The sequence below is a fragment of the Mustela nivalis genome (assembly GCF_964662115.1).
Source record: "Mustela nivalis genome assembly, chromosome: 11".
NCBI lineage: Eukaryota > Metazoa > Chordata > Mammalia > Carnivora > Mustelidae > Mustela > Mustela nivalis.
In genome coordinates, this window is record NC_139030.1 from 81,134,171 (window position 1) to 81,268,008 (window position 133,838).

Consider the following 133,838-nt stretch of genomic DNA (forward strand, 5'->3'; position numbering starts at 1 on the left):
GGTGTTAACTAATTACGAAGCAAATGAACAATTATTTTAAAGAGGTTTTTTTAAAAGCATGTTTGTTGATCCTCTGATGAGGCTATTTATAGTAACCTTTTCACACAGCTTCTGAGTCTCTGTAAAAGCAAACAGATAAAATTAATAGAGATGGGAGAGTGGGGAGCAGTGATGTTAGCTCTTTTGTAAGAACGTGGTGCTAATGAGGACATGATTTCCCTAACACCAGAAAAACAGTGCCATTGGTGCCAACAGAGAATTCTCACCTCCAGCTCTCTCAAACCTGGGTGATTTATCGTGAGAGGAAATGGGTCAGTGTGAGAAGATGGTTCAGTACAAACCTACCGCCAGCCACCGAGGTTCCCCTGCCAGGATGGCTTGTCATCGTTACCACCCTTGGCTACGATGACTTTCGTCTTAGTTCACAGAGAATTGAAAATATGCCTCAAGATTTATCTGGGTCTTTCCCTGGCAAATACCGGACATCAGCTGCCAAAGCTCATACTTCAGGGAGGTACAAAGAGGGCATTGCTTGTGCTCCCGGGAGGGAGGAAGTGCAAGGTGTCCTGAGGACCCACAGGAGGGCCTGGGCGCCAGCTTCAAACACACCTCCTGTCTGGAAGTCAGGGGCTGGCTCTGGGCATAGCTCTCACCACATCACAGGCACTCAGTTAATATTCATGGATGAAATCAAGAATGATGAAGGCTGGGGCGCCTGGGTGGCTCTGTCGGTTAGACGTCTGCCGTTGACTCAGGTCATGATCCCAGGGTCCTGGGGTCCAGCCCTGCCATGGGCTCCCTGCTCAGTGTGGAGCCTGCTTCTCCCTCTGCCCCTCCCCCTCCTTGTGCTTTCTCTCTTTCTCTCAAATAAATAAATAAGTCTTACATACACACACACACACACACACACAAGAATGATGAAGGCTGCACTTTCAAAACCACATCAGACCATCCCTTACCTTCTAGCCTCCCTCCCCTGCCAGTGTATGAGGCATAACTGGCCTAACATAGGAACGGAATAAGAGAGGCTAACAAAGGATTTTTCTGATCATTTCTTGAACACTTTAGAAGTATATTGCATAATTTATTGGAAGTTAACTGCTGCCGTGTTCCCCTACCCTTTTTTCTGCCGTGTGTATTATTACTGCTTGGAGCTCTATGATCTTGGACTATCCCACAGCTAGAGCCAAGTGCTGCTAAAGACATTTTTAAAATTTAAAATAATACATATATATGATAAAGATAGAAAGGTTATAAAATTTTATCTTTATAAAGTTAGTGATCTTCACTTTCAAAGGATCCTAATATCCAAATGTAAGGTGTTCCCTTTCTTTTAAGGAATGGAAAAGAAATACAGCTTCTGGGGTACTAGATAAAAATAGATGGACATGGCCAGGGAGGTCATAAATGATGGCTATTATTTCCCCTATGGGAATCTCAAGGTCTCTTAGCCGATTTATTTCTTCTATTACCTTTACTTAAATATTTAAAAATTTTTATAGTATCAAGCCATTTTTTTTTCCTGTAAATAAGAACTGGGGCTCTCTAAAAAGTAAGGACATCTTCCTAACTAACCCCAAAACCATTATCACACCTAATAAAATTATTATTAATTCGCTAATTATACTTAATACTCACTTTTTGCTCCCCAAGTTCCCCAGTTGTCCCTTAATTTCATTTACAGTTGGTTTACACATTGTCCTGGTTATTTTTCCTAAGTCTTCCTTAATCTAGAACAGTCCCTCCCGCTCCCTCTACCTCCTTGACTTGGTGAAGAAATAGCCTGCTATTTTGTAACAGTTGGTCTCATTTTATTAATTGCTAAACAAGAAGCCAACCACAACGGACAAAATAGTCTTGCCAACCTAATGAAACCAGGTGTCTTCATTCCATAACTGATATTTTTGATCTGGTGTTTACTGATGTTCAACCTCAAGAGCAAAGAAAACAAAATCAAGACCAAAACCAAATCCTGACTTGGACTTGAATGTGACTCAACATACCATAGTCCCGTGGCAGAATCTGTGTGATTGAGTTCCATGAGTCTGAGTCAGTGACTGCTTTTCACTGACTTGGTGCCTAGTTTCTGTGAACGCCTGCTGGGATATCTTTCTGCCTTGCCTGATTCTCAGGTCAGTTTTCAGACAGCCAATGATCTCTACAAGCAGGTCACCTTCCATACGGTACCCCATTCCCTGACAGCTCTATAAAGTATCTCTCTTTCCATTGTATGAAGTGGAAGATGTTGACTGGGTTTCCCTTTTTCACTTGGTTGGATCTGGCTTTCTTCCTGACCTTTCATTCATCTAGGAAAGAAAACCGTCATGACAGAAAGGTAAGTAATACTAGCAATCCCTCCAAGATCCAGGAACCCTAAACCTTACCATGCACATGTACTAGAGTTGTGGGGAAATCGTCCTTTATTCTCAATGAAAGGAAATTGCCATTTAAAAATTATGACTCCTCCGGAAGTATTTTAGAAATGGTACCCATTGGTTAACTAATATGGGTTAGAGGTTATCCTTTCTCACACTTGTGAACCTAAGTGCATCCATCACACTATATTCTTTTTTAAAAATAATTTTATTTATTTATTTATTTGCCAGAGAAAGAGAGAGAGAGAGAGCACAAACAGGGGGAGCAGGCAGAGGGAGAAGCAGGCTTCCCACTGAGCAGGGAGCCCGAAGCAAGACTCGATCTCAGGACCCTGAGGTCATGACCTGAGCTGAAGGCAGATGCTCACCCAGCTGAGGCACCAGACGTCCCTCAGACCATGTTCTAATTCCAGCTGAACTATATTAAACTGGATGACCTGAGGCAACCCAGCCATCTTCCTTAGCTGAATATTTTCAATCTAAACAGGTAAGAGGAGTGGATGAGACATCTAAGGTCCCATCCAGGAGCTGAGTTTGAAGACTTAATCATGTTAATAGCTACCTCAGTGTTCTCATTTCGTCTCTCTTCTCCTCCCATAAATAACCTCTCCCGGCAGGCTCTGAGCTTTGTGTGTGTTGGGAGCCTCTGTGATGGTTGGGCAACCATGAGTCAGGAAGTTCCTGTTTTTAATCTTTAAGTATGACTTTGTTAAGCAGGTAATTTTATGCGTTGTAGGTTTCCCTCATGTTGGATGGACTCACCTTTTAAATGAAGACTGGTGAATCCAAACACATTTATGTTAAAATGTGTGTCATCATAGGATTGCCTAGATCTGGTTGGATTAAAAAAATCATGGAGCAAGCAAATATGCTAATACTGAGTGGAATTGTTGAAAATGCACCACACTCAGTGCTGGTATTACAAAAAAAAAAGAATGTATTATTGGTATCAACCCTGCACCAGATATATGCAGGGCCCTTATCCCCATAATCCCCACAGGGACCAAGGACTAAGCCAGCCCATTTGGGGAGAGAGCAAAGAAACTGATCCTTGCCCATAACAGAGCGAGATTTCATCTCAAGTCTTCTCCTTCCTCAGACCAATTCTCTTCCTGATGTTGCAACTCGACTTTTCAAGTCTAGCATTTGAGCAATATTATTGTTTATACTTTGTGTGCAATTCAAGAGCTGCTCTTATTTTTGTCTCATGTCATGCCACAGAATAGATTCCACAGAAAGATTTGGAAACCTTTTCTGAAGGACTCATATAGGGGGGAGAAAACTCAGCCCCAAGACATTGGTACCAGGTAGCCCTAGAAACTGCAACCTCGCTTTGGGTCTTACCAAAGTTCTTTTATGAAGTTGAACAGACTGAAAATCCTGCTTTGTGGTTTCAAAACAGATTTGTTATTAACGTGTATGGTTATTTCCCCGTCTCTTCTATTTTTGCTGTCTGGTCGGGACAGCCGTGGGCCTTTGCAGCCGCTGGGGTATAAATATCAAGTGGGAACTGAGGCACATTAGAAACGAAGAACAGCTGATGAGCACAGTAAAGCCCCAAGCTCTGCAGGGCCACCGGGCCGGTCTAGGCATGTTGGTTTCGGTCTGATTGCCTGGCTGGCTTTCTGCTGAGCAAGCTTTAACGATTCCTACGTTGGCATGGGAAGCGGTGTTTCTTGTCATGAGAGAGAATATCCATTTCTATTTGTAACCTACATAGTAATTAAGGCTAGACTTTTTGATGGAACATCATTTCGGGGAGAATTTGAGGCGTGGGGTTACGTTATCTGCCCATTTCTAGGTTATTCTTAAAGGCATACATTATATGTTAGTTAGTAAAATGTTTAAAAATGATCGATGGCTCAAAGTGAGTTGTCATCCTTACCAATTTACAGACGTGTCACTCCATGAATGGGAGTCCTTCTGGAAAGAGACTTGTCTAAAACCGAGGTGAGAGTTTCTAACAACCGGCCTCACCGTCACCCCTTGTTTTCTTTCTTTCTATTTTTTTTTTTTTTTTTGTAAACGCTGGATGTTTTGTTTAGTTTGGGGTCATTCCTTTTTTTTTTTTTAAGATTTTAATTTTTTATTTGACAGACAGAGATCACAAGGAGGCGGAGATGCAAGCAGAGAGAGAGAGAGAGAGAGAGAGAGAGAGAGAGGAGGAAGCAGGCTCCCCGCTGAGCAGAGAGCCCGATGTGAGGCTTAATCCCAGGACCCTGGGATCATGACCTGAGCCGAAGGCAGAGGCTTCAACCCACTGAGCCATCCAGGTGCCCCTGGGGTCATTTCTTAAACGTCTAATGAGGAAAGACCACTTTGGCTTATCAATTACAGTTGGCCTGCCACCCAAACTGTTGACAAATAGCAAACATTTCTCTATCAGAGGAGTACAAATGGTGTGCGTGTATCACGTAGAAACTTCATATACCTTCAGCCAACAGCTGATGCCAGCAAACATTTGTGAAGTGCCCACTAGGTGTCAGGCCTTGCACTGGGCAAAGTGGGAGGTCACCCAGGTGTGATCTCAGCCTTTCAGGGGGCACAGAGCTCTTTTCCCTTGTTCTGTGAACCCCAAATTTTCTGTAAAAATTTTACATACATAAAAAATCTAGGTTTTTTTTTTTTTCTATCACTATTGTAGCAACAACAACAAACAATGTCAAATAATGAAAGGTTCTTTTGGTTCTACTTATCAAGATGTCATGTGATGAAAGTGCTCAATAAGTATCAGAAATTACTGTCATCAGTCCAGTGACTGCCTGGATCTGCTTCTTCTCTTGGTTGCTAGGAACATTCTGAATCATATGCCACTTTCCCAGAACTCCTATATCGATAACCTAGCCATATCCCAGTCAAACCTGCTCATCTTCCAGAATTTTCTATGTTAACACATGGTACCACCAGCCATATGAGACAGTCCTTCACTCTGCCATGCTTCTGTCTACGACAGGGCCTTTGCATGTGCTTGTTCTTGTCCTAGAACGTCCTTCCACTCCTCCTGTTCTAACACCAGAGCAACCTTCTGCTGAGGTGGCCAGTCTGACCTCCCTCAGCAGTTCTAATCCTGAGCACCACAAATGTCTGTAACATTTAACACAGGTACCACTTTATATTTCATTGGGTGATTATTTGATTAATATCAATCTCTCCCACCAGGATATAAGCTTCATGAGAACCAGAAAAGTATTAATTTTTGTTGGTCATAGATCCCCACCATCTAGCCCCATGCTTGAATTACATAATAGATGCTTAATAAACATCTGTTGAAAGAATGGATTACAAGGCTATAGTTCATGTGCTATTTGAATTGGTTCATGCATTTATTACTTATTTATTATAAAAGTGATACATGGTATTTGTAATAAATACAAATAATACAGAAATATATAAAGAAATGAAACTCTTTCCAAACCCTGTAATCCCATCTCCCAAAGGTGTCCACTATTGATACACTATTGCTGTAAGCTTGATTATATCCTTCTAGACTTTTTTCTGTTTATCATACACACAAACACATATGCACATACATTGTTCTTAAAGGAAAATAGAATCATGCTGCATATGTTTCTGTTTTGTTGAACACTAGAACTACCTTCTAGGTCAGTATATAATTGATCTCTCTCATTTAGATGATTATGAAATATTTCAGAAAGTACTAAAAATCATACAATGGGCACTCGGGCACCCACCACCAGGCTTATTATTAAACAGATTCTGAAGACACTGATCACATCCCCTACCTTCCTCACTACAAGATGAGGCAAACACCATCTTGAATTTTGTGTTTCTCATTCCCGTGCATTTCTCTGTTCTTTGACTGCCTGCATGCATAACCACTGGAGAGTGTTTGCGTATTTCCAGATCTTGTATAAAAGGTATAATTCTGTGTGCATTTTCTTGCAATTTTTTGTTTGTGAGATTCACTCAAACTGAAATGGTAGTTCAGTTTCATTCATTTCCCTCGATATAGTACATTCTACTGCAAGAATATAGTATAATTAATGATCCATTCTTTTACTGATGTGTGTTTAAGTGGCTCCCCACTTCTTTTTCTTTTTTTTCTTTTTCTTTTTTTTTTGCTATTTTAAGCAATGCAGCTATAAAACGTTCTTGAATTTGCCTTCTTTTGTGCATATGTGAGACAATTTTTCCAGAAATCATACCCAGAAGGGGACATGCTGAAGTGGAAACTATGTGTTTCTTCAGACTTCCTAGATGTGCTAATCTGTTTCTCTAAAGTCCTCTCATTGTTAATTACAACTTTATTACACACTATTTCGCTAAAATAATATATGCTAATTTATTGACCCCTTCCCTACTACATTTGCTGGATATTATTTGGGGAGGGGGTGGTTAAAACAATTGTTAAGACAATACCAAATATAAAATCTTTCATGTTGAGATGACTACTTTGATAGAGCACTTGAGATCTCTATGCCCTTATGTATTTTAGCTCATTTGATCTATGGAGAGAGTAAGGTCAGTTACTACCATTGCTACTTTTTATTTTCAGTGAAGATGATGGGACAAGAACTAAAGGGTTAGGAAACTCAGGTCCTGGCGGGGTGAGCAGCAGAGCCAGGAGTGGCCCAATCTCTGGTTCATGGCTGTTTCGTTCAACTTTTCCATCTCCTTAGCCAGTTACTGAGTTGGTTCAGCCGCGAACTAATACTGGTCAGAGCACAGGAAATGATGTCACAGCCACAGACTACAACAAAGAAAAAGGAGGAAACGCCTTTTTTACTGCACCTGTGAACATGCAGGGTATCCGTTCACAGGCTGCTGCTGCGCTGCATTGTCCGGGAAAGGAGGGAAACAGATGGCAATTAAATAGGAACCTGATAGCATTGTTTTGGGTTGGACTGGGGGTAGACTCTGGGGAACTAAGAGAGAGGCTTTCAGCTACAAGGCACAACAGCTTGGAGAAGGGGCTTGCCATGGCCTCTTCCTAGGGGGAAGCCCAGAGGGGGTGGGAGTGCCTAGGCCTTTACTGTTTGCCTGCCAGTGTGTGTGTGTGCATATGTTTGTGTGCATGTGTGTGCGTGCATGTTCATCTGCGTGTGCACATGCTTGTGAGTGTGCATATGTGAGTGCGCGTGTCAGTGCATTTGCGTATGCATACCCATCTTGTGTGTGCGCATGTGTGTGTGTGTGTGTGTGTGCAGGTGTGTGTGTTGTGTGTATGTTGGGAGAAGAGCCAGGACGGTGAAAGCCAAGTACAGGACTGGCACTGAGGCAGGAATGCCTATGATGGGGGAAACAGGTGATAACCAGTAATGCCTTCCTCCCATCTTCCTCTCCCTTTGTTTTGTGCCATGGTGTGTCCTGAACTTGAACGGCCCTTATCTGAAGAGACACAGGTAATGAATGCTGCTGTGCGTGGCTCATCTTAGGAGTGATGGGGAAGCATATCTCAAAAACTAGAAACCTGGGCTCCATCCCTAACCACCTGGAGAGTCACTTCTGCTCCCTGGGATTCTCACTCCTTCAGAGATGCCCAATTCCTTCTTCGCTCCAGATCTATTCAGTGCCTCCTCCTCTGCGGGAGCAGGGTTGTAGGCTGCCTCAGGGGTTAAAGGATGAGCAGAGCTTGGCCCTTGGCCCTTCACGAGCTGTGGTCTCCATTTACTGCCTCGGGCTCTGCAATGCTGGCTTCTGGTTAGCAGCTGAGTATCAGACAAGGAGTCGGGTTGTTTGCGGAATGAGAGAAACAGAGGTTTGAATGGCTCTGAAGCCTGCTTGGTGCTTCTTCAGAATTTGCTTAAGTCCAGGAGGGAGAGTGATTATGAAACTCGGAGTTACGGTGTCTGTCTAGCTGGTGCCACTTCCTGAAATCCTGTAACCTAAGACACCCACACAAGGTTAAGATAACACACTTGCTCTCCACTTCTCCCTGGATGCCATTGACATGCCACTCGTTCCTGACACTGGGCACCCCGGAGTCCCATCTTCTCACCTTTCCTCTCCTCGTCATATGTTTTCCACTGGGCCATCACCTGCCTTCCCATGTGACCCAAAGACCAATGGTCCCCAACCCATCTTCTCTGGTTTGCTGCCCTGCAGGCTGTCTGGCCACTCACATCGCCACTCCAACGCCCCGCAGTCATGGACACCCACCTTGTCCCATCTGCACTCCTCCTCCTCACCCCTGACTGCTCTCTTTCTGCAGGGTCCCTTATCTGGGGATGAGTAGCCTCACCTCGGTATCCTGGGAGGCCTCCTGGACCTGTCCCTGCAGCTTTCTGCCCATAGCCAACCAAGAAGGTGTTCGTTGACTTTGACTTTCCATCTATTGCTCATGTCTATGTTTTTGCTCAATCGAACCAACTTTTCCATGGGTTCTGTTCCCATCAGAAAAAAACCAAGGGGTGACCTGCGAGGTCTGGCTCTCTTTTAGCATCTCACCACCTTCCTCCTTCTCTGTCCCCATCCTCCAGCCATCTTGAACTGCTTGCTGTTTGGCCAGTGGGTCACGGTCCTACACTCTTCTCCGGGTATGGCCCGTCCCCATCAGCTCCTGGAACCCCTTGTCCTCCCCCTCCCCCAGCCGATTCTCCTCAGCTGCCTGGCTCCTTCCTTCCAGGAACATCTCTTCCTCTCCCTGGAGGCTCGTGACATTAGTTTAGGTGCTTCCTCCAAAGTGGAACCGAGTGATTCTTCTCTGCTCCTGGCACAGAAGGAGCAGAGAAGATAACAACATGTAAGATAAGAAAGCACATTTTCTAAGTTAAAGAGAGATGAAATTTTCTCATAGTTTTCTCGCAGTGGCAGTGGGGTGTCAGAGTTTTAACGTATCCCGATATATTTATGCGGCTTACAGCAAGTACTGATCCCAGTGGCTGAGCACAGGCTCCAACAAGTCCTCCGAACTTGCTGATTTCTTACTTTTGCTTCTACTACCTGTCTCCAGCTCCTCCACTCTGCCAGGTGAAGTGGACCATCTGGCTGCCATCCAGGGGATGGTGACTGACAGATACTCAGGCATCTTTGCCAAGTTTAAGAAAAGTAAAGTAGATGGCCGAGTGTCAGCTGTCCAGGTAGGGGAAGTCAAACCTGGTGACTTCCCCTCGTTTAATATTCATCTGTGCCTTCACCAGAACCAGTTTGCAAGAAGAGCACAGTGGAATCGAGCTGAGCTGAGAGTCTGGCCATTACGGTGGGTGGCAGGCAGTGAGAAGGAGGGAACAGCTACTCTGAGGGTCAGTATTTCAGGTTGTTCCCAGAAAAATAATTGCAAAGGCAGCCAGTCAGAAAGGAGACTCCTGGTACCCTCTCCCACCTCCAGCCCTGTGTTTCTTGGCACTTTGGCTGTCTTCAGATTAATGAAATCTTTCTAGTCTTGACAGAAATGACAACCTGAAGAGGAAAAAAGTATGTTTTTACACTGGATAAAAGATTAAAACAACACGAAGAAGCAAACCCGTTCCTATATATGGCCTTCAATACTTGCCTTGTGCAAAATGTTGTGAGTTAATATCTTTGTCTCAGGGGTATGTCTTTTTCTCCTTGAATCTTTAGAGTTATTTCCAGAATTGCAAAAGATATTTCAAAAACCATGTCTGAAGTCTAAAGTGCCCAAGTACAGTCAGCTCTGTGAGTGGAAGGACAGAGGAAAGGGGAGGGTGTCCTACTGAGAGGTGAGAAAGTTATTGCCTGCAAATGGCTGCTGTGTAACATGAATTAAGAGGCTTTTTGTTGTTGTTGTTTTGTTTTGTTTTGTTTTTTTTAAGGATTGAGAGCTATAATGCCTTTAAAAAAAAACTAATGATTTTTGGAAAGTGGAAGCTAAATGAATTTAATGACTGTGGAAATTAAAAAACAATTAATTTGTTATCAACTATTGAAAGGTCCCCCAATAAAGGGTCCGTGATTAAAGGAGCAAGACTGATACAAAACGAAGGTCAAGCAAAGTTTTATTTCACGCAAAGCATCCAGAATCAAACCTACTGGCCAGGGCCGCACCTCTTACAGAGAGCGCAACCCCCCTCTGCCCTACAGACTAGCTTTTAAGTGCAAAGGTCATGTGGTTGGGCCTGGCCATGCACAGGTGGTCAATGAAATTGTAATACACAGAGAAAGCTGCACAGTCATCCTAGGTCGCACACGGGTGGCCAATTGAATTACAGCTATCCAAATAGCAAATGATTTTCAAACAGATACTACTATTTTGATATTTTTGATATTTGAACCAGCCTAGCACCTTGGTCAGAATTGGCGCCCAAAGGGTGGGGCCTATAGTCCTTGGTAGCTAGGGAGTCAGTATGCGCCCCCACTGATTGGATACCTCCACCTGGCCTGACCCACCCGTGTATTTGGGCTTTGTTACCTGGGACTGGTTTCCCGGACTTGCTTTTAAGTAAATCCCTGAGGGGAAGCAGGGTCAGTTAAAGTTTTACTGCATAAACAACAAAATCACTGTTTAACCCAAGATGGAATCCCTCTGGCTAAAGAGGCCCTTACACTATGTTTATATATTTTTTCAGTGCAAAAACTATAGGACTTATGAACCTTGAATCATTGGAAGTGTAGGCTTGATTTAAAAAAGGAATCTGAATAGAAATGATTCCTTTTCATAGATAATAATATTTAACTTCAAATATGATTATTAAACTATTAAAGGAATCTGCCTGCATAAAGTGAAAGTCAAGGTAAGTGAGATTTAAAATCATGAAAGTGCTTTCTAAATTATAAAAGATTGTCACAACACGTTCCATTTATAAGCATTCATAAGTAACTTATTTTAAGAACTCTATTTAGGAAAATGTGCTTGACCACACCTTCTAGGGAGCACAGCTATCCAAATAGCAAATGATTTTCAAACAGATACTACACATTGTAAGGACCTATTTAGCCAGAGGCTTCCATCCAGGTTAAACAATAACCTTGTTGTTTAACCCTTAAACTGTCCCTGCTCCCCTTCCCCCAGGGGACTTACTTAAAAACAAGTCCCAGAAACCAGCCCCAGGTAACAAAGCCCAGATGCAAGGATGGGTCAGGTCAGGTGGAGACATCCGATCAGTGGGGGGCTGTATACTGTCTCCCTAGCTACCAAGGAGTATGGGCCCCGCCCTTTGGGAGCCTTTTGGGCGCCAATTCTAACCAAGGTGATAGGCTAGGTCAAATGTCTACTATAGGGTAAATTGTAATTCAATTGGTCACAGCATCACTGTGCAGCTTTCTCTGTGTGTTACCATTTCATTGGCCACCTGTGCATGGCCAGGCCCAGCCACATGGCCTTTGCCCTTAAAAACTAGTCTGTGAAACAGAGAAAGGTCGCCCTCTCTTGTAAGAGGTGCGACCCTGAACTCTCGGTCTGATTCTTGATGCTTGGCTCAGAATAAAGTTTTGCTTGACCTTTGCTTTACATCAGTCTCGCTCTTTTAATCACAGATCCATTATTGGGGGACATATCAACATTAGGGTGGGTGTTCTGTTTAGAGCTTGAGCATTTTAACCGAAGATAATTCATTTTAAGATTCATGACCTCAATAAGAATTTGCTTTGATGTCCTTTCCCCATCCTTAGGAAGAAAATCCAGGCCAGAACTTCCAGGTCCTTGAGAGGCACCTCATCTTTACTTCTCTGGGGCACCTCTCAGTTCCTGAGTGTAAATTTTCCCTCAGCCACTTTTTAGCTGTGAGACCAATTAGGCGCGTAACTTAGATTTTCTATTACTTAGCCCTGGGTCGTTGATCAGTCATCTGGGGGAAAAATAGTCTTTTCTTCATAGGTTTGCTGCAGGATTAAATCCATTTATGTAAAGTTTTAGAACCTTTTATGACTGGTGCCTAGTAGATCCTCAATAGACCTGAGCAATAATATCATCCATACTGGGAAGCTTGAGCTCTTCTTGAAGCATCAGCATGAATAACGGGAGTTTTGTTTTTTTTGTTCTGGTGTTTTGTTTTGTTTTGTTTTTGGCAACATCTCTTTTAATTTTTTGCAACATTTCAGTATATATACTCAGACTTTGCATCAGAGCAAATCATCTTCAGTGAACACTCAGTATTATTTAGATACAGTATCTTCTCTTCAAAGGTCTAGCATCAGTTGTCCCATAACAAAATAAAAAGACAAAGGACAGTGGAAATCCTGGCAAGGGGTCAAGTTTCGAGAATTGTTTGAAAGTAGTCATTGTATTCAGGTGGCCTGGCAGCCTGCTGTAAACATGGAGAGATGTAAGGAGGAAATCAGAACCCATTGTGGGTCCACAAAATGGATGTCTTTTCAACTAAACAGATTGCTATCAGCCTAACAGAGCCGACTCATATTCCTTTTTGCCTGGTATTTCCTTTACGGAGTGTCCGTAAGAACCACCCACTTGGGTGTTTCTCAGGATTACAGGTTTTTAGGTCAAACGGAAACCGGGGGAGTGCCTGGACAAGCCTAAAACACAGTTACATTATGCGTGAGCTGGATGGCATTGACCCCAAGGCTGTTGTGCCCCAGTTTGTGTGGATGGTCTGGCTGTGCGGCCACCGGCAACCAGGAGCCCAGGTTAGGAGCTTTGTTCTGAATTGGCTGCAGGTTTCCTGGGCGGCTGAAGGCTCCGCTGGAGAACTGCCCGCTTCTTCCTTCGCTGCAGAAGCTTGACGGGTGGGCCCTCCACGCCTGCTTCCTTTGTCCTCCCTGGGGCAGTCTGGAATGGACGGGACACCGGAGCCTTTGGCCATGACCGTCCACCTCCTCGCCGACTCTGGACATGGCTCGCTTCTGCAGCAAACTCTGGATCAGCTCCTGGACTGCATATGCCCAGACGTGCGTCCCTTTCTGGTGTCCGAGAGGGTCAGTCCAGTAAAATACTACGACAAGTGCCACTCCAAGCGCTCACGGTTCCCGGGGATGTCTGTGTTGCTCTTCCTGCCCGAGAGCGTGGGAGAGGAGCGGCTCTTCCGGGTTCTTGACTCCCTCCAGCACTGGCCGTGGCAGTGCTACTCTGCCCCGAATGCTCAGGGGAGGCCGTGTCCCTACCCTCTTTCCAACCAGGAGTTCTACAGTCTGGACAGCCAGATGCCGGTCTGGGGTGTGAGACAGGTGCACCACGGCGCCGAGATCCTGAGGGTGACGCTCTACTGCAGTTCTGATAACTATGACGATGCCATCAGACTTTATGAGCTGATCCTGCAGAAGGAAGCTACCGTGCAGAAGAGCGACTCCTGTGTCTTCGTGCTCTATGCCACCGAGAGCTTTGCTCTGCAGCTCTCCCTGATGCAGCTGCCCCTTGGAATGTCAGTGGACCCCAGAGAGTCCTCAGTGCTGCAGTTCAAGGTTCAAGAGATCGGCCAGTTAGTGCCTCTTCTCCCCCATCCGTGCGTCCCCATCAGCCGCACCAGGTGGCAGACACAGGACTATGACGGCAACAAGATCCTGCTTCAGGTATTCTGTTTTGCCTCTGATCTTGTTGGTACACATGGAACTGAGTGATTTTCCATCTGAGACAGGCCTTCGTGGTGATTTAAGGCCATGGTTCTTGACCTTGCTTGCACATCAGAATCCCTGGGGAGCTTGCAAAAATTCCCATGCCACACTTGCATCCCAGGCCAATTAGATCGGCATCTCTGGGGGCACCTTGGAAGGCTCAAATATGTAGTGTCGGGGTTGAGAGTCGCTGATCTAATAAAATCCCCTCATCTGACAGATAATGGAGTTTATGCTCCGGGAGCTTGTAGCTTAGTGACCCCCGTTTCTCAGATTGTCCTTTAAAACTGTATGCAAAGACTTCGCCCATGCCTTGGGTTTGGGGAGAGTGTAAGCTCTTCCCATCTGACCTAAAGAAGCTGAAGTTGTAATTATGGTTGACAGTATTACGTTTGCAGTCCTGCTGACTTAATTTTTTTTTTTTTCCTGTTGACTTAATATTTAAGCAGCTTGGATGACTGTCCGTTTTTCCCCAAATTAAGTTAGATGGTTAGAACTCCTTTAGAAAGAAAAGCTGGATATGAAAACCTTCTTCTGTAAGCACCCCATTTAAGCCAGGCACAATCATATGATCACTACTGTAATGTACCATTTCTTGTGAAGTGTTCCTCAGCCATTGAGCCTTGTACCCAGTAGCTGCCTGGCTTAACCTCGAGGTAATATTAACATCTTCCTAACGTGTGGGTTGTTTCCCACACAAAGTGATGTAATGCTTTAAGTGCTTAAGATAGTGCCCAGAATGCAATTTTAGCTATTATTATCTGTTATAACCTAAACTAAGTGTTATTACATTGATAACTTTAATTCTTATGACAACCTAGGAAGTCACCATTTTTCCCATTTTGCAGATGAGAAAACTGAGTTAATTGCCTAAGACACAAGACACAGGTAGGGAAGTGTCTACTCAGCTCCCAAATGCACGCAGTTACCCATTATTGTCCAGTCCTCGGTGGGTGTGCGTGGGTGTGTAAGTGAGTGCAGGCAGGGGGATGTGTGTAATACTCACAGCAAAATATTCTGTGGCTTCTGTCCTTGAGAAATGATCAAAAATGCCTTTAAGGCCTATTGGGTAAAGTAATAATATGAGGGAAGATGAATAGTCGTTCCTTTGATTAATCTTATTGTCATCTGCTTTGACTTATTAATAACATGAATCATATTGATTCTATATTAAAAGAAATATAAATTATTTACCTTCTTCTTCATGTAAGGGGGACCGGAACAGTTTCTGTGCCTTTTACTTAACTCAGCAATTTCTGAGGCATCTCAAGTTTCTCCTTCATCCTTCAACCTTGGTTAGTCTACAGCATTTAAAATCAACCTCACTGTCAAACCAACATTTCATATGTGTGTGCAGCAGGGGGCACATTTTTAACTGTTCTTGTTTTTAAGATCAACCCAACCAACTTGGATCAGATGCTCTTCTCTAAACCGATTACTGTATCCAAGGGAATGGGATCGTGTGGGTTGGTTAGTTCTGAGGCAGAGGCTAAGCCCTCCACACCTGGATTATCTGTGGAGTCAGACCCTCCTGGGACTCCCGGGGGAGGGGAAAGACCCCCCCAGTGAAGATAAGTAGGGGAACAAATGTGGGGTGGCCCAGAAGACCGATGTTGACCAAAAAAAAAAAAAAAAGAAAGAAAGAAAATTATACCTATATTCAAGGGAAAGCCATAACTACCAATTAACCTCTCCACAAATAACCTTCCCTCAGGGCTGGAATGGACACGCGTGTGGGCGTGCTAGACATGACGAGGGCCCACAATGGGCAACGATTCCTGAGGAGCGATACCTGGGCCTGCTGAGGCTGGACAGCCCAGAAGGAAGTAGCCAGATGGAGAAGGGAGAAAGGGAGAAAGGAGTTCTAAAGAGGAGAGAGAGTGGGTGACCACGTGTGGTGTGGCATTTCCTTAGCAGGGCATGTTCACATAGAACCTGCCTGAGGTTCTATGTGGCTGGGGCTGAGAAGGGGGGTGAGGGGAAGAAGGAGAGCAGGAGGGCGAAGACCACATCCTCAGGAATATGGTCAGCCACTGGAAAGTCAGCCCCCTGAGGGCAGGCAGCTCTTTGCCCACTTTCTTATTCCCCGGTACCTAGAATAGAGTCTGGCACACGGGAGGCAAATACACTCTCGTGTGAATGAGCCAGAGTCTTGCTAAGAGCTTTTCTTTTATCCTTACTGCAATCAGTACTCATGGATGGGGCCAGTGAGTGGTACTGACATGTATAATTTGTTATGAGGATGAAAAAAAAAGAATGTAAATGGAGGTGCTCTGTAAAGTAGAAGCTGCAGGAGATCGCGCAAAAGCAATGCGATTATTGCCTGTGTGTGTGAGAAACCACCAGCTGTCTCATCAGATGCCCACAGTGAACAATTCCTTTCCCACATGACCTCCTGTCAGCGCAGATGGTGTGATGCTTCTCAGAGTCTTGAATGTCTATTTGTGGTGAAAATGATAGTAGGGTACATAGTAGGTGCTCAGTAAATGAATGAGTGTATCAATAAATGATCAAATGTCCATGTTTCTTCATTTACCAAGTACTCTTCCTGAGTGTTCTCCATTTGTCTTAGTTCTTAATGGCTGCAAAAGCACGGTGGATCAATTCTTCCCTTCCCCTTTCTAGCAGTCCTACTTTGTCCCTGCATTTTTCCCATGGTTGCCCTGTGGGAGATGAGACGGCTATCCTTCTGTGACCCTTTTGTTAGGGTTTCAGTGTGATGTCAAGCTGCCTTCTGTGTTAGGTGTTCTGTGTGATGTTGGGCTGATGGGAGGCCCAACTCTCCCACAAGTGCCTGGAACACCAAGTGGCCGATGGTCAATGCCCTGTCCTCGCCCTGAGTGTAGGGACAGAAAGGGATAATTTGACCAAGTTTGGAAAAGTTGTGTGGAAGATGTATGACCTGGAGGGTGACTGAAGCAGTTGTAGAAGTAGTGTAGAGCTGGAGAGTTCATATGGACTTAGGAGAACGATTTTTGGCCCATTGAATATGGGTGCAGGAGGATCTACAACAGGCATTAAAGAGTCATTTATTAATGTTTTTAGAGAAAGGCAGACATGATAGTCTATAGTACACACTTCAGGATGCTAACCCTAGTACCATCATATAAGGTAGATTGGATGGGTATTAGACTGACCAATCCAGAGGTGACTTCAGTCATCCAGTCAGGGGCCAGCAAAGTTTTGAGTAAGGGGACCCACAATGGAAGTATGAGGTTAAATATGAACTGTAGTTCAGGAGTAGACTTAGCAGATTTGGAAATGAAATTAGATCTAGGGGTCAGAAAGAGGGATGCGATGACAAGTCTGGACCCATTGGGTTTGAGATGTTTGCAGATCATATGGATGACGAAATTCCCAAGTTAGGTGGCCTCTGAGAGCTGGAGCTTGGACTAGTGACATAGGTTGGGGATGATGGCTGAAGTCCTGGGAAGAAGTGCTGTTATCAAGGAAGAGAGCTTAGAATGAGAAGCAATGAAGATAGAGCCTATAAAATGTCCACACTCCAGGAGTGGGGAAAGAGAAGAAGAATGAGTGAAGGAATGTGAGAAGGAATATCCAGAAAGAAGGTGAAGGTCACAATGTCAAAGAAGCCAGTGTGTCACTTGGTAGCATGCCATAGTCCCTGAGATGGGATTTCTCAGGTGCACTAGGACACGACCCTAAGGCTCTTTCATCCTGCTCTCCTCACCAGGCCATTGGTCTCTGGTGGTGTTGCCAGTATCTCCTGGGAGATCTGCATGGGCTGTACGGCCAGCTCGCCTTCACTGGTAACTGTGGCCACCACCACCCTGCACTTAAGGGCATGTCCTTGTGGACATCTCCACAATGCTACTGAAACCAGGCTGTAGTTTTCAACAAGATCTTTCTGAAAATTTGAGCACAAAATGAGGAAAACAACAAAACATTCTGTACAAGGAAGGTAACTTATAGGATCTTGGGTGTCACCATTCAGAGGTCCTTGACCAGGATGTGACCTTGAGGTCCTTTCCCAGGTCTCTTCCTTGGGCTCTCCACATCCATCACTAGGAGGTGCTTCAGGCCAAGCACACAACAGAAGGGAGTTTCCCGCTTAGCCCCTTGAGGGCTTACCTTTCAGGTCTTTCTTGACAAGGGTTGACTACTTTCCAGGATAAATGAAATGGGAAAGTTCATACACATCTCTGCCTCCTGTCCCACTGTGGTGGTGTCTTGTTCATAGACCTGGACAAGGGGGCTCAGTTGCACCAGTACATGAACCCAACATCAGTACAACCTGGATACTGAGTCTCAACAACAGACACTGGTCATAAGCCATCCTTTCTGGCAGCTCTTCCCAGTTTATTCTGATGCATGAGCTGGAAGTCATGCCTGCAGATCCTTCCTCCAGCCCTTGGGCTAACCTCTTAATCCTCTAGAATTAGTACTTGAGTTAGAATCCACAGAGCTCGCCAAGAACTAGCTTTCGATTTCATTGATTTTATCTACTGATTTCCTGTTTTCAATTTTACTGATTTCTGCTCTAATTTTGATTATATTTTCTTCTGCTTACTTTGGATTTTTAAAAAGATTTTATTTATTTATTTATTTGAGAGAGGGGGGAAAGAGAGAGTGCAAGGGGGAGCAGGAGCAGAGAAAGAGGGACAAGTAGACCCTTAGCTGAGTGAGAAGCCTGACATGAGGCTCTATCCCACAACATTGAGATCATGACCAGAGCTGAAATCAAGTCAGACACTTAACCAAGGTGAGCCACTCAGGTGTCCCACTCTTGTCTTTTTTTTTCTGGTGTCTTTTAGGATTTTTTTAAAAATCTTTGACTTTTGTAATTTGGAAAATGATGTGTCTAGGTGTAGCTTTTGTGGAATTTTTGTGCTTGGTGTTCTCTGAGCTTCCTGGATTTGTGTTTGGTTTCCAACATTAAATTGGGGGAACATTTTCAGTTATTGTTATTTCAAATATTTCTTCTGTTCCTTTCTCTCTTTCTTGCCTTCTGGTCTGCCTACTATGTGTCTGCTATACTCTTGGAAGCTGTCTCACAGTCCTTGAATACTCTGTTCTGTTTTTTTTTTGTCTTTGCTTTCTTTGATTTTTAGTTTTGAAAGTTTTTTCTGAGGTACCTCAAGCTCAGGATTCTTTCCTCAGCCATGTCCAGTCTACTGATTAGTCCATCAAAGGCATTCCTGATTTCTAGTACAGTTTTTTTTTTTTAATTTCTAGTGTTTCTGTTCTTTCTTAGTGTTTTTTTTTTTAATTTTTTATTTTTTATAAACATATATTTTTATCCCCAGGGGTACAGGGCTGTGAATCACCAGGTTTACACACTTCACAGCACTCACCAAAGCACATACCCTCCCCAATGTCCATAATCCCACCCCCTTCTTCCAAATCCCCTCCCCCCAGCAACCCTCAGTTTGTTTTGTGGGATTAAGAGTCACTAATGGTTTGTCTCCCTCCCAATCCCATCTTGTTTCATTGATTCTTCTCCTACCCACTTAAGCCCCCATGTTGCATCACCACTTCCTCATATCAGGGAGATCATATGATAGTTGTCTTTCTCTGCTTGACTTATTTCGCTAAGCATGATACGCTCTAGTTCCATCCATGTTGTCGCAAATGGCAATGTTTATAGCAGCAATGTCCACAATAGCCAAACTATGGAAAGAACCTAGATGTCCATCAACAGATGAATGGATCAAGAAGATGTGGTATATATACACAATGGAATACTATGCAGCTTTCTTAGTGTTTTTATCTCTGTTAATATTGCCCATCTGTTCTTGCATGATGTTTACTTTATCCATTAGCGCTCTTAGTACATTAATCATAGTGTTTCAAATTCCTGGCATGATAATTCCAACAACTTTGCCATGTCTGGTTCTGATACTTACTCTGTCTCTTCAAATTGTGGGTTTTTTCTTTTCACCTTTTAGTATGCCTTGTGTTTTTTGTTTTGTTTTGTTTTTGTTTTTGTTTTTGTTTTTGCTAGCTAGACATGATGTAGCAGGTGAAAGGAAGTGCTGAAAATAGGCTTTTTGTAATGTGGTGGTGAGGAGTTGGGGGAGGGGGAGCATTCTATGATTAGATTGCACACAGTCTTTTAGTGAGTCTATGCCTTACACTGTAAATTCACAAGTATTTAAAATTTTTTTTCTCCCTCCTTTGGCAGGAGAGGGCTAGAATGGCTAGCTAGATTTGGCTAGAATGAGCTAGAATTGAGTACTTCCTTTCCCCCAGGTTAGTCAGGCTCAGGTTAGCTTCTGGTTAACTAGTTTTCTCTGAGAGCAGGCTTTTTGAGAACACAGTTTTCTGGCATGTTTTCAAGTGGTGCTTTTTCTCCTTGCCTTCTATTTTTCTCCAATATTTATCGTGAGCATCTGATCAAGCTCCTGGAGGGAAATCTCACAAGCTCGTGAGGCCCCTCCGTGACTGGGTCCCCCTGGAGTTTTTAACCTTCACAGTTGTCCAAACCAAGCCTTCCACAATTCCTCAGTCAGAGTTGAAGTTTTCCTCACCTGGCATTGGCTCCTGTTGTGGCTTCCACTTATGAGTCTCCACTCTGAGAAGCCGTGATTCCCTGTATTTGTCTGTCGTCTCTCTAGTCTTGGGGGCTGCTGTTGGCTCTGCGTCCTTCCCTCTCATACAGATGTTGGAACAGTTTTTGCTTTTCCAAAAAGAGCAATGCTTGCTCTCACCAGCAGCAGTAAATGTTGACTGCTCCTGCCTCAAAAGTCTCTCCTCTGTGGGCTTCCATAAACCAGCTCTTTAAGCAGTTTTCTTCTGTCTGGCTGTCCCTTCGTTGTTTCTTCCCAAGGACTCACCTCTTTCTTCCTGTCCCTGAATCAGGTTTGCTCACCCTTGGTGGTACTGACATCTTGGACTAGATGACTCTTTGTCCTGGAGAACTGTCCTGTGCATTGCTGATGTTAGCAGCCTCATTGGCTGTGCCACTAGATGCCAGTAGCAGTGACCCCTGAACTCCAGCTGTGACAACCAAAATGTCTCCAGACCTTGTCCAATGCCTCTAGGAGGTGGAGTTTCCCCCAGTTGAAAACTGTTTTCCTCCACTAAAAGTTTCCTTAAGATTAAGACATACAGACCATCCTGTGGATTTAGCATCAATTTTGTTCTCCTTACACCTGTGTTTGCATGTCTAGCTCTTGAGTTTAGCTTATTTATTTATTTACTTATTTAGCTTATTTCCACTTCCCTGTAAGACAATTTGAACATAATGTCTCATCCTCATCTTACATTCAGTCCAAGCAAAACCAAAGTCACCATCTCCCCCATCTTCTCCAGCTCTGGTAACTCTTTTCCCATTTGCTCTGGTTTTGAAACGCTGTCACTATTAAAGCCTCTGTCACTATTAAAGCACTTTCCAGAAGTGCCACATTCGGTCACACCCAACTGTTGTAGTTTTTCTCTGGAGTCATTCCTCTTCTCCCTTCCTTTTTTAAGCCCTCATAGCTGTAAATGTACATTATCACTGTGACATTCTAACTCTTCCTTCTAGTTCCAGGCATCCCATTTTATCCAGCACATCACAGATGAATATGTTTTCTAATTTTTATTTTTTTTAATAGATTTTATTTATTTATTTGACAGAGATCACAAGTAGGCAGAAAAGCAGGCAGAGACAGAGGGTTGGGGAGAAGAAAGCTCCCTGCTGAGCAGAGAGCCTGATGCGGGGCTCAATCCTAGGACCCTGAAATCCTGACCTGAGCCGAAGGCAGAGGCTTTAACTCACTGAGCCACCCAGGTGCTCCACATGAATATATTTTTAAAGGACTGCTACATTTATAGCTATCCCAACTTTCTTTCCAGAACTCTAGGCTCACTCCTATACCCAGAACCTACACCCAGGTATTTTCTTTATGGTAATAAAATACACATAATATAAAATCTGTCAATTGAACCATTTTTAAGTGTTGGGTTCAGTGCCATCGAGTACATTTACAGTGTTGTGCAACCATCACCATATTCTGTTTCCAGAACTTCTTCATCACTCCACCTAGAAACTCTGTACCTATGACACCATAACCCACTATTATCTCCTCCCCTCAGTACCTAGTAACATATGTTCTTCCTTCTGTTCCCATAAATTTGCTTACCCTGGGTACCTTCCATATGTGGAATCATATAATATTTGCCCTTTCGTCTGGCTTAATTCACTCAGTTTAATGTTTTCAAGGTTCATCCATGCAGCATATATCAGAATTTCATTCCTGTTTAGGTTGAGAATGGTACGTTTTATGGCTATCTGCATCTATGTAATGCCCAGGCTGTTCCTTGTCCAGAGATGTCTTTCTTTTCCTCTTTACTTATCCCTCCTTCAAGGCTCTGCTCAAATGGCAATTTCTCTCTGAAATCTGCCATGAGGCTTAAGTACGCAATTCACTTCCATTTGGTGTATATTTTCCATGGAAATTTTTGTGACACACAACTGATTACATATTTTCTTATTCTTGCACCATGTAATTTTGGAGTTTATGACTCCCTACCTCTTTTCAGTATTTTGTAATAAATGTCTATTTCCAGTAGACGAGGAGGTAGACAGCTGTTTCTGAAGCATGGGTTGATTGACTGCTTGTTTTCAGGAAATAAGTCTTGTCTCTTCAGAAAAGGTGTATATTCCAGAAGCTAGTTTGGTGTAAGCAAGCATGTGGTTCTTTTCATTTTATCAAGAGACATTTAGCTAAGTTTGTCCTTATGTTCTTCATTAGCTATTGAAAAATGAAAGAACATAGCTTCTCATGAAGAAAGTGATTCATTTTCTTCTGTAGCTTTTCTTGAGGGTCCTTTCTCATTTCTCAGTCTCTCAGCTGGATGCACTTGGAATCTATTCCACCCTTCCTGTTCCTTTCTTTGTTTCTTTTCCGTTCTCCATCCCCACCCTTACTGACACTGACACAGACAGACAGACACACACACACACACACACACACACACACTCCCATCCCTGCTCTTCTTTTCACTCAATATTTGGGTTTATGCTGCCCTGAAAGAACACTTGGACTTGGAAGGTTTTCACTCTTACAGAAAGAGGTTAACATCAGTGGCTTTGGTTAATCAGTTAAAGTAAGTACCTTTAATTTAAAGATCAGTTAATTGGAAGAAACTGGCTCCAACTTTTAGGGAAGCAAGTTTGGCATTGTTTTGGGGTTTCTTATTATCTGTATACTTTGGTTCCATTTAATTTTTTTTTTCTCAGTGTAGAAAAAATTCTGTTTATCTATTTCTTGCAATCACTTCTAGTAAGAGACAATATTATTTTCCCTTCATGATGTGAATCTGTTCTTAAACAGCTTCATCATTTTTCAATGATGTATGTTCTCTTGTTTCTCAAGTGTTTGGAGTCAAATGAGTGACAAATGATCTTTCTATTCATCAAGATAACTGCTAGCGTTCCCTGAAACTTGGAAAAAGCTAACTCTCAATTTGTAACATTTTACAAATATTTCTTGGAAAGATGAGCTCTAAAAGATCAGAATACCTACAAATTTGTTTCACTTTATTTTTTGGCAAGAGGAGCTTTCTTCTCTCTCAAGGGATTTCTCTCAATCACTCAACATTATGTTTCTCCTAGAAATTCTTCACTCTAATTGCAGATATTTGCATTTCTACATTAATAATGTTGCACTCACTTTCGTTATGTGATCTAAGGATCTTAGACCTCTCTTGAAGAAAGAAAAGTTGACATTGCCTTTCCTTAAAATGTTTGCAGAAATTGCCAATCACATGATGAAAGCCTTTTTGAATTTTCTTGATAAGGCTTTATAACTACTTAATGCCAAATAATTAGGGGTCCAATACATTGATTCTACATTTCCATACATTTCTACGTGTAAAAATTTATATTTTTTTAGGTGCTAAACTTATATATCCAAAAGACATCTAGTGGTTACTTACCACATGCTAAGCACCATGCTAGGTTCGTAGATACACAATAAAGAAGGTGAATACAAACCTTCTTCCAGATGGCAAGTTTAGAGGAAGACACAGATAAGTAAGTGTGCAGGTGCATAAGTGTTGTATCTACTATGGTATGGTAATACAGGCTGCTAGAAGAGCTAGTTACAATAGTAATTACTATGATAATTACCAACTCATATTTAGCACTACTATGTCCCAGGCACTGTCATCATTTAATCATTGCACAATTCTATGATGCTGGTACTTATGATTATCTCTTTTTATAGATAAAGAACTGAGACATAAGAGTGGGAAACTTGTCTAAAGTGCAACAACTAGTAAGTGGCAGAACCAATATTTAGGGGACTTACCCCATATTCAGTGCTATCAAGAATGCTTCCAAGAGTAAATGATTTAGAAGCTGGAGTTGGTCATGGGTTTTTAGGAAAAAGAGTTAGAGAAGACATATCCTAGACAAAGCAAATAGTATACACAAACACTGGCACTGGAAAAGCGCAAACAATATCCAAGAAGTTCAATTTTGGCAAGTAGAGGCTGAAAGGGAGGAAATGGTAAATGACCAGGCTGGAGGAAGAAGGGGCAAACTGTGAGAGCTGCGATAAGGCATAGTAGAGGACTTTGAGTTTTATCTCAAGAAGAGTAGAGAGCCACTGGAAGCAGGAGGGTGGCATGATGAAAACTGTTTTTGAAGCCCCCCTTGTAGTGGAGTGGAGAAGGATTAGACAGAGGTAAGAGTATCCATGGAGGCCGTATCATCATATGACCATTGCGATAATTCAGACAAGAGATGGTGAGAGCCTGACCTAGGGTTAATGGCATTGTACATGGAGAGACAGGAAAATCTGAAAGATCTCTGGGAGGCAGGGTCCATGGGAATGGATAACATGGGGATGAAGAAGGGAAAATGATGCTCTTGCTTGACTAACATGAGCCTAAATTGTTCAAAGAAAAGGAAAAGACTAAACAGAACAGAATTAGCATGAATAGGAAAATGGGTTCAATTTTGGACATGTTGAGTTTGAGTAGCTGGTTCCTGGAAGATCAGTGGATAGGGAAGTATGAGGCTTAAAACAGAGATCTGAACTGTAGTTATACTTTTGGAACACTTCATCATTTTGATAGTAACTGAAGGCATAGATGTCCCTGAGATTGCCCTAGAAGGGTATATAAAGGAAGAAGAGAACCCACATCAGCACTGAAGAAACACAACGTATAATGAACTGACAAGACAAGAGGCCCCTGCAATGGAAACTGAGAAGTGGTGGATGGAAAGGAAGGAGAAAATACAGAAGAGTGTGTTGACATAGAAGCTTAAGAAGACTTCAAATGTAAAGGAGAAAGATCAACCTTGAAATTTCAACCAGAGCCAGGGTAACAATGAGTGACAAGGAAGCTGATGGCAGATGATCTTGGCAAGAGCAATTTCAGTGGCTTTGTAGGAGGGAAAGTCTGTGCTGTGGGTAGGGGAACTAAGGGAGAGTGGTGTTTAGGATAAATGAGTGTGGACAAATTTTATAGTGAGGCTTGGCTGTGAAGGAGAGTAGAAAGAGAGCTGGAGGGGAGAGAAGGGAAGGAATGCATTATTCAAGATAGACTTGAGCAGGCTTAATTGCTGTTGCAAAGGAGTAGGCAGAGTACCAGGAAGAGAGAAAGACTGGAGAAACAAGATAACAACATAGGAAAAAATGAATCATTGATAAGTTGGGGTAGCCAGGAAGGCAGGAGGTGATGGAATTCACAGTGCAGACAGACTGGTCCCTTTCTTTGTGGAGAGGATGGTGACGTGGTAGGTGTGTTGGGTGGCAGGCAACTGAGAGTTGCTAGCTGGTGATGGCTTTTGTTTTCTCTGTAATCTAGATGGTGAGACCTTCAGCTGGGGGGCTGGGCAGAGGTTGTGTCACTGAAGGTTTGAGGACAGTTCAGAATGTTTGAAATAGCTGCCTGTGGCAAAAAGACAGGTGGCTAAGGCAACAGGACTGGGGAGAGACTGGGCAAAGTTGGAAACCACACCATTATGGTGATGTCACTCTGAGCAGTAATGTGCATTTCTTTGACAGCTTGAAGTTCAAGGTACAAGTTCAGGGAATGTGGGCATGCAGATGGACATGGAGCTGGGAGGTCTTGATAGAGGCTTTGACAGAAAAGGAGTGGTAGAGGGGAGTTGGATGTATTGGTGAGGAAACCGTTGAAGTGATGGTCTTTGGACTCCAGCTGACGTGGAAGGAGGTATTGATGCTGAAGAGCTGATGTAACAGGAGAACTGAATGTTGGAGCAGGAACATTTATTTAACTTGGGTCTTTTATAGGTGGAAGGCACCTGGGAGCTCAGAATAGTTTTCCATTTTTAAATGGTCATGGGAACAATGTCATGACGCATGAAATTTGCACAAGATTGGCTGCCTTGGTGGCTCATTCAGTCAAGTGTCTACCTTTGGCTCAGGTCATGATCCTGGGGCTCTGGGATCGAACCCCACATCGGGCCCCATGCTCAGCGGGGAGCCTGCTTCTCCCTCTCTGCTGCTCCCCCTGCTTGTGTTTTCTCTCCCCCTCTGTCATATAAATAAATAAAAATCTTTTAAAAAAATTGCACAAGATTGAAACTCAGCCACACCCACTTACTGCATTGTCTTTGACTGCTCTGTGGCAGAGCCTGATCATGAAAGGAAAGACCATAGGTCCATGGGGTCTCAGATACTGATTGTATGGTCCTTTACAGAAAATATTTGCCAACTTCGATGCCAAAGGAATTGATGGAAGCAGCTTTCTTGCTTTTTGAGTTTGGTGACAGTCACTCCACCATTTCTATCAGAGATAAAATTGAGGGGAGGCCATGTGCATGGATCACGTATATAAACACATCCCATAATATACTCCTTTCTAGACTGGCTTTCTTATTGTTCTGATTTTTTCCTTCTTGCCTGGTGAGGTAAATATATGCCATTCTTTTAATCTTCTTTTAATTAATTAAAAAAATTTTAGAGCGGTGTTATGTTCACAGCAAAATGGAGCAGAAAGTAGAAAGAGTCCCATGTGCTCCCCTCCCCCTCACAGGCACACCCTCCCCCACTGTCCATATCCCACCAGAGCACTGCCTTTGCTACAACTGATGAAAGTGCATAGATACATCATTTTCACCATAGTTAGGTTCACTCTTGGTGTTGTACATTTTAATGGTTTTGACAAGTGTGTAATGACATGTATCCCCCATTGTAGTATCATACAGAGTAGCTTCACTGCCCTAAAAATCCTCTGTGCTCTGCCTGTTCATCTCTCGAACCCCTGGTAACCACTAACATCTTTATGGTCTCCGTAGTTTTGCCTTTTCCAGATGTCATATAGTTGGATCCTACTGTAGGTAGACTTTTCAAATGGGCTTCTTTCACTTAGTAAATGCATTGAAGGTTCTTTTGTACATTCTTTTTGATATTTGGGCCAGGAGGGATGGACCCTGGATACCAATTTCTAAGGGCTACCGACAAGATAGAGAAAATAGAAATATTCTTGGTGAGAAATATTCTTGGTGAGAGTGTTGTGTAAGGAGTAGGGTATGAGGCTCCCAGGAGTCCAAGGATGGAAGGCAGGCCAGTGAACTCTACTGTGCAGAGGTAGAGAGCAGTTAACTTGAGGGTGGCAGTTCTGCTGAGTAGGGTCTATAAGTGTGAAACCAGTGTAGAACTGCTAGGGACGAAGACACCGCAGGTCCCATAAAGGCAGTCCCCTTCCTTTCTTGAATGTTTTTCCACATGCTACTACATATAGCCTGTACCATAAATAAATGGTGCTCCTAGATTTAAAGAATATTGACTTCAAAAGTGTCTAATTATTAGATTGCCTGGAATGCCCACATGTCTTGTAATAGCTCAATATGTATCATCAACATGATATGAAAGGACTTCGGAAGATTGAATTCTTATTCCACTATTTATCTTTTGGTGGCTCTGGATTTGTGTTCTTATTTTTCCATAGTTGGTAATACATCATTTGCAACCCAGGTGAGACCACCAAATAACATCAGTGAACATCTTGGCATCATTTGAACAACATGATCTATAAGAACTGTGCTGCTGCATTTGATTCTCAGCATCTTCACCTTATTGGATGTTCACTTAGGGAGTCTGAGAGAGAGAGAAGTTTGGAGCTTGTGCTGATATAGCTCGTGATTCGGTTGTACTTACTACTTCACTTCAACTGGCTTTATTGAAAGTCTGCTGTGGGCACCGGATGGCAGAGGATGAACGGGACATGGTCTGTTCTCGGCACTTAGTTAATGGAAAACATCTGCTGAATTTGTTTTCCCCTGTCCCTTAGGTCCAGTTGAATCCCGGACTTGCTGTGAGGAGTGGCGAACTTTCCTTTCTGAATAGCACCTCCGGAGCTGACACACTTCTCCAGGGCTCCCGGCTGATCCCTGTCTCCACAAGGAGGACCCTGGAGCCAAGAAGCCGAAGGAGCCGGGCCAGGAGGCTCAAGGTGGCTTCCCCGGAGTGCCCGGAGTCTGCTGAGAGCCCCGTGTCAGACAGTGTGAGTGGCACCTTGTGGAAAAGCCCTGGCTGCTCGTCTCAGGACAGGAGCTCCGCCATGGGCGTCCAGATGCGTCTGCCTTCTCCTCACCTCCAACCTGGGGCCAGAGAAAAAGTCCTCAGCCTGCAAAACAGCTTTGGGAAGCTGGAGGCAGAAACGAATGTTGACACGGGTTGCACCGTGGTCAATTCTGATCCCCGACAATCTTTTCGGAGCGGATTTTCAAGGGATCTGCAGACCAGCCAGGCACCATTGTGCTTGCCAGACTCCTCCTTAGGGATGACTGCCTCCAAGAACAATAGAAACTTTAAGGCAAGGACCCTTTCTTTGTCAGTTGCTGGCCGAATGGATCTTGGTGCAAGGAAAATAATCTCAAAATGTCCCCTTCACCTGCCAGTCCAGGGTGAAGAAAAAGAAGAAGAATTCTTTATATAGCCTGAAACAAATGTGGTTTTCTAAAACACAAGATCAGATACAGTGTTCTAGAAATGGAGCACTGACCTAGAATCAAACAGTTTCTTGGTCACGTGAGGGGGCCTGAATGCTAGCCACGCTCAGATCTGTATTGCTTTTATTTCAAACGCGCATATTCTAATGGTGCTGTGAAGCATTGTTTATTTGCCTTCATGGTTATGAAGGAACACAGCCAACGCATAGGGAGGAAACCAAAGCCCTTGTCCCTGGAGACACACTAACCCAGCTGGCTGTGTTGAGTGCAGCACCTACCAGGAATAACTGCATCATATGCAAATGAGTTGGGCATGTTATACAATGCTGATGAGTGGATGTAATTTGGTTTTAATTTTACCTGGGTTGCATAGTTCATCCCCTTGGACAACATGGACTACTTATTCTTAAGTGTTTTTTAATTTTTATGTGACCTCCTTTGGAAACAAGACCCTGCACACCACATAGCCTCTGGTGATTTTGCCTTTCAAGTTGTTTGCATCTAGAATGAGTTCACATGCAAGTGTTTTGAAAATTACAAACAATTAATTTTTTTTTCCTGTTTAATGAGCAGAAATACTAGAAGTCAAAAGATCAGGTAAAAAATGAAAAGGAGGCTCTAGGATTTTTCTGCTGCTCCATTTCTCATTTGTTTCTGCACTACTTCAAAGGGCCCGTCGTTCCTGTTTCCAGCCAGAGAGGAACATGGCTTGATTGGGTGACTCCAGATCTCTACTCGACTTGACAGGACGATTGGACTGGACGGGTTGTTGGAGCAGGACTTGTGTTCTTCTGGCCATGTTCAAATTCCTAAATGTCTTTGCAACATGCATTCATCCATTTACACGTTCATTCATTCAGCAAATACTTATTGAGCACCTACCTTTGAATGAAGACATTGATGTATGGTCCACATACCATCTGTGGCCATCAAACCAAAAAGGTATTTATGGTCTTACCAGCAATTCCATTCTTTCAACACTTGAGACTATGTTGAAGTTTTACCTTGATTCCTCTGGGACCGTTTTCCACAAGTGATTTTCACACTTGCTGCTCAAGGTTGTAGTAAACAGGTAGAGACTGGGCATATTATGAATTGTAATTATAACCATGATGGACAAGTTTTCATTGCTCATGTGTGTATTTTGCTTTTGGGTCTATACATACATTTAAAAAATATCTGAGGTCTCTGTGTTGTGGTTAATTTATAAGGCCTTTTGACCCCTTGAACTTTATTCTCTAGGACAGATGTTACATAAGATTATAAATGCTGATTTAGCTGGATCTCCTGGTGACCCTGACACATAGTATACCCACTTGGGGTTCAAGGGTGAGTCTTAGGTCAGGGACACCTTCCGAGTTTGAGTGCCCTGCTGAGCTTGAAGAGCTGAAAAGAAGGAGACTTGCAAATTGACAAGGATGAGACTTCTATGTTGATTTTATTTTTCTGGGGTCACGACATCAGTATATTCCCATTCTCATTTTCTTTCTTCCTGCCCCCCAGACTAGAGTTAGATTTTAGGAGGTTGAATGAAGTCCTTAATTTTGGTCTGATTTTCTAGAATAAGAGTTAAAAAAAATTGGAAGTCTTATTTAAATGGAACTATTGAGTTGCCTTGAAAAGCACAGCAGGGGGCAGTTCTGAAATTTCTTTACCACTTTTTTTGAGGTAACCTGAATTCTTTAACATAATACATGGGTGAGACTATAAGTACATGGAAATTATGAAGGATGCTGGGAAATGTGAAGGGGTGCCTTACAAAATTGACTTGTAAAATAATACACTCTTGAAATGGCACCAACTCTACTCCTCAACCCAGGAATCCAATTTAAAACATGGTGGGATGGACATTCTAGTGTGTCAGGGTGCCAGAGGCTTCGCTTTGGGCCTCAACTTTTAAATTTGCTACTTATGGAATCATGAGTTGTCAGTGTTCTTGACCGTCTGTTGCTTCTCCTGTTGTAACAAAAGGTTGTTAAGAGAATCAAGATGGCGCCCGTGAAAGCATTTGGATATTGTTAAGCCCTATAAATAGGTAAGATAGTATTATTATTAAAAATAGTCCTTCAGGCCAACAGGAGGTTTTTTTTGTTGTTGTTTATTTTTTGGAAACAACTTTTAGTAAAATCAATGATTCAATTAAAAACAAATAAAAAGCTCAGCTCTGTAAGCATTTTTATATGTGTGCCACTTACTTATGTTCACATATCTAGAAGGGAAAATATGGATGGAAAGAATCAAATACATCCTAGAGTTCAAAAGAGATTGTATATAACAGGAATAAGCTATGAACAGTTTAATCTGATTTATCAAATTAGCCAGACTCTATAATTACTTATGCTGTATGTTTTAAAATATAAAACGGATCACTTTTTAAATCAGAGGGACTTTCAATATTCATATTACTTTATATTTCTCTATAGGTACACTAAAAATCAGTTGCATTGCAGTTGTTTGGCTATTTTAAACTTTATTAATAAGGTTAAATTAATAATATCATACTTCTTTGCAAGTGATATTTGGACATTGCTGAACATTAACAGAAATGATAGTGTTTGGAAACTTTTGAATGTGTCCATTAGGAAAAGTAGAGCAGGGGACTTGGGGATCGGGAGGCGGGGACAGGCCAGTGGGGAAGGGGGAGGGGGAAGGCCTTGATTTACAAAGGGAGGTTGGGCAGGAGCCTCAGCTGCTCCCCCAACCCACCCTCTGCTCTGATGGAGATTTGTAGAGGCGATCTGGTCCTTCCATGGCCCCAACACTCACCCCTTTTTACCATGGTTCACCCCTTTTTTTTCCTTCCAGAGAGAGTCGGGGAAAGGGAAAAGGAAGCCAAAGAGAAAAGAATGAAGCTCATTTTCTGTTCATTAGAAACTCCTCAATGTCATTTCCATGTTATAAAACCTATTCAGAAATTCCCGAGATAACTTAACACTGTCTGCCATTCTTGAATCTTCTCTAAGCCCTCATGTTTGGGCTTTCTCTCCCTTTTCCTTCCTTCTTTCCTTCCCTCCCTTTTCCCTACCCCTTCTGTTCCTTTCCTTTCTTTTCTTCTCTCTTCCCTCCTTCATTCCTCCCTTCCCAAACCTGCCCTGTGCCCTGTACATGGATTTGATACTTTCTTCATTCTCGGCTCAGTTTTGAAATACTCTGTCTTGGAGTCATCTCTCAGGATTCCTGAAGAGACTATAAGCAGACCTGTTGGCTCAGCTCTGGGAGAATGGGAAAGAAGAGGCCACGTCTGCTCTGAGGAAGCGCTCCCCACTTTCCAACTCACGCTCAGGACCCTGCTCTGGGACTAAGAGACCCACATCACTTAGAAAAATGTTGGTCTCTCCACCCAAGGCTCTCTCCTTTGAGGCCTACTGGACTTTTCTCTGAGGTCGGAGATGTTTCCAGTGCATTTCTCACAATTAGCAACTGAAAAACATTGGCTGTAGCCTGTGATAGGAAAACAACAGGGCCTGATGGCTCCAGAGAGCACAGAACTAGAATTTATGTGGTCAAGAACTCAGTCCTTGCAAACTTCATTTTCAAATACATCATTTAAAAGTCAAATTATTCTGGAGACTCTATCCGGGTTACTGAAGACACACCAAGGTCTCTGGCTTAGCGTGAGAGGAAATGGATTGTTTTTACAAGTCCCCTATCTGCCAGAGATGTTTCTGAGTTGTTTAAAGACAATAAATACTTCTAAAGAGGGTCGATGACATTAAATGTGCAGCAGATGCTGGATGACCTGTGCAGCCCTTCCTACGTGAGAGGTGCTCTCCTAAATTTTTCAATCTTTATGCCAATCCTTTGAGATAGGTGTTATAATTATCCCCTATTTTACGAGTGAGTAAACTGAGGCACAGAGAGGTCAAAAACCTAATCCAGAATTGCACAATGAGTCAGTGGCATGGCTGGATTTGAACACTGGCTGTCTGGCGGGAGTCTGTGTCCATAACCACTCCAGCCTTCTGCCCCTCGAAGTGGGGCGCAAGACAGGGGGAACTCAGCTTCTGCCTAAGACCCACACTGCCTCAACACCATCCGTCTGGACAATGGCATATTGTGTCAGTTTCCTTTCTGCTCCATCTGCCCAGACCCGCCTGTAGTGGTTCCTTCTTATCATTTAGGGTTCAGATTAAAATCCCCACTGCAGGACACCTGACCAGATAGCTCCCCCATTGAAGCAGTTCTGGAGCCCAGCCCCTAGCCCAGTGCCAGGACCAGAGCAAGTGCTTTTACAAATATTTTGCTCAGTGAATGCACAGCAAGGGGAAGGAACACCGACAAGGCCTCCACTCTCTCGATGCCGGGGGTGAGAGGTTGTCCTAGGCAGCTAGGGCTGCTATGAAGAAATATCACACACCAGGGGGCTTCAACAACAAAAATGTGTATCTCACAGCTCTGGAGGTAGGAAGTCCAAGACCAACATGCTAACAGGGTTGCGTTCAGGTGAGAGGTGTCCTCCCATCTTGTAGGAACCTACCTTCTTCCTGTGTGCACACAAGGTGTGGGATGGGGGAGGTCTCTTGTGCCTCTTAGAAGGAAGGGCACGATACCTACTCCTGAGGCCTCCGCCCTTATAACCTCATTCTCAAAGTCACCAACTACCATCACAATGGGGATGAGGGGTTCAACGTATGAATTTTGGGGGACACAAACCTTCAGTCCATAACAGAGAGGAAACATTTCTCCCCTTCTGTGTCCTAGGTACCGGGTCTCCTCTGGAGAGCCCCCCCCTTTTTTTTAGATTTTTATGTATTTATTTATTTGACAGAGATCACAAGTAGGCAGAGAGGCAGGCGGAGAGAGGGGGAAGCAGGCTCCCCACTGAGCAAAGAGTCCAATGAGGGGCTCAATCCTAGGACCCTGAGATCATGACCTGAGCCGACGGCAGAGGCTTAACCCACTGAGCCACCCAGGTGCCCCAAGCAGGTTTTGTCTTTAAGAGATGTAGCCACACTGGACCGTTGGAGCAAAAACTGGACGCTGTTGCTCTCATCACAAGGGCTGTTTGACCTCCCGCAGGGGCAGACTATGGTTGATTCAAGCTAACCTCTTTTTTTTTTTTTTTTTTTAAAGTTGTGGTCCTTTTAAGTCTACTCACAGGATAGGATTTGCATCTCTGAATTTTCTCTTGCTTTGCACAAGGGGCTGAGTCACAGAACTAAAGTGTGACAATTTCAGCAGGACTTTTTAACAAGGTGTGCAAATATTTACCTTGTTTCCCTATCATGAGTCTGTCATTAGTGGCCACTATTGTGACGAGCTAATTGCTGTGGGGTCGGCTCCAACTTCTTTTTTCCCCTCTACTTCACCCCAAAAGAGGACAAAGGTATAATTTTTAAATTAACTTATGTTCAGGAAATTTCCCCCAAAGGTGTCTTGGTAGGAGGCAAACCCTCCAAAACACAACCCACGTTGTGTAGGGGTTTTATTTGTTTGTTTTTGTTGTTCATTTTTCATCTCCTTTTCCTGAAGGAAATAAAACTTGTACCTCAGAGTGGTACCTCAAAGCATAACAAGGTAACCAATGGATTTGACATGACAGGTCACATGCTGGCCAGGGGTCCTATCACAGCAGGAGGACCAATACCACAAACAGGAGGTAGCAAAGGTCCCTAACATCCAGTTCTAGCTCTTCCATATGCAGAGAGTTTGGCCATGCATTGTGAAAATAGGGTCCTTTTACACCTGGCAGATGAGGGGACATGCAACATAGACCTGACAAATCATGTGCTCTCCTCTGGAATTCTGAAGCTCCTAGCAGGGTTGGGAAATCTCCTTTAGCTGGGTCATGGGGATGAAGGGAGGGCAAACAGCAGAGTTCTGGTCCTGGGGAGAAGTGATGTACGGTCTTCCCCTGAGCCCTTATCCCAGATTGATTCTGGGGCCTGATTTTGGTTGTGATTCTTCCTGTTCACCTTCTATTGTTCTTGTGCATTTTCTGAGTCCCGTTCCCCAGCCTTCTGATAAATGAATTCTCAGCTTAAATCAGCCAGCATCAGTGCTGTTTATGCACCAAATAATTGAGATCAATACAGAGTGAAGCGCTAACAAGGGGTTAAGGCCAAGTACAAAACTAGGGCACCATATTAGGAAATCGAATTTTCGAAGGGGTAAACAAAAAAATGTTAAAAACTATACATTTGGGGGTTCGGTGTCTCTTTGAAGTTTTCTTAGCTTTGATTCATTTGACTCTTTTCCTTTTGGATTGCTTCTTTCCTCTCCCTTATGGCTGTGGCAGTATGACCTGCCCCGTCCCCTTTCCCACGCTAAGAAGGAAGCAGGATGGGAGCCACAGAAGTGGGGGGCGGGGTCCCTTCTGAGAAGTGCTCTGCCTCTAGACTTTTGTTTAGGCTAGACAAAAAGAATCCAGCATGTAGTCTGGCTAGGTCACCAGAACAGGGCCTTGAATTAGAACACTTCCATTCACAGGAAAGAGAGACTGAGAACTCATTTAAACAAAAAGGGGGAAAAAGGAAAGCTATCAGGTCACATGACTAAAAGACTGTCAGGAAACCACAGCAACAAGGACACACCCCACCACCTAGCTCCCTAGCGAAGAAAGGGTCTTTTTCCTGCGCTTCCAAAGAAAATTCCTGGAGAGGCCTCTGATTGGCCTGTCCTGAGTCACATGCTCACCCCTGAACCAATCAGTGCACCCAGGTGGTGGAGTTCTCTGATTGGTGAGACGGAGGTTCTGTCTACTTGTTGGACCGAGATTTTGAGCAGACAGAAAGAAGAGAGGCAGTCCCACCTGAACACCACGGAAAGGGACCCCACCTGGGACGCCTGGGTGGCTCAGTGGCTCAGTGGCTCAGTCAGTTAGGCGTCTGCTTTTGGCTCAGGTCATGATCCCAGGATCCTGGGATGGAGCCCTGCATCAGGCTCCCTGCTTTTACTTGCTTCTCCCACCCTCCACGCACCCCTCCCCCATGCTTGTGCCTGCACCTGCGGCCTCTCTCTAGCTCAAATAAATGAATAAATAAATAATCTTAAGAAAAGAGAGAAAGGATCCCCAACAGGAAAGGTTCCTATTAATCGGAGGGAGTGAGAAGAGATGCCAGCAGGCAACAAAAGCCGGTGTCCTGTCCTGGCCCAAACTTAGCTGCTAAGGAGGAGCCTCCCCGCATGGTCCCTGGGAGGAGGACCCGGGCAGCGGCTTTTGGTCACCTCTTTCTTACAAAGAACGTGCGTTTTGACAACCCCTCAGTCTACTTTGTTTGTTCTAGAGCCTGTATTAGTTTCCCAGCACCGTTGTATGCAGGACCACAAGCGTCATGGCTTAGAGCAACAGGAAGTTAACCTATCACAGCTCTGGAAGCCACAGTCTGAAGTCAAGGTGTTGGCGGGGCCTCACCACCTCTGGGGCCCAAGTGGAGAACCCTTTATTGACTCCTACAGCTTCTCTCAGTGTTCGTTGGCTTGTGGCTGCGAAAGGCCAATCTCTGCCTCCACCGTCAGTCACCTTCTCCTCCTCCTTATGTCTCTGGCTGTTTCTCATAATAACACCCGACATTGGATTTAGGGCTCGCTAGAATAATCCAGAATGGTCTCAAAATCCTTACCTTAACTACATTTGTAGGACCCTTTTTCCAAATTAGGTCACATTTGTTATTTGCATCGTCGGTCACCCTTCCTTAGCCCATCCTACTTCTCTCTCTCTCTCTCACACAAACACACACCCCAAAACCTCCATTGAGTTAGGACCTGCCTGTCATGTCATATTTGTCTTCATAAGGCCGAAAACAGTACTTAAACCAGAGTAGACGCTCTGTGAATGTTAGCTGATTGAATAAAAGTACGAAAGACTCGATCCCCTTGGATTCGGTCCCTCCGCGCTTCTTCCATACATCTAGTCCGGCTCCAAACCCATTCTGTCCCTGTCGCGTATGCATGTCTCTCTGTCCCTCATTAAAATACACACTCCCTGAAGCCTCTTTTTTCTGATTGGGGGTTATAATTTTTGCCCTTTAATTCAGAGCAAGGAAATTTAAGTGCTAAATATTGTGTTCGATGTGCACCAAGGAATTAATAGAAGATGAAGACAAATGTAAATGCCTGTGGCGTGGTCTTGGTTTTACTTTCTTTGTCTGTCCAGCTGTAAAGAATTCTGGCTTCGCCTCCTCCTCCTCCTAATACGTTTTTCATCTCAAATTACAGGTGAAGTGAACAGTCACTGTGTCCAGAACTTTGACTATTTTTTTAAAAAAGATTTTATTTATTCATTTGACAGAGATCACAAGTAGGCAGAGAGGAAGGCAGAGAGAGAGGAAGGGAAGCAGGCTCCCCACTGAGCAGAGAGCCCGATGTGGGGCTTGATCCCAGGACCCTGGGATCACAACCTGAGCCAAAAGCAGAGGCTTTAACCCACTGAGCCACCCAGGCGCCCCTGTTTTTTTTTTTTTTTTTTTTTTTTTTTTTTAATCTACGTCTCCTTTCTCAACTCAGTAACCTCCCTCAATTCTTATTTCCTTAACTTGGCCCTGAACAACTGATGCATAGAAAGGAAGCTTCAGATGGGCACTAAACAGATTTTAGTAGGTTGAAAAGCAGGAGGCTAACCCTTGTTGTTGACTGCGTTAAATCTAATTTAAAAAAAAAAGTAATAATTAACATGCTCTGCTACCCAAGCCTTGTCAGTCTGAAACACCTGCTGGGAAAGGACTAGTAATGGAGTAATTTCTACTGAGACACTTCACAGCCACAAAGATAATTAAATGACAGCAGTGATGCCCCACAGCTTTGAGCCTGGCGTGTGACTACCCATGTGTTCATGGAAGCTTCCCGATGGCTCTTGACAAGACGTTCTTGAGCCCGCACCATCCAGCAGCACAGGGCTAGACGCTCAGGAGACATGTGCCTGGTGAGGGGCCAGAGAGGTTTAGCTTGACTCCGTCAGTCTTCTCAGGAGAGCCCAGTTTTCACATTTCCGCAGCAAGGAATCCGTGTACACCAGAGAACCAGGTTTCAATTACTTTGCACATTGCTGTGCTAAATGAGCGAGCTTTCCAGGGGCCCTGCAGACACCACAAAAATGTTCCCCCAGGGAAGAAGCATAAAAACATAATGATCTTGCTGTAGATGTTGCCCCACAAACCCCCACACAGGGCTCCTCAGGAATGGAAACCAGACTGGGAGCCGAGCCACGAGACCCACCATCGCGGAGATGCTGGGCTCCTCACAGCTTTTCACCACCCCAGTGTGGGCCGGGGTTTGCGTTCAGCCACATTCATGAGAGTTGGGGGGGGGGGTGGAGTCATTTGACACCTAATTTGACTTGGGGAATACTTGCTCTTTGCGTAGAAACAGGAGATATGCCAACGGGGTGATAGGAGTTGACTTCACGAGAGAATATTTTTTTTTCCCTTTTGTTGTGAGCATAATTTAGGAAGGAGACAAATGCATGACTGTGTCCCCGGCAGTCTGTATGCAGTCCGCAATGTGTCCCTGTAAATTCAGTAGGTTAAATTTAATATGTTGGGCACCACGAAGTTATACTCCAGGCATATTTCTGTCTCCTGTCGTGCTAAAATTAAGATGGTATTTTCTGTGCCTGCTTTAGGTTTTGTAAGGTGACTTCTGCAGAAAGCCTACAGAACTGATTGAAAATAGCAAGGTGCATAGTGAAATAAATGACTATTCTCTCCACTGTCACATGAGGCTGTGACCCTGGCTCCCAGTGGAGTGAAGGGGAGGGGTCCAGGAATAGGTAGTCGTGAGAGAGATTTTTAAATTCATTAAGAAAGAGGAGCCAAAGCTCAGTTTTTACACAAAGGTGAAGGCTCTGGCTCTCTGAGTGGATGGCCCTGTCGTTTCTGCTTCAATATCCCCGGGTCACAAACATACAAAGATCCAGTGGAGTCTGCTGCCCCAGGATGAGGGAGCACCTCTGGGAGCCGGGAGTGACTGTGGGGACAGTTCAACCATCCCAGGAGAACACAGAAGGGAAGAAAGAAGTGTGTGTCTCTGGTCAGTGACAGGGGACAGTGGGGGGAAAAGAAAGGGGCGAGGCCTCTAGGACAGAAGTCAGCCACAGGAACACGAGTAAGGGCAGAAACCAGCTCAGGATCTTGCTCTCTGTGACCAGTGGCCATGGCAACAGGACCGGACCTTTTATTTAGTGTGACAAGAACTGAACCAAATTCCTAGGTGTCCTGTGGATGAGTTGCCATGAAGAGAAGCATAGGACCCTGAGTATCTTAGGTATGATGCCTTAGCCAACATGGGATCAGTGCCAGAGCCCTCTGGCTTTGGACGTGGAACTCAGGTAAAGCCCTTGAAGAAGAAGCAGTGAGATCAGTGTGTGTGTGTGTGTGTGTGTGCGCGCGCCCATGGGACGCCCAGATCTTTAGAAGGATTAATAATAATCACCATGAGTGTGCACTATCTGAGACACTATTCTAAGATTTTCTTATGAAGTGTACAATCCACATTGAAGATTTTTACATATAGTAACTCACTGACTTCTACAAGGGAGGTACTATTATTATCTGCATTTAATAAATCAGGAAACGAAAGCCAATGGAGTATGAGTAACTGGGGCAACGGGGAGGTAGAGCCCAGGCCAGCTGACTCGAAGTCCTGGCCCCGTGTTACCACCCTGTGTGTGGTCTGCCCCAGCCATGTTCACTCCCCAGTCCCTGGCATCAGAGAGCGTCAGCTGGATGTGGTGAAAGGGACCATGCAGCTGTGAGAAAGGTGGAATCCTGAGATGGAGAGATGGCTTTGGATTGTCTCTGTGGGCTCTAAATGTAATCACAAGCGTCCTTACAAGGAAGAGGAAGAGGGATCCTTGGCCACATGGAGGCAGAGGATGACATGACAGGGGAGGCCAGGGGATGTGAAGCGAGGAAGGAGTCAGGAGCCAAGGAGCACAGACACCTTCCAGAAGGTGCAACGGCAAAGAAATGGGGTCTTCCTAGTGCCCCCAGGAGGGGCCAGCCTGGCCAGTGCCTTGCTTTGAGCCCTGTCATACCCATTTCAGACTCTGGCCGCTGGAATTGGAAGATAAGATATTTGTGTTTGTTTTCAGTTACCAAGTGTGTGAAAATTTGTTATAGCAGCCATAGGAAATTAATACACCATGGTTCTCAATGCTTTTCATAGAAACACATAGAGATGAGTCCTTGCTGGGGGGGGGGGGCTTATGTCCCCAGTCATGGTCACATTTCAATACCATCAGTTCCCACCAAATTAAGTAGTGTGTGTGTGTGTGTGTGTGTGTGTGTGTGTGTGTGTGTGTGATTGGTGAAGATAAGTTATAATAAACATGTTATAATTACATGATTCAGAGAACTAAAAAGATCTCAAAATTCGTTGTTAAAAGGTTAGTATTATAAATCTAATACATGGTTTTAAATCTTTTTACTTTGACTCCACAAAGAATATGAACAAGTAGGTAACGCTGAAGAATAAACCTATGTGAACCTTATTTGATGGGTGCCTGGGTGGCTCAGTCTGGTAAGCATCCGCATTCGACTCAGGTCATGATCTCAGGGTCCTAGAATTGAGCCCCACATTGGGCTCTCTGCTCAGTGGGGGAGTCTGCTTCTCCCTCTGCCCCTTCCCTCTGCTTGTGCTTTCTCCTCAAATAAATAAAATAAAATAAAATAAGATAAAAACCTTATTTGACATAATATTATTATTTGCCTCTGCAATTGTTAACTGACACCCCCAGGAATGTTCATAGCATTATTCTGCATTCAGAAATGTAGATGCAAGTGCCCCTACTCATGCCTTTTCATCTTCCCTTGTCCCTTTCTTAATAAAAGTATATCCACAGTTAGAAGGACAAGAAAAGGGATGTAAAAGACAAAATGAGCCCCTAGCACACAAATCGCAGCTGGCTGTTAGGGGCTGGGGACTGGGGATGTTTCCATTCTGCTAGCGGTAGGGTCCTCCTTTCTGCTCTTGTTCAGGGAGTTGGTCCGGATGTAAGTGATAGCAAGTGAGGTTGTGATTGGAATCACTGGGAATCTTATTTAATTAAAAAAAAAGCTAATCAGTCACAAACTTTGGTCCGACATTACTAACTGTGGAACAGTCCTGGATATGGGCACCCAGTGTTCCTTGGGAGAGGAAAGGAAAAGTACATCTCTCTTTTACAGGCACGAGCAGGGTCTCATGGTGTGTATGGGATACAGGTGTTGTATGTTTGTTAGGACAAATACACAGGCAGCCTTGAGAGTTGAGAGCATAGGTGAAACTCTTCTCATTCACGTAAGGTGTCAGCTCATAACCCGAGGTTACAGCTCATAACCTGAGGTTATCTCAGGAGCATTTACCTGGGCGCAGAAGGAAGGGGTTAGTAGATGCAAACTGTGTCTTATCAGGTTATTTTGACCTCAAAGAAGTGGAAGAGACAGCAAACAGGGACAAGGCAGGAAGGACACTTGCCATTGGGAGTGAGTCTCCAGGAGAAGTCTTCACGGGCCACCTAGAAACTCTACACTGGAAATCTTTGCAGTCATCTTACCTAAGATGTAAGACCACTCCCAACATAGGGACATGCAGATGCTTCATTAACGTTAATGCTAAGTGAATCCTCACCACTGTGTAAAACTCTATTCATCATAAAAATCACCCTTAAGTGAGAAAAGAGATAATCCAACAGAGGCAGACAAATGTTAGAATGGAAGGATTTTAAAAGATCTCTAAGTACTTCTCATGTTCATTGCCAGGTAAACTTTATGCTAAATAGGCAGTCTACTAAACTGTCACTAGTCCAGGTGAGTTGGCAACCACGTACACATTGCTCACATCTGTAATGGAGTGTTCCACGTATAAACAAGTTCTGACACTTCATTTCTGTCTTAGGAGGAATTGTGTGCTGTAAAGATTCATAATCTGCTTCAAAACAGCATCAAAGTCTTGTCAGGTGGGCCTGGTTTCCTTGAATTAATTGAGAAAGTGCCGGTCTTTTTTGAAGAATGATTTTTGAGTCTATCCATCTTCACATTAACGCTGGGAAGGCTTAGTTCTATAGAATAAAGAAAGGCAAGATACACAAGAGAAGATAAAAATGGAGTCCATCAGCAGTGGCAATCTCGTCCTCAAATAAATCTTCACTTTTACTTCCATGATTTCTTTGTCCCTCTGTAACTGCCATGATCATGGTCTGCCCTGTGATTTCTGTTTTTTATGCCACACCTGTATCACATTCCTCTAAGAGGTGGTGAAATCGGGAAAGGGAAAGATTGTCTTAAGTTATTGTATTCCCCAAATCGCACAATAGGGTGTTTGTTTCACAACAGACATTAAATAACAATTCTACGCCTTATATTGGCCATCGTGTTAGATTTTATTCTAACAATGTGAAAAAGATCAATAGTTCAAGACTGCCTTGAACCTTGTTAAAATATGTTTAAGGTAGGTTTTATTACTGTTCAGGAGTGGTGAGGTCAACAGACCAGAAGACGACCACCACTGAACAGAGAGTGTCCCCAAGAGGAGGGGACATGCCATGTGCTGCAGGGCCATGTGGGGAAGCCAGAGCTGGGCCGGGGGCAGAAAGAGGAAGGGTGGGGGGACGTGTGGGCAAGAACCTTTATTGTGGTTTCTGTGGGAAGGGAACAGGCAAGGGAGGGTGTGCAAATTTAGGATAGCTACTTCGAAGGATTCCAGCAAGGTCTGAGTGTAAGGGCTGTATCTAGCTGTCTAGTCCCTGTCTCCAGTGTAATTAGGATGGGGTAATAGTGGCTCCCTGAGAGATCCTTATGTGAGCTGGGAAAGGAGGTAGTGGCGATGTGGTGTCTGGATTGACTGGTTTATATGTGAAAGGCATACTTTCAGGTGAGTTTTGAACTCTCTCTAAGAATTGGCCAGCTCTGAGAGGGGCGGAGTCTCTCCAGGGCCAGCAAGTCCCCAGATGTCAAGGCATCAGAATCAAAAGACATGCTTAATACATGTGGAGAAACTACTACCAGACATACAGAACAGTAAGAACGTGAATGGTGAACACCTGTGCTGAGCTTGGCCTCTGCCACATGTATGAGCTCACAAGATTTTGAGCTGTTGCTGTTTTAGCTAGGCTAGATCACTTGCCTGAGAACATTCTGCTGCTAAATTTCTAAATTAGGATTACCAAGTGGCATGGGTCCAGCGAACCATAAAGGCCTGGTAGTGTTTAAGGGAGGTGGCATGGAGCAGTTAAAAGAACATAGCAGTGCTAGAGAGAGTAAGCTTGGTGAGAAGGAAGGTGGGGGCATGATGGTCTATATTCTCTTCTCATGCAAGAGATAAATGAGAGATTATATTCTGAATGAATAAAAAATACTATAGAGTTGAGGGTCCATATCTGGACTCTTTATTCTGTTCCACTGGTCTATGTTCTGTGTTTGTGCCAGTAAAATGCTGTCTTGGTGATCACAGATTTGTAGTAAAGCTTGAAATCAGGCAACATGATGCCACCAGCTTTGTTTTTCCTTTCCAATGTTTCTTTGGGGATTTGGGGGTATTTTCTGGTTCCAAATGCATTTTAGGACTGTTTGTTCTAGCACTTTGAAAAACGCTGGTGGAATTTTGATCGGGAAGGCATTGAAAGTATAGATTGCTCTGGGCAGTATAGACATTTTAACAATGTTTATTTTTCTGATCCATAAGATAATGACCCTTAACTCTATGGTCAAGTAATCTTCAACAAACAGGAAAAAAATATTCAATGGAAAAAAGACAGTCTCTTCAATAAATGGTGCTGGGAAAATTGGACAGCTGTGTATAGCAGAATGAAACTCAACCTTTCTCTTACACCATATACAAAGATAAACTCAAAACGGATGAAAGATCTCAACATGAGGCAGGAATCTATCAAAATCCTACAGGAGAACATAGGCAGTAACTTCTTTGACATCAACCATAGCAATTTCTTTTAAGAAATGTCTCCAAAGGCAAAGGAAAAAAAAGTGAAAATGAACTTTTGGGACTTCATCGAGATAAAAAGCTTCTGCACAGCAAAGGAAGCAGTCAAGAAAACAAAGAGGCAACCCGTGGAATGGGAGAAGATATTTGCAAATGACACTATAGACAAAGGGCTGATATCTAAGATCTATAAAGAACTCCTCAAACTCAACACCCAAAAACCAGATAATCATGTCAAAAGATGTGCAAAATAGATGAACAGACACTTCTCCAAAGAAGACATACAAATGGCTAGCAGACACATGAAAAAATGTTCATCATTGTTAGCCATCAGGGAAATTCAAATCAAAACCACATTGAGATACCACCTTACACCAGTTAGAATGGCCCAAATCAATAAGACAGGAAACAAGAAGTGTTGGAGAGGATGTGGAGAAAGTGGAACATTCTTACACTGTTGGTGGAAATGCAAGCTGGTGCAGCCACTTGGAAAACAGTGTGAGATTCTTCAGAAAATTAAAAATAAAGCTACCCTTTGACCCAGAAATTGCACTACTGGGTATTTATTCCAAAGATACAGATATAGTAAAAAGAATGTACACCAGTATTCATAACATCAATGGCCACAATTGCCAAACTGTGGAAAGATCCAAGATGCCCTTCAACAGACAAATGGATAAGGAAGATATGGTTCGTATATACAATGGAATATTACACCTCCATCAGGAAAGATGAATACCCAACTTTTGTATCAACATGGACAGGACTGGAAGAGATTATGCTGAATGATATAGGTCAAGCAGAGAAAGTCAGTATCCTATGGTTTCACTTACTTGTGGAGCATAAGGAATAACATGGAGGACATTAAGGAAGGAAAGGAAAAGTGAATTGGGATAAATCGGAGGGGGAGATGAATTATGAGTGGACTCTGAGAAACAAACTGAGGGTTTTGGAGGGGGTGGGGCGTTGGGTGAACCTGGTGGTGGGTGTTAAGGAAGGCATGTACTGCCTGGAGCACTGGGTGTGGTGCATAAACAATGAATCTTGGAACACTGAGAAATATAAAATTAAGATGTAAAAGAAAAAACAAAAAGAAAAATACCTACTCACAAAATTTAATTGAGCTAAACAGACATACTATCTAATAGGTTATCAATAGGCCAGGTGAGTCGAAGAAATATATTTCTTGGGATGCCTCGGTGGCTCCATTGGTTAAGGGAGTCTTTGGCTCAGGTCATAATCCCAGGGTTCTGGGATCAAGTCTAGCATCAGTCTCCTTGCTCAGTGAGGAGTTTGTTTCTCCCACTGCCTGCCTCTGCCCCTGCTTGTGCGCGCGCTCTCTCTCTCTCTGACTAATAAATAAATGAAATCCTTTTTTTAGAAAAAGAAGAAATATTATGTTCTTAATGATTCTCTATTCTGGTAGTTGTTGAAAGGAACTCTAGTTAATTTTCTTACATTGAAATGCACTTAAAAAATGTAAAAATTAAGGTTTGACTTTAGCAAGTGGGTGGCCTTCCAGTGGGTGGGCTATGCCAGTGTTCCCATCTAACAAACAGGCCAGGAGCATAAAGACACAGCCCAAGGAGAAAGCATGCATGACATTAAGGGAAGTGGGTAAGGAGATACCACCCAGAGGGAATGGGGCTGAAAGTCCCCGAAACATTTCTCAAAGTATCACAGCCACAAGTCAGGGAGGATACAGAGTCCAAGGGGTCAGAGTAAGGGCCGCACGGAAGCAGTGTGATTGGGCTCAAGCTGGACCAGCTGGGGTTCTGTTATTGTCTGTGAGAACCAGAGAGAATGAGGCTGGCTTGAAGGAGCATCTGATATTGCGGTAATTCGTCACAAAGAGCCCATTTCATACTATTCTTACCTGGGGAGCTTCCAAAACCATGTCTCATTGGAGCTCTCCAAGCCAATACAACCCCAGATGGTGCTGGGGCCCCACTCAAGATTCCATCTTTTTCTGGAAGCCTAACTGTGTGTTGAAGTAATGCCAGAAGCCCAGACAGAACCCTTGGGCTTCCTTGAGAGTAACATGCAGTGAATATTCATCCGGTTAATTCGATCTCATTGAAAAAATCTTGTCCTGAACAGGGAAAAGGTGTCATGCACCTGCAATATACGCTCTCACCTTTTTAATGAGTGTTTGCAAATGTCCAGCGCTTTGGCGGCATCTACATTAAATGAGTAGGGTGCTATTGCCACCTTGTGATCAGAGATAGAAGTGTTTTTATTCTGGGGTAATGCCTCATTTAAATAAGGATTAGCGTCTCTCATCTCCTTTTGATCAACTCTTTCTTCTTTTGTTGCTTTACATGTATTTATAAAAATGTGTGCTTAAATTTTTAAAAAATCTGCATTTAGCCTAAAGTGGGCAAGAAAACCCACCCCAAACCATCAGAAGCCAAGGAAGGGGCCAGTGTTTCTAGAGTTTCTAGCCGCACCTGTTCTCAGAAAAACAATCTGGCAGCTTTGGGGCCAGATACTGAAAACATCTGGCCACCTGCTAGATTAAACTGTAGGAACTCCAAATTGTCCTAGACATCCCTTCAAGGGAAACACTAAAAATCGCTCTGAGTTTCATTGTCAGAGATGATTGGAGCTGCCTTCTGCTTTAATACTTTTTTTTTTTGGATGAGAGGATTATTATAAAATCAAGCTAAATATTTTGTAAATGTTATCCAGAGAGAACATTCCCAACCACTAGAAATTAAAATAAGCACAATATTACTAGCAGGAAAAACTTCACATTGACTCCAAATGAATATGGACCTTTTTTTTTTTTTTTTTTTTTATGCTTCAGAAACTAGCTCCCACCACCCCCCAATAGGAAGATCATGGATTGAAATGCCATCCACCTCCGGTGCAATTTTCACTCATTTCTTTCACATCAGTTGTTTCTGTAATTTGTGTGCACCTTGAAAACGGTCTGTGGGTGGCCGTGACACTATTTTCTTGAGAGGCCGTTGGCCTTACAATAGTTCTTCTGGCCTTTCATGAGCCCTGATTTAAGCCCTGTCCTCACCCTCTGTCCTTCATCTCCAGCCCCCATAACTTCTCATCCTGTTAACTAACATTGACCAGAAACGTTCTTTGCCAAGCATGGAAGAGGGGTGTGTTTGTAAGGGGCAAATTCAGGTCTTTTTGTTTTTATTGGTTAGAAAGATGAATCTAGGCCTTAGATATTCTCAGCAATAACTTAGATAAGGAAAGAATAAGCCAGGATCGTAAAAACATATAAGCTACCTGGCATTTAAAGGAAGATCCAAATCACACAGGGCGTCTGAACTGTTAGTTCGAATAGCACTTTAAGCAGCTGTGGTCTAGCCCTCCTCTTCAGGGGGGGAAGCATTAGGGTCTCATCTCAGAAATTACATCCTGAGGCTAATGTTGAAATGACTACTTCCTGTTTTAACATGGCTCATCGGAAGCTGTGTGGGAACAGCACTGGGAAGATGGGAACCCTTTAGTTTAGTTGCTCTGTAATGATATTTGGGCAACAGCCTCGTTAGGGCTTCCAGAAGACAGGGCCTCCATGTTCCTGTTCATCCAGCATATTCCCCTGTCAGAGCAAGTTTGATTTCTTGGTTATGGTTACTTATTTCTGGGTTAGTGCTGAGAGAGTATGTTGGAGCCCTCTCTGAAATCATACCCTCTTATTCCCTATAATCACAGCATTCCTCCTAGCTTCTAACTCTGGAAAAAATGTTAGTAATTGAGTGGTCAAAAGGGAAGAAATTCTTGTGCCATTAAAAACTTCCATGACCACCTTGACCATTGAGTCTTCCCAATGACTTTCAACTTTCCTGAAGCCCTGGAGTGAATTCCTACCTTCTCAGGAGATGGACAAATCTCTCCATCACCGTCCAAGGAGGCTCTAAATGCCCTAAGACTTGGGTACCACTCAGGGTTTGTATGGCACTTTCCTCTGATACTCTGCACAGGTGCATGGCATCTCATGGGATTCTATTCTCCCAACTAAACTAGAAGCTCTTTCAGAAGCAGGGAACCTGTCAACTGTCTCATCGTTCTGGGAAGCCTTGGAAATGCCTGTGAACTTAGCATTTGTGCGTGGTCGATAATCAGATAATGAAGAATGAGAGAAGGAAGAAGAGGCGGAAGAAAAGGAGGTGGAGAAGTCAAAGAGAGATGGATAGCAAAAGAACCCAAAGAATCTCAAGAATGACACAAAGACCTAAGGTTCAAGCAGGATTCAAGCAGGGCACGGCACTATTGTAATCCTGGGCTAGTGACGCCTTCATTTGTATCTTGTTATTTTGTGTTTGGAGTCTTGGGGTATCTACTGGAAGGCAACAAGAAGTGAGGCTAGATTGTTCATAGCCTGGGGAAAAAGTCAAGGAGACGGTTCAGTAGAGGGCGGTAAAAGAGCCTCTCTTCAGCTTCCTTTCTCACGGGGGCTCCTCATCCTCTTCCTTATACAACTGTCTCTGTTTCCTTGTGCTCTCATGCATTCCTCTCCTTTTTATGTGGTTGCAATTCAAGTTTATACATAATTCCAAGTTCCATTTCCTCTCTGTCATGGCCACAAAATATTATTTCATAAACTTCCATTTTACTCCACGGTTAGCATCCACGGTAAATTGTGGTGCTCGCCGGTCATTCCTTTGAGCTTATATGCCCACGTTTCCTTTGGGGGAAATATTACAGGCTTTCAGTTTGTTCCTCTTTCAATTTCAAATTATGATCATGAAGATCTATTAGGTGCATAGAATTGAGCCGATCATGCTTCTAATTTCACGGCATATCATCACCATCATTCTCTCTTGCAGTTCCTCTTATATTATTCTAGTTTATTTTATTTTCCTCTCTTTTCCCTCCTGGTCCCCAGTCTCATTCCCTTCCTTGGGTCTGGTGTATTTACTATATACTTTCCCCAAATGACTTTAAATAAATTTCTTTATATGTCTGTCCACGATAAACATATAGTATTGCTTTCTGTTTTAGAAAATGTACTTAAAAGGCATTGTGCCTCAAATCAATTCTGTTTCATACTTTGTTTTTTCAGCCACCTATGGTCTTGAGATCGGTCCATGTTGCCATACGTGCAGCCAATTTCTTCCTTTCCCTTTCCTTTCTTCTGCACAGTGATCTGGTGCACGGATGGTGCACATTTTTTACTTATCTTTACTTTCACATTTTTTGATGGACATCTTCGTGGTTTCATTTTTTTTTTTAAGATTTTTTGTTTATTTTTTTGACAGAGAGAGGCAGGGAGAGAGAGAGAGCCCACAAGCAGGGGGAACTGCAGGCAGAGGGCGAGGAAGAAGCAGGCTCCCCACAAAACAGAGAGCCTGACGTGGTGCTGGATCTCAGGACCCTGGGAACATAACCTGAGCCAAAGGCAGATGCTGAACCAACTGAGCCACCCAGGTGCCCCTGATATCTTTGTGACTTCTAACTCCTGGAACCCCCAACACTGTTGTCAGCCCCCTGGTACATGGTCTCTTGGGCATCAGAAAGAGAATTTGGGGGGCTATATATATGAGAGTAGAAAAACTGTGTCTGAAAGTTATGGTGTGCCCAATTTCACAAAATCCTGCCAGATTGCTCTCCAAATGAACACTCAAGCTGTGGGTCCACTAGCAGTGCATAGGGCTTTTGTTTTCCTACATCTCCACCAACAAATGGTTTTATCCAAGTTGCATTTTTGACCATCTGATGGCTTAAAATAGTATCTCAGGGTGGTTTACATTTGTCTTTCTCTGATACTAGTGTGGGGTCATTTTTCTTTTGTGAATTGTATAGAATTCGTGGACATTTTCCAATTGTCAATTGTTCACTTGTCCACGTGCCCATTTCCTTCTTGTCCATTTTTCTATCAGGGGTCCCGTCTTTTTTGTACTCTAAGCTGGCAGTTCCATTGACATGCGAAAAGCGCTTAACTTGCCTGACTCTTCTAGTCTCATGAAAAATCAACTATGAACAATCTACCTTTGTCTGGATAAACGGACCCATAAGTTCAAAGACTTGTTGCCCTAACATCACCTGCCAATTTCAAAGCTGAGAGAGAAGAGAAGGTCACAAGAGGGGGAGATGCTCTGAGCTGCCAACATTTGAGCTTTTATTTGCCAATGAGAAAAACTGTGCTTGGGATTTACAGACCTGTACCCTTGGGGATAAAAATACATTATATGTTTATAAAAAACATTTTAATTTAAGCATAAAGGAGGACAGTACTGACTTACAAAAATTCAGCGCAGTAAGACTTCAGGCATGGTGGGATACAAAGGTTTAAGGAGATCATTGTTCCACCTCTTGGTGACTTTTGCAGTGATTGGTCTTGTTCCTGGGCAGACTTCCTGTCCAGTAGCAAATGGTCCCTGGGATCTCCAGGCTGGTGGATCTTTGGTGCTTCTGATCTCCACGGGCAGAGTGTTTTGATGCCCTTAAGGGGGTAGTTTGTACTTAAACAAAATTACTCAGAGACTAATCGACATATACAAAATTTAAATGTGACATTAGTAAAATTTGTAACTTTAATAAGTTATAAATTCCATTCTAGTCACATTAGTGATGGTAATAAGTTATAAATGTAGAAGCCTAATTCTTCCTTATGCTGTACAAATTAAATTACAAATCTTATCATCTATTTATAAAGCTAGCAAATTTCAACAGTCACTTTTAAGAGTGCTTGAATAATCTAATAAAATTCCCTTAGACATTTAAACTACATTTATAAATTAAATATATTCAATTTTCTTTGAAGCCCTTCAAATGTCTGATTAACAAACAAAGCTTTCCAAGTTCTTAGATACCACTCTGATAAATCAAGTACATTAAAACTGTACATATGGGGAAAGTCATAAATTCTCCTAAATGGTCTTACACTGTTTTACATTAGTCAACTTTTCTTGTTGCTTTCATCCTAAAAATACAAGTCTAAATCAATTATCCAAATGCCTTTTTACTTTGGAGTAGCTGTTAATCTGTTAAGTACTCAGATTCTCTTAAGCATTACCAATGCTTAAAGTATCCAATATGTACAGATTTTTTTTTTCCATACTTAATGGTTGCATACAACCTGAAGCTTTAGTTAGGATATAAGATCTGGAATAGCATGCTGGAAGAGTATGTTTTTCCCTATCCAGATGGGACAGGCAGAGTCCTTTTTAATGGCTGCTAAACCAAAAGAGACCACAAGTCCATGTGTGTCAAAAGAGAGGCCTTTTGGCCCTCTTCAAATTAAAGGTTTTTTAATTCTGAAATCAGATTAGAGCTATAAGCTCCTATCCAGATGCTTTCAACATTTGATTGGATTCACTTTAATTCCGAGTCTTTCTCCTCTTCTTCCTCCTCCTCCTCCTCTTCTTCTTCTTTAAAGGAAGTGAGGAAAGGATTGGCGGGGAGAGTGAGAGAATCTTAAGGAGGCTCCACACCAAGTGTGGGGCTCCGTCTAACAACCCTGAGATCATGATCTGAGCTGAAATCAAGAGTTGAATGCTTAACTGACTGACGCACCCAGGGCCCCCTATAATATCCTTCTTATTTTGCAGGATCAAAACCCTAATAATTTTGTGTGTACACCCCATTGGGTTCCTCACACCTCTAAAGGTTTGTCAGGCTCTGAGGTCACAAACTTAGTCATACTAATGACAGAAAAAGCTGCTTTGCAAGTATAACCTACAATTCTAGGTGAGAGAATTTACTTGGTTCTGTTTGAGTTGTGTGCGCACTTCTGAAGTAATGTCTGTATCCTGGGCTATGAGATATTTGGAATAACCTATCTTGGGAAAGAGGCTTTCTTTTCCCTATGTTCACCTTAGGAAAAACATATTTAATACACGTATTTATAGTTAAGTAAACATAACTATGTATACAAATATGTATGTGTATCTTATAGAAAGTGTATGGCATATAAAATCGTGATATGAAATATTTATATGTTCTTTTATTTAAAGGACAGAGATGGAAGTTTTTCAGATGTTGAATTTTAACAGTTGCCTTTCAGAAATCATGAAGTTAATCATGTTGTTTTTCTGTGATTTATTAAAGTGGTAAGTTTGTGGTAAGATTTATTAAAATGGTAAATTACATTGGATTATTCCCTAATATTGAAACTTTCATCAATATGAATCCAAGCTGGAATCATGTGTTATTGCTTTAAAGTACTGATACAATGTTCTGGTTAATATTTCCTTTTAATACCTTGATAACTATAATTGAGATTCTCCTATAATTTTCTTTTCCATGGGTTTTTTTTTTTTTTTTTTTTGGTCAGGTTTTGGTATTAACTTGTTAACTCTGATTTAAAAAAAAAAAAAGGATAATTTCTTTTTCCTTACTATATGCTCTGGAACAATTCAAATTACACTGCAACAATCTGTTCCTTAAAATGTTGATGGACTTGTCTCTCATTCTCTCACTGTTTTGTCCTTTCTTGCAACTTTATTTCTTCCATGATAATTTGGTTAGAAACTCTACATTTTCTACAGTTTTTTTTTTTTGGTAACTCAAATTTTCTGGGAAAATCATTAATTACATACAGATTCTCAAAGTGATTGGCTCAGATTTGAGTAAAGTGTTCTATAATTTTTCAAATGCCTTTGAGTTGAATTACTTCTCCATCCTCATTCTTATTTATCTGTAATTCCCATACATTTTCATGATCAGATCAGACCAGTGTTTATCAGCCTGGGCATTACTGATGTTTTGGGTCAAACAGTTCTTGGTCATGGGACCTGACATGGCATGTCTGGGAGCATCCCTCCCGCTACCTACCAAATGCTAGTAACGTCCATTGTTACCCAACTGTAACAACCAAAAATATCTCCAGACATTGCCAAATGTCCCCTGGGTGAAGGGGTGGGCAAAATCACCCATGTTGAGAACTACCAGACTAGATGATGGTTTTTCTAGATTTTTAAAATTTCATTTTGTATTTAAAGAAACAACCATTGGATGCCTTAAACTTATGAATAAGGAAGGAAAACAAGGGTTCAGGGTGATGCCCGAATCCTTACTGCTAATGTGAGATGAATTTTTAAGTGGGTAAAGTTGCCTCTGAGAAGAGCTGCCTACTTTGCGCGACGCCTGGGAGTCGTGATCTGCCCCTTCTGCTTTGACACTGGAGGAGTAGACTGGTATAAGGCAGTAAATGAGGATGAGAAGGAAAGGAAGGAAGGAAGAGAGAGAGAAAGGGAAAGAGAAAAAGAAAGGAGGAAAGAACTATTAGATTCATTCTTCTAGTTCTAGCGCTTTTTAGTCTTTCTTTTCTTTTTTTTTTTTAAGATTTTATTTATTTATTTATTTGACAGAGAGAGAGAGAGAGAGAGATCACAAGTAGGCAGAGAGTCAGGCAGAGAGAGGAGGAAGCAGGCTCCCTGCTGAGCAGAGAGCCAGATGCGGGACTCGATCCCAGGACCCTGAGATCATGACCTGAGCTGAAGGCAGCGGCTTAACCCACTGAGCCACCCAGGCACCCTAGTCTTTATTTTCTTGCGTGTGGTTTCTTTGGATCCATTTTGTTTGTCTAAACACCTGGGTTGGCTGCTTCATTGATTTCTGACTGTTCTTACTGTGGCCTGTCACTCCATGGAGTCGAGTGGGATTCAAGGGGTCTTCTGTAACCCCAGCCCAGCCCATGCACATGAATCTTTTTGTTCCACATAAGAGGTCTTTGGCTTGTCCCATGCATGTTTCATCATTTTGCAGAAGTCGGTGCTTTAACAGCTCTTCTCAAAGTTCCCAGTTCTCTCCATGATTTTGATGTTTAGTGTTTTCTGTTTTCCTGGAAGACCGAGTTGCCATTATTGTTTAGTGGCCTTCATGTTTTGGTTCATTTCAGAGTGGAAAAAAGGTAGAGATGCCTTTGATCTACCATCTAAAATCCAAAATCCAATGTACTAATTATGTAGGGTTTGATTTGGGCAAACTATATTGTTGGCTGCTAATTTTCAACAAGTTTGTGCAAGTTGTAGGAATAGCCGCTTGCCTTGTCACTTGTTTATAACAGTCCTCAGAACTGTCCTTTTCATCTTCATTTTTGACAAGTTAACTGTACTATCACTCTACTATTAGAAATAGCAATCAGGGGCGCCTGGGTGGCTCAGTCAATTAAGGGTCTGCCTTTGGCTTGGGTCATAATGCCAGGGTCCTGGAATGGCCCCCTGCATCGGGCTCCCTGTGCAGTGGGGAGTCTGCTTCTCCCTCTGCCTGCCACTCTCCTTGCTTGTGTTCTCTCTCTCTCTCTCTGACAAATAAATAAATAAAATCTTAAAGAAAGAGAGAGAGAGAAGAAAGCAAGAAAGAGAGAGAGAGGAAGGAAGGAAGGGAAATAGCAAACAGACAATTCCAGTCCGATGCATTAGCGATTTAAAATAACACTTTTCTTTCCACAGATGCATTTCATGAATAATGAGTTCTATACACGCAATGGCTCAGTGTTGCTGATGACTAGAGATGAAAGCGCCACCAGCAAAACACGGATGTCAAGGAGCGCTTACCTGGAAAACAGTGAGAAATGAAAGCCCACTGTCTGCTTCCCTGTGGAACGCAGGTTTTATGGACAAAGCCATCCAAACTCACACATTTATGAGTTGTTCGTACACTTTTCTAAATAAAACATACTCTTCATGCCCTTAAACTACAGTATCATGTTCAGAATTTAAACTTAAAACGATATATACCGTGTCAGTCTCAAAATTTTCTCCTTTTAGACCGATAGGACTTGAGATTAATGAAATTTAAACTCTGAAAATGACCTACCACTCGGAGGCAGTAGCAACCATTTTATTAAAAACAGTTTGTCATTGTTAAGTGAAATGTCAAATTTCAGCTTGCAGTGGAACCCCAGGGGCAGGAGAAGGAGACCTAGCTGTTCTTCAAGATCTTATTCTTAGCACTTAGTATTGTGTTTTGTGTGGTGGAAAAGTGTGATTTTCCCCCCTCTATTTATAATTATATATATATATACACACACACAATCAGACAAAATGAACTATAAGGTGCTTCTAAACGTTTTAAGAAGATCAAAAATAGGTGCAAAGAGTTTTACTCTCATTTTAAAAGGAACATGCAATGCTTTCTACAACCCTGAGAATGCCATTAATGTCACTGAAATGATATCTTTATTATATGAGTCATAATTCTTGGTACTGTTGAAGAGCGGAAAACTATTAATAACGTTAGGTTAATAGCATAGGTCTCTTCTTAGCTGAAAAAAAAGTGATTTTGGAATTCTAAGTCACTGACTATTTTATGATGTAGTGACAGTCCAGTAATTTCCTTAGCTCTACCTTTCTTCATTAGAAAATGTGATTTGTGTGTGGGTGTTGTCAGAATTTTGTTATTACATAAAAAGTTTCAAGACTACGTTTCCTATATTGCCTCGAGACATTTTTCCAAAATGGAAGGACTTGTATTGATCAAATTCACAGTTTGTGTTGATGAAGTCAGAAACAGTGATTAACTAATACTCTCCATATAATTAATCTGTAACACATCAAAGGGATCCAATCACTTGTTTTGGGGTTCAATTGCTCATTACTTGCTGAGACAAAGCTCATTAGCCCTCAGTGTTTATAATTTTCCTCCCTTTCCCCTTTGCTAGAGAAAATCCTTTATCAGCCAAGTCCTTTTCTTCCCATTGTCTACTCTACCTTCTAATCATGAAGAGGGAGAAGGCCATGTTGGCTAGGAAGGAGATTAAAAAACATAAAAAAAAATTCTGGTGAGTGGGGGAAAAATGGTGCTTGAGTTGGTGCTAAGAGGAGAGTAAGGGTTTTGTTCATGAGAGTTTCCTCAATAGAATTAGAAAGGAGAAGAAGGGGCACTCCTGAGACCTTTAACCCTTTTGATGTGCTTTGAGGGGCTACAAAGAACAGACTTCTCTTTTCATTGCTGTTGGTGGTTGGAGTGTGCTTCTTTTAAATTTTTTTGTTTTTATTTTTAAAGATTTTATTTATTTGAGAGAGTGAGAGCTCCTGAGCCAGGCTGGGGGAGCAGGCAGAGGGAGAGGGAGAAGCAGACTCCCCACTGGATGTGGAGCCTGATGCAGGACTCAATCCCAGGACCTTGAGATCATGCCATGAGCTGAAGGCAGATGCTTAACTGACTGAGCCACCTGGGTGCCCCCTTGCTTCTTTAAACATGACCTCCCAGAGTGGACCCTAAGCAATGTGAGCCAGCCTTCCCCACCCATCATTTATTCAGGGTCCCTCTCTAGAATGGAAATTTTAAGCTGATAGTGATTAAGAAATCACTATTTATTTTTGAAACAGTGATTTTTAAATAAATGTTTAAAGAACAAAATGTTCAGCATGCATTACTTTGTCCTAGACTACTATTTGTCATGCTTTTAGAATCTATGATTATCATGTAATGTGGTAGGGATTCTTACTGTTTTAACACTTGCATAATATTTGTGAACTATATAAACCTCTACTTTTTTTGGATAATTTTTTTCAGTTTTAAAATTGATATTTTGAGGAAAAATATAGAAGGTTATAAAGAAAGAAAGAAATGTCACTCATAATCCTCATAATCTGACCTTAAATTAGAGATATTTGTTGCTAAACTCTTGGCTTACATTTGTTTACAATTCTCATTTGGCTAAATATATAGAATTTTTTTTCAAAACAAACTGTATTTAAGCTTTTATTTTTCTAATAACATTGTTGTGGCTGGGAAATGTAATTTTAATTCAATGAACCTAGGTGAATTTTTTTTTTTCTAAGAGATAAAAGGGAGAATAGATATTTGGGGCCAGCTAACTCTCTGTCAAAGGCTCCTAGCAGTGAAATACTGGATCAAAACTCCTTTGCCTTCTAGAAGGCCCTGTGTGCCAGTGTGCCCCTCAGAAATGTTCTCCTACTCTTTTCTCTCCAGTAGTTCACAAGATTGTCGGCCTCATCTAGCTTTTGCCAACGTTTAGTACTATCATTGAAACAAATTGTTCAAAAATTTGATGGAAGAAAAAACCAAATCATCACTATATTTGCATTTTTATGATTATTAGTAGTACTCAATTTCTTTCATGTGTTCATTGGCCATGTGTATTTCTTCTTTGTGAAATGCCTTTTTTTGTGCATTTAGCCTATTTCTGATGTCTGCATTCAGCCATTTGGGGCATTATGTTGCTTGAAATTAATATCTCCAGCAAGGAGAGAGGATATTTTTGTGCGTGGTGTTAAGGATTAAAAATAACACGAACAACAGACTTCTTCAAGTTTGTAGAAAACCTCACTGAAAAGCAACAAAATGGTCAATGTTTTTTAGCCAAATGTTTTTATAAATAAACACCATAAAAATTTTATAAACAAATTTAAATTTATATTTTTATAAATTTATACTTATACATATTCATAAATTTATATTTATATTTATAAAAATTTTTATAAATAAACATTAAAATGTTTTAACCAAATGTTATTTGGTTCCCTTATAATGTCCTTTGGCGCATTTTCATTCAAATGTTCCAAGTGTAAAGGGGGTAGAATTCTCAGTGTGCTTTCAACCTTTGCTCTTTGGCTTCAAAGTCAAGCTTGTATCAAGTGGTCGTCATAAGAAAATGTGATTGGGTTTTAATTGCAGAGACCTAAGTACCTGCAGCCCCCACTACCTCCTTGCCAACTTCTCAGCCATTATGGTGTGAAAAGGAGGCTTGCCAACAATACGTGAGTCTCGTTTGGTGGTTCTTAGGCAGGATCCCTCATTGTGTGGTTGAGAATAAAATACACCCATCTGTCTGCTGCAGCTGTGGGCAACAGTGCATCAATCCAAGCAAAAGTTGACTTTTCTGGTGTGTGTACGTTTAATGTAGAAAAATATTTCTATAAGTGGGTGACTCACTTGGAAAGTTGGTTGATCACTCACAGGGTCATCCAGCTTAAGCTGTGTCTACCCCAAACCCACTGTGTGATACAACTTCATGAGAGATATTAACTACACGCAGTTAATAGTTGTTTATCCGTGTCTAAAGGCAACTGACTGGGTTGGCTTTAAAATGGATGATCTCAACTCTGACTTGAACAGTGAAGTAAATCGTCATCTAGAATTTCCAAAGAAGTGAAAGAAAAGCTCTTATTTTTGATGGGTATAACTTTCTAATTTCAGAGTTACCTTTTGATTTTTCTGTCTTCCATAACTTAGGAGAATTAACTATTTGATGATAAATTACATAGAATTACTGTCTTGGGGATTTGGGGTTCTGTGTGACCAAACACCCATCATTCACATTTAAACTGGGAAAGGCATGACACTCCTTCTAATCAGATAAATATTTCCGAAGCAAATATCTCAGGTTGTACTTCAGGTGGGATTTGCTATAATTTTGAAATGTTTCACTGGTGAACAAGTATTGAATAGCTGGGGAATTTAAGTTTCTGTAGTTTTATTACATGCTTATTCTCTTCTAAGGCTATAATATCCCCAAACTGAATTTTTATTCTCCTGCCTCTTTTAGACAGCAGAGCTGTGTCCAGTTGATTAATAGATCAAGACTTGCAGAATATGGCTGTACTTCCCTGCTTTATTATTGACTTTTTGTTCCATCCTGACAAAAGTCACTTAATTTTTCTAGATCTCTATATAAAAAGGAGGTCACAGAGCACTTAGAAATATTGCATTGTTCTGGTGTTCTGGTGCTTGAATTATCAAAATGAAATCATATTAAATGACTTTGTGTAACTTTTTTTTCTACATCCTGGAATACCTTTCAACCATTAAAAATTCTCCACCTGCCCATAATAGGGAGCACCAAGAAATGGTGAGACAGGTTTCAAGGTCATGGTGGAGATGCTGAAAAGCCCAGAATCTGATTAAACTGATTAAAGTTTAATCAAGTTAAAATTTTCAAGTAAGCCAAGGTTTGCACGTGTGAATATAGAGTCTCAGTCCTGAGAACTTGAAATGAGCTTGAATTTTTCACCATTATTAATATTTCCCTTAGCTAAGACTTCTTGCTTTGAGGCAACTTACCTAGGTATAGTGGTACCAAATAATTTTGATAATTTATCACCGTCATGTAAGGTCCCAGCCTTAATAGATACTTTTGAGCTGGAAGGGGGGGTAGTGAAGATCAGAGAAAGAGATGTTAGATTCCAAAGCAGACAGCTCAAGGAGGGCAGGTGAGAGTAGATACAGAGGGGTACTTGAAAGTCTCCTAGAAAAGGAGCAGCCACCAAGAGGGAAGGGGACAACCCCAGCCACTGGCCCACACAGTATTTCGCTTATATTAACCATGAGGACTTTGGGCTGTGGAAACCATGGTGTGGTTCTAGGAGTCTCTCAGGGGCTGAACACAAGGATCTTTTCCACTGGAGATGGTTTTTCCTCTTGCCCATGAACGTCTTGTGCATGGTGGAAGGCTTTTGAGTGTGGCTTTAAATGAGAGTAAAAAAGGTTTTCCTCAGAAAATAAGAGAATTCTATTGAAGAAGAGACTGTAGAAGGAAAAAGTAAGATATAATCACAGGATAGAATGTGATGAATATCAATGTGTCTTCGAAGAGTGATCATATGTCTGCCTTGTGAAGGAGCTCCTCCAAGCCTACATGTCATTGTTTGCTTTAATGGGTTGTGGGGTTAAGAAAAAAGAGGGGGGTGCCTAAGAAGCAATTTGTTATTTCAAGCTCTAAAGAAAAGTCAGGAGGCACGTCCAAAACTGTCTGAGGATCTACTTTGGAAAATGAAGATTTTGCTAGTGAGGGAGGTCCCTGAGACATAGAAACCTTGTGTGCAGACTTTGTCAACTGTTACTTACAGTTTTGTCTCTCCCTCGGTTTCCCAAGGATTAATTTTCATAATCAAATTCACTGGTGTGGAGGGGAAGGAAGTCGAGTCAGGGGAGGTCATTTCCTTAGATACTGCTTTCTAGGTGGCAAAGGTCACCTGACAGTTAACCAAGGGTTAAATGGAAGGTTCTAGATCTTGGCAAAAAAAGTGGGAAGTGGGGACACCTGGGTGGGTCAGTTGGTTGAGCCTTTGGCTCAGGTCATCATTCCAGGATCCTGGGATTGAGCCTCCCTGCAGCTCATGCTCTCTCTCAAGTGATAAATAAAATCTTAAAAAAAAAAAAAAAAAAGTGGGAAGTGGATTGCTATATTTTTTTGAGGCTTGTGAAATAATCTGGCTGCTGTGGTCAGCTATATTGCATAAGCTAGGGTTAACTTAAAATCTCACAAAGTTTAAGTAAGAAAGTCTACAGTGCGGGGGTGGGGAGGAGAAACTGGGGAAACTGCAGCTTAGAAGGTCATTCTCAGGCACCTCACAGTTGTTCTAAAAACCAATCACTCTGACACCTAACATGGCCGAATCATGATGGGCAGCTTTTCTTGTAATCAGATGAAGTTCCTTGTTATTTTGTTTCAAAACTTTTATAAACTTTAACACAATATCATGAACAATTAAAACTCCCTAGGTGAAAGCGATTTTTAACTTAAGCTGGTATTTAAACTATAGATCCTAGTTACTTTTTTTGGAATTCCATAACACTTGACTTGATGTATTAGAAACTAGGGTCCTGTGGAGCCTGTTAGAGGCTCATTCTAATGAGATTCAGAGCATGAGAGATGCTCTGTTTTGTGCCACAAAGAACGTCTAGCACCATCAACTGTAAATGCAATGATATTAATCTAGCACTTCTAATGAGAAGTTCGCTTAAAGTACCCAGTCTGTCAATGGTGAGTCAGCAGCCTCGGAGAAACATACCGGCAGGACATGCTGCTGAGGGATGCAGGCTTTTGGTAGAAGCTACAAGACTTTCAGGTGCCGGGGAACCATCCTGAGTCCTGAAGGTTGCTCCCTGAAAGTCATAACCACCCCTCAGCCTACTGCTCTCTATTGTCCTACCCCACTGCTAATGACCCATGGAATCTTAGAAGTCACACCTGGCCAGGATCTGAATGGTGGAGTTCGGAACTAAGGAAACTGAGGGCCAGAGATGTTTGACTGTAAGATGTCAATATGGCCAATGGGAGGTAAGAATGTAATCAGAGGCCAACGGACACTTTGTTCCACTGTGCAAAAGACAGGACATCAAGACCATAACTAGGTCATATTCACCACAACCAAACCTGTACTTAGCATGGCCAATCCACAATAAGTAATGACAACCATAACACTAAACACAGCTTCTAAAGGTACTTCATCTGCTTTCTAGGCATGAATTATATTCTGGGGAAAGCTGGCATGTCCTCGGGGGAAGCGTATATGGACGTTGGATCAGATTCCAGTTCAGGTGGTGGAATGGTCACGTGGTTCAAACTTTGAAGCTCCGTCCTTGGAAGCCCAGACTGTTCTGGTCCATCCCACTGTTCTGCTCCTGGAGCTGGGGTCACAGCCTGACCACGTGGGTCGGGAGGATCTGGGAGCCAGCAGGGTTCTGAGGCAGCGCCTGGGAAGGGAAGCAAACGGGGCCATGGCAGCTGTGTCTCCAGTGTGAGCAGCCGCATGGGGTAAGTAAGGCTCAAGACCACAGCAGGCGGGGCCTGCCCTGTAGGTCTCCGCTCACACACGGTGCCGCTGCCTGGACTCGACTGGAGCAACCCCGCCGGGTCTCCCAGGGATCCCTACTGTGGCTGGCGGCGCTGGAGGAACATAAGCAGGAATGGGAGGCAGATGGAAGCCAGCTTTGTGAGGAGTAACTATTCATATGGGAACGTCAGGATTTCCAATACTTGATATGCCGTGAATTAATTTCCTTGATGGAGAGTATGTCATAATAAATCAGAGTCTCGGTTTTCTGCCTCCTAGAGCCAATGTTTCGCTTCCTTTGGGGTAAACGGAATGGCCAGCCACACAGGAGGAAGAGGACTCTCTGGATGCATTTGTGAAGAACGCCGATTTGGAAAAGAAATCCCAAACGTTACGGTTGTTGTAAGCGTAACACCACCTGAGGAAAACTGCTTCTGGGAAACAGGCCTCGGGGAGCATAGCTGCTCAAGAGAAACGTCTTAGATTTGAGGAGAAGGTTTGTCTTAAAGACCCTTGGTCCTCCTTCATTCTGACTCTTTTCATTTGTTGGTTTCATTTTGATAAAAACTGTTTTTCCACAGCATTCACGGGTTTGCTAAAATTTGTTTGTCATTTCATTTTTCATTCAAAGGGTTAGGCCTCTCAAGCTCTCTAATGTCTGGTATCCACAGCTTGAAGGTATCCTGACACAGAATGCTTTAGTTTTATCTTCCAAAGAGACATTTAGAAACGATCCTAGGCCTCCCCAGGAGCTGAAGCCATGTTCTCTTATTAAAAAATATATTTTTCTACCACACTGTTGTAGAAAGAAATTGTAAGTACAGTGATGATCTGGTTATCAGACCCCCAGTTTCAGACAAAAGACTTTGGCACTTTGGAAAATGTTTTATATCCCCAAAGCGCCTACAATATTAATCAGAATGTTTGCATTTGGGACAGAAGTGTGCTTCTTTTCTCCTACAAAAATTTACTGGACAAAACGAAGGTATTAACAGAGAGTTAATCCTTGAAATTAGAAACAAAATCTGAAAAAAAAAAATTAGAGTTTTGTCTTTGGCTTCACATCTTTGTATTACTCCTGATACCATTACCACTGGGCATTTATCTCATACTCTTGACATGTCTGACCTTGCTTAATCTCCTGCTTTACTTTGTGCATTGGGTATTGTATTAGTTTCCTGAGGCTGCCATAATGAAATAGCATAGAATGGGTGCCTTAAGCAACAGAAATAGATTTTTTCGAGGTTATGGAAGCTGGAAGTCCTAGATCAAAGTGCAGGCGGGGTTGGGTCCCGCTGAGGGCCTCTCTCCTTGGCTTGCCAAAGGCCGCACTCTTGTTGCTTTTGTCACTGGTCCTTCTTGCAGAAGCACTTGGTGTCTCTTCTTATAAGGGCTCCAGTCAGAGTGAATTGGGGTCCCATCCTAACAGCCTCATTTTAACTTAACCACATCTTTAGCTGTCCTCTCTAAATACAGTAACATGTGGAGGTCCTGGGAATTAAGATTTCAACACCTGAGTTTGGGGGACGTGGACAATTCAGCCCATGACAGCTGTCATCTCCATTTTACAGTTGAGGAAACTGAGGCCCATGGAAACAAGTCACCAGATTCTTACTACACTGATTCTACTTAAATATCTAAGAAAAATAAAGTTAGTTTCAGTCTCCTATTTTAAATCACATAGAATATGTATATATATGTGTGTGTGTGTGTATTTCAAAGATTTTATTTATTTATTTGACAGATCACAGGTAGGCAGAGAGGCAGGCAGAGAGAGAGGAAGGGAAGCAGGCTCCCTGCTGAGCAGAGAGCCCGATGCGGGGCTCGATCCCAGGACCCTGAGATCATGACCTGAGCAGAGGCTTTAACCCACTGAGCCACCCAGGCGCCCCAGAATGTATTTTAAACCAATCCTGGAACCTAGCTACCCTTTACCTTTACCCTCACCTTACCCTTTACCTTCCCTATTTACTGAGTTTATAGTTGTTTTTTTTTTTTAATTATTTAGGGTAAAAGAATCTGAGACTTGAACTCACCAAAGTTAACTTCCCTTCAAACTGTAGAATTCATTGGAAACATAAAATAAAACATATAAGGTACCAGAATTTCTAATATTAAACATTCTAAAATTCTAAGATTCAGTTTGCTTTTTAATAGATACATATTTTTTTTTCTTGTTTCTTTTTTCTATGCTTATGAAGCCGTAATGATTCTTGCTCTGTGACTTACTAGCCATGTGACCTGGGGCAAGTTATTTAATAGTGTGGTGTGTTAGCTTCTTCATTCACAGAATAGTGATATTAATAATTTCTGCCATTGAGGATTGTTATAAAAAGCAAATGAGTTAATATATGTAAAATACTTAGAGTTGCTCCTGGCATCCAGAGTAGATACGTATCAACTGTGAACAAATATTATTATAATATCTATGTGTATATATCATATATACCATTTTGTTTACAAAAGCAGGATCGTACACTCTACCAGTAACAATCAATGCATTGTTTTCCATTCTTCTTTGTCCTGCTTAGAGATACTGTAGCTCCCTTATGACAATATCTCCTTTGCCAGGTGGCGAAATTTTAGGTTTTGCTAATAGAGGGCACGGGAGAGACAGCACAGGCTTGATAAGTGAAGGGGTTTCTCTTTCATGGAAAAGCACAGCAAAACCAAAATAATCCAGTTTAAAAAATGGACGTAAGACATGAATACACATTTTTCCAAAGAAGACATACAAATAGCCAGCAGACACATGAAAAGATGCTCAACCTCACTCATCATCAAAAAAATACAAATCAAAACTGAAATGAGATTACACCTCACACCTGTCAGAATGGCTGAATTAAAAACACAGTAAACAAGAGGTGTTGGCCAAGATGCAGAGAAAGGGAAACCTTCTCGCTCTCTTGGTGGGAATGCAAACCGGTGCAGCCACTCTGGAGAACAGTATGGAGGTTCCTCAAAAAGTTAAAAATAGAACTTCTCTGTGATTAAGCAATTACACTTCTAGGTATTTACACAAACCATACTAATATATGGTTTGGTATGTATATATACCAAATATACTAATCTGAAGGCACACATGCACCCCGATATTTACAGCACCACTATCAACAATCGCCAAATTATAGAATGAGCCCAAATATCCATGAACAGATGAATGAATAAAGCAGAGATGGTGTATCTATATATAATGGAATACCACTCAGAGACAAAGGGAATGAAATCTTGCCATTTGCAATGACGTGGATGGAACTAGACGGTATCAGGCTAAGTGAAATAAGTCAGTTAGAGAAAGACAATTATATGATCTCACTCATATGTAGAATTTAAGAAACAAAACAAATGAACATGGTGGGAGTGGGGAAGGAGAGGCAAACTAAGGAACAGACTCTTAACTGTAGAGAACAACATGGTGGATCCTGAAGGGGAGGTGGACGGGGGTGGGTTGAATAGGTGATGGGGATTAAGAAGGACACTTGTAATGAACACTGAGTGTTGTATGTAAATGATAAATCACTAAATTCTCTATCTGAAATTGATATTACACCGTTTATTAACTAACTGGAATTTAAATAAAAACTTAGAAAAAAAAAAAGAGAGAGAAGCACAGCTGCAGGGGCTTGCAGAAGACTCACTGGTACTTCCTCTCTAGGAAATTTTGTGGGCACCCTCGTGGACAGCTTTCTGCTCAGCAGCCCCCACTTGCTGATTGCAGACGAGCTCTGGCCTCTGACACCCCCAGAGAACTTCTCTACCATCAGTGGGAAGAACCACACCTTCTTCAGCTCATTCTGATTCCCCACTGTGCTGTGGTGGTGAGGAGAGGAGTCTCGCATTTGTTCCTTGGGAACTAATAAATATGTTTTTTATGAACTTATAATCGTTTCTGAGTGCTGCTGTAACAAATGAGCACAGACTTAGTGACTGAATACAACACCTGTTTATTATCTTACAGTTCTGGCGGTGAGCTGACCAAAATTAACATCCGTGGGCTGAAACCACGATGTGGGTGGGGCTGCCTTCCTTGGCGGAGGCTCTAGGGAGAGGCTGCTTGCTTGCATTCTCCAGCCTCCTCAGGCTGTCCCATTCCTGGTGGCACCCCTCCTCTTCCAATCCAGCAATGCCAGGCAGCCTTCCTCTCATGCTGTCATCTCTCCGGTTCTGCATGCCGGCCTCTTTGTCTCACTTAGAAGGACTGTGGTGATTACCTTGGACCCACCTCGATGATCCAGGCTCCTCTCCCCATGTCAGTGTCAAGGGAGGAGCAACCTCATTCCACGGCCACTTTGCTTCTCCTTTGCCAGCTACCCTAACGTACTGTGTTTTCTGGGGTTGGTTAGGACACGGGCGTCCTTGGGAGCCCATTGCTCTGCTTTCCAGCTTACTTCATCTGTCCTGTTCCCTTTGTTTGTGTCTGTCATTTCCCTTCTATGGTCTCCTTGGAGCTGTCGTCTTCAGCTAGCTTCTAATCCTGGCTATGTCTACGTCTATAGGAACACGGCTTTTGTGGAGGTTGATACTTCATTAAATATTTAAGTGGACCATGCTGTCATTTTTCTAGAAATTAAGCATATATTAGACATAAATGCCAACTAAAGACTCTTTTTCTGACACAAGAAGAGCCCATGGTATATTTTTAAGTGGGAAACACCTTTTGCAGAACAGCTAAAATATAACTGAGAAAAGAAATTATTTTTTACTTTAAGCTTAGAAACAGGGACCTTGCCTCCTCATCTCTATACTATTTGTTAAATGTCAACCTCCAGCTGAACCGTCAACCTATTGACATTTTTTACTGTTGTAAAACAAATATTATTCCCCTGTAGTTATACAGGAAAAGCTGCCTGAGCAAGCTGAAATAGCTCAGTTGGGAGAGCGTTAGACTGAAGATCTAAAGGTCCCTGGTTCAATCCCGGGTTTCAGCAGTGTTTTTGATGTTTATGCTAAATGTACTTTCTGGCAGTATTGAACAAAATGTAAGCTGTAAGGGGAAAATTAGGCTCTCATGCAGATTTCTGGGGCGGATCATTGGCTTTTTAGGGAGGGGGTGGTGTCCAGTGTCTTGGGGGGCCTTTTTGAATAAACCCACTAGCACTGTTGAACTTCCTGAGTATGATAGTAATAGCTGACTTGTCTAAATACTTGCCAAGTGTCAAGATTTCTTCTAAGCTCTATGTAGCTTAATTATTTAAAATGACCACTTAGGGGCACCTGGGTGGCTCAGTCAGTTAAGCCTCAGACCCTTGGTTTGGCTCAGATCATGATCTCTGAGTTCGAGCCCTATGTCAGGCTCCATGCTGAGGTGAGGAACCTGCTCAAGATTCTCTCTCTCCCTCTGTCCCTGCCCCCCCCACCTCTTAGAAAAATAGCCCTTAAAATTCTCAATAACTACTTGTTAACTAAACAAAGTGTGTGTCTGAGACCTGATATATATGGTAGGTATAGAGTTAATGATTTTTACTTTGAGCATCATTATTATTTCTATTGGCTAGGAACTTCAAAAGCTAGAACTATGAGACGTGAGTTATTTCTTCTTTTTTGGGGGGTGGGGTGGCTCACACATCACTTCCAATTGATGTGAGTTATTTCTAATGACCTTCACCCTGCCATCTGATAAGGTGGTATTAAAGATCATCATTTCCCTCCTGATTATTTTTAAAATCTGTATTAACAATTCCTTGCTTTTATATGGTCAATGCAAAAGCATATTTTCCTACTGGGCTTTAGTTTTGCAGAATGGGATTTAGTTTCTATTCCAAAGGTCTTCCCTGAGTTTATAAGCAGCAGAAGGTGGAGAGGGGTCTTTGAAGTCTCTGAAATGGAGTGCAAACTTGCGTGTTACACGTTTCCCTGGGAATACTGTCCACAGGTATCAGATTCTAGGTTTGTGATCTAGAAAAGGTTTAGAAAAGTGATGCAGAAGATTTCCTCATCACAACAACTTGCTGATAATTTGTGACCCCACCTTTGAATTTTGCTAAGGTGTCGAGTGATAGAACTTTTCTTGATTATTGTGCTTGCCCCTTGCTCAATACTATCTACTGAGAGGTGGATTTCAGGAGGGAGCCCAGACTGTCAACAAACTTTCCTTCTGTCTGGGTGGTGGTCTTGGGGGCAAATTTCCCATAGTGAAGCCGATTTTGGGAGGCCTCCTGCTACTTTGGGGTACCCCTCATGACCCACCCCCATCACTGGGTTTAATCTGTTGAGGTGGCTCTCATGCTCCTAATTGTTTCTTTTCTGGGGGAGATTAAGGATGAAATCCCCATGTTTCCTTTATTATTTAACTTTTTAAAAATCTGTCGTTCTTGCTGATGGCATTTGTAGACAATCTGGATGTCCAAAAGCAACACCAGGCAATGACTGCCTGTTCTTCTGTCTTCATATTATTGAATGTCTATCACCTATATGACATCACCATGAATTGGCCATGCTTTGGTCAAGAGGTAGTGTTTTCAGTGAAGGCCAGGCATTCTCTACGCTTTGAGGATTTACATAAAGTACAAGTGTTGCAGGTTTTTCCGTTTCAATTCCTCTTTTCCCCCAAGAATTTAGCCCACTTCCAGAAAATATGCCTCCTGAAGAACGAATTGGCTCAGGAACTGAGCTCTCATGATGAGACTGGAGCAAGAGATAGGGTTCTCATGGACGTCTGACGGCTGAAGGACTGAGTCAAGTGCATGGAGAAACATCTAGGGTCCCAAAACAGCGTCCACTTCCAAATGCGAAGTCCACTGAGGTAGAGGCAGGATCTGGGCCAAAGGGATGAGACCAAGCATTCTAGGCTAGGCCAGGCAGTCTCTGAAAAGTGGGTGAGGAGCAAGCTTTCATGGACAACAGGGTTAGGGTAGTATTAAGGGCTGTGAACAAGATGGAAAATACTTTTCATTCTTCTCAGTAATCGCTACACTTTTATTACATGGGATTCGGGTTCTGTACTATTTGTATGTGTATACACAAACACACACACATACACATACAGAAGTGTTGGTATCTAAAGGGAATGTGGATTGTATTGAACAATATAACTGGAAAGAGAATCAAGTATTTAAAAAAAATTTTATATTGTTTTTATGATTATAAAAAAAGTATAAACTACTGAAACATTAAGATTTTTTACTTTTTTATTAAAAAGTAAAGATAGGTCTACTCTAATCCCAAATCTAGTATCTATTCCTTTTCCAGACTCTTACTATGCAGTGCATGTAAAATGAATGTATATAAACATAAATGCACTTATATTTTATATAGAATTAGGCCATTAGGTCATAATATTTTTCCATAATTTCCAAACAGCAAGACTGAATACCTAAAATAATAGTGAAACATTATTTTCTTTGGTATATTTCCTTTTCGAGTTTATTTTAATAGAAATAAAATAAAATATTAAAGGCAAAGACATGAAAACTCAAGCCCTAACTATAGCATAATCCAAAATTCTAAAAAAAAAAAAAATCATACTTTACAAAATCTTAAGTGAGGGGGGCAAATGGGTCTCATTAGTAACAGAAATATTTATTGAATATCTGTTCTGTGTCAAACCCCATTTTGAGCAATTTCCAGGACTTAGTTCTTTTATTTTTTTTTTAATATTGTATTTATTTGACAGAAACAGACATCACAAGTAGGCAGAGAGGCAGGCAGAGAGAGAGAAGGAAGCAGGCTCCCTGCCGAGCAGAGAGCCCGATGTGGGGCTCGATCCCAGAACCCTGAGATCATGACCTGAGCCAAAGGCAGAGGCTTTAACCCACTGAGCCACCTAGGCACCCCAGGACTTAGTTCACTTAATCAGTGATGAAAAATGCAAAAAAGCAAGCAGCAAATAAGCATTTATAGCAATTTTAGAGTATTATAGAGGGACCGGTCTAAGTTCTATGACGTTCTATGGAGGAGTTAGAAGTTAACAATGTCACAAAGTCTAAGCAAGAACTCGTGGGGACTGGCAGTGCGCAGAGCATTTAGAGAAAATGCATGCTGCCATTATCTTTTTAAGGTCAGAGACCATAAATCGTCTACATGAGTACAATCTGTTCATTAATATGTATATGTATATTTAGGTAAGTGGTGATGGTTTATATATCTGTCATTTAACTCATATTGATCATAAAAATACCAAACTTGTTCTTTTAATTTCTCATTCTTAGTGTGGTGTTTAATTCACAATGATACAAATCACTTTTATAATCTTTATTATTATTAATTATAGTTTTCATGAAATCACTTTAAAAACTCCAAAGGTACTTAGAGTCAGTCGGAATTACCTTTATAAATCATTCTCTTTGAACATGTGTAATGTTGGCTAGAACTGATAACTTGGCTGGTCTAAACTCTCTCCTGCTGGAAAGAGTATAACTGTTTAAAGCCTAGTATTTCTTCCAGGACGAATTCATTTTGTTTCTACATTTGGGATCTGTAATCAGCAGAGTGGGAATTAAAATTGTGTTCATGTTTTTCTTTCCCTCAGAGTCTGTGAAACTCTCCAAATTAACTCCAGAATGGATTCAACCTAATTCCTGAGAAGTCTGGTGAGTAATTTTATGGAGGTTGTTCAGTGTCCTAGAGACAACAGAGATCTTCAGGTAAGTTAATGGAGGAAGAAAAGGACTGTGAAGTAAAGAAAGAATAGGAAAGAAAAAGTGGGTAATCACTTTTTTCTTTTAAGATTTATTTATTTATCCCAGAGAGAGAGAGAGAAAGAAAGAGAGAAAGAGAGAGAGAGAGCATGTGCATAGGAGCGGGTGTGAGGGGCAGAGGGAAAGAATCTTTTAGCAGACTCTGTGCTGAGCAGGGAGCCTGATGCAGGGCTCAATCTGAGATCAGGGGCTGAGCCAAAACCAAAAGTCAGATGCTTAACCGAGTGAGCCACCCAGGTGCTGCATGAGAAAGTGAGTATCCTCTTAGGAAAGGGCTCAGAAATCAGGAATAGATTAGAAAAATTAGGCTGGAGAGTCTATATTCCCAGGTACACAGGGTGTAGGCATCTCCTAAGGAAGGAAACTAAGGAACACGGATCTTCAGTTTTGAGAACCTCTCATGGTTTAACTGAATTGGCATAAGTTCAAGGACAAGTACATCTTCTACTATGTTATTCTAAAATTGTACATTTCCATGTTTTGCATTAAAATCTGGAAAAGCTAGGGGCGCCTGGCTGGCTCAGTTGGTAGAGCATGCTCTTGATCTCAAAGCTGTGAGTTTGAGCCCCATGTTGGATGTAGAGATTACTTAAAAAACAAAATCTTTTTTAAAAAGTTTAAAAACTGTAGAAGTTATTTCAAAACCTACAACAGTGATTACTGTGTTCCAAAACAGAACCACTTCTTGGTTTAAAAAAGTTGAGAAAGTGGTGATGACTAAACCACAAACTTACTCTATTTTTTTTTTTCCCTTCCAAGGTTGTCTCTTATTCTGCCTTTTAAATAATTTCCAAAAAAATAAAACAAGGTGGAATCAGAGAGGGAGACAAACTTTAAGAGACTCTTAATCACAGGAAACAAACTGAAAGTTGCTGGAGGGGAGAGGGTGGGGGCGATGGGGTTACTGGGTGAGGAATATTAAGGAGGGCTCATGATACAATGAGCACTGGGGGTTATACAAGATGGATAAATCACTGACCTCTACCTCTGAAATCAGTAATATATTACATGCTAATTAATTGAATTTAAATTAAAAATAAATTAAAAAAATACATTTTCCATGTTTAGGTTCTTCTCAAAAGAAAGCTCATAAGAATGATTAAATACAGCCAATGGAAAAGAATGGTGCCATGTACCCAACCCTCTCAAGAACGTCACTCCAAAAATATAATTTCAAAAACTCTGAAATGTGTGAAACCATCTATGTCTACTTCCTTCCAAATGAAACATACCTGGATAATTTTGTTTTACTGATGAAGACCACAATTATTCTCCTTTTTCTTTTAGAAGTAGATGTGATGTTTTTCTCTTAGGATCATTAAGGGTAGATCTGACAAATGCTATATAATTTACACATTCTTCACTCAGTCCGCATGCTGGGCCTGAGTTTTCCTATCAGTTTAGAGAACTGAGTTGAACTAATGTGCCTTTTTTGGCTCTATGGATATGTAAGATCCGTATCTACCATCAGAGCCTTTCCCTGTCAGTTACACTGGGGAGGATTCTTAGCTTCCTTGATCCACATGTCACTAATTTTATGCCCATCAATCTTGCCTTCTGATGAAAAGGAAAGGGGGTTCACTTACTTTATTTCTGGGACATTACATCTCCCTAACATCTGGCAGTAACTCTCTGCAAAGATGACAATCAATCCAGGACACACTGGCTAGCCTACAGTGATCTGGAAAGCCTTTCAGAGGTTATTTTGCAAAGCTGATAAAATTGTTCTACCAGGAGACCAAGAATACACACCTTGTTCTTTCACCAATTTATTGGGACTTGTGATAAAGTAAATTTGCCCAGAAGTGAACATTTATGCTCCCTGACTAGTTCCATACAGTTAATGAATAACGTCTTCTGTAAACCAGGGCTTAGTTGGCTTCAGCCCTGTCCTCAGTAGTTTCTGTTCTTCCTTCTCTGTAATCCTCCCAACATCCCCATGTCAGCCCCATTTTACAGAGGAGGAACCCAGATGTAAGGAGTTTCAGTGGCTTGCCTCATGGCTCACGGGCGATGGATCAGGTTAGCTTTTAAACTTGTTTGACCTCCAAACCCTGGCTTACTTGCTCTGCCATGTCCCTTCCTGGATGACTGGTCTGTTCATCAATTCTACATGTCATCGGATTAGATTAAAGGTTCTGTATTAATTGCATAATTTCATCCTTACCTTCTTTTCCTAAATTAAATGTTGGCACTGTCATGGAGACAGCACTGATTTACTGGTACTGATTATGTGCTAGGCACTCAGCTGGACAGCTCCACATACTTCCATTTCCTTTTAATGACAGCTCTGGAGGCAAGCATTATTATCTTCAGCTCTAGGGTAAGGACATTGATGTACAGAGAGGTAATCCATCCGTGGTCACACAGTGAACTAGGGACAGGGCCGGGATTCAGCCCATCCATGCTGATGCCACAATAAAGTCTTCCTGGAGCTGGTAGTGTCATTTGATGAACCAATGTTCTAATTCACATCTATGCTTTGCCCTTCACCAACCAAGCAGCACATGTTAGCTTGCCTTTTTGTTTTTTTGTTTGTTTGTTTGTTTTTAACAAACCCACACTCCATGATTCTGGGTGGAATCTTACAGAAAATAACTGAAAGTGACATTTTGAAGGATTGGAATTTTCTCTTTGATCCTTAATTTTTTTTCTCATTTGCCAAGTCTCCTCCCCCTCCCTCCTCCTCCTATTCCCCTCCCCCTCCTCCTCCCCCTCCCCCTCGCCATCCTCCTCCCCACCCTCCTCTTCTCTCTCTTCTTCCTCCTCTTCCTCCTCCTCCTTCTTCTTCAAGGAAATATATCTTTTGCTTTAGGACATAGAACTCAGAACAGTCTTGAACACGAGGGGGTCAGTAACTGCAAATTTCAAACTTCCATGAAAAAAAAATCTTTCTTCTGAGAACACACTCAAGTTACATATGAAAGTTCCTCCTGCACTAGAGGATAGAAAGTAGTTTGAACATCTTATGGTTTCCTTTATCTTGACCCAAACATGTATTTCTACTCTGAAAATTGCCCTTTGTTTTTGGAGAGCCCCCAGAGCACTGAGGAAATGCCACTTATTCCAGAATACCTCATCCAGCGCCATTTACACATTACGCACTCAGCAAATATGTTGAGACTTCTTCCCCCTGTTCAACCAAAAACATCTTATCCTGTGCCTAGTAAATACGGGTGTCAGTCACACCTTGTCAACCAACTCTGTGGAGAACCCCGGATATGTAACTTCTGTGCTGGGTGTGAACTTAGCTAGAGTTATGTTTGGCAGCTGAACCCTCTTGAATGGAAGGAAGGAAGCCAAGCTTAGGTTTCAGAGTGTGCCAGACTCATTCAAAACCAGATTTACCCCGTAGCTGAAAAGACACCACCCTGCTTCTGAGAGGAAAGGCAATTTTGGTGCCAGGTCATTTCCTCCCTTCCTTCCTTCTGACTGTCTTTAGATCACTGGTCATTCCTGCTGCCAGAAATGTACTCTTTTATGGTCTCTGCACAAACCTCCAGATTTGGCTCAGTTCCTGGTTCCTCCCAAAGCCTCCAATAATTATTCAACCTCATATTCAAGCCTTAAGTGATTATTCCACCTCGTGGAGCTCCTGTCTCCAAAGTCCCATCAGCTGCTGATGTTCATGTATTATTTGTTATGTGATATCTCATCATTCCATCTAGATGGGCTTTCCCTGAGACAGGCATCCTGCCTTACGCTTCTATTATGTGCCACTGTCTTGAAGATATCACAGGTGACGGTCCCAAGTCTTATGAATTTAGAATCTCTTGCAGATACATTATGTACTCACAGACCAAAGAGCCCTGGGATCCTGTGCCATTGCCAAAACAAGTTAGCAGTTGTACGAAAATTACACAAGGTGATTTTCAATTTGCTTTTTAATACCACTGGCAACCTACTTAGATGAGTTGGGACGTTTAGGAGACATCGTTGACAAGCGAAAAACCAAATAAGTGATAGTTTTGAAGAGTCATCTTCCAGACCAGTAACCTGGTCATCCTCCAGTGACTTGAAATCCCATCTGATAGACTTTGTATTTTGTATTTTTAAAAAGATTTTACTTACTTGAGAGAGTGAAGAGAAAGAGAACACGAGCACCGGGGGGGGGGGGGGTGCAGGGATGGGGTGGGCAGAGGGAGACGCAGACAACTTGCTGAGCAGGGACCCTGATGTGGGGCTCAATTCCAGGACCCTGGAGTCATGACATGAGCTGAAAGCAGACTGACTGAGCCACCCAGGAGTCCCTAGACAAATAAAAAATACAATTTTAAAAAACTTATATCTTCCTTGAACAACAGAAATCACTTTAGACATTTACCAGTAAGTTTCAAATTTAAATTTGGCTTAGATATGAGACTAGTCCCATGCATATTATTTTTTAAAAATGTTGTAAAGTTGAGGTAGAATTTACACACAGTAAACTCAATCTTTTTAGTGTATAGTTTTGAGTTTGACAAACAGAAAGTCATGGAACCACCAACACAACTAGGATACTGAAATCTTCCATCACCATCCCACCAAATTCTCCCAGGCCTTTAGAGTTAACCCCTTCTCCCATGTCCAGGAAACCACTAATCAGTTTTCTGTCCCTAGTGTTACCTTTTCCAGAATGTTCTAAATGGAATTAGGCAGTGTGTGGACCTTTAAATTGGCTTTCTTTCACTTAGCGTAACGCATTTGAGATTCACCCATGCCGTTGTGTGTGTGGATTGTTTACTCCTTTCCGTTGCCAAGCATGCATATTCAATTATGGATTTTGGGTATCTTGGTTTTATAGCGAGTGTGGGGATCTGAGATCACTACTGATGATGTACGCACAACCATGGGCAATGCCTCCCTTTGTTCAACCTCTGTATGATAGATCGGCAATGGCTGCCTCTCTAATGTTTAACAAGGACAGCTATCCATGCCAGGACCCAGGTTACAAGAAATACACCAGCAGACCCTTCTTGGGAAGGCTGGGGTGCAGGAGGAGAGGTTCAAGGGTGGTACAGCTGTCCATAGTAGAGCTATCCATGCCAGAACCCAAGTTACAAGAAATACACCAGTAGACCCTTCTTGGGAAGGCTGGGGTGCAGGAGGAGAAGTTCAAGGGTGGTACAGCTGTCCATAGTAGAGCTATCCATGCCAGGACCCAAGTTACAAGAAATACACCAGCTGACCCTTCTTGGGAAGCTTGGGATGCAGGAGGAGAGGTAAAGTGCTGCCTGGGACATTAGGATTTTACATTTGGGAGTTGAGAAACGTGAACGTAGATCACCATACTGTGCAATAATCAATCCCCTTCTGCCTGTGGGGGTGGAAATAGTATTTTTAAATAAAAAACAAACAACAAAACAAAAACCTCTGCATTCCTGTAGTTTGATTGCATATCCCTGTCAAATTGTACAAATGTAAATATAAAAAGATAATTATGAAGAAGAACGTTGACAGGAAAACAAGAGATGTTTTAGTGTTCTTAATATACTCGCCACACATCAGTTTCCAAATGTCTTGTCTAAGTTAGAGCTAGCAACATTCTCAAGACTATGTTCCAAGGCCGTACGTGCCTGGAAAATCCCAAATCTCTTTCCAAGACTGTTTTTCATCTTTTGGGGCCATGATTTCCCAGACTCCAGCTCTTCCCTGCTCAGCCTCTGTGGCTGCACCAGCTCTCAGGTGGGTCATTAAAGCAGCCTCCTACCCTATCTCCCAGCCTCTGCTCTGACCCCTACATTCTAACCCAGCCGCTGCAGTGATCCCTAAGCAGCAAAGCAGATCTCTCATTCCCCTGCTCGAAACCACACAGTCATTGCCACTTCCCATAAAGGAAAGCCAGTGTCCTTACAATGGCATGCACTGCCCATTCCCTCACCCCAGTCTGATACCACTCACACTATCCACCCCACTCGCTCTGGGGCAGGCACACTGGCACTGTGCTAGTCCACAACATGCTCTTCCTTCCTACTTCATCTCCTTCAGATCTCTGCTCATGGGACCTTCTGAGTGATGCCCATTCCATCCTCCCCATAAAAAAATGTAATCTGTCCTTCACCCCATTCCAGCCCTCTAGCTCACTTTTATTTATTTATTTTTATTTTTATTTATTTTTCTAAAGATTTTGTTTATTTATTTGACAGACAGAGATCACAAGTAGGCAGAGAAACAGGCAGAGAGAGAGGAGGAAGCAGGCTCCCTGCTGAGCAGACAGCCCGATGTGGGCTCGATCCCAGGACTCTGGGATCATGACCTGAGCCGAAGGCAGAGGCTTTAACCCACTGAGCCACCCAGGCGCCCCTCTAGCTCACTTTTAAACTGTATTTTTTTTTCTCTACCTCCCAAGAGCTATAACCTCTTATAATGTCTAGCTTCCTGGTACTAGACTTCAGGTGAGTCACATTTCTAAACTGTTACTTATAATTCCGATTATTTGGTATAGTTTCCAGCCAGGCACTGTTGTGGAGGCTGGGGATGAGTGCTTTAAGACGAACATGTGCAAGAATGTAAGGGAATGTCTGAAAATGAAGCAGGAAGACAATAGGGAAAAGATAAGGAAAAATTCAGAAGAAGCAATCTTTGAGTTCAGGCAGAAAGATGAGCAGAGGTTTGCAGATTAGATGAGGAGAGGCATGCTGTTCTGTGTAGCCGAGGACAGAAATGGAAAGGCACAGAGCTGTGGAGCCGTCCTGGGGCTAGATTTGAGAAGTGAGCCGAGTGTGGGTGGTATCACAGGGTAGGAGAGAAGGTTGGACCTGTGGGTGGGGCCAGACAATTAAAGGCCTTTATACTCTACCAAGGAGTCTGAACTTGATCATTGAGTGTCACTAATGAGACTTAATTTAGAAAGTCGAGCATTTCCCAAATGCTGACTTGTTCAATATTAGGAATCTCTCTCAGCTTGACTGTGACTTCCTGGGTTAAGAAATGTTTAATTTTCTCTGCTTATTCTGAATCCAACATCTGATGTGTCCACAAGGAAGTTGAAGGTCCAGAGAACAGGGTCTCTCAAGTGCATGCTTTTAGCAGATGAAGAAAGAACATTATGTATATAAACATTCTCATGTAAATATACCCACTGGTCAAGTGAAAAGCTATTTTAATGTATCATACTGTCTTTAGGTGTGTGGCAAAGAAATAATAATTTAGCATATTGAAGAGATTTCTCCATGAGAAATAACAATAACTGAGGTCTTTGAGTTTTCTTTTCTTTTTTTTAAGATTTATTTATTTATGAGATAGAGGGAGGGCGAGCTAGCGTGCTCACTCATGAACCTGTGGGGGGAGGGGCAAAGGGAAGTGGAGAGAGAGTCTTTGTGCCAAGCTGGATACAGGGTTGGATCTCAAAACCCTGAGATCATGACCTGAGCCAAATCCAACGGTCAGTCACTTAACTGACTGCGCCACCCTGGCGCCTAGAGGTTATTGGATTTTCAGTAATTCCTTTCTTAAATCGCGGAGGTTCCTTTAGTCATGTCAATAAATCAAGATTTGCAGAAGACCAAGAAAAAAAATCAATCCCGGCAATCTTTCTCTTCATACTTCCTCATTTCTGCTCCCTGGGATCTAAAATTCAATCTCTCTCCAGCCCCCATACTTTAATTTTTTTTCTTGCAGTTTTTAAATTCAGCAATGTTCAGGTATCTTTGACCCTGAGTTTTAATAGCTCAGATTGTTCTGGACACAAATGAGTTCCGTGGTGCCCTAAATGCAACAGGAAGCAAGACTGTCCTTCCCATGATTCCACCGATCCCTGGAATCATAAAAGATGTCAGTGAAGATTTGCCCGGCTCTTTACATTGAAGGTGAGACAGTCATGAATATCCAAAGAGATTCAAAATGAACCATCTGGTTAAGTATTGGGTTTAAAAGATTTCTTACAAGTGCTTTTCCTAATCAAGTGACATGAAGTTACTTCCTTTCAGGAAATCTTATAACTTATTCAAATGAGCTGTTTTGTTTAAATAAGTTTGGATGCTAGGCAAAAGGCATCCAATCCATTGAGCATCCGTCCAATGCTCGACGGCCAATGGTGTGTCCGCTTAGTTCTTAGGGCAATAAGCTCTTGGGGGGATGCAAGGATCCATCGACCAAAATCAACTTTCGCTTGTTGGAAATTACTGGTGAGCTTTGTAATAATATAAACAATCCACTTATAGTACTGGATGAGGTGTTCGAGTTTTACCCTCTTGCAAAATCAAAATTTGCTGCTTGTTAAGTGAATGTGGTATTTGCAAAGCTGTTATGCTGATTTCCAGCTCAAAGGAGGATGATTTCCCTCCTCACCCTGCAACATTTGCAGATCAATCAAAGAACAGTCAGACATCAATATTTGTGGGGGAGGGGCCCCATATCTCTAGATCACTGTCAAGTCAAGCAGATGAGATGGTGGGGTCTGATGAACAGGGCTCTAGTTCAGGCTTCGTCAACAACTGCACTTACAAGTCACAGAAACTACCTGAGTCTCCTTTTTTCCTTTTTACATCTGTAAAATAAAGGAACCAAATATACCTTACTTAATTAAAATTAAATATCTTAAAATTCTACAAAACTATAAATCATTCATTTTTTTAAAAAAAGATTTTATTTATTTATTTGACAGACAGAGATCACAAGTAGGCAGAGAGGCAGGCAGAGAGAGAGGAGGAAACAGGCTCCCCACTGAGCAGAGAGCCCAATGCGGGGCTCCATCCCCAGGTCCTGGGATCATGACCTGAGCCGAAGGCAGAGGCTTTAATCCACTGAGCCACCCAGGTGCTCCTATAAATCATTCTTTTGTTCTTATTCCTCATAGTTGATAATTTTTTGCCAATAACTTCCAGAGAATCAACTCATAACCAGGGGTCTTAAATCATATTAGACTCTGGAGTTAAAGAATGAGATTAATTAAAAACATTAATCTCTAAATTGGCAGGCCTAGGTATTTTTCTATAGGTTTCATTTATTTGTACCACTTAATAATTAATTAAAAAAAATAAGTATTTTTAGGGGCACCTGACTGGCTCAGTTTGTTAAAGCCTCTGCTTTAGCTCAGGTCATGATCCCAGGGTCCTGGGATCGAGCCCTGCTTCAGGCTCTCTGCTCAGTGGGGAATTTGTGTCTCCTTCTGCTTCTCTCCCTGCTTGTGTTCTCTCTCTCTGCAGGAAATAAAAATCTTTTAAAAAGAAAGAATAAGTATTTTTAATAAACACCAGACAATTAAACGAGATTCCTAGGAATTGGCATAGGCGTAATAATTTTGAAATACGTTAATATGCAGCCAGGGTTAGGAAGACTTACTGTATAGGTATCCTGATTTTCCTTTTCGCATTTTAGGTGAAGCCCACTGTGCAAAAATATGTCTAGACCAAAATAATGATTTAGCTGAACTAACTCATGCACAAGAAAAAATCCTTGTGAGTTTCTGCAAAAGTAGCTAATGAACATAAGAGAGCTTTGAGAAGGAAAAGCTCCACTACCTGTGCAGTCTGCCTTCCCATTTTCTGCTAAAACACACAACTGCAAGGATGAAGGAGAACAAGTGGAAGAACAATCAGATTTAGGAAGAGTATGTGAAGTGTTTTATATAAATATTCCCAGTTTGTGTTTTATATTTTAAAGACATTTTATCAGGTTCTTTGGGATGCTTAGAAACATTGAATCATCCCAACACATAAGAAATTTGTTATACTGGAGAATCAGGGCCATGGCCTGTTTGCTGGTTGCCATAGAAACAGACTGTATGTACACTGGATTTCCTAGGATGCTGTCAATTTCATGTAATTTCATTGTCTTTAATAAAGTCTATTCATGAAATGTACATGTGTACTTCGATTGACTCATTTTGCTAGCTGTCTGCCACGTGTGTATGTGTGTGTGAGTGTGTGTGTGCGTGTGTGTGTGTGTGTTTAGGTCGGAAAACACTTTGGGCCCAGGTGCTCCTTTCTATAGTCTTTATACCCAGGGTTCTTGCCATAAATGCTCTGTGACTACATTGGCTCTTCAGCAAATAGTGCATAAAGGGCCTCTGAGAATCTCCAGGAAACACTGGATCCCAGTCTTCTCAGAGCTTACTGAATGAATGGCACACATGTCTGTCACACACTCTCAATGATCTCTGTGGGGACATTTCATCAACATTCTGTCCAGACTAGCTTATTTTCAGTTCTTCTGAAAATGTATCAGTTAATCAAAATGCTATGAATTTTTAAATTTGTTTAAAAAAGTTGAATTTTTTATAACACATAAGTCTTCCATAAAGAGTAATACTTACTGTTAAGTTACATTTATTCAAAATTCAAGATTTGAGAGCAACTCTTCCAAAACAACATGTTTGAACATGTTATTAGATTATCCTTGTGTCTTTCCTTGAAGATGCATTTTATCCAAGGTAATTTGTATCCTGAAAATAAATGGTCTCTAACCTCCCTTTGCGCTGAGGCCCTCATTCCATGGCTTGCCACTGTTTCCAGGATGAGGGTGGATTTTGTTCATTTTACATGATTCTGAACACTCAACTCTCTACCAGCTTCTCTACCCTCTCCGTACACCAGATTCCCTTTTTTTTCTCCTTCCAGTCACACTGTGGGTCTGTCTCTCCTACCATCCAAGCTACATGGGCTGCAGGAATTCTGTCTACACTATTATTCCACCTGGATAGTTTCTCCTGGCTTTTGTGGCCTCATTAATTCCAATTTACCTTGAGATCTCAGCCAACCACATCTTGCTCAGGGAATTCTTACCTGACCAACCTCACTAGATGCAATCCCTACTCAGATACTCCAGGATCCTTGATTCTACCAACAACCTTAATTCCCCTTTGCAAGTAACTTAATATAGTCACAGTTTCTGGGAATTAGGTTGTGGACGTCTATGGGGTTCATAATTTTGCTTGTCTATCACAGTTTCCTAGTGTAAGTGGGGCCCTGCTCACAGAGGCTGTCCTGTAGAAGTGCTGTTTTCATGTCTATTTCTGTATCTTTCACTTTATTTCGAGGTTGGATAACAGGACTAGTTAGAAACCAACTGATGTATTGTATGCCAACATGTATTCTGAGAAGAAAATCTTGGCTGGACAATGGAAAAGAAAAGTGTAGATTTACCTAAGCCCGTTGACTCTTGGGACCTCGATTTTAAGATTTTTGAGAGTAAGGATGGAATAAGGTATTTATAAAATATGCGGAGGACTAAATCCTAGGAATCTTCAAATATAGTGTAAGAACAAGATTTATAAGGATTGTGAGTTAGTCACCTTGAGAATTTTAAAATTGCATTATTCTTGAGAACTGGAAACTTAAAAAATGATAAATGTCTATCTGGCTTCTGTTTTTGTCTTACCCATTTTACAATCTGATTCACGGAGAAACTTGGTAAAATAAATGAGCATACTTGGAATCTAATTTTTAAAGATTTATTTATTTATTTTAGAGAGAGTACGAGAGAGCATGTGGGCAAGCAAGGGGAGGGGCAGAGGGAGCAGGAGAGAATTTCAAGCTGACTCTGAGGAGCATGGAGCTTGTTGCTGGGCTGGATCCTGAGCTCATGACAAAATCAAGGCAAAATCAAGAGTCTGATGCTTGACCGACTGAGCCACTCAGGACCCCCTGGAATCTAACCTTCAAAACATGCTTAAATAAGCTTCTAAACTAAGGACGAATTTGGAAAGCTTATGATACACAAGATACTGAGTTTTCTACTGAGATTTTTTTAGCCTGATATTAACTGGTTCTTTGATCCTTGATCAGATCACAGACTCTCCTACCACTAAACCTTCCATAAAAGGGATTCTGCCCCACCTAGACTTGCAAGGCTAGATTTTCTATCTCTTGTAGCATTCATCAGATTCTCAAGGTTAAATACTTTTTGCCCACTGTTAGATTTCAAAGAACCTAGAGGTTTTATTCCTCGATGCTTCTTCTGTAGACTTTAAACATAAGAGGTGCTTAAGCAAGATTTGTTGAATGAACACATTTATTCTAAATGGTATTTTAGGGAAAGCTGGAGGTAACAAAGAGGCACTTGATTTCAACTCATGGTAGTTAATAGAGGTCACAGCTAGTATCCAACAGCCCATCAGTGCTCTCCAGTGGACAAAGTAAATGAAAATACCCATCGGGGGTTGATCAAGCCTGTAACTTAGTAGATAAAATAGTTCCTACTTTAAGGTCAAAGAGAGGAAGCCTTTCTTCAGTTGAATATCATGAGTCATGGTCATTACTTGGTGAAACTATTCCTGTGCACATGTCACTGTTAGTTAAGCTTTTTCTTTTCTGCAAGCTTTGTTCCTTCTGTCTGCAGTAAATACCCAACCCACTTTCCCTGCCCCCAGGTCTTCCAGGCTGGCCTCAGATCACATGCTACTTTGTGTTCAGATCAAAAATCACTTTTTAAGGGACACTGACCCTCCCCGTGTAAAGTAGCTCACATCCCCAACCCCGTATGTGGCACACTGTAATTGCTTTTTGATGTTTTGTTTAATTAATGCAGAGCCCAGGGTGGGGAAAGGAAAAGGCTTCCATACCGTGAACGTCAAAGGCAAGCTGTGAACCATTTCACAACTGTCTCTGGGTGCTGGAGCTCTCTGCCCTGCCTGCCAGCTCTCTCCTGCTGCTGCTTCTCCATTTACCCGGCCAGCCTGTCCCTTGCTTTCCTATCAGCTCTAAATGAAGCTAGACACATAGCTTGCCTGGCCCCGTGCAATGTGCAAAGATGGTAGTCTGGCTTCAAAAGTCAGGAAAGGAGCTTTTTTCCTTTCTCCTGTGGTCCTTCTCCACTAGTCATGGTGGTTTTTATTTGCTAGTTACAGTCGTGATCTCTCAGTACCAGGGTACTTGAGGGGTGAGTGTGGACCTCCCAGGATCCCAGGGTGCCTGCTCAACCCTGAGCTTGTGGTGCCTGGTGTCAGCCTGAGCTCAGGTCCCCAAAGGGGAAGGGCAGCAGAGAGATGGCCCCAACACCTGTTCTTGGGAGATGGGATGCACCTAAAGGAAGGCCCTGGCCCTTGTGCCTATGTCTGTCGGATTTCACATGTTCGCAAAGATAAGGTTATTTCAGCGTTTCAAGGCAGTGACTGCAGAACATCACACCCCAGGCACAGAGCCCCGAGTCTACCAAGTTGGCCCAGACTCTATACTTAACCCAGCTCTAGAAGTCTCCCTCTTTGTTGTCTTTTTTGATTCCCCCCTTTCCCCTTTTTGAGCTTAACAGTACATTGCATTCAAGGCTGACAGAGGTCGAATATTTGAAAATCACTTTCATGGCTTGCATTTCTCATTCCTCCACGTCACACCTCCTGACTCTTAAGAAGCTTGCAGTCTGGCAGATCTGTGATCCTCACTCTGATGCTCACAGAGAAGGACTGCCTGGCCCAGGGGGCTGCAAGGGGCCAGGCTTTCCTTGGCCGGGAGATGCAGCCATTCCCTGTCATGTCAATGAGAAAGAGGCTGTTTGAGCTCTCGGGAATGCTCACCATAGCTGATTCAAGTTTGCAGACCCAATGGAGACTAAAGTCCATTTTATATTCCTATCTGAGAGTTTGCGTTTTATTTTCTCTTGCTTCCTGCACTGGTCTATGAAGGTCTGTCTTGTTTTGCCCGCCACGGCTGGTGGCGCTTTGGTAGGTAAATTCTAGATGACTTCGTTCCCCTGGCCCTCCACTGGAGATGGGAATTGGGGGTTATTTATTCTTGTTCCTGGACCTCCTTTTCTCTCCTCTCTCATGCACAAGGAAGGACTCCAAAAGAGCAGGAGTGAAGGGAAGGCGGAGCTTAGTTCTTGCTGCAAAAGCTGAAAATTTGAGATGCTTGTTTTTTTCCCTTCCCTGGCATGGTGGACTGGGGACACATCCGAAACTTGGTGGAGCAGACCTACCCATGAAAGAGTGAATCTGGAGCTGAAATGGAAGACTGTGAATCAGAGCAGAGATCTCCTCGAAGCTCGTCATAGAGGTGTGGGTGGCCCTGTCCGGAGTGCAGGGCAGGGAGGAAAGGGGACCCGGTCAAGACCTGTGTGCAGCCAGGATGGGGGTCTCTCCAGCCTGACTTTGTCTGCGGTTTTTGCTGTTTATCCTGGCATGTTTCTCTGCCTTTTCAAAGGCTTGTTTCCTGCCTTCTGTTCTGTGAACTCCTTAACATCTTTTTCAAAAAATTATTTTCAGCTTCTGCCCACACTGGACCTCTTACCATTCCTTCATCAGGCGAGGCACACCCGCTTCTTAGGACCTTAACCCTGCTCTTTTCTCTGCCTGGAAGGTTCTCTCTCCCCATCCCGCACAGAGCCACATGGCCCACTCCCTCACTCCTTTTGAATTTGCTTCACGTCACTGTCTCAAAGAAATCTATGCTGTCCACACTACACCCTCTTCACAATTTGCAAACTGCCTCTGCCTGGAAATTCTGATGGTTTCACCCCGTTTTTCTTATCATTTCCCCATAGCCCTTACCAGTTTCTACTGTGGCAGTGACACATATTAGGTCTCGTCCCATGAAATGGACGATATCTTTTGTTTTTTGCCTACAGAGCAAAACCTATGGTTCAACTTAATAAAATATCTTTTATTGTACCCCTTTGCAAGTAAGCTACAGAAAAGCAGAGAGCTCTGCCTATTTTAACAAACTTATTGAGGTATAATTGGGTCCATAAAGTACATCTAATTAAAAGGTATAATTGGACGAGCTTTGACATGTGAAACGATTGTCATCATCAAGATAATGAGCACGCTATTACCCGTGAACGGTTTCCTGTGCTCTACTATTATTCCCCCTTCCTGCATTTCCCCAAACCACGACCCTCTCCTGGCCCCAACACAGTCACTGAGGTGCTTTCTGTCACTACAGAGGCTTGCATTTCCTAGAATTTTATATAAATGGACTTGTTTAGTATGCACACTTTTGCCTGTCTTTTTTCACTCAGCAGAATTATTATTATTTTTTGTATTTATTTATTTTTTACTCAGCAGAATTATTTTGAGAATAGTTCATGTTGTTTTCTGTACCAGCAGCTCACTGATTTTCACTGTTGACCAGTGGGTCATTGTACGAATGTACCAGTTTGTCTACTCACCCCTTTGTTGATGGGGATTTGCCTTGCTTCTAGTTTTTGCCTATTGCAGATAAAGCTGCGAGGAACATTCATGGAAAATCTTCGTATAGATATATGCTTTCATTTGTCTTAGGGAAAATACCTAGAAGTTGGGTAGCTGGAGCATATGGTAGGCAGATGTTACCTTTTTAAGCAATTGCCAAACTGATGTTCCCTCATGGTTGAGCCATTTTTCATTCTCACCAGCAGTGAGTGTGTGTGTCAGTCTCTCTACGTCTTTGCCAACACTTGATCGGGCCAGTCTATTTCGTAAGTAGTGTTGAAGCAGGAGACGAGATTCCTGTCTCACCGAGAGGAAGAATGAACCTCGAGGACAAAGGGGCGTGAGTAAAGTGAGAGAGTTTTATGAACCAAGGATACAGGATATACAACCGCCTGGGGCTTTTGGCCTAGAGGTCACTGGAAGCACTCGCCCTGAAGAGAGAGTGTCACCCACCCTGCCAAAGGTGTCTGCCTTTTAAAAAAATTTTTTTTTCTGCCTGTGTGCTCACAGGCTTTTTCTTTATCTGAGAGGAAGGAGGAGAGAGGATGAAGAGAAAAACTGACGCCCCAGGTGGTGGAGCTGAGGGGAGAAATGACCAGAAAGGTTCCTCCTCTTTCTCTTGCCAGGGACCCCAGGGAACTCCAGCTTCAGAAGAGGCCTCTGAGGGAGGCTTAGGGGCCTCTAGGAGGCCTGGCAGTTGTTGTCTGGGGTCAGGATCCCCACAGGGGCACGTCCCAGGCTCGGAATGGCTTTTGTGTACACAGAATATCTCTCTGCAAAAGGCACTGGTGGGGGAATGATGGGGCAGCTGGGAGGTTACCCCATCACAGGCAGGAGCCACTGTGTCCTGAGTCTGGGTCCCAGTCCCAAGACCATCCCAGACTCCCTTAGAGGCTGGGACTCCAATCTCTTATTCCTTTCCAATCCCTTCCCTCAGCCCAGTGGTGAGCAGGCAGTCAGCGGAGGGCCGGGTCAGGCCAGGTGGCAGACACCCTCTCTTCAGGGCGAGTGCTTCCAGTGACCTCTAGGCCAAAAGCCCCAGGCGGGTGTGTATCCTTGTGTATCCTCTCAGGAGCGAGAGGGATCCCGAACGGGTTGCCAACATGGGCCTGCACGGACCATCTTTTATTTAGAACTGACCACAGAGGGGCACCTGGGTGGCTCAGCCAGTTAAGCGTCTGCCTTCGGCTCAGGTCAAGATCTCAAGGTCTTGGAACTGAGCCCAGCATCAGGTTCCCTCCTTGGCGGGGAGGCTGCCTCTCCCTCATTCTCTCTCTTGAATACATAAATAAAGTCTTTAATTAAAAAAAAAAAGAACTGACTGGGAGCTTGCGACCTTACCATTCTTATGATGTCTTGGTTTGAAGAAGGACTGGTGATAACATCTTTAATGCCTTACTACTTCTTTGGGGTCTGGTTATTCTTTGGTGATCTCAATGTGACTGCCATTAACAGACCTTATTTCTGACCCCCAGGGCAGGGTGGTCTGTTTCATTGCACCTCAGCATTTCTGGGATTTCTGTGAGCATGATCAGGTAGCCTCCTACCTATGTCTCCCTACCTAGCCCTGCCTGTCCCTTACTCAACGAGGCCCTTCAGGTGTAGATCCATGAGTCATACACTCGGAGGCAAGATACATGATTGCCAACATGTATCTTGGGAGGGCGTCGTGATAAAAGAAGTTTCTAAGGAATTTTTATATGTAAAATTAGATTTACAGGATCCTGGGGGTCAGACTAAGATTGCCTTTTGCCTTTGACAGTGTCCGCAGCCGGGCAATTGAGTTCCTCCGGGAATGCCACTCTGCCTCTTTCAAGGACTTGTCAACGGACTGTAAGTTGTAAAGAAATTTAATAATTTTTCTTCTGTCTTTGCTTCCCACATCAGTGACATTTCCCGTGTGTTTGTAGCAGTATCTCATTGTGGTTTTAATTTGTATTTCCCTAATGACTAGCGATGCTAAGCCTTTGTTAATGTACTCATTGTTAATGAACTCCTTTGCCAACCATGTATCTTCTTTAGTAAGTATCTATTCAAATCTTATCCCCATTTGGTTTATTAGACTTGTTTTCATATTAAAGTTATTACAGTTTTTATATGTTCTACATTCAAATGTTGTGTCTGTTTATTTTTATTGTATTTATACATTTTATATATAATTTTTATATTGATATTTATATATTTTACATATAATTTCTATTTATAATATATTTATGTGTGTTAAATATTTACAATTATAATTATAGACCTAATTTTTAGTTATAACATGTATGTTAACTATTTATAATACATATATAATTATAAATATAATTTATATTATATTTTTATATATTATATTCTATATTATATGTTCCATGTTCAGGTAGGAGATTTGCAAATACTTTCTCCTGGACTGTGGCTTGTTTTTTCATTTTATTAATAGTGTCTTCCAGAGTAGAAAGAATAGAAGTTCTTCATTTTGATGAAGTTCAATTTTTTCTTTCATGGCTCATGGCTTTGGTCATCTCTGAGAAATCTTTCCCTAACCAAGTTCATAAAGATTTTCTTTCTTTTTTTTCAAGATTTTTTTTTTTTTTTTTTTTTTTTTTTTTTTTGACAGAGAGAGACACAGTGAGAGAGGGAACACAATAGGGAGAGAGGGAGAGGGAGAAGCAGGCTTCCTGCCCATCAGGGAGCCTGATGCGGGACTCGATCCCAGGATCCTGGGATCATGACCTTAGCCGAAGGCAGATGCTTCAATGACTGAGCCATCCAGGAACCATAAAGATTTTCACTTAATGTTTCTTCTAGAAGTTTTACAGAGTTGGATTCTGCATTTAGGTCTGCAATTCATTTTGGATTTAGTTATGTGTGTATCATATGGCTTGAAGTTCTACACCGGAAACAAGAGCCCTGGGTATGGTAACTATGTGCATAAAAATACTTTTTTTATGATCTTAATTTCTTGTTGAAAGCAAAAATACTAACAATGCAGTATGGTGTTTAAGACAATAATAGAAGTAAAATTTATGACAATAGAATAGAGCCTGGGATGCTTAGCGAAATAAGTCAAGCGGAGAAAGACAACTGTCATATGATCTCCCTGATATGAGGAAGTGGAGATGCAACATGGGGGGTTAAGGGGGTAGGAGAAGAATAAATGAAACAAGATGGGATCAGGAGGGAGACAAACCATAAGTGACTCTTAATCTCACAAAACAAACTGAGGGTTGCTGGGGGGAGGGGGGTTGGGAGAAGGGGGTGGGGTTATGGACATTGGGGATTGTATGTGCTATGGTGAGTACTGTGAAGTGTGTAAACCTGGCGATTCACAGACCTGTACCCCTGGGGATAAAAATATATTATATGTTTATAAAAAAAAAAAAAAGAAAGAAAAGAATAGAGCCGGGGAGTGAGGAGAGAAAGCACATTGTTTCAAAATTCTTGTCCCATCCAGGAAATCTACTAGAAGACAGACTGATAAATAACTTAAAGAGGGTCCTGCGGAGCCAAAGGAAGCTGCTCAGTAACAATATACAGAGAAATACAGCTAATGCCCCAGCGAGAGCTCCAAAGGCAGACAGGAGAAGAGGAAAAAGAGAACAAAGAACAGATGGAACAAATGGAAAACAGATAGTAGCTTTCAACTGTATCAGTCATCACATTAAACATAAGCCACAGTTTATAACCCGATGTTGAATATCCATCGTTAACAAGAGGGATGTGGGTAGGTGCATAGATACAGTCTGTTGGAGACAGGAGAAGTTTTCTTTTGATTCCTTTAATTTTATCAGTGAAGTTGGATGTTAGATCATTAGCCAAGAAATTCCGTCTTAATTTAGCTCTCTACCTTCAAGCCAAGCATCATCCTGAATCATTTTTTTTCTTCTTAATTTGGCTCTCAGCAGGTGAGGCATAAAAACGAAATTCCAGATAAACGTGAAATTGATTTTAATTAAACAGAAAAACAGGAAGAAAAACAGGAAGCTAAATATTTTCCCCCCAACTGCCTTAAATCTAAGAGGTTAAAAATATTAATAATTAACACACAGCTAGGAATCTGCACACGGCGCAGCTGCCTCATTAATTTAGAATGCTAGCTGGGAATTAATATTAATGGGGTAGTTTTCATTTAGACTTTTACAGCAGCAAAGACAATGACAGCACCACGGCAGTGCCCCCCAGCGGCTCGGAGACTTGTGGGTGTGTTGTGTGTCCAAAGGAGCCCATCTGCAGGGATTTCTGGCGCTCTGGCCATGCACACAGCACCATGCTAGATCCTTTAATATTCCTCTGGCTCCAGATCCAGGGGTGTTAAATTAATTGCTACAGCTTCCTTCAAGAGTATCTGTCACAAAGTCAAAAGTGATACAAAAACACTGGAGAGCTCTGTTTCGGTTGTTTTTCACGCCATCATGCCAAACAGGCAGTGCTGGAAAATGGCTTTACACCTCCCCCTAGGAGTCGGAACGCAGCACTCTTACAGAATAAAAAATAGCAATGGGATCAGAACTGGAAAGGTGTATACAATTAGTGGGACGGTCATTTACGTGACTCTTGTCAGCTATGATGGGCCAAATTTGCTTTTCACTTACACCCGAGAGGGTTTCAGTCCATTTGGAGCAAAGGTAATTGAGCACATCATTTAGCCACAGGAATATTTGCACTTTGCAAATGGAAAGGAGGTCTTTCAATGTGGGCGATGAAGTCTGCTTCTTAAGACGAACTTGCCCTTAATTATGATCCCATTATTTAGGAAAGAAACAAAATTGTAGATATCTCCTGGATTGTCTCTGTTCCTTTTCGCAACGCTCTGTCGACCACCTCTTGGTCTATGAAGAGGGGACCCAATTCCGTTACCCTCAAATCTGTGCTGCTCTGTCCCACTGTGCACCAAAATTAAGATCATAAATATCTTAGGCTTTAGGCAGGGGAGTATCTGTGTGTCTTCTCCTCTGTGTGTTTGTGTGTGTGCATGAATTCCTTTTTAGGGAATATGGGCATGACAAATTTAATAAACGGGTGTTTTTCTCTGTGACAGGAAGCCCACTGATGCTTAGGGAAGGGTCCAGCAATCAGGGAGAGCCAAGCTGTAAGAAATGTGTTGCAGCCTCTCAGTTTTTATCTTGTTAAAGTGACTGCTTCTGGGGAACCTGGGTGGCTCAGTTGGTTAAGTGTCTGCCTTTGGCTCAGGTCATGATCCCAGGGTCCTAGGATCGAGCCTCGCATCATTGGGCTCCTTACTCAGTGGAGAGTCTGCTTCTCCCTCTCCCACTGCCCCTGCCCCCAACTTGTACTCTCTCTGTCAAATAAATAAATAAAATCTTTAAAAATAACAATAAAAAAAATCAAGCAAAGTGACTGCTTCCTACTTTCTGCTCATATCAGTCTCCAGAGGGTCCCAGGGTGAATGAGAAGCTGGCTGTGGTGCTGTTTGGGTCAATTCCTTCCCACAGGAAAAATGTAAAGAGGAGAAGCACTGAGTCTCTGGCCTGGCGAGTTTCTTAGCTGGAGGAGGAATGAGTGACTCTCTGATCCTTTCTCTGAGAAGAGCAGCTGCGGAGTGAGGAGGAAGCTCCTAGCCTGGCTCTGCCAGGAAGTGGCCCATGGCCGAGCAGCCATCTTTTCCATACATGGAGAAAGCAGCCAACCGATGTTCCCTGGGGCTCTGTGGAAGTTGCCCGATGTCTAGACAGCTTTCGTGGTCCCTTCGGGGTGTGCAGACTTCAGTGGTGTGACAGTGCTAGCTAGCGTGTCTCCTGGACTTACCATGTGCCGGGCTATGCTCTGGGCCTTACGGGTTTTCACTCATTTGGTCTTCGCACACAACAGCTCTAAGAGGTGGGCATTAGGAGTCCCTTTCACAGATGTGGAACTGAGGCCCTGAGAGGTTACATAGCTCGCATGAGGTCACACAGCTGCAAGAGGGCAAAGTCAGGATTCGAACACAGGATCACAGGACACACAAAACTGGTGGCATTCACAAAGGGCACACGGCCAACCATGATGCTGACACTAATACGACCTGCATTTTTCACAAGTGGGACTCCACTTAGGATTTTACGGATGTTGTCACCGCAGTTTAAACAGTACTAGTGCTTTAATGAGTAATATTACCTCAACCAAATGGCCATTATCAATAAGGCTAACAAAAGTGTATTAAAATAAACAGAACATGGCCTTCTTTGATTATTAAATAATACGCTGTGTTTGTAATTTTAAGAATATATTAATGTGAGGAATGATAGCATGGCAAATCTCTTTTACCACATGGGGCTGCGCAGAAAACCCCAGGAGGGTGCTGGGGTAGAGAGTGACTACTGTAGACTGGGCCTCAGAGAAGACTTCCCAGGGGAGGTGACCTTTTGGGCTGTCGTCTAACTATCAAACAACGCTGAGTCATGCTGAGGTCAGGAGGAAGGGTCATGGCAAAAGGATGGACTGGTGCACACAAATTCTTTAACAAATAAATCAACAAGATACTTACAGAGGATGACATAAATCTTTCACAAGTGATATATGTAAATAAAGTTCGTAGAGTGTCACCCACAGCCGGTCGGTTAGTAGAACACCATCATGAAACATTCTGCATGTGTCTCCCCCCACCCTCTTAAAAACGATTTCCCCACTTAGCTTCCCTTCTCAGATCTCTGCTTTGTTGGCAGGTAAAACTAACTTCCCAGGCCAGGTTGCCATCCTTCTGTTTTTCCCATAAGAGGATCTTTAGCGCAGGAAATGCATTTTTCTAAATAAGGACTCCAGCCATCAGTAGCACTCATTAAATCTTTATGACATCTATGAAATTTTTATCTGTCTCTTTTATTGTGAAAAATCTTGATTTCTCTGGCTTTCCTAGCTACATTGTTTTCAGCAAATACAAGTGGGTGGGGTGACCCCGGGAAAGCTGCGGATTCCAGGAGAATGTAGACTACACTCTATGGAGAGTGTAGAGCGCGGTTTGGAGGCCTGGTTCGGTGCATGTAGGGAAGGGGAAAGGCCTGGCTTTTGATGGGCAGCCTCCTGGAACAAGCAGAGAAAGGGATTGGGAGGTAAGCAGGCCCCAGAGCATGAAGGAGCTAGCAGGTCACGGCAGGGGACTGGAATTTGTTCCAGGGGAAGATGGATGTGTTAAGAAGGTAAATGTACAAAAAGGCCCTGCATACTCTTATTTGTGGAGAGGGAAATGAAACAGTATATTTAACCAGAGAAAAAAAATATAGCACAAAATTTTTATCTAGACAAAAAATTTTTTTCTATGTCGTTTATTCTATCCTACTGTATTTTTCTTTATGCAACTGGACTCCAATTAATTACTTTATATGCATTTTTTAAAAAACTTTATTTATTTGAGATAGAGTGAGAATGAGAGAGAGAGAGAGAGAGAGCATAAGCTAGGGGAGCAGCAGGCAGAGGGAGATGCAGGCTCTCTACTGAGCAGGGAGCCCGACATGGGGCTCATCCCAGGACTCCGAGATCATGACCTGAGCTGAAAGCAGATGCCTACCAGAATGAGCCACTCAGGTGCCCCTAGACCCATTTTTTAAAAGGGAAATGGTGCGAAGGCTCAGCAGAGGTTTGCTGTGCCGGTTGTCCAAGTTCCAGAGCATGCTGGAAAAAAAAGGAATAGTAAGTAAGCTCAGGCAGAACCTGGAGGCCATTCCCACGTACATGCAGAGCTGTGACTGGAAGCATGACTTGGATGGAAAGGGGGCAGGCAAACCCCAAACCAAAGTTCCTGAGCAGGTGCTGCTAATACCTCACAGGTACAACTCCCTAGGTCTGAGCGGAGGGAAAGAGGGGTGTCTGTGTAGATGACAACTGTGCAGAAGCAGTGAGGCCATGGAATCTTGGCCACAGAACCTTGGCCACTGTGACATACCATAAGACACACGTGCAATGTAAAATTCTCTAATATCCACAGGAAAGTTACAAAGGAGACAAGGATGAAATTAAATTTAGAAATCTATTTCATTTAACCTACCCTATCCCAAAGAGGTTCATCTCAACATATTAATGATATAATGGGATCTTTTACATTCACTCTTTCCCTACAAAGCCAGCATATTTATCACACATTTCAATTTGCCCCAGGCATATCTCACGTGCTCAAGAGCCACTGTGCTACCTGAGGACTTTCAGGAACTGGGTTACCCAGCCTGTTGGGGTAGGAGGCCATAGAGGAGACTTTCCTGCCACACTGTGGTTACAATAGAGGTAGCTTGTCAGAAAAAAAGAAAAGGTCCCTTCGAGATGGTGTTCATCAGAAAAATCCCCAGGTTGTGCCTATTACGGAACTCTAAGCCACTTCTACAGTTAATAACCCCAGGTGCCTTCTGCAGATCTGACCTCGCTCTAGAAGCCGTGATCTTGGGCTGGTAGAGCTGAAGGCAAGTGTGAAAGGACCACACCCCTGAGTCTCCCTTGCCTTCCAGTCAAAATTCCTTCCACTAATTCAATTACATTGAAAAACTTAAGCTTCAGCAAGAAAAAGGTGTCGTCTATTTATAATAACTCTGCCTATTCTAATAAGCACTCTCAGTTCATTTTTGTAGTATTTAACCTTTGCAAATTCCCTTTGAATTGAGTTCATCTGCATGGAGAGAGAGCGCTGCGTCATTATGCGCTGGGGAAAGGTCATCATGTAATACCTACCAAAAGCACATTATCCTGTCTCCTTAGGTTTCTTTTCTTCATTTTCCTGCTTGAGTCTTAGAAGAATTTGCAAGCTTTGAGGTTAAGAACTCAAGGACTTTACTCCCTGAAAGGGTCAAATAATAAGATGACAAACCTTGGGTGTAGACCAGATATTTAGAGAAAAGTGAGTTCGTGGTCTATCTGCCCACCCCAAAGGCTCACAGACCAGCGAGCATCTCTTCACCCCACATCTCCACACCTCTACACACCGTCTCTCCTTTGATAGCTTTAAGGCAGACAGCCAAGCCCTTGAGTTATTAAAATAAACCTGATTTTTAAATTCATTTACAGGCAAATCTTTCAAATTTCCTTGTGGGAAATCACCAGAATTCCATTTGCAGCTTGCATCTCTCTTGTGAGCAAGGAAATCAAAATCCCACCATAGCAGTTCTTTGGTGAGACAGGTTCAGGCCAAACCCAGCTATACCTAGGAAATGCTCCTCGGAAGTCAACATTTCTCACCGACTGGAAGTGAAACAGACGTGCAAATATGCCCTTCAGAGCAATAATACCACATTCATCTGAAAGGAATAGAAACTTTTGAGGCACCCAACTCTTGATTTCAGCTCAGGTCATAATCTCGGGGGCTTGAGATTGAGCCCTGTGTCACTCAAGGGGAAGGCAGCTTGAGGATTCTCTCTGCCCGCCACCCCCCACCCCGCTCTTACCTTCCCCCTCATGAGCTCTCTCTCCATTTCTCAAATAAATACATAATTGGAAAAAAAAAAGAATATAAACTTTTTATTTATTGAGGAAAGTGTCAGGGCCAGAGACTCATCCATCCATACTGGAAAGATATTACTTATATTATTGGGGCTATAGACAAAGTGTGCTAAGTTCTTCTCATCTTGAGGCCTCCTCGGTGGCTCAGTTGGTTAAGTGATGACTGCCTTCCGCTCAGGTCATGATCCTCGAGTCCCAGGATCGAGTCCCCCATTGGACTCTCAGCTCAGCCCAGGAGTCTGCTTCTCCCTCTGACCCGTGCCCCTCTTGTGCTCACGCTCTCTCTCTCTCAAATAAATACATAAAATCTTAAAAAAAAAAAAAATTCTTCTCATCTTCTGTGGACATGCACCTGTATTGTGTGATGGTGCCTGCCTCTTTGAGACCTTTACCAGGTGGTAGTCACTAATTTTGGTGGTTGCTAGCCTTTTACTATTTTTTAATGCTCTTTTTTCCCCCAAGCTTGGCCCGTTTTATGCCCTCCCTTTAATGCTCTAGACTCTAGAACTTACCATGGTTTTTTGGCTGGTGGCGATTTATTATTTCTAAGATTTATATTCTTACTGAGTTAACGTCTATAGTTGATCAGATTTCCACATCCTAAGAATTCTCTTCTATGAATTTCTTAAATTAGCATTATTGTGGAATAATTTGCATACAATAAAACTAACCAATTTTAAATAAACAATTCAACATGCATTGACAAATGGTCACAGTTATATAATCCTCACCGTAATCAAGATCTAGAACCTTCTTTTTACCACTAAAATTTCCCCCATAATGCCCAGAACTTTTAGTGGTATTTTCTAATATCGGGCAGGAAATAGTCTTGCCAAGCCTGTGAAGTGTGGGTGGGGGTAATGTGGGGTCATTCTATTTTTAATAGTTAAAAATCAGATCAAAGGCTTATTCAGATATTCTTAGCAGTAAGTACTGTAGGGAATGAAGAGGGTACTTATCACAATTTTCTAATCTTATTATTTAAAAAAAAAGAGCTGGTTTAGAGCAGAAAGAATTGCTTGATCGGATGATTGACACAGTCAGAAATTTTAGGCAGAATTCTGTCTCCAAACAGCTATGTAAGCTTGAACTTCATGGAGAGAAAAATTAAAAGACCAAGACAAGAAATTTTCCTGAGATCAGTTCCCAAATCCTTACTTCCAGCATCTGTGAGTATCCAAGCCTGTGTGAAACTGGGACTAAGAAGATGCAAATCGTTTAATGATCCATGATATAAATTAAATAATAAAAGATGCACTTTCTTGAGAAGAAAGCATATATTACTGCTCTTGATTTCTTTCTTTCTTGGGGAGGGCTTGATATCTGGATATATATTTCAGGAAATCAAAATCAATGCCAGGAGAACATGTATAAGATTTTTGGTATAAGCACTATTCTTTCATATACGTGGAATACTAGCTAATGCTTATATAAGGCTTACTTACTATATGCTTGACACAGGACTCCCCAAACCCTTGTGAGTTCCTAAGTGATAAGAACACTGGGAGCGTGTTTGGTTCTAATGAGGTGACTCTGGGTGGTCTCCGGGATGGGGACTGGCTGGTCACCAGAAAAACCAAGCCATGATTAGAAGCTTGGAATTTTTAGCTCCCACCCACCTTCCCTAGAGAGGATAAAGGGGTGAAAGTAGAGCCCCTTCTTCCTCCCCTACTTCCCTTCCTTCCTTTTTGCGTAGTCTCCCTCTAGCGCTCTTTCTTCCTGAGCATTACAAGGCATCCTTGAGCAGAGCTGCTCTGATGGCTCCTTGGCTCTGCTGGAGGCCATTAGTGGTTGGGTGTTCAGCACACGTTTGCAGTGGGTAGTGACATTGTTCAAAAAGTGACAATGATGGAGATGACAAGGATCAGGAGGAGAGAGCAGTAGCCACAACGGTTTTGCAATGAAAGAATCAGAGGGGACCAAGAGAATGAAAGAGAGACTGGGGGTTCAAATGCTTAGACTTCTCTCCAGCAGCACCACGGGAACCTGGACTAACAACACATTCATTTTTACCCTGACCTCGTGGTCCCGGAGTCCTATGAGAAGACCACAGAGGCAAAGCAACAAGGAGAAGGGAATTGTTCTGCAGAGGAGAGAGGGAAGATTTGCAGAATCTCCCACTTTCATTGTTTGTCAGTGCAGCCCTAAAGGGCTCTTTGCAGCCCCACAGAGCCACGGTCAAGGCTGAGGGTCAAGGTGGAAGCACTCCTCTGTTTAACCTTTCTGCTGGAAAATACCCTTTCGAGCAGGGGAGGGTAGGTGGCTGTAGTGAGTGTTTCTTGCTAAGAGAGGCCATCAGACAATCCCAGGGCCTTTGGGCCAATGACCCATGCCTGGTGGGGTCTCACTTCCAGCCAGGCAGCCATGGCTGTGCTCCTGGGGGCTGCTGCTGTTGCTGCTGCTGCGGTTCTGTTTAGATGCTGAGTTTCCTTTGCGGACAGATTTGGTCCAGCCTGTCGTCCTCAAAGAAACCCCCTACTGATGGCTGGCTTCAGCCGATGCTCTGCTATTTTAGCAGCCAGTGTATGCCTGTTCGGTCACAGGAAAAAAAAAAAAATCAATGAGCAAGACAGGTGGTGACAGGAGAGAGGATGGCATAAGCCTGAGGTCGCTGTGAAATACGGAGTTCTGAGAGGTAATGGAGGGGGTAGAAGATGGTTTCTTAATGCCCCTGCTTTTGCTAGGCGTTTTATGTCATACTGAACTTTTTAAATATTTTTATATCTTTTGTTTGATTATAAAATATCTAAAATATATGGACATATAAAATAATTATGTGTGTGCCTCTTGGATGTAACAGCTGGGACCTTTCTGTCATCCCGATTCACAGCTCTTCTGTGGTCCTTCCTGGATCTGCACCTTAAGTCTCTTGAGGGGGGTGCTTGGGGCATCTGATCAAACTGAATGAACCAAATTGGTTCATTTAAGAATAAGATGATCACACCCATGTTCTGAGCAGCATTATTTACAATAACCAAGGTGGAAATAAGCCACTGGATAAAGAAATAAAATGTGGTACATATATACAATTGGCTATCATCCAGCCTTAGAAAGGAAGGAAATTCTGGCACATGCTACAACATGGATGAAGCCTGAGGCCATTATGCTGAATGCAATATGCCAGACACCAAAGGACAAAGATTCATAGAAACAGGGGCGCCAGCGTGGCTCTGTCGGCTAAGCATCTGCTTTTGGCTCAGGTCATGATCTCAGCATCCTGGGATTGAGCCCCGCATCAGGCTCTGTGCTCAGCAGGGAGCCTGCTTCTCTCTCTCTCCTTTCCCCTGCTTGTGCTCTCTCTCTGTGTCAAATAAAATAAAATTATATAAAATAAAATAAAATAAAATAAAATAAAAAGATTCGTAGAAACAGAAAGTAAATGGTGATTACCATGGGCTGGGGCTAGGGGAAAACGGTAATTATTGTTCAGTGGGTACAGAGATGGAGAGTTCTAGAGATGGAGGGAAGTGCCTATTGTTCAACAATGTGAATGTACTTAGTGCTACTAAATTGTATGCTTAAAAATGGCTCAGATAGTGAATATTATGGTATGTGTATTTTGTCACAATTTAAAAAACAATCAGATGAGCAAGCAAGCTGAAACCCAGAGAGGTTTATTATAAAAACCAATTATGATGGGTCTCTCCATTTATTTTTAGTTTGTGTTTTTGTCAATATTCATTCTTATATTTATGTTATTTATTTTAAAAACTTTCTGTCACTAAAGGTAATTTCATCCATAATCCCACAGCCATCTATAAAGCCCACAAGTTTTGGATATTTCTGTGAATTTTTTATTGTGTGCATTTTTATCTTTTGTTTGACATTTTACTCAGTTGAAACAGGATACTTTGCACTCTTTCCAAAACTAGTTCTCTGTATTTTATTTACTTATTTATTAAAAGATTTTATTTATTTATTTGACAGACAGAGATCACAAGTAGGCAGAGAGGCAGGCAGAGAGAGAGAGAGAGAGGAGGAGGAAGCAGGTTCCCTGCAGAGCAGAGAGCCCGATGTGGGGCTCGATCCCAGGACCCTGGGACCATGACCTGAGCCAAAGGCAGAGGCTTTAGCCCACTGAGCCACCCAGGCGCCCCTAGTTCTCTGTATTTTAATTTACTACTTTTATTTATGCTTTATAATCTTAGCAGTTGTTTTTAATGGCCTGAGAATATTTCATTCAGCCAGTTTGCCACCTTTGGTGGAGTCATTTATTTCTGGAGGATTATTTTTAGTATTACTTGTTTGTGTGTGTGTGTGTGTGGCTTTTTTTGTTTTGTTTTGTTTTGTTTTTTATAAGTTGAAATCATGACTATCACCACTTTATATGTGTTTTAATTAAATATTAAAAAACTCAATGAGTTGAAAAACCTAAAAATTATTTATTTTTTAATCTCCTATGAATCTAGTTGGCTATGCTCCTCAATTTAGGACATAACCTCAGTTTGTATGTGGGTTTTAAAAATTTGACTTCTCCCTTCATTTATGATACCTAGTCGCATTTCTGCTTCTTCGCCGTCTTCTTTTTCTTCTCCTCCTCCTTCTCCCTTTTCTTCTTCCTCTTCTTCTCGCCATGTGCCCACTTCCAACTCACCTTCCATCATTTTCTTTTTTTTTTTTTAAAGATTTTATTTATTTATTTGAGAGAGAGAGAGTATGAGAGGGGAGAGAGTCAGAGAGAGAAGCAGACTCCCCACTGAGCTGGGAGCCCAGTGCAGGACTCCATCCTGGGACTCCAGGATCATGAGCTGAGCTGAAGGCAGCTGCTTAAACAACTGAGCCACCCAGGCACCTGACCTTCCAATATTTTATTTACATGTATATATATATATATATATATATGCTTCTAATGCATAGTGTTTTGTGTTTTGAAAAGCCTACTTCAATAGCATTGTGCTTTAAATCTCTCTTTGTTCCTTTCTCATTCAGTGTAGTATTTTTTTAAAAGATTTTATTTATTTATTTGACAGACAGAGATCACAAGCAGGCAGAGAGGCAGGCAGAGAGAGGGGTGTGGGAAGCAGGCTCCCCGCTGAGCAGAGAGCCCGATGCGGAGCTCGATCCCACGACCCTGAGATTATGACCTGAGCCGAAGGCAGTGGCTTAACCCACTGAGCCACCCAGGCGCCCCCAGTGTAGTATTTTTGATACCTATCCATGAAGCTAGTGATTCCTTCTGACTGTTGCATAGTGTTCTATTTTATGGACAGTTCACATTTGGACAGACACCTAGTTGTCTAGCCCCTTGCTACTGGAAGCAATTCTTTGCCTGCTCTTGAGTTTACATCTCCCTTTGCATTTGTGAGGTAGTATTTGTGGGGAGGACTTGCATGCTGACTTGGAACTGCCATGCCCTGGGGCATCCTGAGTACTCAGTTCCGAGAACACTGCCAAGTCCCTCTCTAACGACTGAGCATGCTGAAGTCCCACTAGCTGAGGCCGAGCACTCTTACTTGGCAACATCCTCACCAGAGTTTCGTGGGTGGTAGGTTTCTAATTATTGAATTATTAACAACCTCAAGACAGTGCATTAGTGTTTTAACTTGCTTTTCCTTGATAATTAGAAAAGTGGAAGATCACTCTGGCTAGTTTTTATGTGAATTAAACTATGAATATCCTTTATCTTTTTTAAAGATTGTATTTCCTATCTTTCTTGCTGACTTACAGGATTTTTTTTTTTTTTTAACATATTCTAGAAGTGCTGAATCTGGTTATTTCATTTCTAGTCCTATTAGGAATGGGCTAATTAGACCACGATTAGTCTCTGCTGAGATATGTCAACATATGGGTTAGATATAAATCCCTAAACAACAATTCTTTTGACAAGTCCGGTTGGATTCTGAAAAACTTTCAAAGCTTGATCTGTTTCTGTAAACACAATTCAAAGGTCTGACACTTTGCAGGATGGAATCCCCCCCCACACACACCCCCTCAGGAGCATCAGCAAAAATCTAGGGCCAAGATCTCAGAGGCTTATGTTGTGTCCAAGCCTTTTCTGACTACCCCGCTCAGGAATATGGAACATTCTGGTTGAATAGGTCTTGAAAGAGGCTTCCCTTTGGCATGTCATCAGATGGTTCTTTTTTACAGAGGATATAACTCTGCACTCTGTAAATAAATAAGCACATTTATGTCATTAAGATGTATATATTTTAGGGGCACCTGGATAGCTCAGTCTGTTAAGCATGGGACTCCTGATTTTGGCTCAGGTCATGATCTCAGGATCATGAGATCCGTCTCTGTGTGGAGCTCCACACTGAGTGTGGAGTCTGCTTAGGATTCTCTCTCCCTCTCTCTCTGGCCCTCCTCCCCAACCTCTCTCTCTCCCTCTAGAAAACAAAAACAAAAACAAAAACATGTATATATTCTATTCCAATAGTAAGACAATACCCATCTCTCCTTTCCTGTTAAATAATTTTATCCAATTCATTTTATTTAATGCATTTTAGCAACTATGGGGATGATAATCTTTCTATTTCTACCTTGACTTATTAAAATGCCAAAATACATTATTTCCTGTAATGAAACTTCCTGGCATTCCTGCTCTGAATCCCACCTGCTCATCAGGTAATGTTATTTTAATGTGACACTGAGACCTATTTTCAAATATGAAGAATTTACTAATTTTGCTTTGAGAATCATAATTGAAAATTTCTCTAAATTTCTTTTTTGTGTCAAATGTTAGTGTTATGCTCTATGAAAAGAATGTAGAAGATTCTTACTTCTTATCCCTGCCATGCCCTGGAGGAGTTGAAATAGCATTGGCATTAGTGCTGCTTAATATTTTCATAGAATTAACTGTGAAATTATCTGGTGACCCCACAGTCAGGTTCATTTTTTTTTTTTTTTTAAAGTTTCAGGATTTTTTTCCCACTTGTATTAATTTACTTTTGTTTTCTGAAGATGCAAAATATTAACATAGGTCAAAAGTCAAAACTATTTTAAAAGGTATATTCCGAGGAGCCTCTGTCCACCTGTATTTTTTCCACGTCTTCCCACCCACACTCAGAAGGTAGCACATTGTATCAGCTTCTGATTTATCTGTATACAAAACCAAACACAAACATAGTAAATTCTTATTTCCCCCTTTCCCTATGCAAATGGTGCAGCTTCTCTATTGTGCATTTTTCTTTTTCAACCTTAACAATACATCATTGAAATTAGTCCATAACGGTTTATACAAATTTTTTCCTTTTTTAAATACCAGCATCATTTCTCATTGAGTGAATGATGGCAATTATTCATTCAATCCCCAATGTATGGTTAGGTTCTTTCCAACATTTTGCTATTACAAATAACACCACAATGTATACTCTTGTGTATGTGGTTTTTTTTCTGGTGATATTCAGGGTAAGTTCCCATAAATAGAATGCCTAGTATTCAAAGGCTTTGAAAAGAAGGTGAATTCTTAGTTTTTAGTGTCTAGAATTTGATACATATTAATCAGATACATGTTAATCAGATCTACACTGTTATTATGTGACTTAGATTTTTTTTTTTCTCACTCAACCTGTCATGATCTGAAAGATGTATTCAGGTCCCCTTTTGTTCCTTTATTTCTTCATGCGTTTCCTATAGATTTTTGTCTGTGCATTTTGATCCAATGTCATGTAGCACACAGACGCCCATCACTTTAAGATCTGCCTTACAACACTTTTCTTGATGGATTTAACACGTTGGTACCTGAATCCCACCTCGTCTGATACTATGACCACAACCCTTGCTTTCCCTGGTCTGCCTTTCCATGTATGTGCCTTTGGTTTTCAACCTGTCTGAAATAGGCATCGTTCTGTTGGGTTCCACTTAGAACCCAATCTGAGAGCTTTGCTTTTCATAGATGAATTTATCCTGTTACAATTTTGATATGACAATGACATTTATCTTAGTCATGTTATGTTATTTGGTTTTTTTTTAAAACATGATCTTTATTTTCCTTTATTTTATTGTATTTCTCAAAGTGAAATATTTTTTCCTGTGTGTGCAACTGTGTGTGTGTGTGTGTGTTCATGTGCACACAGCTTCTAGTAATTTGGAATGTTCATACTCGGTTTTTGGTTTTTCTAGGGATTACTTTATAAATTTGTGTAATATACTTAATCCTTTAAATTTTTAATTTTGACTAACTTCTCATTATGACGAAATTAGTTTTTTTCACGTTCTTCGGTCTTCTCTCTTTCTTCCTTCTTTTTCCTCCTCCTCCATTCCTTCCTCCCTCCCTTCTATTTTTTTCCTTCCTTCCATTTGTTCCTTCCTTTCCTCTACTCTATTTTGGAATTATATCATAAATGATATAAAAACTTTGTTTAAATAATGATTCAAATAAGATCCAGGTACTTTGGCGGATTACTATGTTTTAAGTCTCCTTTAATCTATCAGCTCTCAGATTCCGGCTTCAGTTCTCAAAGTCTTAGTTTCATCAAATTTGATTTTGTTTTATAATTCTCTAGAATATTTTCACGGTCATAAGGTCAAATCTACAAAGCAAGATAATTTAATAAACCCAATTTTGACTGGATCTATTATTATTCTTTGTGCCTATTTTTTAAGACTCTATAAAAGATGAAACTCTTTGTTTATTTGCACGTTAACTTTCCACTCCCTGGCCCACCCGTCTTTACTTCCCTGCTTTTGTTAGTGATCATTCTGTTTCTCATCTTCAGATTTTATGGCATTGACATTCTGTTTGATAACCAGACTCTCAAGATGGTTTTAGGCTTAGTCTTATATACAAATGGATCTGTCTCACTTACCTTCTTTTCTTTATTTTAAAGATTTTATGTATTTACTTGACAGAGAGAGTGAGAGAGCACAGGCTGGAGCAGGACACTAGGGGGAGAGACAGAGAGGGACAGAGAAGCAGACCCCAATGAGCACGAAGCCCAACAAGGGGCTAGATCGCAGGACCCTGGGATCATGACCTGAGCCAAAGGCAGACACTTAACCAACTGAGCCACCCAGGCACCCCTCTTAAAAAAGGATTTGTCTATTTCATGAATTTTAATGCTTGCCTATTGTCTGGTTAGGATGTAATTCAAATGTGTTGGATTCTCTTCCTCAAGCTCAAATGCACTGCTGGAATTTTTTCTAGTACTGCATGCAGGAAGTGGAGTTCAGCCACATAGGGACTTTCTGTCTTAATGCCTGACACATTTCCTGGAGCACATCTTAGTGTGCAGGGGTTGAAATACGCTGTTGTTGTTGTTGTTTAACATTTTATTTATTCATTTGCGAGAGAAAGAGAGAGAGCACAAGCAGGGGATGAGGCAGAGGGAGAAGGAGAAGCAGCCTCCCCGCTGAGCCAGGAGCCAGATGTAGAGCTGGATCCCAGGACCTGGAGATCATGACCAGAGCAGAGGGCAGACGCTCAACCATCGGAGCCACCCAGCCGTCCCCAAATCAGTTTCTCCTGAGATACCGTCTGTCTTTCCAATCAAGAGATTAAATCTTCCATTTTACAAAACTTTGCTGATTTCTGTATTTTCTCTGTTCTGTATGGGGAGTTTCCCTCTGCGAAGTCATCAAATATGCCTGGGCTGCATCTCCTTTGTCTCTTCCCCCCAGCTTTCATTTACTGTATTTCTTTTAAGCACCTTCCATTGATTCTGCTGATTCTCCTCCAGTTTGTCTTCTCGAGTCTTTACTTTTGCGGATAACTGTTATTTCTATGACAAGCTTGTTTTTTGTTCCACTTAGCTTCTGAGCGTGATCTTTGTAGTTTTCACCTCCTTATGTCATTTTTTTTTTCATTTTCTGGAACATTTTTTTCTGTTCTCTGATTTTTTTTTTTTTAATAGTGGGCTAAAAATCAAGGTGTCTGCAGGACAACCCTCCCTATGGAGGCTTGAAGCAAGAATCCATTTCTTGGCCTTTCCCTGCATCATGAGTACATGCCTTGGCTCAGATCCCCTCTCTCTGTCTTCAAAGCCAGCCACACAGCACCTGCTTCCCTCTGCTTCTATCACATGGCCTCCTTCTCCTTTGTCTGAAGTGAAATTTCTCTCTGCCTCCCTCTTATAAGGATACCTGTGATTATTGATAGGACCTGCCTGGATTATACAGAATAATCACTTTATCTTAAGATCCTTAAGTTAAGCACATCTGAAAAGACCCTTTTTTCCATATAAAGAAATATTTCCAGAATCTATAAACATATATAAATATGTTTGTGTGTATATATATATGTATGTGTGTGTGTGTGTACCTGTGTATACATACACACACACACACACACACACACATATATATATAAAGGCTTTTCTTTTAAAAGAGATTTTTAAGTAATCTCTACACCCAATATAGGGCTTGAACTCACAATCCTGAGATCAAGAATCACACGCTCCTCTGACTGAGCCAGCCAGGCACCTTTATTTTCAAGGTTTCATTTCCAGATTTTATAGATTAAGGACCCAGGTATCTTTGGGGTTACTCTCCAGCCTATCAAACTGGATGATGGGCACTTGGGAGATTCATTATCTTATTCTCTGTACTGTAGCAGAGTTTGGAAATTTTTCTAATTAAAAAGCAAAAAATAAATTTGTCCAATGTGTAGGCCCAGTGGCTTGTGCAAGATCATTGATTTAGATGGGCTCTTGGGACCCATAACCCAGATCTTTGTTCTGATAAACCAGATTGTGTTGCCATTCACTTATCAAGCTGCAGGGCTTGGGGAGTTAGTGACCTATAAGAATGCTTTCTTCTTACAGAATTATTTCATTTATCATGACTTCTATAAACCTGGAGGCCCAGCTGTTCTAGTGATTGGAGGGGAGATAACTGCCAGTGCAGGCTCATGTTACTGACTGTTACCTGGTTACCAAGACACTGGAAGCCTCCTGCTTACTTCTGGAACACAGATTTTATGGACATAGCCAAACAGTGGGGTAAGTCTCAGGGTTCCTTTTTTGTGGCTGTTCCAGTTGCTGCTGTTATTTTTCCTCATTTCTTGTAACTTAACTCTAAATGTACTCCTTTTTCAGAAATAAGTTTATGAAAATTCAAATGGTAAAAAGGAAAAACTCTAGGTAAATGATGGGGATGGGGTAGCTTTCTTGACACAAAGACTCACGTGAAGTTTCTGTTTGAATAAAATATACTCCTCTTATACTATAATTTCATGTTGAAATTTTAGATTTCCCTGGACGTAGTTGAGCAAAATGATATGCCTGTAATTTTTTTTGTACTCTGATGGAATTTACATAAAAATTAGTCTCCCCATGGAAGCAGGGGTGACCCTTTTATTAAAACAATTTATCAGTGGTAACTGATGTCTTACTAAGTTTCAGCCTGCAGTGGCAGAATGAGAAGCAGGAATACGAGGTCTATTTTTGCCTCAATAGCTTATTCTTGCTTCCTACATTTTGTTTTTGTCAGTTGAAAGATATATCTTTAGCTTACTTGCTTATAATTACAAACTGTTCATTGCATGAAGTCAAGCAAATAGAATAGAGTTTAAAAAGTGTCTCTGAAGGTTGTGGAAAAAAAAAACCCACATAATGTCAAAGTCTTTTATTCTCATTTAAATAAGAAGCAAGGATTGCTCCTTACAACCTTGAGAATGTGATTAGTGTCAGTGAAGTGATACATTTATTATATGAGGCATAATTCTTGGGACTACTTATTATGACAGACCAATAATTACTTAAGATTCTACCAACCTCTTTCTAGCTGTGACTCAACAAAAGTGATTTTGGATTCTAAGTTGCTTACTTTTTGGTGGTAACATAACTATTCCAGTGTACAAGAGGGAAAAAATCCTTTTTTTTTCTGCTCTCCTGGATTCTCTAGGTGGGGCCCTGTAAAATTAGACTGGCAATAGACAGACCAGTTGGAGGGGGGGAGAAGGAGAGAAGTTTCTTAGTATATGCGTGTGTACACACACACACACACACACACACACACACACACACACACGGTAGCCCGCAGAGATGAGTAACTCAAAAGGATGGTTAGAACTTGGGCTTAGGCATCATCTTAACAAAAACCAGGAAAATTGCAGAGAAGTTCACAAGACAAAGAAAAAGTACTGTAAGTTTCTAGAGTGGCCTAGTGACTCCACAGTTGTCTGGGACCCAGGCTATGTCCAGTTTTCCGACCTGACACTAATAGAACAGGGGGCTCATCTCCTGGTTCAGGATCCACATTCCAAGTCACACAACAGGACAGAGAATACCCTTACATCAGTTGTCTTTATAGAACATTTTTTGGAAGCTTGCAGAGAATATTTCCAGTATCTCCTTATTGGCCTGAACTTAACCAGGAAGCCCCTCGTCTGGCTGTAAGGGTGACTGAGGCATGGAGTGTTCATTCCAGGGAGCCATGTGGCCAGCTAAAATTCAGGAATTTAATTACCTAAGAATGTCAGGGAGAATAGATATTAGAGGGAAATCACCAAGTCTTTTAGGGCTTCTCAGCAGTGGAATTCCTGAGCCAAGCTCTATTTTTTGTCTTTTGAAACCCTTGTTACATGAGGACAGATTGCTTCCAGATAGGTTCTACCACTCAGTGCTTCCACAAGTGGTGCACGAGAAAGCCTGCCTCATTACATCCATGCCCACACGGAGTGTGATCATCTGAGATAAAAATCTTTACCAGCTTGATAGAAGGAAAAAATATCTCAATTATATTTGCATTACTTTGATAATAAGAAGAGCTGAACTTTTTCCTTTTTGTGAAAGTCTTAAGTCCCTTGCCCACTTTTAAATTAAAATTCAGCTAGTTGTAGAATAGCTTATACAATTTGAATTGGGTGGGTCAGGGATGAGGGATTTTTTCCTTTCAATAATTAGGATTTAAAAAAGACAATCCTAGGCTAACAAGAAATCTTCTTATGAGAGAACAGCACTGGAAAGTAAATAGTACATTTTTAAAAAAAAGATTTTATTTATTTATTTGACAGACAGAGATCACAAGTAGGCAGAGAGGCAGGCAGAGAGAGAGGAAGGGAAGCAGGCTCCCTGCTGAGCAGAGAGCCCGATGCGGGGCTCGATCCCAGGACCCTGGGATCATGACCTGAGCCGAAGGCAGAGGCTTTAACCTACTGAGCCACCCAGGCGCCCCTAAATAGTACATTTTTATTTAGGTTTTTTTTTTTTTTTTGACTGAGGAAACTCAGATTTTAATATGACTCTGTCTGATATAGCAGGTAAACCACAAAAAACTGGAAAATAGCATCAAGTACAATTAACTAAGTTTTCTTGACTCCTTGGAAAGTATTAAATCACTGACAATTTAGCCCTTATAGAAATAAGTTTTTTTCTGAGTCAAGGTGATAATTTGGTGGTCATGGTTCTGTTCAGTATATAAAAAAATGTCACCATAGGGATAAAATGGTCACTTGAAGCTCCTTCATTGTGGTGACAGGGGAGAGACAATCAAAGTGAGACTTTGAAAAATGACAGTGATTATTGCCAGTCCCTGAATTTACGTCTCACTGTCATCCCAATGATCTGAACCAAATTGTCACGTGGGGCCTCGTAGCAACATGCTTATAAAAATATACATTTTTATTTTGGAATTGAGCCTTTGTCAGGCAGCTTATTGTTCTGTTTTCCTAAAGAGTGTTTGTGCTTGGTTTGGAAAAATCTGAGAATCTGCAGCTTTTACCTCAGCAACAGGCAGACCTTGGCCAGCATTGTCAACATCCAAATGGCAACAGTAAGAGGGCAGGAAGCTCACCCATGACACGTGGGAGGCATTTGGCGGTTCTTACCAGGAGTTCCTGTCAGGTGGTTGAGAAGAAAATACACCAACTTCTTCTCTGCACTGCTCCAAGTGAAAGCTGATTTTTATAGTGAGTATTCACTTTTTAATGAAAGAGGTATCCATCAGCGAATGAGTTACCTTAACAAGTGGACCAGTGAGAAACACAGGGTGACCTCAACTCGAGTTGGGTCTATGCTCAAGACTTTCCAGGAGAGAGTCCTAACCTAGTTGTTATCTATATTACAGCTGTATGATCAGTGATAGCTTTTGGATAGAGGAGAGGGTGAGGTAAGTCTCAGCTGCTGATTTGACAGTGAAGGAATCCATGATTTAGCTATTTCCAAAGAAGTGAAGGGAAAAGCTCTTATTTTTTGAGGAGCAAAATCTCCGATCTCAAAGTTGCCTTTCAACGATCTGACATGTTGTTAAGCCATTTATAATTAATGTCCTTAGTATTTTCCCATGTGGGTAAATACTCTTGATTGGCAATTTTGGCCTCTGCTTGCATGTTCCTGTCAAAATGAGTAAGGGGTTAAAATGACTTAGTAAAGTTTTCCTTGCCAAACAAAATAAAACAGAACGACCAAAAAAAACCAAACCAAAACAGAACAGAACAAAACAAAACAAAACAAAAAAAACAAACCACGAAACCCAGAGATATGTTCTGGGTAATATTTGGTAGAATATTTGAATTTTTCAAAGGTGACTAAGTATTCAGCCAGCATTCCAGGTCTTGTTTCTGTAACTTTGATGTAATCTCATCTGTCCCGATGACTCTGAAAGCTGGCACATTGAGGTATTTCTCTCCCTGCCTCTTTTAAAGTGTAAAACCATGTCCCAGTTGATTAACAGATCAGGATTTGCAAAATGTGGTCAATAAGCCTCTGTTTGCTACTGATTTCTTGGTATCCTGGCAGAATCCTGTAATTTGCAGTTTCTTCGATTTGTTATATTTTTAAAAAGAGAAAATTTCAAACTTAAAAGAATTCCATTCTATAAATGAACACAATTAAACCATCCTAAATGCACTGACTTATTATTATCATCGTTATTATTTTGTTTTCTTAGAGTACCTTGAAGAAGACCAGAAGCCTACGGTCACTCAGAACAGGGAACAACCACCGGTACTGGGAGAGATTTCAGACACTATCTGGAGCTTCTGACCTATCTGGAAAACTTTATAAAGCTTATAGCCGCTCGCACGTAAGTGGACTAATTAGTGTATGGAAGGATCTGTGCCGTAACAGTCTTGCTTTTCTTGAATTTGTATCAATGTCCTTTCCTTAAGTGAAGGTGATCTTATCTGGGAAGAAAAGAGGATTTTGAACAGTTTATTTCCTTTTTCATATTGTTTATGTTGAGTAGTTTTGTATTGTGTAAGAAGGGGAACTGGGACCACAGTGGATGTTTTTTTAAAGTCTGGTGAGAGTGGATATTGGAGAAATAAACTGTGGGCACAACAGACAGGGCTCACAAGGGACAGGAGAGGGAGGGAGCCAGTACTGGGGTCCTTAGGCAGCCAAGAGACACCACAAAACACTCCCCCTGGAGAAGGAGTATTAACCCAACTTGAGGGAACTCTGAGGATGAAACTAGCCATGACCATGAAGCAAATAAGGGTGAGGTTTTCCATAGGATTTGGACAGTCATGACATGATGTGGTTTGGGAACATTTCAAGAACTGAACTAAAGTGTATTTGCATTTAGATTTCCTTTCTCCCCTTGAGTAGAGAGGACTTTGTTGTTCTACATCTAGGCTGGAGATTGTCACAGTATGGTTGATTTTTTTTTTTTTTTTTTTTTTTAAGAGGACAGTTCCCTGAAAAGTGAATTTGGGAAAAGAAGATAATCTACAAGTGAAGGATAAGAAATTATGGCATTTGTCCTTACCTCCAAAAATAAAAGATTAGATGTAGTGGGAGACTGGCTTCCAAAGGCATCCCATGGTTTTGCTCTTATAGGTACTTAGATTAGAGAAAAGAAAGGAGGTGGTGACTGCCTGAAGATAAACAATGCACCAAGCCAAATGTTAAAGAATGGCAAGGTGGATCTCTGGAACTTTCAGAGGACTTGTTGGAAGGAATCACAGTTTTGCATGAATGTTTCACGTTAACCATGCCTCATCTGATGAACAGCTCTTCTCAACCATTCCTTTGGCACACAGACACAAAGTCCTGGTGATAATAAAATTGACCAGCAGGGGGTGCTATCCCCTCAAATTTCCTTTCCTGGATGCTAGAGGTCATCTCAGGGCTTTCCGTCTTTGCAGTTAAGTGAAGACTAAGAGTAAGTTTATCAAATAATTGAGTTGTCTCAGGCATGGCACTGTCTAGATCGGGTATTATCCTAACAAGATGGGAGCACTAGCTTTCATCCCCACCTGCTCTCCTTTGTACCATGAAAGTTACCCCAGGCAACTGGCACTCAAATGTCCTCCTTTGGCCACAAGGGGACAGGAGAAGATCATGCGAACAGGTTAATAGCACTCCAGCACCTTCAATGGAAAACCATCTCAACATAGGCCAACAGAAAGTCAAGACACTTTTTCCTTTAAATCAAAAGTATTTAGATTCCTATTGTGTTTATAGACTTTAAATGCTATTTAAGGAAGAAGATCTTTCAACATTAATTCATCAATCACATTTTATCTTCAGACGACAGAGTTGAAATAAGGCATGTTTGTTGCTATATATTCCAATATTTTGTTAACTTACTAGCAGCTACATTTTTTTTTTTCCAAGTCTTTTCAATTCGCTTCACGTAAACTGTTTAGTTCTTCCATTGTCAGCCAACGGTAGGGATCACATGGAGGACCTGGCCAGATCGCTCCAGGCTAGTCCAGGCAGCCGTGCAGCCCTACAGGGCGGGCCCCGCCTGCTGCAATTTTGAGTCTCGCTCCATGGACTGCTCACGCTAGACACACAGTTGCCATGGCCTTGCCCAGACGCTGCCTCAGAACCCTGCTGGCTCCCAGATCCTCCTGACTCACATGGTCAGCCTGTAACTCCAGGTCCAAGAGCAGAACAAGAGGGACTAGATCTTTCTGGGCTTCCAGAACCCAAGCTCCCGATGTAGACCCACATGCCTCCCAATACCTATTTCCTCTGACCGCATCAGAGCTGGAATCTGATTCAGGCTTGGTTTACCCTTCAAAACACTCTAGGTTAAAAAAAAAACAAAACCAGTGGACTAAGGTTCAGAAGTGCCAGGCTCCAGTCTAGGCTATCCTTGCCTGGCTGAAACAAGGTGTGCCACCCCAGGCCTCACACACGCTGAAGCCCTTTGCATGACTCAAGCTCCTGAGGACCCTAGATGAGACCTTCTTACCTTTTCTTGTTCCCATTTACTATTCTCCCCCCATGTCAGAGCTGATTTCTCCTTTTACTTCCTTCTATTCTGTCAGCCCTTCTGCTATTTTGGCTAGAATAAGATATCCAAGAGACACTTGACATAAGAAAATGGTAATTCTCAGGCCTACATAGAGGTTAGGCTCCAGGATACTTTTCAAAAAATACAGAGCTTCCTGCTCCTCACCTCCCACCACGGGCTTATGGGATTAGACGCCAGTATTTCTAGAAAGCTTACCAGGCCATTCAATGCACAGCCAGGTTGAGAACCACTGAAGTGAGCAAAGAGATTCGAGAGGAAGGAAAGCTGGTGACAGAGGGAAGTAAACCTCTTCTTCCCACTGATAAAAACCAGCACAGATACATTTTTTCTTTTTTTTTTTTCTAAAGATTTTATTTATTTATTTGACACAGAAAGAGAGATCACAAGTAGGCAGAGAGGCAGGCAGAGGGGGAGGGGGAAGCAGGCTCCCTGCGGAGCAGAGAGTCCGATGTGGGGCTCGATCCCAGGACCCCGGGATCACGACCTGAGCCACCCAGGCGCCCCCAGATACATCTTTTTTTGATGATATTTTTTCTCTTAGGTGTTTTTTTTTTTTTCTTACTTTCCTCCTCTTCCTAGAAGGAGAGAGAGGGTAATGAACATCAGGTTGGAGGAGACTGGGCTGGGAAGGGTTAGGGAGGCTTATGAGAACCTGAGGACTGCAGGTAGGTGACGAGTCCTGACGTCCCAGCTGGGCCAACAGCCACCCAGGCAAGAGGCACAGGAGAGATTTTTCTGCAACACAGCATCCGTGTGCGGGGTTTGGGGCAACACCACCGAGTCATAGAAGTGCTTCTCAGATGCGTTCACGCCTTCCAGTATTCCAAAATCCTCTGCCTTCAAAATCGGCCCCTTCCTAAAGTCCCTTCTTTCCAGAACAGTTCCTTCCTTCTGGAGCTTTCCAAAGAAAAACGTACTTGCCAAGACCTCATCACCGCCCAGACGTAAGAAGCCTGAGTTGACAGGTAGTAAATTGTGGTCTTTGCTGTGTGGGAGGTCATGGGGTATGCTGTGCACAAATGTCCCCCAACTTTAGTGTCTTTCTGGATGTGAGTCAATTTCAGTGCGCCCCCCAGAGGTGGTGAGAGAACGTGAGAGATCCATGGGGCAGCTATCAGTGATGACCTCGATCTAGGGTGTGAGAAATGGGCAGGAGTTTTCAGGAATACCTCTCGGGCTTCTGACTTACCTGACTGGCACCAATCTGTCCAAATTTCAGAGATCAGTGTGATTTAACAAAATGTAGTCAACCTTCGTTATTCTTAGGCACCACAAAGGATAAAAGATGACTGAGACCGTGACTTCAGTCCAGCAATGTCACCTTATCCTAAAAAAAGACAATAGTCTGAAGACTAGAGTAAGTATATCCCTTATATGTACATATTCTAGAAATATAGAAGTTAATAGAACATTCCGATTTAAGGTAGTTATAAACCAAAAGTGGGTAGTGAGAGAGTTATGTTACAGGATAGATCTGTAATGAGTGCCCTGTGTTATGAAGGTCTGTTTTTGTTTTTATTTAGATATATGGAATTGCTAAGGTCCCCTCTTGTGTCATTGCAAGGGCTGAATTTAGGTCTAAATATGCCCAGTTACCAAGAGTCTGTTCGATTCCTACTTTACCTGGGGACTGGTTGGTGAAATCCTCATGCTTTCTCACCGTGGATTCTGGTTGCCTATTTCGATGCGTGTCAAAGTGCATTACAAGGTCATTTGTTTGTCCACTGAGACCTTCTATAACACCTCTGATGGAGTTCAAATGAAATCAGTATCTGTTTTCTTAAATACATTTCAGGACCTTGTCTCTGCATGTGCAGAAGCACCATTTTTTAGCAAGTCTGTAGGCCCCTGGCCTTTCCATTGTGCAACCGCTTTCTTGCATACTGAACAATACTGAATACCTTAAACTGCTTATGCAAAGTGATAGACCAGACTTTTTCTCATCCAAGGTCTCTGATATTACAGCTACTGGAAATCTTTGAATTCCTTTGGGTCTCAGTGTTTTCATCTGCAAAATAAAGGGGTGTATCTAAGGTCACTGCCACAATTCTGGGATCCTATCTGTGCTTTCCAACTCAGCTTAACTACTCCAAACTCTGTTGAGAAGGTGCAGTCTTGAGTGATCCATTTTTTTTTATTAGCATATAACAATTTATGTTAAAATAAGGTTTCATCCACAATACTTCAATAATTGATTTTTTTAAAATGTGCTTTCATAGAAACATCATTTCTGCCTCTGAGTTTGTTCATGTGACACTCCCTGTTCTGAAATGTTCTCTCCCTTTATCATAACAAAATCCTATCCATCAGTCAAAGCCTTGATCAAGCCCTGTCTGCTAGGTAATGGCTCATAGCCAAGCATCACTTCCAGCAAACCTCATGATAGCCCATGAGGACGCTAATGTTCCTCTCCTCTTTACACAGCCAAGGACATGGAGGCTTAGAAAAGTGAGCTGGCTCACCTAACCATTATTCTGCAAGCAGGTGACTGTCATGGGGTCTGAACATGCTATGATACCAGCGTGACATTCATCTGTCACCTCTACAGAGACCCCTTTCCTTGCTAAGGGCACAGGACAACTCCCAAGCCTTCATCTTTTAATTCCCCCTAAATGTGCAGTCTAACCCCCATGAATGAGCCTTCACTTATGTTTTTTTTTTCCCATGTGCCAACTCTCTGCCCCCAAAAGATCTGAAATCCAGCAGACACAAGGGCTGATTTCTATAGGTCCACACAGTAGTCCCAACTAATATCTGACAATTGATTAAAGATGGACGAAACATGTGAATTGTAAAAAATGTGCAAGATGATGTTAGTGTTTATAAAAGAATATCAAGTGAGAAGAGCTTCACTCTTTGTGAAAGAAATGCATTTTTTTCCCTACATAAATTTAATGATAGGAAGGAGATAGAATGATGGAATCCTGAACATGTCAACTGAAAGAGACCCATTTCCCTGAGGCCAGATTTAGGTTCTTGGAGATGTTGTTCCATGCCTCTGGGACCACTCTACGCTATGGGATTGTGCTGACCTGGAAAATATGAAAATGTTGGTCTTGTAAAACCTTTTTTGGCTCAGATCAATTCCATAGGAGCAGAGCAGTATGAGGTCCCTTGCAGAATTTACACCCTGAAAAGACATATCCCTAATCTTTTAACAGATGGATCTGCTGATGCAGTCACAAATCAGAGTTAGGTTATTTTATTAAACGGATGTGTTTTCCTTTGTCTTCGGAAGAAAAAACCATGTATCAGTGCTTACCGTATTTGCCTTAAGAGTAATGTTGGCTTCAATATTAGTAACTAAGGTTAAATTTATAGAAATGTTTTTAGATGGCTTCTGACCTGGAGTAAATTCTATTTGAGGGCATTTAAGTTCTCTTAAGTGGACACTAAAGATAGTTGCCAGAATAAATGTATGTAGTGTCTTCTTGGAAGACTTACACTAGTGTTAAAAGATGATCATCTTAACTGTTCTCTTGTCTTCTCCCATTTTTTAGTAGTTTTAAAAATTTACCTCCCCATATACATTAATTTGGGGGGGGGGTAAGTAAATTACCAGTCTTTTTTCCCAAGCATCCTCAGCATTTAAAATTACTGAGGAAATTTTTGTTCCCACTGTCCTTTGGGTAATTCCAGGCGAGAAAGCTAGCATGCTAAAACACACCATTATTTTTTAAGATTTTATTTATTTATTTAGAGAAAGAGCACGTGAACCCCTGCAAGTGAGGGGGGAGGGACAAGAGAGACAATCTCAACGTAGGCTCTGCACTGGGTAAGGAGCCCCAGATGGGGCTGGATCTCATGACCCTGAAAACATGACCTGAGCTGAAACCAAGAGTTGGAGGGTTAACCAACTAAGCCACCCAGGCACCCCTAAAATAGATTGCCTTTTATTAGAGCTTAAAAAACGAACAACTTATAAGTTTCTTTGAATTTTTGTGATGATTTATACTGACAAAGCATCTCTTCCCCCAGGGGTAAAAATGGATTGTGGGGCACCTGGGTGGCTCAGTCCCTGCCTTTGGCTCAGGTCATGATCCCCGGGTCCTGGGATTGAGCCCCTCATTGGGCTTTCTGCTCAGCGAGAAGCCTGCTTCTCCCTCTCCCACTCCCTTTTCTTGTGTTTCCTTTCTTGTCATCTCTCTGTCAAATAAATAAATTTTTTAAAAAATTTTTAAAAATTTAAAATTGTATTGTGAACTAATGTGAGGTTTGAATGTTATTTGAATGTTACTAATTCAATTGTAAAGAGTACAAGTGGTGGCGGTAAACATGTAGGAAAGACAATAGACAATTTAGATTTCTTAAATTCTCACAGAATTTTGGTTTGAGGCTTAGGGGTAATATGAAGCTATGGGTTTATTCAAAGATGTTACACCAAATATAATTTAGGAAACTTGTTTCTCAAGCGTAGAATCAATACAGTTGGTTGGATTCTATTAATTTTTCAAAATGTTGTTCAGAAATTAAGTTTAATTTCTTGAAAGCCCCATCACTATAGTCTTGAATTTTCATGCTATTGTCACTGCTTATTGCCAGATACTCTCTTTTTAGGGTCCTGTGAAAGGAATGTAAACTCAAGCACAAGCTCTGGTTCTTATTTGCTTCTGTCCTGCTTTGAAATTAACAATGGTGCCAATTTTTATTTTATTTTATTTTATTTATTTGTCAGAGAGATAGAGCAAAAGCAAGAGAAGGAGAAGTAGGCTCCCTGCTGAGCAAGGAGCCTGATGTGGGACTTGATCCCAGGACCCTGGGATCATGACCTGAGAAGAAGGCAGATGCTTAACCAACTGAGCCATCCAGATGTCCCAGTGCTTATTCTTTGAGTGCCTGTTGTGTACAGGGCATGGCTCATGCTGTAGGCTCTGAGATTTTTTTTTTAGAATGATGAATTCACAGAGAATTATGGGAGGGATCCCCAATGGTAATTCCACATGTCTTCAAATTTGTATTACAGGGGATTGAGACACAATCGATGTGTCAGTAGACCTGGAATTTGTGCTTGAGTAGTCATCCTAGCAGGAGACACACTTACTCTCAAGAGACGCCATCATTCAAAACTTTTCTCTTTTTAGATCTTAAGTGGAACTGTGCTAGCGTCAGTTTGAAGAGACAGAACTCACTGCTTCATGTCTCAGGTCAAGTGGAATTCTGCAGCTTGATTATCCACTTTGTTTGTCTGACTTGGAGCTAAGCACCTTATCATTGTTTTAAAAGTCTTCCGAAGGACAAATTGAATCACTATTAAGGGTAGTCAAAAGAACAAGCAGTGTCTTTAAAGGCAATTAAAAAAAAAAATCGTTCCCAAAAATACCTTGTGTGTGGTTCAGCAAGTGTCTGGGATGAGGTATCATTTCCCATAGGACTTCTTTGAAAGAGACCTTTTTACCTGGTATATTTGTTTTGAAGCCAGACATATTATTTTATACTTGTACTTCATGTATTTAATTTAATTTCCTATCATTCCTCCATCCAGACACATTTCTGTGAATTACTCTGGAAGAGTCATTTGATTTTTTAGAAGCATCACACTGTGCCAACATTCTACACTCTACCATGGAAAACATGGGCTTGAGCTCCTATCTTTCTTTAAAAGTCAAGTTCTCTAGGTAACTTACAGTCCTACGAATGCAGAATAGTCAGTGAAAAGGCCCTCATGAAACAGGAATGCAGGAAAGTGAGTCCTCAGTTGGTCTGAATGATACTTCCATATGTCAAAATTAAGCTTTGACGAGCTAGACTGAAGATGCATCATAAGATTTAATTAGTGCAAGAGCTCTTAAAGACCCTCTAGTTACAACGCTTTTAGATTTAAAAAATCAATGTCTAAAAACTAATATGACTTTTCTAATGCCACTAACAGAATTTTTAGTCCTTGGGAACACCTGAAGTGTCAACCCTTCAGTAGAATACCATTCTACCATCTAAACTGCCCTAACAGTGTCAGGTCTTTAGAGACTCATCACACACACGATCTTTGACATTGTATATTTATGAACACTTCTACATTTCTTAAGGTGTCTCCTTTATATAAAATTTATCATTGTTTACATAAATTAATATATCTCACATTTTAAAAAATCTACAGATACCTCGATTTCCATGTAATGTGTATCCTTGACTTTGCTCTTCTGATATTGCCTGTTCTCCTCGTCAACTCAAAATTGCCTTTTGTATAGTGTATAGAATAAGAATTTTGCTGAAGGATTTTCTATCCATGAAAGAATTCAGAGTTTTTTGGTGTGGTCTCTTTCAACCAGAACTCTTTTTGATCCTTCATATCTTGAAGTAAGTGTCTCTTCATTGGTGAAGTCTTCCTTGATCTTGCCGACCAAGTGCAATGCATCTATTAAACTTGAACCTTGGACACCTGAACTCCTCCCTTATGACTCCTAATACATTATAGTGAGCTGTTCATTTCAGGCTTCCTTAGTGGACTCTGGGCTGCAGGAGGACAGGCTCCTCATCCCTCTAAGACCCTGGTATTTCTCTAGCCCACAGCATGCACTTAGCAAACCCTTCAGGCTAGGACTCTGGTTTGGAAGCTACAGAAATGCGATTCATAACAACTTATGCAAGAAAAAGGAACCACTGAGTCGTGTAACTAAAAAAGATAGAGATAGCAATGGGCGGTTTCATCTTAGCTGTGTTCCTGGACTCAAACTTTGTCCATTGGGTGATTTTTCCTTTTCTTTTTAGACAGGTACTATCTTTATAAGGACCAAGATGGCTCTGGTTTCTCCAGGCTAATCTGATCCTCAGGGCTGTATGCCTTAGATAGCATATCAGCATATATCCTAAGGAGGGTTTTCATTGGTCTGCTTAGGACACAGGTCCATCCACGAGTTTGTCCCCGTGACTGAGGGATGTGCCGCTCTGACTGTCTTAGTCAGGATCAGAAGACCTTTCAGAAACTAGGAGCAGAGGTCAGCCCCATCCTATCCACACAAAGAATGACTTCCAAAGGGAGAAAAGGGACCCAGATACTACAATGAACGCTCCATAAGCAGAAACATTGTCATAATGTTAATAATTAATAAGTAGTGAGTGCTTTAGGTGGATTTACTTATTTCAGGTGTCCACTAAATTATGCTGACAATTGGTGTTGATGGAATGAACAAATGAAAACAAAGTGTCATGATTAGGGTTTGTGTTTCATGCCTATGGCATATTGGTAATACTGTGAGTATTGCTATTTTTGTCATCATTATTATTGATGGCTAGAAACTCAGCAAACTCAATTCCTCAATAACAAAACAGTTATGAGTTTTGTTAAGAGATTTTTTTTTTAAATCAGTGGTTATTCAAAAGCAATTTGAAAGGTCAACATCCCTGTAGCGATCTCTCATGACTTCTGTATTTAAAGAACTTTGTACAGTTCTTTGTTTGTATCTTGCAATTTGCATCTCATTTCTGCCTTTTATTTTTCTGGTTTTAGCTCAACTGCCTCCAATCTCCCTTGTGTTCTCTTGTGTAAACTAGCCAAGTTTCTTTTTGTCATTTTAATTTGTATCTGGGGTGTCTGCAGAGTCCATCTTTCCTCTTCCCACTCCTCTGTTTCAGAGAAGATAGCTTTCCAATCTTATCACTGACCCATGGGGTCTTTTTATTGTTCCTTTGAAGAAACATTCAGCTTTACTAGATGACTTCTCTGTTCAAATTCTGGCCCAAAGAGAATTTGCTATTTCACTAAGCCTATTAATTTTGGCTTCTGCTTTGTTATTAATTTTCCTATCCTCCCCCCATATTTATCTGACATATTTTAAATTCCACACTAAGCACTTTCTGATTTTCCACTGAGTTTTAGCCTCTTTCAAGGAAACTTAATGATTTGGAAGTCCCTAAACAGGGTTCTTGAAATTCCTGAGACTGTGCAAATATCTGTGTGTGGTTTTAGTTTTAGAGGGGGCAATGGTCCTCATCAGAGTTCAGGTTTATGACTCATGCACGTTTCAGAGCTGTGATCCCTTCACCACAATATTGCTGACCATTATTTGTTGTCATCTCTGGCTTCTCCCACAGAAGGAAAGGGCTGTGATTTTCTTCATGAGAAGAAATGCAGAATAGTCCGTGAAAAGGCCCTCATGAAACAGGAATGCAGGAAAGTGAGTCCTCAGTTGGTCTTAACTTTTGACTCCATTCTGTATGTATCCTGGGGCGGGGTGGGGAGCAGGCAGGGAACATTCTGGAGAAGGGAGTCCAGACTGCCAAGAGATTTATCCACTGTCCAGTGTCGGTGACCGCCAAAGGGCCAACTTCTCAGCATGACACAGTCCTTGAAGGCTTGCCTGCTGTGCTGAGGCACCTTCTTAGGATGTGACCCCTCCCCTTCCTCCATACTTTATCTGCAAAGGTAGCACCTGCTTCTTTTCCATGTTTCCCCTATTTGGGAGATTGGTGTTTATTGTGTTTATTCCCCTTTCCTCAATTCATGGAGAACTTGAGTCTCCCCTTAATTCTTAGACTTCAATATATGTGTGTTGAACTTGGATGTACAAAAGCCACACCAGGCAGTGACCTCCTCTTCCTTCTTCTTGAGGTCCTCAATTCTTTCACCTAAATGATGGCACCATGTTTTGGTTACGCTTTATTCAAGAACAAGCATCCTCATGGCGTCTGTATGCTTGCCAGGCTGCTGACCACTTATAGCCCTCTTCTTCCTCACAGTTTATCCGTGCTTCTAGGCATCTTTTGCCCTGGCCATTGCTAGCAGAACAGAAAGGCTCGGGGACTGGGAAGAATGGTGCTAGGGGGAAGAATTCCCACAAGGTCTCATGCCAAAGGAGTAAAACAAGCTAAGGTTTAATCACGACAGACTCCTTATAAACACCAAGTGCTTAGGACTAGAGGGGGGTATGGAGGTCAGTGTTATAACTGCAATGGTTTTGAGGCAGACAAAGAGACCAAAGGAACAGGATGTAAAGGACCAGCACGCTTGAGACATATGGCTAGGTTAGGCTGGATTCAAATGCAAGAGATAAGAAGGACACTGTCTATGATTTCCCCCTATAATCTAAACTTTCATGTGCATCATTATTGCAGGGTGAGTGATATGCTAATATACATTCTGTGTGTGTATGTGTGTGTGTGTGTGTGTGTGTGTGTGTAGTGATGTGGGAATGGGATCAATATATGCATAGTGTTGGCCAGTATGATTGAGAAGGGCATCAATTATAATTTAATCCTTATTGATTAAATATTATGGAAACATATTCCTCAGAAAATGAGTCTCCTGCAATTTCAGTCCTTTGGAGATACGCGTGGTTAACAGCATGGAGTCTGTTCTCTAAGATTCTTTCCATGCATATATTAAAATAAATGCAACGTGCGTGTGCCCACGCACTTATATTTCATCCAGAAATGTGACCATCCATAGTCCTAGTCTCTACCTTGTTTATTCAGTTACCAAGTATGCTGAGTACCATCATTTTAAAAATAAATCTTGAAAACAGAATATATGAACAGTGCCTGGAAATGGTACTGAAGAGCACTAGATCTGATTAGATCTCTAAAGAAACACGAGGGAGAAATTTAGAAGACACTAATGACTAAGTCTGGTACCATGTATCAGAATCAATTATTTCATTTTTTAAAAAAATTAAAAATAATGCCGGTACAGGATTAGAGATAATCTGCACTTGGTAATTGCAGCTACTGCCAGCTGACAGCTGATTAAACATGATGTCACTTCGGAGTGCATCTGTGTCACAGTTCCAAGAAAGCTCCATTTTTATATTATTTTCAACTATTTAGCAGGGTTCAAATTAGACCAGAAATTATTAGAGAGGGTTAAATCAATATTGCATTAGGAACTGAAATTCTAAAGTTCCACAATACTTGCTCAATAGTTTGCTGTCTCTGCCTTTGAAATCTGTCCTCCAGGATTGGTTGGGATCATTCAGATATTCAGATCCTCTGATAATGAGTTAAGAGCTGGTTAAACCGCACTGCTGATGTCAAAGGCTGATGCCATGTGAGTAGTAGAAATGAAAGAAAGGAAAAATCTCCGTCCCATCTCTCAGCCAACTTCTCTTTTTGGTAAAACATGTATTATTTTGAAATATTTATAGACACATAAAATTGCAAAAATGTGACAGAGAGGACCAGTGTACCCATCAACCAGCTCCCTCCAATGGTACCTAACATCTTATGTAACTCCAAGAAGCTGATGTTAGAACAATGCAACTAATTAGATTGTAGATGTTAGTTGAATTTCATGAGCCTTTGAGCACACTTATTATTTTTGGGGTGTGTGTGTGCAGAGTTCTATTACATTTGATTCCACGTACGGATCTGTATAAGCACCAAAGCCATCAAGACACGGGACTGCTGGGCCACCACTAGGGAACTCCCTAGACTTCTTCATTGTCACACCCTTCCTTCCTTCTTTAAGACTGGGAACCCTGATCCTGTCTCCATTCCTCTCATTTTTGTCATCATCATAATTTTGTCTTTACACTCTCCCTCACTACCTTGCAATCAGTATTTTCAGAGCAGTTCCTCTCGAAATGCCCATCTGGTCCCCCTCAGTCTTTCCTCTTTGGAAGACGAGCTCTTCAATCAACCATGAATGTCCCAGATGACCAGTGGCTACTAAAGCAGCAACTAAATAAAGTGTGCGTCATCTAATGCCAACGAGAACTGGCTTTAGCCTGTTTCACCGAAGTATTTCTGGAGCTGTTGTAACAAAGGACCGCAAGCTGCTGGCTTAGACAACAGAATTATCTTGTCTGACCGTTCTGCAGGCTGGAAGTCTGAGGTCACAGTCGTGGCAGGACTATGTTCCCTGGTGCTAGGGAGGGATCTGTTTCATGCTTTTATCCAGCTTCTGGTAGTTTCTCAGATGCTGGTACCCTACATTCTTTTACAACTGGTCCTGGGGAGCTTGCTAGGGCACATTCACATGGTGTCCTTCTATGTGCATGTCTTTACATCATCTTCCCCATATATTGCTCTCTGTGTCCAAATTTCCCCCTTTTATAAGGATACCAGTCATACTGGATTAAAGCCCACTTTAATGACCTCGTTTTAACTTGACTACCTCTGTAAAGACTTTCTCTCCAAGAAAAGGTCATATTCTGAGAGACGAAACCCAAGGGAAATAAATGGAGAAATACCACTAGAAAAGTGAGGGATTATGGAAAATACTTCCTAACTTATTAAACTAATAACCTCTGAACCTTCAGGATTTGACCCATGGGAGATGCTCCAGATGGGGTTCCTGCTTTGGTCATAAAAGACCTCCCTCCCAGTTAACTTTGGAAATGACCTCACCCTTCCAAGGTGTGGCCCTCTTCTCCAAAGTAGACCAAGAAAATGAGAATTCTTTACCTCTATAGTAAATACAATCTCTAGGCAACAAGACCAGAAAGACAAAAATGAAAAAAATGGAAGGCCTGGTTTTCAAATAGGGTGAGTCAGGTTTTTGTTTATTTGTTTAAACTAATTTGCTCTAAGTTAAATAATTACTAACCACCGGCTAAGAGACTGGAGACTAATATAATATAATATAAGTATACCACATCCTTTGGGACCTTGTTTAGAGGCGGTGTGAGCTAAAGATTAGAGAATATTTTTTAAATCCTTTTTTTTTCCCCCTGAAAACTAGTTTTAAGTACGAGAGACACTTTTGGTATTTTTTCTGTTTTTGGTATTTTCTACCTTTGCATACTTTGCTTTCATTAGATTTAAATTAAAACAAAATACTTAATAACATCAAAAATAAAAATTGAAAGTCTAAGCCAAAGAATTTTTAAAAATCTCACTTGTAGGATGTGAGGGCAAGATGGCTGTGACATCTGTTATCCCATCGATCACCAGGGCTGATCTGGCTGGCTAGGCGAGTGGCCCTAGCAAGCTCCCCAGGACCATTTGTAAAAAAATGTAGGGTGCCAAGCTTCCAAGACTCCAGACACATCCAAATGAGGCTCTGCATGTTGCAGCCTGCCTTTCTTTAAAAACGAGACGAAACAAAACAAAACAAAACAAAACAAAAACTACACTTCTAAAAGGCAATAACGGGAGGTGACAAATACAACGTATTTTTAATTGATTAAGTACTAATGTGCACAGGCACTGTTGTAAGCATCTCATATGAATATGCTTATTTCATCATATAATCAAGGAGTCTTAAAAATAGGAAGTGGCAAGTAGGAATTTATAGCATACTAAGCGTTCTGCAGAAAAATGGGTTTTGTGTGGCAAAGTAGGGGGCCGAAATTATCGCAGAGATATGAAAGAGAATCAGAAAAGAATAAGGACCTATAGAGCATTCCAAGAATAATGTATAATGATTTGAACAACTCTGAGATACAGAAAATTTAAAAGAAAATGTGAATAGAAAGTAACTTTTTTTTTTTTTTTTTTTTTTTTTTTGCTCTTTTGTTGTACTGGGTCACAGAATAAGAAAGGCTTTGAAAGGCAAGACTTGTGAACATCGATACATCTAGAAAAAATAACAACTCTATTTTGGGAGATTAGTGTAGTACAGGGTTTTGAGGAATGTCAGAGATTACGGGCATGTCCCTGAGACTGGGACAGGTTTCCCAGGCAGTCCCACACTCCCAGGTCGCCCTGTTCTAGCTCAGCATGGTAAACTGCCAGAGACAGCAAGGCCAAGGACAGCTGTCTGATAGAACAAGGGGAGAAAGTATACAACATGCACTGACTTTTGCAAAAAAACCTTTTATTTGACATTCATTATGAACTTGCAAGAAGTTGACAAAATGCAAGGAGAAGTCCCACGTTCCTTTGGGCAGCCTTCTCCATAGTTTGAGTCCTACCTCCTGTGGTACATCATCAAACCCAGGGAATGGACATTGGCAGAACACAATTAACTAGACAACAGATCTTGAATTTAACCAGTTTTTACCTGCACTCTTTTTGTTTTGGAGTTGATATTTACAAGTTGGTAATAGTCATTACAAGTTCCCAAAGTCTTAAGTGGCAATGTATCCTCACCTCCCTTCTCCCTTCTCTCACTCTCCCTGGCTTTTCCTTTCTGGCTTCTATCCTCCTACACTGAGAACCAAGTTAGTACCAGGCACACTGCTATGTGCTGGAAAGTTGGTGAAGGCAGTCAGTCCTGGCTGGTCCGTCCCTTCTCCCTACTACTCCTTCGGATGATTTTTCCCACCTGCCATGTGCCCCCAGCCTGCTCACTCCTATACACAGCTCCAGCTGAGGCTTCCTAAAGGACAGTCCTGACTGCACTGCTTCTCTTGCTAGAGTCCTTTCAGAAGACTCTTATTCACCAAAGGAATTGACCAGTTAAATACTTGTGCGGTCTACTCCTCCAGAATGCTCACAACTTAGGTTCTCGCCAGATTCTACCATGAGCTGTTTGGGAAGTCCCCCTATCTGTTTTCACCTCCTGCTCATGTAGCCCTCTGGAATGCACTGCTTCCAGGAGTCTCTCCTGATAGCTCCCAGCAGATGCAACATCTCCCTCAACCCCCATTCCTGCTACTAGATCATACCCCCAGCCTCCAGGACAGATGTTCTAAATCATTCTTTCAGTTTTTCTTTAATGTCTGGAGAAGGAACATGGATTTGGAGTCAAAACAGATCTTCACAATCCACCAGCCACTCAGCATCTGATTTGTCATCTTTATGACCTATAACAGGATACCCTATGGGGTAGGTATTACTAGTTCCAAGTCTCTTGGGGCAGATGTGCCTACATTATGGGTCATTCAATGAAATAATGCAGGTGAGTGTCTCACACAGGACCTGGCATGGGAAATGCTTATAAAAGAAAATGGGTAGAAAACTATATCTCTAAAAAAGAGAAAATCGATTTTATGAATATCCTTGTCTTCTACTGAATTAGAGGTGCCTGGGTTAGCGATCATTCCAAAACACCCAAAATGAGTGTTGAGTGCAGAAAATCAGAGCCACTGTGAAAAAGGAGCTGCCACTAACTTCTGACAACAAGGGTTGGGAGTTACAAGGTCAGGCTTAGGGAGAGAAACTCCCAAGAACTTCTCTGCTCAGACATTGTTTCTAATAATCTAAAGTAGCAGAATCATAGATATCTACTTTCTGCGCCCCCTCCCCTCCTCACACTTAGAAAATTTCATTGCATGGAATCAAATGAGGATTACACTTTCTTCCCCATCCTCTTTGGAAATAACTGGTGGAGCCAATTCCTAATTGTTTCTAAATCAAAAAAAGACTTGGTTTATGGTTTGCATATCTGTTACCTAATTTGCATATAGTGGGTAAGTTTTTTCTTGTATTACCCACCTAAATAGTTGAGTTGACTCAATATACATTTTTAAATTCTTTTTAAAGGTATACAGGCCCCACATTTTATCAGAATTGAACGGATTCTTGTGAGTACAGGTATTTCCCTGTGATTTAAACCATATTGGTTAATTCCTTGCCACCTTTTTACTCAAGGGCCTGGGGGATTTGCTTGCTTTGTAAGGAGTGTGCCAGGTCTCCAATTTGGCTGGCTGGGGCTCTCTGCAAAGATGACAATCATTCCAGGACTTGGAAGCCAAATGCTATGTGGCTGGCCTCCAGTGATCTGGAAAACAGTTTAGAGGTTACTATTGATGCTGATAAAGTTGTTCTGCCAGAAAGCCAAGATCATATCATTTGACCTTTTGCAGACTTACTGGACTTGTACCAAATATGGTTGTCTAGAAATGAACATTCAAGCGTCTGGATCTATTCTGCCTTGTTAATAATAATGATAATAATGAGATAATAGTGTGGAGAATGGCCACTGAGAACCAAGGACTTACCTTGTCCCAGACCTTATGCTAAGTAACTTATATTTTTTTTCTCCTGGAAATTCTCACAGTATCTCTATGTTAGTCCCCTTTTTACAAATGAGGCTAAAGCTTAAAAAGTTTCAGTAGCTTGCCTGCAGTCACAATGTTACTAAAGGGCCAAGTCAGGATTTAAACCCGAGTTTCTCTAAAAGCCATGTCTTAAGCCATTGAGATCTTGTATGTCACATTTTCTTAACTACATACAGATAAAATTCTAAATTATTTCATCCTTACTTGCTTTTCTTACTTTCTCAATTAGATGTTTACATTATCATGGAGAAATCTGATAGATTTACTGAGCATATATTTTATCTCATTTCCTTCTAATAATTGCACTTGTAGGTGGACATGGTTATCTCCATGATTAAAGATATGGAAACTGATGCTCAGAGAGGCCATGTAACCTGCCCAGGGTCACACAGACCAAGTGAGGCAGAGCCCAGATATGAGTGTTTCCTGCAGGAAACAGTAGAGTAGTGTCTTCCTGGAAGACTCTTTAAAGAGGACCTAGGTGGTCACTAAGACTCAGAGCTTACCCTTCACACTCTAGATTCTTTTTCTCAGCACCTATCAGCCTGGTGATTTTAATAAATCGTCTCCAGTAATTTCTTGAGGTGGGCTTTGGAGCTAGGAAATGTGGTCAAGGAGTGATGTTTCTCTTTGAGGCCTAAGATATTTTTAAGTTCCCAAGATTACTGTTATTTACAAGAGGATTTATTATACCTTTTTGCTTTATGACTAAAATTTCACAACATTCTTAGAAATATGTGGGTTGGTAACTACAAATTTAAAATCTGTACAGCATGAAATTTTCTTAGGTAAAAATTTAACTTTTATTCTGAGAAGAGACAAAAAAAATAGATGGGGGGGCTGATTTTTATGTACCCTAAGCTTGATATTCATGTGGTTCTCTTTTTTCCTGAACCCGATGTATGGGTTTAGGGTGAAAAAGAGGACCTGTCCTTTGAAGGGCCTGCTAGAAACGGGGAATGTTTGTTAATTCCCTGATATCTAATGTCATGTCATCTACAAATCCTGAATTTGGCCAATCATGGATATTTAGGCTTTTTTCCCTCACTCAAGCCAGCACTGCTAATCCGTGCCTTGCAGTGATGGGCTTGCATGATACCCAACAGAAATCAAATCCCCTGAAACCCCGGCATAGAAGCCGCGTGGCAGGAGTAGGTTCTATCTTTCAATGCCAGCTTCTCAAGTGGTTCAACTGGCGAGCATTCCTCCAACCGTGGATGGAGGGCAATTGCATCGAGATCAGCTGGCTCGTTAAAATGCAGAGTCCCTGGCCTCCCGTTCCTCCGGGGATTTTTACACAGAGTGGAATGTTCAGACCCCGTCCTCTGTACTCCCCACTCATGTCCGTCCCTACCCCTCACCTTAATGCCGCAAAGGGGAAGTCTTACCACTGCATGCAAAAGCGCAGATTTGGAAAGGGTGATTACACTTCCTGTCCCCATATTCTGTTCCTCTAGCAACCCTGGTTCTCCAGGAGGCTTCTGATTTTCTCTGCAGAGGTGGCAGATGCCTAAACCCACAGGCAATGCAGCAAGCCCCAGTCCAACAGTCTCATCCAGCCCACTCTTTTGACCTTCCTCCACAAGAAAACATTTACAGTTTTTAATAAGCAGCAAATTTGCAATATTGTTTTATCACTCCTTTCAAAAAGTTCCTACCAAAGCCTTTTATTCTTCTGATACGTATGATCAACAAAAGCGTCAATTGTAGGCATTAGGATGAGAGAGGAAAAGCTGAGGATTCTTTAGGCACGTGTTTGCGTCCTGCCTCAGTTGTTCCTGGTGGGAACGCATGGCATCGGGTGTAATTGGACAGGAATTCGGTGTGCATTTCTCTGTCCAAAGTAATTTATTTAGTTAGTTTCTTTCTTTCTTTTTCTCTTTCTTTCTCTCTTTCTTTCTTTTTTTTAAAGATTTTATTTATCTATTTGACAGACAGAGATCACAAGTAGGTAGAGAGAGAGGAGGAAGCAGGCTCCCTGCCAAGCAGAAAGCCCGTTGCGAGGCTCAAACCCAGGACCCCGGGATCATGACCTGAGCCGAAGGCAGAGGCTTTAACCCACTGGGCCACCCAGGCCCCCCGCCCTTTTTTTTTTCTATGTGAAACTACAAGAGATTGGTTTTGGGCACTTTGTAATTTCTGAGACTCTTTCCCCTGGAGATAACAGATGTTGACCTGAGCCCTTCCCTGTTGAATGAGTCAAAATGCCAAGGGTGGAGAGAATTATTAAGCCCGAAAGGGATCCAGAGCCTCCATAGGATGTAGCTGGCTGTATTTTGTGACATTTGCTGGTAGGAGTGGAGTGGAGAGTGATTGGAAATCCAAGCCTTGCTCTGCACTCGGGTCTGAAGTTGATGCAAAGACTTAGCGGTCAGCTTCTCCAGAACGTGGAGAAGCCGCACTTCAGCTCTCGGAGCTTGCTGGACACCCGGAGTCTTGATTTACTGCTCAGGTGAACAGACACTACACTGCTTCCTAATGAAAGTCATGGGAGCTGCTTCTGTTAGGCAGGAGGGTTTTACTCTCAACTCACTTCCTCTCTTTTCTGGCTCAGAAAGCCAACCCAAACCAAACCCAAGCAACCACCACCATCCTAGGATTCCCGAAATAGATAACTCCGCATGTCCTAGTAACATAATGCCCTTGCTACAAGGAACAAATACTCCCAGTCCCTGAATAGCATGTTGTTGGAAAAACATATTTTTCTTTCTAATAATAACTGAAAAGGGACTTTTATGACTTTTAACAAGTGAGGTGAGAAAAGTCACACCGTCCTGCCCAAATCTCTTTACAGGTGAGTGATGGCATTTCACAGAGTCATACTCTCATGAAAGGATGTCTTTAAGTCAATAAATGAGTCAGTAAGAGAGAGTCAGAAGGTTTCTCACCTTCTCGTAAGTACCACCCAAACCCTCCTTGGGGCTTCCTTGACTCTCTTCCATACAGTTAGTTAATCGCCAGCTCAACAACTGAGTTCTCATTATTCCTTCTTTTCAAACTTACAGTAGTCCATAATCTAAATGCTTAACTATGGTCCATAGTTTCTCCCACTTTTCTTCTTATTGGATACTTCTCTTGATTAAATAACAATGATAATAATTAATAATAAGCATAATGACAATGCTACTTTTTACCGAATGCCCTTTGTTCTAGATAGGCCTCTAAGGGCTGATTTCACTTAATCCTCGCAGAGGATTATCACAAGATAAAAACTCCTTGTGAGTTATTCTGATTATCTGATTCTTATCACCTGCAGTGAAGACAATGGCAAAGTCAGGCTCGGCACTGGCAGGGAGCGGGCTCGGGTCACACATCCAGGTCTGCCTAATTGTCTTGAACACTGCCCATTCCTGCCTTCACTTTTTCAGAGAGGTAGCTCCTCTGGCCTGAAATGCGCTCTTTATCTCTCTGTTTAAGTCTTACACAGATTTCTGTGCTCATCTCAGCTCCTGCCTCCTTTAAGAAGCCTTCCCTGGGGGCGCCTGGGTGGCTCAGTGGATTAAAGCCTCTGCCTTCAGCGCAGGTCATGATCCCTGAGTCCTGGGATCAAGCCCCACATCCGGGCTCTCTGCTCGGCAGGGAGCCTGCTTCCCCCCCCCCCCCCCCACTGCCTGCCTCTCTGCCTACTTGTGATCTCTGTCTGTCAAATAAATAAATAAAATCTTTAAAAAATATATATACACATTGAAGGTATATTGGCTCTGAGTTGAATTCAGCTCTAAAACTTTTTTAAGCATTTAAGCATTTAAGGCTTAAACTGATTGATTGCTTTTTATCAAAGTAGGGGGCAAATATTCTTTACTGTCTTGCCTGAAGATCAAGGCATGAATATAACTAACTTGCCTGAATGTGTTGTAGATTCTACTAGAAGCCAAGTGATACCCCTTGTGCATGCATATAGTTCATAAAAATGCTTGTTTTTGTGAGGGCTTATTGGCATTCAGTAGATATTTGGTTTTGAAGGGTTTACAAATAAGAAGTCTTTAATTGAGCACTTACTGTGCTGCTGGGCTAGTGCTAGAGCCTTTTGCAAGGACAGAACATATAAGCTTGGTCGAAGAAGAGACACAGACAACATGAAAACAGTAATGAGACACAAGAGGATTTTTTTTTTTAATGAGAGAGAGAGAGAGAGAGAGAGCACTCGAGCGAGCACAGGGAGGCGCAGAGGGAGAGAGAGAGAATCTTAAGGAGGCTCCACGTCCAGCATGCAGAGCCAGATGTGAAGCTTGATCTCACCATCCTAATATTGTGACCCGAGCTGACATAAAAAGCTGATATTAAGAAAAAAAAAAAAAAGCTGATATTAAGAGAGGAGGAAGCAGGCTCCCTGCAGAGCAGAGAGCTCGATGTGGGGCTGGATCCCAGGACTCCGGGATCATGACCTGAGCCGAAGGCAGAGGCTTAACCCACTCAGCCACCCAGGTGCCCCTCAATGTGCATATTTTTTAAAGGATATTGGGAGTCTGGGTTTTTGCAAGGAGTACTGAGGTCTGAGGTTGACACTGATCTTCTTTATGGACTGAATAACACTTCACTGGGTTCCCCATTTTAAGCAATTTTAAGTATAGTGCTCCAAAAGAATCACACATCTTTCCGTTAAGGTATAATCCATCTGTGGATTTCCTGTCTGAATCCTGGAACCAGCAAAATTTGGGAGCAGGTAAAAGGGTCACCTGGCAAAAATTACAGTTTTCCTTTTGGACTGAGAAATCTGATCATAGAGAACCAACAACATCAACTGAACACGGCAAAGTGTTAGGTCACAGTAAGCCCCACGAGTAGTGACAAAGAAGCAGCAGATAAGGGCTTTACACAGGGCGGCGGTACTTTCGCCAGCTTGGGCAGCTGTAACAAAACCCATAGATTGGGCAACTAAACACACATTTATTTCTCACAGTTCTGGAGTCTAGGATCAAGGTGCCTGCAGCTTCAGTTTCAGGTGAGAACAGTAGACAGCCACTTTTTTTCAGGTTACTCCAGGCATTAACTCCATTGTGGAGGCTCAACCCTCAGGACTTAATAAATCTAATTACCTCCCAAAGGCTCCAAATACTGCCGCATTGGGAATTAGAGCTTCAACACGGGAATACTGGGAGGACACAAAGGTTCGGTCTATGACAGGCAGGCAGAGCGAGTGGGTGAGTCGAGGAGCTGGTCGTACACAAATCAAACCCTTTTATTGGAGATGCAGAAATATCAGGTGCTGAGGGGTTCAGGAAGCAGGATAAAGAAAGATCCCCTCCTTGGTACTTTTCAATATCAGTCAAGCATCACTCACGCTGAGAGAATTCTTCACCCCATCTCAAGTTCTGTCTAGAGCAGTTCTCAAATGATCTAGAATGTCTAGAAATTAGACATTCCCCTAGAATGATCTAGAAATTAATTTTTTTTTAATTTAAAAAACAATGCCTGAAGTCATCCTGACTGACTGAACTGGATTGTCTAGAAGGAACATCTGGGAATCCGTATGTCTTGAACTCCCCTCTCCCGACTCTGATGCCCAGTGACCATGGATCATAATTACCAGGATCTGGATGCTTGCAGGTTGATACTTAATGCTTCTTCCCTGCAAATTTCTGACAAGTGCCACCCAGGTGTAGCTTTGAGGATTGGGATTAAGCACATTTCTCTTGAAAAAGCTCGTACAGCTTTTAGGTGCAAAGGAACCTCTATAGCCTAAGTCGTAATTGGGGTTTCATGCCAGTAGGTTCTTGAAAGACTTTATTCAAAAGGATTTTCAGAAGGGTGTGAGAACGGGGTACACCCTAGAAGGGGTCCAGGTCCCCAAGGTGGGAGTTTGGAAGTGACAACTGGTACCAGTAGAAGAAGGGATCAGAATTAGTGGAGGGGGGCACCTGGGTGGCTCAGTGGGTTAAAGCCTCTGCCTTTGGCTCAGGTCATGATTTCAGGGTCCTGGGATGGAGCCCCACATGGGGCTCTCTGCTCAGCGAGGAGCCTGCTTCTCCTCTATCTCTGCCTGCTGCTCTGCCTACTTGTGATCTCTCACTCTGTGTCAAATAAATAAATAAAATCTTAAAAAAAAAAAAAAAAAGAATTAGTGGAAGTATGAGGTTTAAATTTAAAAAGCCTTCTTGGGGTGCCTGGGTGGCTCAGTGGGTTAAGCCTCTGCCTTCGGCTTGGGTCATGATCTCAGGGTCCTGGGATCGAGCCCCACGTGGGGCTCCCTGCTCAGCGGGGAGCCTGCTTCCCCTTCTCTCTCTCTGTGCCTCTCTACTTGTGATCTCTGTCAAATAAATAAACAAAATCTTTTTAAAAAGGCTTCTTGAGACAGGTCAGCCTAAAGCCCAGAGTTTCTGTTTGTCTCGGGTATATTCTACAGGCTTCTGGGGAATATAGTACTTAATACTTCAGTGCATATAAAATGAACCATTTGTGGGGCCCCTGGGTGGCTCAATCCATTAAGCATCAAACTCTTGATTTCAGCTGATGTCATGATCTTCGGGTTGGGGGATTCAGCCCTGCCTCAAGCCCTGAGTCCAGCGCAGTGCTCAGCTGAGCTCAGCTCAGTCTGCTTTCCCTCTCCCTCCCACTCTGCCCCTCCCCATGCTCACGATCACTGCCTCTCCCTCTCTCTCTCTCTCTAAAATAAAATCTTTTAAAAAAAGGAATTTAAAAAAAAGGAACCATTTGTTTACTGCTGTCCTTCTTGCTTTTCTTCCAAGACAATTATGTAATTTCAGATAATCAAGTGAGATGAGGTCCTTTTCTTTTGTGAATCTTATTATGAATTAAAAGAAGCTATTTTGTCTGAGAGGTCTGAAAGCTAGGTAAACAATGTGTCCAGTGGCACACCTGCTTAGTTCTCAGAGCTGGGAACTCCCTCGGAACACAAGATTTTTCCATATGATCCATTTTATGTGCTAGGATTACTGAAGTTCGTTTCAAGATAATCTCAATAATCTATTTTTAGTACTGGATAACATGTGTATTCCCACTGCAAAACCAAAACCTGCTGCTTATTATGCTAATGTGATATTTACAAAAGCCATTCCCATGATTTCCAGCCCAAAGTCCCTCAAAGCCTTAAGACCTGCTCAATAAAAAGTTGGACGTATACACATGCAACTCTTAATTTTAAAAAAGCTTTCTTAAAAAATGCGAAAAAGGGTCCAGGGAAAAACATTTTTGGCCGTGGAAATGTAGCAAATGTATCAATCACCAAAAGACATTCAAATGATAACTCAGATCAACTCTTAGATGTTTAGTAATAAGATTATTAGAGAGCAATAGGGTGTTTTATTCCAAAAAGTGTATTTGCTCAAAATAATGTTCTGTTTGATACTTTCTCCATGATTCTATATTTCTTAATAACAACTTTAAATTGAGTAAAAACCTTCTACTTTCTACCCAGAAATTCTTTGCTTTGTCATAATAATATCATATTATGTTCTCAAGCTTGCATTTGGTTCAGTAATATTCTGGGCTGTCAAAGTTGGCAGTCATTTGGGGATCCCATGTCAGACGGTTGTTCTGGGTGAAATACCATCCTGTCCTTAAGGACAGCATTGATGGAGCCGTGGTGCCCACGTGGAGTGGCGTGCTACCTTAGCTTGACAATTTGCTCCACAGATCAAGCTAGCTCACTGGAGACAACTTCCTAAGTGGGAAGATAGCAATGACATGGTCTCCATTTTTTCAGCCCTCTGACAGTCAATTTAAGGGTGCTTATTAATTTGTTGATGTTCCTTGTTATCTTGAGACAATCCCTCTAACTCATAAATTCTCAACAGAGGTAGGCACAGGTTCAAACCAGGCCTTTTTTTCCTCCTAGACACCCACAGCATACCACCTAATGTAGGTCTCCTTCTCCTAAAGAAAACATCATACCAGCAGACCTAGCCCCATGATCCAGGCACATGAGCTG

The 133,838-nt window shown here is 41.9% G+C and overlaps 1 protein-coding gene across 2 annotated transcripts; it reads left to right on the forward strand.

Moving 5' to 3' along the window:
• The first annotated feature begins 12,590 nt into the window (after positions 1-12,590).
• FAM124B (family with sequence similarity 124 member B) lies at positions 12,591-74,595 on the forward strand. 2 transcript variants are annotated; one of them, XR_014300649.1, is made up of 3 exons: positions 12,591-13,754; positions 28,014-30,007; positions 74,580-74,595. XR_014300649.1 is itself a non-coding variant. In XM_082691142.1 (2 exons), the coding sequence occupies exons 1-2, from the start codon at positions 13,023-13,025 to the stop codon at positions 28,659-28,661; spliced, it is 1,380 nt and encodes a 459-aa protein (XP_082547268.1). In that variant the 5' UTR covers positions 12,591-13,022; the 3' UTR covers positions 28,662-30,830. The 2 variants fall into 2 exon arrangements, 1 of the variants encoding a protein (XP_082547268.1); XM_082691142.1 differs by lacking the exon at positions 74,580-74,595 and having other exon boundaries at positions 28,014-30,830.
• The last annotated feature ends 59,243 nt before the right edge of the window (positions 74,596-133,838 follow it).

Excerpts from the sequence above, each read along its gene's own strand:
- FAM124B (XM_082691142.1), top strand. The coding sequence starts at position 13,023 with ATGGACGGGACACCGGAGCCTTTGGCCATGACCGTCCACCTCCTCGCC. Across the intron at positions 13,755-28,013 it reads GCAACAAGATCCTGCTTCAG|GTCCAGTTGAATCCCGGACT; the intron begins GTATTCTGTTTT and ends CCTGTCCCTTAG.